General features: G+C 37.1%; 2 protein-coding genes across 3 annotated transcripts; one reads left to right on the forward strand and one right to left on the reverse strand.

Annotated features, from left to right (window-relative positions):
- Positions 1-2,539: 2,539 nt before the first annotated feature.
- Positions 2,540-47,776, reverse strand: Ipmk (inositol polyphosphate multikinase). 2 transcript variants are annotated; one of them, XM_020179202.2, is made up of 6 exons: positions 47,289-47,776; positions 37,341-37,435; positions 26,654-26,750; positions 17,672-17,844; positions 9,647-9,728; positions 2,540-7,650 (listed from the first exon to the last, which is right to left on the reverse strand). In XM_020179202.2, the coding sequence occupies exons 1-6, from the start codon at positions 47,476-47,478 to the stop codon at positions 7,028-7,030; spliced, it is 1,260 nt and encodes a 419-aa protein (XP_020034791.2). In that variant the 5' UTR covers positions 47,479-47,776; the 3' UTR covers positions 2,540-7,027. The 2 variants fall into 2 exon arrangements, with proteins under 2 accessions (XP_020034791.2, XP_020034792.2); XM_020179203.2 differs by having other exon boundaries at positions 37,350-37,435; positions 47,289-47,774.
- Positions 47,777-49,091: 1,315 nt separating this feature from the next.
- On the forward strand, positions 49,092-68,746 carry Cisd1 (CDGSH iron sulfur domain 1). Its single transcript, XM_020179201.2, has 3 exons — positions 49,092-49,255; positions 56,916-57,121; positions 68,049-68,746. Exons 1-3 carry the CDS (start codon positions 49,228-49,230, stop codon positions 68,136-68,138), a joined length of 324 nt encoding a protein of 107 aa, XP_020034790.1. The 5' UTR covers positions 49,092-49,227; the 3' UTR covers positions 68,139-68,746.
- Positions 68,747-111,756: the final 43,010 nt, after the last annotated feature.

Consider the following 111,756-nt stretch of genomic DNA (forward strand, 5'->3'; position numbering starts at 1 on the left):
GATCTGCCTACTGATTGTAGAGATCTGAATAAATCCAGCCAATATCAGCAAAACGACCCAACTTACTTGTTGAGCCATACAATAGGTGTTTAAGCTACTTACACTGTGTGGTGTGTTATGTGGCAACAATTGCAGGCAGAGTGGTCAAGCTGGTCCATTACCTGAATTGTTCTCTCTCCTCTAATATAACCTGGCCAGGGACTTTCAAGGAGTAGAAAATGAAAATTCAGACTGATGAAAACTAAGTTATGATAGTAATTTCTTTATAAACTTACAAATACAAGGATGTTCTTTGAACTGTACCCGTCACATAAGCCTTAAGTCTATGTACCTTAAATTTATAGTCTCCACAACGTATGAGGTGATGTTTACTCTTCCCTAATATCCAGTGCTTCCACATTCATTTTCCTTGTGCCTGTGTGTGTTCTATGCTTTGAACTCAGTGCTTCACACTTGCAAAGCAGGTCTCTTGAGCCACACCTCTAGCCTTGAACTGTAATCCTTTTGATCTCAACCTCCCAAGTAGCCAGGATTACAGGTTTCAGCCACCAGGGCCCTGCTTTCCTTGTGCTCATCTGTTGAAAGCAAATGAAGTAACTAGGGCTAAGGTTTTCTAAAGTGGAGTCAGGAATGCACTCACACCTGCTAAAGGTCAAACCACGGAATGTTCCAGTAGACTTGGATAAACAACTGAAGTCAGTATCCACAGGCCTTCAAAGTCTCTCTGCTAGGAGTACACTAACCAATCAGAACTGGGTTATGATTTAGGATTTCTGCCCAGCCAATCAAATGCCTCCCAAAACAACTTTTTGTGGAAATCCCCTATTTAAGAAACACTCTTCTGTATTTGCCTTACAAGACACTACTCAGAGCTGCCCTGTTTCAGTGTACTCAAATTGCAATTCTTTGTATCCAAAATAAATGCTATTTCCTTTTATCTGTGTCCATTTTTTAAACAATCCCAAGGTACTTTATCAAATTATGTTAACTTGTAATAAATATCAATGTTAAGGGATGCTGGTGTAGCTCCATGGTAAAGTACTTTCCTAGCATGCACAAGGTCCTGGGTTTGACCCCAGCACCATTGAGCAATTCTTAAAATTCCTAACTTCCTTTAAAAACACACAGATTTGGTTTTCAAAATCAAATCAAACATTTAAAGGGGACATCCAAATGACTATGTAATTTATACCCAAAATATTTCTAGGATGTTTAGATGGCAAGTACACTGTAGGTAGCAAGCCTATGTAGAATGTTCTTCAGTTGGCAAAGTAGTCATCATTCACACAGAAATAAGGCCAATGGCACAAATGATAGAAAATGACAAGTCTATTACAGGACTCTCAATAAGTCTTCTCTGAGATCTTGACAAAGCTAATGAACTATTTGTCCAATTGAAAAGAGCTATTATCTTGAGCCACTGCTGTCTGCATTCTTGGCTGTCAAGCAGCTCTGGCCAGGTCGCTGCTCAAAGTAGTCCAATTCTACTGCACTCCTTTACACCTAAGGAACTTTTACAAATCTTGTTTACAGTCCATCACAGATCCCATCTAGGCTCACTTAACCAGAATCTGCACTTGAGCAAAATCTCCAAGTGATGATTTTCACTGTTATTTCATAATTACTTTCACTTTTCATTCATTTCAGCTTTTATTCTTTATACTTAGCTGAAATTTGGGGATGATGGCAGTGAAGTTCCCTGCTATTTTCAGCAGTTAGGCAGCCTGTCTTAAAAAAAAAAAAGAACTATCTCACAAAGTATTAATCTTCCTCATAGTACACAGAAATAGTCATAAAGGAGGAATTCATTGTGACCTTCTGAGCATTCACTTACAATTGCTGTGATGTTAGGAATCACCCTCTTCATGCTGCTAGCAGTGACTCCCTTCTTTTACAATCCTGCTGGATACTGCCAGGTATCAATTATGGCCCAATATTTTATACCCATTTACATGTATTTTTCTGTACCAGACAGCACACATCTTGAGAAACAGGTACTGAATCTTATTTAACTTTTTAAAAACATATTTTATTGTGTATGCTTATAAACTTTTTTTTTTTTTGGTGGTATTGAGGTTTGAACTCAGGGCCCCATGCTTGCTTGAGCCACTATGCTAGTCCTTTATTCAACTTTTTTAAGACCTCCAAATACAAAGACTATGGTAAAGAGTAGGTGTCTGACAGTACCCTCATCTTAATGAATGGGAATTATTCGATCGCTGACTAGGTAACCAATTCACAAAATTTAAAATACATGCAAAAATATCTTACCCACTTAAAGTCTTAAAATTATATTTTCACAGCCAAGTCAATTTCTCACATAGTCCACTTCTCTTACTGTGTCAATTCCAAAGATTTTAGTTAGGATAGAAAAAATATTCGTACAAAATAATTTATTTTCCCATTTCCAATATGTATGATCTTTCTAACGCCATGCCTTACCTTTGAATACCTAATGATTCCTACAGTTTCAAACATTTGTTGAATGAGTTTTACACTACCATAAATTTGTTAGCATGTTACAATTAATGAAAACAACTCCAATGCAAAACATTTTAATAGGTTGTCAAATATACAGTTATTAGAATGTTCTAAATATCACTTATAAAAATTGGTATATCACATTAGATGATTCTATAAAATAAAGACACAAATCACACACTGACAATAACCCCCTGCAGTCCAAGAATACCCCCATCAATAGTACAAATTACAAATACACTAAAAAGAGAAAACTAGTGACATACTTAGACATTTAAACCAAGTAACTGGCTAAATACATTCATTCATCAAGTACAAGAAACTTAGCATTGCTGCATATAGTCAACTAATAACACAATTGTAGGTGCAATTTCACATGCTTTCATAAATCTTCCAGTACAGTTCCCATAGTAAAGTGTCTTTGTGCACGCTTCTCATTTATCTGCAGGTGCATCAAACATCCTACTTAAGACTATTTCACTCCACAATTAAACGGTTTATTTTGTAAGTGAACACCAGGCCAAAATTTAACCTCAAAATGACAAAATTTAAGAATTAAAATTCTTGAACATATATACCAATTTGTTCAGCACATGGGTACTTTTTCCAACTAGAGGTTATCAAAATAAGCAAAATGAATTTAAATATTAACAACAAGAGATGGTGGCTCCAACCCTAAAATATTAAGCATTTTAAATTATAATATAGATACACCATAGTCAAAAAGTAATTTCAGATTCATTGCCAAATTTAAAATACCAGTGATTTGAAGGTAAGATTGAGGCCAAAACATATTTGCACTAAGTTGTAAAATACAATTTTAAAATGTGGAGTTAGTTGCTTATGAATATGTAATGGAATGTTTTTCCCAGTAATATTATGTTTAAACACTACTCTAAAGGGACAATATAAGTAAAAGTACCTTTACTAGCAAGAAAAGTGAAAAATTAAGACTTTTTTATGCTATTTTAACTACTACTCCAACTCAAGATTCAAATGGAGGTTACGATGCTACAAAATTTTATTTCTAACCTCTACCGTATAAGTTACTTGCCTCATCTTAACTCAGTACGTATTACTTTATCTTTACACAAGCCTGAATGCTAGTTATCATTATTTTTAAATGCACATTTCTCTTTATCTCTGTTTCACTTAAGTCCCTAACCCCACTCTACCTAGATTGGTGCTGGAAATGGTTAGAACACTGTCTGCTTAGATGACACTTACATACTAGGAGAGGGGGTTAAAAAAAAAGCTTGGCACATGGTATTCATCCAATAAATGCTTTGAATTAACTAGGAAGCCTGGCCTCTAAAGGGAACACCACTTTACCTAAAGCATTAATGGGTAATTGCTACCTCATCAGATAACCAAACCAACAATTTTTAAAAGAAATTGATGTTTCCTGGGCCATTAAAAGATGATAGGATGTAAAAGACTGGATAACTGAAGCTACAAATACACAAAATCAAGGTCAAAGGCACTGAATAAGGTAGATATTGTAAACAATTTTTAAAGCCAATCAAGTTTTAAATGTCAAACTCTAAGAGTAAATAATACTAAAATAATGGCAATGCTTTTAAAATAATGGGCAAAATTTCTGTAATTTCACAATAAAATTCTTTCATTGTTCGACAGTTTTCTTTCATCCTATTATATTCCAAATCCTAAAATAAAAGTGTTTTCAGTTATATGGAGCAAGAAAACTGCAACTGAAGTAATTATGAAATTAATTCCTTTTTTCAAATGTTATAGGATGATGTGAAGAACATATTTTAGAAATAGTAAACACTAAACTATACTAAATCAACTATCAGAAAAAAGTTCTTACCCATTTAAACATAGTCTAGAAGCCCACAAAAGCAAGTTGTAGTGTAGAGGCAAAGTACAATCTTTACACAAAGAATCCTGAATAATGATTTGAAATACCACAAGGTCCATGTTAAAGCCATTTAATATACACATTTTTATAATTGTTTCTTGAAAAACTATTTAAATAAAATATTTAACATTTATCACTGATTTTAATCTATGCAACTTCCATCCATATTAAAATATTAATTATTGTAAATACTTTATTATAAAACTATTTTACAATTTAAATTTTATTTGAGAAATGTATTCACATCCACAATATCTTAGAAGTCCTTTTTATGAGTATATTCCATAAGAAATACACTAAAATCATGTTTCCTAGGGCAGAAAAACTAATAAGCCTATTATTCTAAACTATATCCTTATTTTCTTATTTCTTCAACATTTACACATTCAAATATCCTTGTAAATAGTGATCATTCATCCCTACAGTGGCAGATTTCAGCATAATCTTAAAAGACAGGACTAAATAATAAAATAGTCATAAGTAGACTATATAAACAGATAATTACTGTTACATATCAGCTTACTTATAAAGTAACATAAAATGGATATCAGATAACAGTGATAAAAAATGTAAACAAAAAGAATTAAATGTTAATCTCTTCCCTGAAAAACAAAAGATAAAAGCACTTGTTTTTTTAAAAAAAAAACATGATCTTTCAAAAAGCTAAGACACTGATTTTACAGAACTGTATTTCCAAATAGATAAAGATGAAAAAAATCTGGTATAGCTGATTCAGACTTCATTCAGCTAAAATGTGCAAAGAATCTGATAATACTTTTAAGTTTATTAAATTCACTGTACATAATCTAATACCATCCCATACGTATATCATCTTAAGATTCAACATAGTGTTTATTATAGAAGCTTCAGATTTATTGGACCACTAGTCAAGTACCAACAACAAAAGTCCATATTATAAGAAAAAAGGTAAAATTTAAACTTTATATTAATTATTACTTGAAATTTATTCCCACAAAGCAAAGAACAAAAACCCTACAGTCAAAACCCTCTTGGGCAGTAGAGATAAACCTGAAGTCTCTATAGAAAATACGTTACACTGCTTCCAAATAAAAAAAAATTTCTAAAGTATACATGAACTTTTTTTAGAGTTATTCCAGTTTAATAGATTTATTAAGCACAGCTTTCACAGAGCATTTATTTGGTGCTTTTGTTTGGACTCATATTTGCAAAGTACCTTCAGAGAAGGGCTGGAAAGGTAAGATAAACTTAAAATTTTCTCCACATCACAAAAAAATGGCACTTGGAATCAAAAGTTTAATTTGAAATTTAAGAGAAAAAGAGGAGAAAAAAAGTCTTAAAATATTTTCCAGAAATATGGAATAACTACTAAGATGTATTATTAGCGAAAGTGAGAGTAATGACAGTAACAGCATCAAATGCATCTGCAAATTTAATTTCAAATTTTTAAATGTGTTCATTGACAACTAGTTGTTTTGAAAATAATTGTTAAATGGCAGGTGTGAAACAAAGATAATTATAAACCTAATTTTTCCAGGAAAAGTAGCATTACCTCTACCCTGCATAAAAACTAAATTATACTTTCTGTGTTGAATATAAAAGTATTTTGAATAAGGGCGAAACAGAAGCATGGATTTAGGTCTGCACCAAACTCTATATTATGCACTAATTTATCTGTAGTGCTTCTTGTAACACATGGCTATATGTCATCTTTCACTGCTTAAGTGAATTCTGAGAAATGCTATTTTTAGCAACATACATTTATACTTCTGCTTAACTGAGGACAGAAAAAAATTTTAAAGGAAAAACTCAAACATTATTTAAAAGAGAAATAAAACAAAGCTTTAGCCATTTGCCATTTTGAAGCCTGTTGGAGAAAAAAGCTATTAGACAATTTATGACACTTTTCCCAATATAGTAAGTATAGATTCCAATTTTACCATAAACGAAAGATTTTAAAAGAAAAATACTTTGATCCTTGCAAATAATTTCTTCTCCTGACACTGATACGAATTAGTGCCCTTAACTTCAAGATTTTTGTTGTTATTGTTCTTGTCCATTTTAATTATGTTTTTCAGGAAGTATAAGATTTTGAAATGTATAGATAAATGGAAATTAAAGGGGAAACCTGCTTTTGGAATGCAACAATTCTAAATCATTTCACTAAGAAGCACCTTTTGATATGCTGGTCTGAACTTTTAATATAAAACCTAAACAGTACTCACTTCTGAAGTAGAATTTTCTCCAGTTTTAGTAAGTTCACACATAGCAACACTAAGGATGTCAACCTGTGCTTTCTAGACATTTGAAGGTGTTCTGATAATGTTATAATTTAGATATGGCTCACTGTCAAGGTTGGATGGACAGATTTCTTGATAAATTGGCTACTGAGAACTAAATGAACTCTTAATGACTAAATGATTCATATTTTGCATTTTCTTGAGCCAAACAGACGTTTAAGCCATGTACCTTACCACCACATTTCCTACTTAACATTCCTGTTTCTAATGAACAAATTAGTATTCCTGAGTAAGATTATAAAAAAGTTAACCTTTCTACCAAAAGTATAAAGACAAATAAGATGTCAACTCACAATACAAATTTTTTACATAGCACTACAGGTGCAGAGTTAATGACTATTCTTCATTCTGATTGGCCCATCCTCAGAAGATTGCAGCAAAAGATTCAATTGTCTAAAATACTTCGAAGTACAGTAACTAAATGCTTTAGACCATAAACATATCCCTCATCTATTGTGTTGCTAGGGAAGACATGAGCAAAATCTATCATTCGTACTTCTACTTCTGTAATCTCTTGGCAGCTACTGGGAAGATGGTAAAAGACTTTTTCCAGTCGGGAAAGTACATTTCTGTTTAAGTGCTCCTGTGACATACTTTTCCACCCATTGTCTTGCTCCATATTTTCAACTTTCAATGAAGTCTGACTGTGATGCTTTTTTGAATACATTTTTCTGTGCCGAGCATACATCTTGGTCAAGCTTTTGCCTACTGAAGACTCTATTTTTCCATTTGCTGGGGCACTTAACAAATGAAAGTTGTTATTGTACTCTAGGACGTTTGTGTCTGACAGTTGTCCTCTGGACAAAAGCTTTTCTGCCAAAGTTCTGTCATTTGATTTTGTAGTAGCTGGCTGAGATGAACCTTCATAAACAAACAGTAATGAACTTGCATAAAAGTTAAGCTGCTTCTGGTTTTCAAACCACTGCAGAATTTTCTCAATCTTCTGAATGCTGGCAGCAACAGCATCTTTTCTTAGGCAGAACCCATTGTGAAAAAACCTGGAGACGCCTATGAAATAAGATATATTAGGATTAGAATCAAATTCTGAAATAGCTATCACTTGGAAAGTGAACACCCAGTTGGCCAAATTCTTAAGTAATTTTTCCACCTTTATAATTAACTGAATAGTTAGTTCTAGAATTCTAGTTAGACAGAGAAACTTAGATTATAATCTTCCGTGAAGAACACAAACTAGAAAACATTTAAATGACACTAAAGTAAAGTGAACTATCCTATTCATACAAAAAAGAAAGTTATTGCAGGTAGACAGGTAGTTCAACTCTCGCTCTGCATTATCTTATTATTGGGAGGCAAAGATCAGAAGGTTTGTGATATGAGGTTGGCATAGGCATATATATATATATAATATGTATTTATATATTTATAAATTTATAAATATAACTATAAATGTTACATGAATATATAATTATATTTATATATTAATTTATATATGGTGTATATATTTTTTTTTGTTGGTGGTGGTGGTTTTTTTTGGTGGGACTGGCGCTTAAACTGAGAGCTTTGCACTTGCAAAGCAGGTGCTCACAAAGCAAGCACTCTACCACTTGAGCCACACCTCCAGTCCATTTTACTCTGGTTATTTTGGAGACAGGGTCTCGAGAACTATTTGCCTTGGCTGGCCTCAAACTGAGATCCTCAGAATTTCAGCCTACCCAGTAGCTAGGATTACAGACATGAGCCATCAGTGCCCGGCAACCCAGGAAAATATTTTTTAAACAGCAATCTGAGTATTTCCTTGCTGTTAGTGAAGTATATGGATGATTGTTTTCTATACAAAACAAAAAAATTCTTCTACAAACTCTATAACACACATAAACTCTTCTCTATTTAGTAGAGCCAAGAATAAACATCTAATATTATTTTCAGAAATGTGTAAATTTAGATAACATATATGTGTATACATGTTAATAGCCTTTGTTTAAACCATTGTAATACTATTTGATTATTCATTAGGTAGCTCTAGAAGTTTTTGATATGACTCAGCCACAAATGGGAAGTTTCAAAAAAGACACATTACACAGAACAATTTTAATAAACTATGATACTAAGCCTCACTTTAAAAAACTGACTTTATAGCTTAAGGTAGGAGGCAGTGTCAAAGTCCAAGATTAGCTCAGGGAAAAAACCTATCTTAGACAAAAAGCCGGATGTGATGGTGGTGCATGCTGTAATCCCAGCTACATGGGAGGAAGGGGTGGGAGGATTGTAGTCATAGGCCAGCCCCAAGCAAAAGCAAGACCCTATCTGAAAAATAAATTAAAAGCTAACAGGGGTGAAGGCATAGCTCAAGTAGCAGAGTATCTGCCCCTGAGTTCAAATGCCAATAGCACCAAAAAAAAAAAAAAAAAAAAAAAAAAAAAGACTCTAAAGACAACCTTTAGTTTCAGTATTGAGCTAGACAGTTGGTACACAGATGTTCAATTTTTTTCTTAAAGCACATTTCTAAAGTTTGGATCTGTGGTGTCCCCCCCGAGGCCCATATGCTGAAGACTTAGTCTTACTTATTGATACGACCTTCCGGAGGTGGATCTGGTAAAAGGAAGTAGGTCACTGGGGCATGCCCTTAAAGGGGATACTGGAACCCCGTCCCCCCTCACTTTTCTCTTTGCTTCCTGGCCACCACAGGTGAGCAGCTCTCCTCTACCACATACTCATGCCATGATGCATCCTTCTGACACAGGCCCAAGTGAACACAGACTGAAACCAAGAGCCAAAATAAACATTTTCTCCCTTTAAGATGGTCATCTTAGGGATTTTGTCACAGCAATGGAAATAAGAAATAAATGAAAGTGTACAAAGAAGGGCCATTCACAGTCTCATGATTTTGTGTGTTAGAAATAAGGGATTATGACTGATTCAGTTCTGAGAAAATAAAGTTTATTATAAATTAATCATTATTTTAAAGAAGAATTAAAACTGAAATAACTGTAGAATTATTTTGTTAACTGTAATAAATAAAACCACTGATTTTTTTCACACTTACCATCCTTGATAGTTTCTTTTGTTAAGCTTCTTCCATAGTGCTGGTTTTGTGTCTCATAGCTATCAGAATGAGCATGATAAACCTGTTCAAAATAGCAGCAGATATTAAGACTAATATTCCTTGACCATGTGTGGTTTAACCTGGCAATGCCAGGGTGATTAAAGATGAGATTAATATAATTCATTATAATCAACTTAAAAAGAAAAAAGTCATAAAGTCATATTAACAGATGCTGCAAATGCATGTAACAAATTTAACATCTACCACTATTGAAAAGTTTTTATAACAAAAGGAGCGATGAACATTTCCAATATGATAAAATTACCTATCTCAATTCACCAAAAGTTAGCTTCAAGCTTAAAGAGGAAATAAGTGTTTCCTTTAAAATACAAAGAGCTTCCATAAAAAGTATTCCACCACATCTATTATCATTTTATTATCTAGTATTATTTTGGAGTTACTAGGAAATACAAATAGATAAAAAGAAATAGGAGGGTTTGGCATGGTAGAACACATCCATAATTCCAACTACTCAAGAGGTAGAGATCTGGAGGACTGAGGTTCGAGGCCAGCACATGCAAAAAATAAAGATTGTGTTATGAGACTGACCTAGGCAAAAATGTTTGACCCTATTTGAAAATAACTGAAGCAAAAAAAGGCTAGAGGTATGGGTCAAATGGTAGAGTACGTGACTAGCAAGAGCAAGGTCTTTGAGGTAAAACCTCAGTAAAACACACACACACAGAGAAACATTTAGATAGATAATCATTTAGAAAGGACAAGATAAAGTTATTCGTGTAGATAATGATTTATACTGGGATATTAATTTAAAAATGAATATATACAATAAAAATTTAAAATGGTGGTTAAGTATGAATAACCTTTCAAATATACAAATAATTGGTTAGAAATGTAGTAGAAGAATGACCCCATTTACAAATGCAACAAAAAAAGAACTAAGAAACAGAGTAAACCAAGCACAAGATCCATATAAAGACATCTTCAATACACTCCTAAGACATACAACCATGTTCTCCAAGAAGATTCAACATCATAAAAGATATCTATTCAATTTAAGTTAATCTACAACCAAAATGAGATTCTAATAAAGCCACAACCAGGTTTTAACCATATAAACTAATTCTAAAGGTCATTTAGTGCTGGGTATATCGGTGTTATCCTGCACTCAGCTACTCAGAAGGCAGAGGCAAGAAGATCGCATCAGCCCAGAGTTTGAAGCCAGCTTGGGCAATAAAGCAAGGGCCCGCCATAAAAAAGACCAAAAAAATAAATTTAAAGCGAGAAGAAAAAGTTCACATAAAAAAAGGAGACAGGATAAATCAAAATAAGATTAAAAAGACAGAACTACCAGATATTAAAACACATTTCAAATCAAATATTTATGAAAATTTGGCATGTGGTAACAGGATTTTAAGTCAGTGGGAAAAAGATGATTAAATGGTGTTATTTGATTATGTAGTGATCAGGAAAAAAAAGGTTGTATTCATATCTTATACCATATGCCAGGATAAATTCCAAATCCATCAAAGATCAAAGTGTATGAAATGAAATGATAAAAGCCCCCCTTCAAAAAAAAAACATGGAAGAATCCTAGAACAACTCATAATTAGGGAAGGCATTTCTACCCCAAATTCAGAAATTTCTACCCCATTCAATCTGTACTCAGTGTTCAGTGTTTTAGCTATTTTAGAAATCAAAATATGAATGGACAAGATATGTGAAAGTTATGTGATAACTATAGGGTATGTTTACATTTAAGGAAAAATGAACAAAGGATGAAGAGTTCACAGAAATCAAATAGCTCTCACACTTAACAGGAACACAGCCCTTTCCCTCAATTGTGACAAACAAAAACATCTCTCCAGACATTGCCAAATGTCTCCTTGGGTAGCAAACTTGCCCCTGGTTGAAAACCACTGCTCCATACCAGGCAAACTGTCAATATCTATCAAAATTATAGAGATATATAAGCCAAACACTTCCCCTTTAAGGATTTATCCCAAGAATAAGTTAGTACACTGGTATGAGGTAGTTCTATATAGTTATTTACTGTAACATGACTTATAATAGCAAAAGAATAGAATCAAAGGATACATCAAAGGAAATTAAATTATGGTATAACAAATACTGTGCCACTATGGAAAGAGCTAAGATATGTTATATGGGAAAATGCACAAAACATAAAATAGGGTTCAAATCAGGTTCTGTGATAAAGAAACACACATATGCCATATCTGCATATTATAAAGTATCTCTGGAAGAATACTCTGGCAAGAAAAATATAATATGGTGTCCTCTGTGGAGGCAGACTACTCACTGTGTATGTTTCTACACTTTTTGGAATTTAAAGCATAAAACAAGGTATCGTTTAAATTTTTAATTTTTAAGAAGAATTAGTAATATATTTATTTAGAAAATTGCCATGTTATAATTTTCAGTGGGACATAATTACTATGTCAAATTCTTCACTACAATGAAAAAGGTCAAGTATAACCATGTTCTTTTACGCATACATAAAGCCTATTATGAAGGACAATTTCTTAGCCAGAAATGATAGCACATGCCTATACAGCACTAGGGAGGCTGAGACAGGACTAAGTTTGAGGCCAGCATGGACTACATAATTAATGTGGTTCTGTCTCTCTCTCTCTATGTTAAAACAATTCCTTTGAACACCATGGTAAACACTATATAAAATCACATTGGTTATAGGACAAAGTATTTTATAGGAATAGTTAAGCACATCTAAAGTGTTTTTTAAATATCTCATTCTCTATTTTACACAAATATGTTTAAAAGAGGATTCGAGGGCTGGGGATGTACCTCAGTGCTATGGCACATGCTTAATATGAGCAAGGCCTAGAGTATGATCCCAAGCACCACCAAAAATAACTAATAAATTGAAAGAAGACTCTAATTTTTTAAAAAGTTGCTATTCCATTATTCAGAAGTATATTATCTGAGCCAAACTGAATCTCATCCACAAGAACCTAAATTTCACATACAGACTAAAAAAGCTAATCCCTTCAGGACAATGCCTTTATTGACATCTCTTTTCCTCTGCTCATTTTGACTTTATTAAAACTAGAATGAAAAAGGTCTGAGAGTTTCTCTGGTCTCTGCTCACTACAAACTCTTGCACAGTAATAACAATATTTATAAATCAAAAATTAATTCCTACCCTCAAAATGTATATATGTAGCAAAAAGAAAAAAAAGCCTGTATATTTTTTAAATTGGCTGGCGCACATGTTAAGAAGACAGAATGAGCAAAAGCCAGCCCAGCAACTTCTTATTGGTATTGCACCCCATCAGTCACTTCTCTATGTGAACTTACGACAGGAGCAAACAAATTCAAACATTTTAATAAGCACGTTTCATTTTAAGTCAATTTATGAGCCAGAGAAATCTAAAGTGTTACTATCCCACACTATCATAAGGAAAAAAGGAGATATAAAAAAAAGAATCTGATTTTTAGACAACATAATCAATAAAGATTAGAAAAAAGTATCTTTTCCCTCCAGTAATACAAAGTCAGAATTAGGAAAGGCAACTTCTCCCCACAGGGTATTTCTTTGTCAAAAATGTAAGCTATTGTCCAAAATATATTGGAGCATCTAAAAGTGAGATCACCCAAAATCGTGAATTAGTTTAAAATTTTTCAGGTGAATTTCTAAAAATGTTTTTTAATTAACCTCTGGTAAATAAACATAATAAACCCCTATAATTACACAGCATATGTTTTCGGAGTCAGAACCAAAATGGAAAAATAAACTATGAACACAACAGTCGATCTTTAAGAACACTATTTCAAAATACTAAATTCCAAAGTCACTGCTGCTGTACTAACTTCTCTTTAGTCTGATACCGTAAGAGAACATGACCCCATCAACCCACTGAGGCACACTCAGTCACCTTACATTAACTCCTCTTTTACAGATGCTCTGGTGCTAATTAGTTTTGGACCAATTACTGTCCCTTACTGCCAGTTCAAAAACCCACCTTTTCCAAAATCACCCTGTAGCCCCCGCCTTTTGACTCCTTTGTTGCTATAGGCCCAATTTTGTTTCTACCTCTTTTATAGCATATATTTCAGTAAGTCTTATTAAGTCAATGGTGAGTCTTTTTAAATTTCATTTATTTTATTATAAATATTATTCCCCTATTTTATTACACTACGAAAATCATTTATATTTTATTCCTTCTTTGATGGGAGAGCAATCTTGGATAAGAATTTGATAAATTATATCATTTGCTTATAAAAAATTATCATTCAATAATGTGCTTGTTTCATTTAAAATAGTGTGAGGGTTTAGTGACAAACAAGATTCTTAAGATATCACATACCCTTTCTCATTTAAGTAGGTTTTAACTACACAATAGCATACGTTAACAACACGACAGAATTTCACTGTGATAATTCCCCACATGCTACAGTATACTTTGAACACACTCACCACCCCCATTCTATTTCCATTTCCCTGCTTCTTCAGTGATTGGTGGGTTTCATTATGTTGTCTTCAGTATATAGATATGCGTCCTCTCAGTATCCTTTCCTTCCCCCTCTCCCTCCTGCTGATGCCCCCACAAACTCCCTCACATACATTCACGTCAATGGTGAGTCTTAATAATCTATATCATCTTCGGATGGAGGAAACAGAGTATAATTGCTTAAAGTCACATAAAAACGTATTCCTAAATCAGCACAGAAAATAGGCAAGTTACTCTACCTTTCAAACCTCTTTTATGACTGGTTAAATATGGCAGAAAACAATTTTAAAACCAATATATTTGGGAAACATCATAGTTTAGTCAGTGATAATAAAAGGGAGTTTTATTTAAAGGCATGACTGTCATGGAAGCAAATTTTTTAAATAGGAAATAATTCTAATCCAAACAAACTTACTAAAGAAATACACTAAAGAAAATACACTATAACTGGGCACCAGTGGCTCACGCCTATAATACTAGCTACTCAGGAGGTAGAAATCAGGAGGATCACAGTTCTTAGCCAACCCCAAGCAAATAGTTCATGAAACCCTATCTTGAAAAAACCTATTGCAAAAAAAGGGCTGGTGGAGTGGCTCAAGGTATAGGCCCTGAGTTCAAGCCCCAGTACTTAAAAAAAAAAAAAAAATCAAATAAACTACTAAAACATAATCCTGGCCTGGCACAGTGGTAGAAGTGACAGAGCACCTGTTTAGGAAGTACAAGACCCTGAGTTCAACTCCCAGCACCATTAAAAAAAAAAAAATCCTATTATTACTCGTATTAAACCCAGGTTTATTGCTAGTTTTAATATTCTAACACTGTATAATTATACTCACATTGTCACTTTATTTTACACTTCAATCAGGTAAGTAGTGAATGTTTAATTATAAACTGTTGTACTATATACAGGAAGCTATGAGAACAAAAATAGGGGAAAGCAAACTGATATACAGACCCAACACAATCCCTATGAAAATCCCAAAAAGAACAAAGCTGAAAGACTTACAATTCACAACTTAGTCCAAAGCTACATGAATCAAGAAGTGTGGTACTGACCATAAAGATGAACTAAATATGCTTCAGTGGAATAAAATTAAGATTCCAGAAATAAACTCACATTTATTTTCAATGATGGTGTCAAGACTAATTCAGTAGGGAAAACAGAACTCTTCAACAACTGGTGCTGAGACAACTGGATACACACATGCAAAACAATGCACTTAAAATTTATCAAATATCTCAACCTAAGAGATAAAACTACAAAATTCTTCAAGGAAAAATAGAAGTAAATCTTGATGACATTTAAAAAATGGCACTTTGTATATGATAAGTACATACACTTTTATTTGTCAAGTAAAAAAGAATCTTAGTAACTTCGGGTTAGACAATGGTTTCTTACATAGGACACCAAAGTATAAGTAACAAAAGAAAATTAATAAATTAGAATTCAGAAATAACAATATTTATATTTTAAGGACACAATAAAGTGAAAAGAACTGGTAAAGTATGAGAACATATTTACAAATAAATGTCTCATGAGGGATTTGCATACAATTCAATAATAAAAAACAAATATTGTAATCCTAGCTACTTGGGAGGCTGAAATCAGGAGGATTGCAGCTTGAGGCCAGCTCAAGCAAAGAGTTTTCAAGACCCCATCTCAACTAATAGCTGGGCACAGTGGCATGCACCTGTCATCCCAAACTACATAAGAGGCTGAGATGGGTTCGAAGTCAGTCCAGGGGAAAAAAGTTGAGAGACACCATCTCAATGCAAAAACGTTGGACATGGGGCTGTCATCCCAGCTATGGCAGAAAGTTTAAAATAGGAGGACTGTGGTTCAGGCCAGCCTGGGCAAAAAGGGAGGCCCTATTTCCAAAATAATCAGAGTGAAGAACTCCTACCTATCAACCACAAAGCCCTGAGTTCAAGTACAAAAAAAAAAAAAAGACCAATACACATTTCTCTGAAAAGAAGATAGACAAATAATCAATAAGCACATGAAGAGATGCTTGTTATTATTAAGGAAATCAAAATACCACATGATACTAATCAGATGGTTGCCAAAAACCAAAAAAGGTAACAAGGATCAAAGATAAGGAGAAAATGGAAACCATGTATATTTCTGGTTGCAGTGACTTTGAAAAAAAACATCTTAGCAGTTTTTAAAAAGTTAAACATGAACTTACCATAAGACCTACAAATTTCACACTTAGAAATCTACTCAGAAGAAATAAGAACATATATTCACGAAGAAACTTATATACAAATATTCATTTCAGTCAAAAAGAGAAAAATTTCAAAGTCCGCCAATGAATTCATGAATAAATACAATATGTTCTATCCCTATAATGGAGTATTACTCAGTAGTAACAAGGAACAAAGTACTGATGTATGCTACAACATGGATGAATGTTGAAAACATTTAGCTAAATGAAAGAAGCTAGTCAAAAACCCAACATACTGTATTGTATGATTCTATTCCTATGAAATGTCCAGATGTAAATCAATGGAGACAGAAGTGGATAGATGGTTGTGTAGAGACTAGAGAAGTTGGAAGGAAAGGGAGAATCAGTCACCTATGGGTCACTAATGGGTCAGTGACCTATTTTATCACTTTGGAAAGTCTAAAAGATTAATGTGGTGATGGCTGCCCAACTACATGAATAGATGAAAACCAGTGAATTGTATTCAGTCATCCCTCAATATCCCAGTCATGAGATGATGGCAGCAGCCACATGAAGGGCCTGGCTGAGACCAGTGAAAAAACTGTACCTGGGCCCAGCACAAGCTGCCAACCCAAAGGTTATCCATGGGTACAATCAGAACTAGGAGAAGGAAGTTCTGATAAGCTACTGTACAGGAGAGGGACTACAGATAATGTACTGTATATTTCAAAAGAGCTACAATAAAGGATTTTAAATGCTTTTACTATAAAAGTATGAAAAATGTTTGATGAGATAAATATGCTTACATTACACAATATATATGTAAATTGAAAATTTTATAGATGCTCCATATATGCAAAATTTTTATGTATCAGTTAAAAATAAAGTTTTTAAAAATGCCAATCCAAAGAACTGTGAATAAATGAACTGTTTTAAACCACAAATTCTGAAACAAGAGAAACTTTAAAATAAATCTAAAGTCAACAATTATTATATCTTAAAAAAAAAGGGTGAACAACATTTAATTTCTCTTTTCCATTTTAAAAATACAGGAAAACAGTTCTTTTCTCATGGGAAAGTCATAAGTAATGTGTCTTCCTTTAGTATTTATTTTGCAATGAAATTACCAGAGTTATAGTCTTGAGGTTCAGGCACTCATTTATTAATCACCTACTATGCGCCACTACCAGAGACACCATCTAACAGGAAACAAAAAAGAGAAAATCCCTGTCCTTACAAAGTTTACATACTGGAGAGTTACCTTCTGATATTAAAATGGCATTCATAATTTTCAAAGGAAGAACACATAAAGAAAACGTGTATATTACACTGATAATCACTCTTACCCTCATGCCAAGCACCAAGAACCCAATCTCTTCCATCAGTGGGTACTTGCTGACCTGCTGCTGAATCTTCTCAGATGAGGCAAAAGGATCATAGCTTTTTCGCCCTATCTTTACATCCATTATACAGGGCTTATTAAATTTATGAGTCACATCTTCCAGTTTTAAGTATAAGTCTGTTATTAAAAAAAACATTAATTAATGAGAGTAATCATGACTACTCAAGTAACTAAAGGGAGATACAAAAAGGAAATCAATCCTAGAAGAGAAAAGCTAAAAATAAATCTAGAGTCAGTAATTATTATCACTGTACCTTAAAAAAAAAAACTGACCAACAAATTTATAACATGTATAAATATCACAAAAAATTCAGGAAGTGAATTAACCAATATTCAAATTTAACCAGACGCAAAGGTGATGGAGTAGACGTAAGGTTTCGACAGGCATTTAAAAGGCAGTGAGAGAACTGGGCTGTGACTCCAGTGGTAGAGTACTGAGCAATCGCACGGGCCTGAGTTCAAACTCAGTACCGTAAGAAAAGCAAAAGGTAACGAGGTATTTCAAAGCTGTAACAGAATATATCAATCCTCGTTTTGAATACAAGAGCTCAGCATGAGATCTTGGCACTTTAATAAATTTTTTAAAGTTTATTCTTTATTTAACATTAGTAATACAAGTAAGTCCTTCCTACAGACTATGTAACAGAAGTAAAGGTAAATCAATACAAATTATGATCACCGCTAAATATACATATGCTAGTCTTGCTAGCTTCCAAGAAAAAATAAATGTCTTGCTTTTCAGAACAGAGATATTCCCCCAAAAGTTAGTCTGTAAATCACTTTAGCATACCACATACATCTTCCCACTAAAACTTAAATGGAAATTCAAGTATAATATTATAAAAACACCAGTTATCACACAGAGATGAACTTACAGTTTAAGCTTGAAAATAAGCATCCAGGTCCAATGAGGGAAGGAGTAAGGAAAGAAATCCTTTCCCCCTTTCCTGGGTAAAATAATCTTCTCAAAGTTCTGAATGAGATCATGATTCATTTTTTAGTTATGAATGTAATAATAAAGATTTCTCCTAAAAACTTCTCCTCAAAGACAGAAAAGATTATAGCTTGCTTTCGACACAATAAGTAAGTTTAGAGAAAGTGTACATTTTCTCTGAATTAAATAAAAGGGTATCAGAAATAAGAGAAGCCTCTGTCCTTTCTCTGTTCCTGTCCCATCAAGACTAGCATAGTTATTAAATTACAAGTTTATGCTGAACCAAGTGAGAACAACTCAATTAGGGGTTGAAAATTTTAAATATCTCAGATTTAAGAGGCATAAATCTTCTCCTTGAAAGGATAAGATATACATTTTACTCCTTACTCAAAGAAAGTTAAGAAGAGGGTTATAACTATGTAGACATTAAGCCTAAATATGATCAAAAAAAAAAAAAAAGGAACCGCAACCCAAGAAAGCAGCACTGACTACAAAAGGACCCTTCACACTTGAAAAAAAAGTTCTTAGAAAGACACCTTTGACAGGATGAGAAAAAACAAACGATCTAGACACAGGCACAAAACTGCAGCGCTTGAAAAGTAACAGACAAGTGGAAATATCCTGATTAAAGAATTAGAACCCTTCAATCTTCTGTGCTCCAAAAGATAACCAAAGGATGAGTAAGAGAAGCTGGGAAAGGAAGCAAAATGGGACAGTCCTCTTCAGATTCTCTCCTACCATCTCTAACACTGTGAGCAAAAGGGAAGGAAACAGATCCTCTCACTATAGCTGTGTAAGAATTTTAGCAACAAGGCTCATAATCCAAATACCAGAAAAGACTAAAGATTCTAGCACAGTACATCTGTGACATTCAAAAACTTACCCTCATTAATCTGGAGACAAGAGATTTCCAAAAAATCTTAGTGAGGTAAGGCTGTGTATGAGAGTTTAAAGACAGTGGGGGGAACAAGGCATCTATATCTCAGTGCAAGGTTGTTTTCAATGTGTCAATTTGGTAGGATTAAAAACAAATAATAACCTGTTTCATTATGAGAGAGAGATAACAAAGCTGACATAGACTTTACCAGTCTGAACATAAAAATTTCCATTTCTACTTTCTCCTCTTGGAAAAGAAAAAAATACATTTTTATAGTAAGAATGTAATAAATGTTTGCTGAGTAATGAATGTTTGCCATCCCACTACTACTGTCTCATGGAACTTTGGACTTGGCTTTCACCATACTATAATAAACTGAGTAGTTTCTTCAGCAAATAGGGATGAGTATAATGGGTTTTATTTGGCGTTTATTTTGACTGGTCAAATGTGTTTTTCTTTATTTGGTTCTTGATATGTCTTGTATGCTTAGAATTACCAACTAACTGCTAGATTATTTGCAATTAGCCCTCACAAATAAAGGCCTGAGTTAAGGCCTACTGAAGCCTGGTTTGCCATTTTCTTTTAGCTCTCAGGCCTCATCTGAAGTGAAAATAAGAATCTGAGATTCTTATTTCTCTTTCCTTCCAAGTTATAAAAACCAAACATCAAAACCTGCTTTAGAAATACAGATTTCTTAAGAAAGAATTGATGTTATATAACTAGCAGCTTACCATAAGTGTTTTTTTAAAAAGGTAAATAAGAAAAATGGGCATGATCTGAGCATTAAGATAATTATTGATTTTCTTTTATAAGTTGTCATCTGTATATAAATCTGAATATTAATTCACTTTGCAAAAATGCTACTAGAAAATTCTCTCCATAGAAGAGATCTAAATTCATAGTAGGTCCATCTTGAGATTCAGTGACTTAAATAATCAAAGGCATTTTACATCAGAACAGCCTCATCAGGCAGTATCACAGACTGGATAACTTGGACACCAGGGGCTCATGCCTGTAATCCTAGCTATTCAGAAGGCAGATATCAGAAGGATCGCAGCCCGAGCAAATAGTTCTCAAGACCCTATCTTAAAAATACCCAACACAGAAAAAGCTGGTGGAGTGGCTCAACTGGTAGAGTGCCTGCCTAGCAAGCATGAGGCCCCGAGTTCAAACCCCAGCACCAAAAAATAAATAAATAAATAAATAAAATAAATAAAATTTTAAAACCCAGACTGGATAACAAAGGACACCTTTTCAGCCAGGACCCCAGGGGGTGCAGCAGTACTTTTCCATTTGTAGGTCACAACCCATGATTAGATTGTGAATTCAACTGAATGGGTAGTAACCAAAAGTTCTTTAAATGAAAGAAAAAGAGAGGAACTATGAGATGGTTTCACATGTACAAAGACTAAGTATTGCTGTGGGGTTGGTCTCAATCTTATAAACATTGAGTAATAGTGCAAAAAATGTATTTATTACATATTATAAACAAAGAAGCTTTTAAAAAACATTTGACTAGACAGAATGTCACTGTGTATTATGGTGTTTACCTAGCTCAAGAGATATCCTCAGAAATGGTCCCTTTGTAGTCCATGGCGTATTTTGGAATTCAGTCCCTCAGTCACAGTCACTGAAGCAAGAATAGACAAGCTTGGCCAGTCTTACTAAATTTGGAACTGCGATGCAGAAATATCTGCTGGTGACTTGGAGAGGGTTGGTGATCACCAATATTGCCATAACATGTAAATCCCTCAATGAAAGGTAAGAGATTCCCTTGGTGAGGACTGCTCAGGAAGCCAGAGGAGAAAGAAGAGTTCAGAAAATATGGAGAGAGAGAGATATCTCTGGGCTCTGACAGAATTTGTTTTCTGGTTGTGGTTCTATCTTGGGCTCAGATATACATCCCTTAACTTTCATGGAACACTCCTGTGTCCTTATAATATATTCTTCATTTTTGTGTAATGAAGTTGACATCTGTTTCTATAACTTGCACCAAAAGAATCTCAACCAAAAAGATAACAGTTTAAAGCAACTGCTTTGGAAGCAGAGAAAGTTCAGATCTCAGCTCTACCATTTATTCACCTGTGACCTCAGGAGCACTTCTCTGTACCTAAATTATGTGTACAATAGAGATAATAATAGAATTTACCGGAGGAATATCATGAAGACTAAGTGAGATATCATGCCACAAAGTGGATAGTATAAAGTCAGTACCAGTTTCATAAGTGGGGGTTACAATGCTCCCCTACTCCATCCAAACAAAACTGCATACATTAAATATATAATTCTTATGCAAGACACTGGGATGTATAAGTAAATAGATAAAAATCTTGCCTTCACAGAGTTGGTTTTTAAGAGTAGAAACACCATTTTATTTTGCATAACATCTAGTGAATATCTGGCACTCATTGAATATTTACTAATTTTACCTGTAAGTTATATAAATATTAAAAGTGCATAGCCACTGATAAATATTAAAATCTGCTAACCATGTTAGGTCACCAATGGATCCAAGCTGAACTTCAGTGTTCAATATAAATAAAAACATTAAGATGATTCTCTGGAGTCTTCCTTCCAGTTAAGACAAGTATAACTTAACAACCACAAAATAAAAATACATCAAATGCCTCAGTTAGGCATTTGATAATGGATACTATAATCCTGAGGCTGATACTATGCCTAACCTGCAGTTAAGTATTAACAATAACATTTAATTATTATCAGGTTAAAATGTGTTGTGACTGAAAATCACATTCAATCTGATTACTCACCTCCAGAGGGCCCTTATGCTTGCTCAACTGTCATACTCTATTTTCCAAATCTATTTACTTTCCCATCCTCTGAGACTACTATATCATACTTCCTCAAATACTGCTAGCCTATTTCTCTATTTTTTTTTAATTCTGAAGAAAAGGTTACAGATTAGTTAAGATTATAGATAGTAGATTACTGTAGAACATGAAAAATAGGGTTGTTTTTGATGCTTTATTTATGCTTTTTTTATTTTGATACATTTCTAAAATGTATCAAAAAATATAATAAATATGTTCTACCTGGAATACTTTAGGGTTACTCTGACCAAGGTCAAGAATAAGGACTATGTTAATATGGTGTCTGAAAAATACCCTATAATGACAATTATTTCATAAAATGCAACTTGCAAGTACAGACAGAATTTTGACTATTAAAAAAAAGAACAGAACTAACTTTACATATATGTATATAAATCATAAAATTAGCATAATTAACCAGATCTATTTTTTTAAACTCTGGAAACTCTAATTAGGACAACAGAATTTTATAAACTCAGTCTTTCAAAGGTCTAAGGCCTGGAATTTGTAAACCATAGATAAAAGAGGTATTCTGTAAAGCTTAGTGCTGGTATTTCTATAATAAACTACAGGATATGTACTCTTCATGTTACATGTAGAATTTATTTCAAGAGGTCACAGTAGCTGGTGGAGTGGCTCAAGTGGTACAGTGCCTGCCTAGCAAGCATGAAGCCTTAAGTTCAAACCCCAGTACTGCCAAAAAAAAAAAAAGAAAAACCTTAAGGCCTCCAAAGAAAACTCATGAAATGACATACAAATCAAAAAGAATTAGACTAATACTGGACTTCTAAAATAGAGACAAAAAAACAAGGCAACAAGAGGTCACAGTAACTAGAAGTAGAGGCTAGGGGCAATAATCTAATATTTATTTAAAAGGTCTATACAGAATTTCTATAGTTTCTTTAAAAATGTTTTTGAGGAAAAGATCATTAAAGTAATAACCAGTTATTACAAAATAACACTTCATAACTAAAGATTTTGCTGATTAGGCATGGTGGGTCAAGTCTGTGATCCTAGCTACTCAGGAAGTAAAGATCAGGAGGATCACTGTTCAAACCAGCCCAGGCAAAAGAGCTGACGAAACCCCATTTCAATGAATGGTTGGGTGTGGGGGTGCATGCCAGTCATCTCAGCTATGTAGAGTAGCACAAATAGGACAAATCATGATCCAGGCTAATACAGGCATAAAGCAGGACCCCATTTCAAAAATCACCATTGCAGAAAGGGCTGGCAGAATGGCTCAAATGGTAGATAGAGTACCTGCCTAGCAAACTCAAGGCCCTAAGTTCAACACCCCAGTACTGCCAAAAAATAATAATAATTAGCCTGAAATTTTCAAAGCTAATTGCTAACAAATGTTAATAATTTTTTAAATCTCACTAGTCATATTCTAAAATCAGATACTGGTGATGACTATACAACTCTGAATATACCAAAAATCATTGAATCATGTGCTTTAAGTGGGTGAGTTTTATGGCATATACATTACAACTCAATAAACCTGTCATAAAAAAATTAAAAGAGAAAGGCAGAGATAGGAAGATCAAGGTTCAAGGCCAGCTCAGACAAATGTAGCAAGACCTTATCTCAGAAACAAGCTGGGTGTGGTGCTGCATGCCTGTAATCCCAGTTTCTGGGGAGGCAGAGATAGGAGTGCAGTTGTAGGCAGCCCAGGCAGAGTTAGCACAAGACCCTACCTGAAAAACAAATGAACTGTTAGACAATAATTCTGTTAAACAAGATAGATAGATAGCTTTCTATACTTTGCTACTTTCAGAATTTTACTACTTTGGATTGTCCAAAAAGTGTATCATATTTATAAAACTCTATCCTGAACACATAAGGAAAGATACCCAAACAAAAAACAAAACTAGAAATACATGTCATTAATTTACCACTACATAAAACACAGAAATACAAACCACAGTATTCTACAAAGGCAGGAGGATCATAAAGTTTAAGACTGGCCTGGGTAACATAGCCAAGACCCTCTCTCTCCCCACCCCCCAAAAAAAGAAAAGAAAAGAAAATCATGTGCTAGTAATCCTAAATGATAATTAAGATACTGCTTTTATGAAATTTTATTCTACTTTTCCAAGTAATGACACTGTATTTGCTCAGTTATCCACCCTTTCCCAACACAGGTCTCACCATGTAGCCCAGGCCGGTCTCAAATTAGCAATCCTCCAACCTCAGTCTCCTGAGTGCTGGGATTATAGGCCTTTGCCATTACCTAGATTTCTAATCAAGCACTATCCTCAGCAACCTTTGTTAATTTCTCAGTGTACTTCATTGAGGAATAATGACTTGCTCTAAATTAAACAGCAATCAATCACAAAGCTCACTGAACTCTAGATACCTTAGTTTCACCTTTATCTCAAATGTAACATTCCTGAAATGTGCCACTTAGAGCAAAGGGGGAAAAAGGGAAGATGTTACAACCAAAAAGGGAAGCTCTACAAAGCAAAGGTGTCTCCACAACCATACGGACTCACACTATAAAGAGAAGAATGACTCATGACAATCATAACAACTTGTGAAGTAATTTAAACGACATACTAACCTGAATCATAGCTACATACATACAGATGGGACTAACTGACCTTTAAACCAAAGAAACAGAGAAAGAGCGAGGGAGTGACAGAGACTGGGAATGGCCGAATATAGGTTGAGCATCCCTAATCCAAATATCTGAAATTCAAATTGCCCCCAGATCTGAAACTCCGTGTGCAGCAACATGTCACAGTGGAAAATTCCATACCTGACCTCATGAGTTGGATCACAATCAAAATTCAGGCACAGTAAAAATTACCTTCAGTCTACAAGATGCATACAAAACATGAATTCATGATTAGACTGGGTCCCAGTAGGAAGGTATCTGTGTATATGCAAATATTCCAAAATTTGAAACATCTCATGCCAAGCATTTCAGATAAGGGCTACTCAACCTGAAGTTAACAGGTTCATTTATACACACACACACAATTAAAGCATATGTGAATCCCAAACACTCAAATAAGCCATCAATTCACTACTACATAGCTGAGCATCTCACAGGGAGATACCAAGATCCCCTATTAATGAAATTGGCACATTAATTTAGACTACTAATCAAAGGAAAACAAGAAGTGAGGAAAAGAAGAAGCTCAAATTAGGGTTCCCTTCTCTTTCCATTCTCAAGCTGTGGTTCAACGATCTACATCAGAAAAAAACCTATACCGTTTATTTAACAAAACATCACTAATTTCTTAGTCCTGCATAATTTATTAGGGGTGCTTGTAAATTAGCATTTTAACAAGACTATAGGTTATCTTAAATCCATTCAAGATTGAAACCCTTTTTTCACCTTCATCAATGGTTAGGTAGTCAAGTTTCTCACTTAGTTAAATTTGGCCTATTCTGGTAAGAGGCTTTCCAAGACAGCAAATATTGCTTCAATGCTAACTAATGTTAAGAAAAAGAAATCTGCCAGTGCAATGGCTCATGCCTATAATTCCCAGCTACTTGGGAGGCTAAGATTGAGAAGGCTGCAGTTCAAGGCCAGCCATGCAAGTCATCAGTAGGTCCCCATCTCAAAGAACAAACTGAGCATGGTGATGTGCATGTATAATTCTAGCTAGGCAGGAGATGAGGTCTGAAGATCAGGGTCCCCTGGCTGATCCCAGGCAAAAGTGCAAAGTCTGTATCTACAAAAAGGGATAGGGGTGCGATTCACAGTTCTTAGTTCAAAACTCAAGTACTAGATGGGGGAAAAAAAAGAAATCCTGTACCCTTAATAGACATCATTTCATCCTTCATGAAACTTCCCAGTGTTTAGCAAGACTACAAATTTAAAGCCTGGAGGTGGGGCTGGGGACTTGATTCAATGATATAGCATGTGCCTAATAAGGAAAAATAAAGCCTAGGGGTGGACAATGAAGTAGGAGATAGGGAGAAGCCATACAGAGAAAATAATTTCTTTGATATATTTTTATTATACAAAGTGAGAAAAGAAATTATACAATAAATTAGAAAAGAAGAGCATCTCTAAATTAATACAATATTAAGTTCTAGTATACTAGTATACACACTTTCATTCAACTATAATGGATTTATCACTTAACTTATATATGCTATTGAAAAAATGGTTGCAAAAAGTATTAGTAAATTTTGTTTAGTGAAGACCAGAAAGAGAAGCACATATAGACTATTATCACAAAACATCCTGTTTACTTTTACATAAAGCCTTTAGAAAGTCAATTGCATGAATTAAAACTGAAAGATGTACTTTTAAGGAAATATTACCATTTGGTGCAGTAGGAGGTGACCAGACGCCATGATATTTTGGCAAATATTTTCGTAGCTCTAGAAGAACACCATCACTACAATCAGCAGCATAAACCTGAAACAAAAAGAAATATAACATTTGTTAGTTTCTTACAATGTTTTACAACTGCCCTGAATATCTCTCAGATAAAACACATTACTGAATCAGAATTTATCTGGTATGGGTTTTGATTGGAAGTAAATGTGGAATAAGCAAAACAGATTATTGTGTCTCAAATGAAAAACTGCATTAGAGCACATTCTTCTTGATTATCTAATTCTACTCTTTCACTGTCCTTGAGCTATTTTATAACTATATAAGTTGCAGATAACTGATACCAAATGCAAAATAATTCTTGTCCATAGATATGCAAGTAAATTCTGGCCCCACCAGGTTCAATTAAAGTCTCTCCATGCTCCAGAGGAGAATGGAATTTAGTGTCCATGTATAAATTCACCTTGGCCTCTCTTTATTCCTTATCAATTTGTGTTTTTGATTTCCCACTTAAACCAGGCTTAACTTCTGTCTGTTTCCCTTAGTAAATAATTGGTTAAATAAAATCTTTTACAAAATATCTATTTTATATTTATAAAGAAATTTTCATTTACTTTAAAAAGTTATTTATCTAATTACTGCTCACTTAATTCCTTGATTTATAACACCATTAATAATTGTACAAGATATAAGAAATTTCTAGATATCTTGAAGCCATGCTTAACAATCTGTAAGATATTTACCCCAATGAACTCTCTCCAAATATACTCTTACCTAATTATCTTAGGCTATTAGAGTTTATTGGTATAAAATGCTTTAAAGACTTAGTATTACAAACTCTAATTATATATGTCAAACTGTATTTATAAAAAGTAGCTATACATACCATAATTCTACAGAATAAGCCAAGTATGGCAAACTCACAAAATACCCAAAAGGTACACTTTATTTCCCAGCCTCCCCTGTTAAAATGTGAGTAGAAGTGAAATTGGTGACTTCCAGGCCAAGGTAATTAAGGCACCTTAACATCCCTCCATGCCTAGCACAATGACCATGAGGGCAGATGTTCATGATGACCTATTTATAAGATGGAATGAAATAGACCCATGATCTATATATAAATGAAAAAGACAAAAGGTATATTTTACAGAAATATGGTATAGCAGGTTCACAAAATTAAATAAGAAATGTATGTAATAATGGATATTATCTTTGTAAAAGCAAAAGAAAAAACTATGAAATTCATTTATAACTATTCTAGTTTAGTTCTGAGATGGACATAAAACAGTAGAAAGGTAAACTTTTTCTTAATTTTTTTTTGGTGGTACTGGGGCTTGAACTTAGAGCCTTGTGCTTCCTAGCAGGTGCTCTACCACTTGAGTCACTTCACTAGCTAAATTTTTTTTAAGTAGTAAGATTTGTGTTTACTACAAAGTGCCACAAATGATAACCTAAAAAACCTTTCCACCTAGAAATGTAGAATATAATACATATTTTTAAATGCATATGTGAGCTCCCAAAGAAGATGGGGAAGAAATTCACAGGCATTCAAAACTTAGAAGAAACAAAAAGTGTTAAGCTAAGCAGTGAATGTTCAGGCTCCAGAGAGGGTCACTCTTAAGATCTGAACCACAGGGTCTCTAAATTCCAGGACCTGGCAGCGACACTACACTAAAACATGGAAATTAAATAGAATTCTAAATTCCAAGCAGTAAGAAGTCTTGCCTTCTTCTCACTTCTCCAAATACTATACTTTCAAGAATGCTGGCAAGCCAAGCTAGTCAACAGAGAAAAGTACAACCCCCCTCCAAAAGAAACAATATTATAAATGAAAAGGGAGTCATACTAGGTACAAATGTGAAAATTTGCTTCAGAGGTTTTCCTGGGAGCTCTGCACATCCAGGACTGCCTCAGTTATCATTTCCTTGACATTTATTTCGGTCAGTAAGGAACACAGAGGCCACTGCAGTCATGGTTCCAGTGGCCCAAGCAATGCTCATACTGGTGGAGACCCTAGCACTGTCCGCGTGATGTTGGTTTTTCAGGCATGCAGAATGCAAGTATCATGGGTCATGAAATCTTTGATTAAGATTTCAAAGGGAAGCTTAGGAGGCCAGGCAGTATGTGGCAGGGTCAGAGTCCCTGCAAGAAACCCCTGTCAGGATGATGATGTATCTATAAGAGTAAGGGAAGCTCCAATAGAGATTTCTGGAAGTTAGAGATGCCAAGAATACGGAATGTCTGCTGAAAGAAGATACAGGAAGTGAGCATAGTCTGCCCAAGAGATTGGCCATGTGGGCTATAGCCAGCAAGGCCATGGGGTACAGCTATCCAAGCCCTTAGGAGCTCTCCTCCTGCATCAGTGTGCCCTGGATGCCAGACATAGAGCTGTAGGATTTAACATTTGCCCTGCTCGGTTTTCAGTGTTACTTTGGTCTGATCCCTCCTTTGTATTTTCCCGTTCCTCCATTTTGGAAAGGGAATGTTTACCTTGTGCCTCTATATCATGGAAATGACTCGTTTTTGCTTCTCTGAGACAGTCTCATAGCTCAGGCTGGTCTGGAACTCGCAATCCTTCCTCTACCTCCCCAGTGCTGGAATTACAGGCACGTACCACCACCACACCCAGCACATAAGTATGTGACTTGCTTCTTATTTTTACAAGCACTTACAGCTAATAGTTTCCCTTGAGTCTCAGAGAAGACTCTGGACTTACAATGTTTTTTTTTTCTTTTTCAAGTTAAGACTTTCTAAGCTCTTGGAGGTGGACTGAATGGATGCTGCACTGTGAGATAGAGACGTATATGAGCCCTCGGGAGCCATGAGCAGAAGATCTAAGTAGGCCGATGGGTCCCTATGCTGAAGGTGTGGTCTCTAGCTTAGTGCTATTGGCAAGTCTGAGGTCATTGAGGATGTGCCCTGGGTGGGGACTGTAAGTAAGACAATGGTCTCTGTCTCTCATTCTTTTGTGCACCAAGACATGAACTACACAGTATTGTCTGCAACATGCTCCTGCCATGCTCCTCACCACAGACCCAAAAGCAATGGGGCCAAATGATCATGGACTGAAACCTTTGTAACTGTGAGCCAAAATAAACCTTTTCTCTTTATTAGCTGATTGTCTCAGACATTTGTTATAGTAACAGAAAGTTAACTAACACAGGTGATTTATTACGGGTTGCCTTAAACCCTTACCACACCTTTGTAAATAATCCCTTTTTAAAACTGCCTGTACACTAATTATTTCTTGACTCAAACAGAGGTTAATTTTGTTAACCTGACAAAAAACACCTACCACAAACTCAGAAATTTAGAAAGTCATATTTTAACAGGGAGATGTTAGAAGTACTCACATTAAATGAGTTAAATGCTGCCATCGCAGCATTCTATTCAACACTGAATTGGAAGTCTTTGACAGATGGATTCAAAAGAAGCAAGCAAAACTTAGAATTTTAACTGTCAGTATAGAAAACCCCCAAGAGTCTTAGTTAAATACAAATTAATAAGAGTTCAGAAAGACTGTAGAAATAAAAACACTATACAAGTATCTATCTCATTCTTACGTATTAGCAATTGTTGGAAAACTTAATTTTTAAAAAATACTGTATATGGGTCAGAAGTGGTGGCTCATACTTACAATCATGGCTACTTGTGAGGCAGAGATTGGGAAGATTGTGGTTCAAGGCTAACCCAGGCAAAAAGTGTCTGAGACCCCCAACTCAACCAATAAAAGCTGGGTATGGTGGTATGCACCTGTCATGCCAGCTATGCAGGAAGCATAAATGAAAAGATAGTGGTCTAGGCTAGCCCAGGCATAAGTGTGAGACCTTATTCAAAAAATAACTAAAGCAAAAAGGGCTGGAGGCATGACTCATCTGGTAGAGCACCTGCCCAGCAAGTTCAAGGGCCTGAATTCAAACCCCAGTACCATCAAAAAAATAAATAAATAAGACTGCATACAGTGGAAACAAAAAATAAGATACTAAGAATAAATCCAACAAAATATATACAAGACTTTTACAGAATAAATATGTAATGTTTTCTTCAAAAAGAGGCAGCATGTAGCAGTTAAATATTCTAGAGTCAGATTGCCCACTTTCAAATCCTGGGGTTACCATTTACTATTTTGATGGTTCAGGTCAAATTATTTGAACTAAGTACCTTGTGAGCACATTTATAAAACAGGGATAACAGTACTGAACCCACAGGTTGTTGTAAGTATTAAGTAAGTTAGTATTAGTCAAGTACTTTACACCAGTACCTGGGACACAGTGTTATACAACTGTTAAATAAAATTAAACAGTGAAAAAATAGAGATAAATGCTATAGGAAGGAAGACTCAATATAGTAAAAATATCAATTCTCTTTAAGTTAATCAACAGTATATATATTTCAAGAAAAACAATCCAAAAGAAAAATGAGTGAAGGATATAACCAGGAAATTCATAGAAAAACTATAAAAGAGTAAAAACAAAAAAAACCATTCTGGACACCAACTGCAATTAGGCAAACAAATGAGAGCATTTTTGGTTCACTAGACTTGATAAAAACTGAAAAAGATGACACTGAATATTAACTTTACAGTCTGCTGAGACATAAACCAAAGGGACAATCAGCTGTGCCTACCAGCATTTAAAATGTGAATGCCCTTTGACTCATCGATTCCACATCCTGAAATCCACCTCTAAAAATCTATATACACAAAAAAACTGTGTACCGAGTATCACTGTTACATTGTTTGTAATAGCAGAAATTCTGGAAAAATTTAATATCCATTTATACATCTACTTATACATTAATTGGAATATTATCGCCTATTAAAATAAATAATGTACAACTATAAGCACAGACAGTATATTAGTAAAGCAGAAAATAAAAAGGACCTTATAAAATCTGATATATAATTTAGAATGGTAAAAAGTAACTTACTATATATATTTGATAAACACATGCTCCCGAAACCTCTGAAAGCATGCTTGTCTAAACTGTTAAGAGTACTTTCAAATGGCAAAGATAATCATATTGAGAAAGGGAATTAATGAACAAATTCATGATTTTATTCTAAATACTAATGTACAAATTTGTTTTTTTAAGGTGATGAAGAAAAAAGATCAAAAAAGTTTGGAAATACTGACCATAATGACTTTGTGACATAAGGCATATTCAGTAAATGATACTGGGGTCACTGTACAGAAACTGAGACTTGGACAATAGGTAATGTACTAAACATCACACAATGTGATGACACTGACTCTAATCTACTATACCATATATACTGCCTTTCTAACGTGTGAGGAAACTGGGAACACCTGGCCCTATATAGCTTGGACACTGAATGTCCTCCAAAGGCTCTGTGTGTTAAAAGTTTTATTCCCAGTTTGACACTGATAGAAGGGAGAACCCTCAGGAGGTGGGGCCTAGCAGGAGGCCCTTAGGTTACCGGGGGCAGACTCTTAAAGGATATTATGGGACCCTGGTACCCTCCTTTTTTGCTTCTTTGCCATGAGTAAGCAGTTTTTCTTCACAGGCTCCCACCATGATATGGTATCTCACCACAGGCCCAAAGAAACAACAATTATGGTCTGGAACTTCTAAAACTGTGAGCCAAAATAAAACTTTTCTCTTTATAAATTGATTATCTTGGGTATTTGTTATAGTAATTGAAAGCAAACTAGCACACCTGACAACATACTAGCTTATGCAAATACCTGAATGTAGAATATATATAGAATGTAACCACATTTTGCAAATAGAAACCTACAATTTGGTACAATATGAACAAGTATAGTTAAGAAAAAAATAGCACAGAATACTTTTGGTTTGTTTGTGGTTTGGGGGTTTGAACTCAGGGCTTTACGGTTGCTAGGCAGGCACCTGAGCCACTGCTCCAGCACAGAATGCTTTAAATGTATGGCTAAGTAAATACACCCAACTGTATTCATTCCACAAAGGCCTGACACTGAACCAAAAGACAAGAAATCCAATACTCAGCTTATGGTTTAATATTGTAGACACAATACAATGGCCTGCATTCCATGTATTCTCAAAATTAAAATTCCACACAAATTTAATGGTTATTAAGGCTATTCATATTCTGGGCTAACAAGTAAATAAATTATTCTTAAACTGTTTGATGGAGGGAAGAGAAGTTCTTTGTTTTAAGGCAAGTTTAAAATGCAAATACATTTATAGGTGAGCACACTTACAGGAAAACCTCATTACAACAAACTTCATACACAATCTATATTATAATAGAATCTCATTTCACCAGAAATTAAATTTCAAATATAAAAAAATAAGTTACTGCTTCTCTACAAAAAAAGTCCTGAAAAATGCCAGATACTAAATAAGAAATGCTGTGTACTAAGCAGAACATGAATATGGCATATCATTGAAGCATCGCATCTGGAGCACGGGATGCCATCTACCAACATTAGAACTTAAAAGATCAAATATTAACATCTCCATGGGCTATAAAGCTTGGAGAAAATCAGCCATGGCCCACAGTCACACTGCCAAATGGTAAAACTGAAAATTAGGACACAATCTGTGTAATTTCAAAGTCAACATGCCAATATCACATCACTGACATAAGAGGGAAAAAAACAAACCTTCACTTTAGCGCACTGTTATGGGCTGAATGTGATACACCAAAACTCATGTGTCCTAATACCCAGGACCTACGACTGAATACATTTGGAGACAGTATACAAAGTGATCAATATGGCTAAATAAGGCTGTTAGGGTGGGCCCTAATCTGATAAAATGGTATGCTCAGATGAACAGGAAATTAGGACATAAAATGCACAGAGGGAACAGCATGGGAAGGCATAGAGAAAATAGCCATCTATAAGCAGAGAGGTCTTCCTAGCTATGCAGGAGGCATATGTAGGAGGATCTAGGTCTGAGGCCAGCCTAGGACAACGCAAGACTCTTCCTGAAAAGTAACAAAAACAAAGAGACTAGGAGAGTGGCTCAAATGGTAGAGTGCCTGCCTAGCAATGCCAAGGCCCTGAGTATAAAACCTCACTGCAAAAAAAAAAAAAAAAAAAAAGCCTATAATCCAAAGGGCTACAATGAATCAATAAATGAGCACAGTATACAAGCAATTTTCAAACCCATGTACAGATAATTTCACAAGGTCTGGGCCTCACAAACACACAGATAATAAATCTCACTGATTATGTATGTGGCTAGGAGCCATAGATATCAACAAGGAAAACCACACATTAGACTAATGCAATAACTAAACATCCATCACAGGTAAGCATCACAATATTTATGCTATACAATTAATATAGTTTAAGCACAAAGCTTTGGAAAGCATTTAGGGTTTCTACTCAAGTATGTTTACATAGTATGTGAATGAAAATGATAAAGTTCTGAAACTAACAAAAGGCATAAACTGCACAACTTCATATGACATCTTCAGAGATGATTCCCCATAGAAACATGCATCAGTCTTATAGGAATCATAGACAGAAACCACATAATAATTTAAGAAATGGACATTTAATATAAAAAATTAAGCAATAATAAAAAAAGACAACTAGAAAATACAAAAAGAATCCTCGAAGGTACCCTATGGTTGAGGACAAACTTGCAAAGAGAGCCTGTTTCCTAAACAGACCCTACTGAAGAAGGCATAATGGCAGCCCACTGGACAGCAGAGAGGTCTGCTAGGTTAACCAACTCAAAATTGGCTAAAACTGGGTATGCATGAAACAACCTTACGGAAGCAAGTAAGACACAGTCAGTGGCTAGGCACATGGGTACACAGGGGATGTTGGGTTGCCACATTAGACAAGAGATCGAGAATGCCTGATGTCAATCTCAGGAGCAGGACAGGAGACAAATATGAAGTCTGGATGCCAGTGCACACAGGAGCCCTCCATATTAGGAAGGCTACAGGAAGGTGATCACTAGGCTGGGCCAGGGCCTTGAGGTTACTGAAGACCCATATTTCCAGACATGTGGCTGTAGCAGAAAAGCACTCACTTGCATGGCTAACCAATGAGGCAGCAGATGGAATCAGAAGAAAAGCCCCTCTCCCTGCAATGTCTCCCAGTGCTTTCTGAGAATGCTTAACAATGAACATTCTCACTAAAAAGGAAAAATGCTTAAAGCAACTCAGCTCATTATCACAGAAGTAACAAGGGGAGAATTTCTAAAAGCGGGACAATAAATTGGTAACTGGCACAGGTGGTTCATAGTGTTGCAGCATTTAAAGTTTTCATGTTACTCTAGTATTATTTGTTGTTTTAAACTGAATTCTTTTAGAAGTGAGATGAATTCTTGAAAAAAATCATATAAAACACCATATGAAAAGTACAAATCAATATCCCTTACAAATAAAAGATCCAAAATACTAGCAAAGCACATCCATGGCATATAAAAAGGACTACACCTTGACCAAGTACAATTTATTGCAGGACTGAAAAGTTGGTGCAACATAAAGAAATCAATCAATGTAATATATAGTACTAAAGGAATAAAAGGCAAAAATCACAAAATTCCTACTAGCTTTTTGTCAAAAACTGACAAGCTGATCCTAAAATGCAAACTGAAATACAAGGTCCCAGAACGGCCAAAACAATTTTCAAAAAGAACAAAAATAGAGGACTAATGTTTCCCGATTTCAAAACTTACTACACAGCTGTAATAATCAAGTGTGGATAGACATTTAAATTAAGAGAACAGATTTAAGAATCTATAAACTATGCTAGCAGTGATCAATGTACTGCCTCTAAATTCCAAATTCACCTTACTGCAAGTACCAAGCAAAATTCCTTTAAGCATTTCCCCTTTACTTTTTTTTTTTTTTTTTTGGTGATATTGGGGTCTGAACTCAGGTTCAGCAGCACTCTACCACTTGAGCCACACCCCCAGCCCTGTCAACTGATTTCTGACAAGGCTACTGAAACAATTCAGTTGGGAAAGTAAAGTCAGCTCCACAAATAGTCCTGTGATGACTAGATACTCATATGCAAAAGGATGATGTTGGATGCCTTCCCATTCATTCACAAAGACAGATCAAAGACCTAAGTTAAAGAGCTGAAGCTATAAAACTCTTAGAAGAAAAAACAAGCATAAATCTTCATGACCGTGAATGAGGCAACAGTTTCACCACAAGCACAAACAGCAAAAGAAAAAAACAGATATAAACTGGACTTCATCAAAATTTAAAAGTTTGTAGTTCAAAAGACACTACCAAGAAAACGAAAAGACAGCTGCAGAATTCTAGAAAATATCTACAAATCACACATTTGGTAGGGACCTTGCATGCATTATATGCAAATAATAATGTGAATATGTAACTGAAAATTTAAAATATGGCTCAATTTAAAAAATGGGCAAAAGATCTGAAAAGGCATTATTCTGGAGAAGATACATAAATGACCAGTAATTACATGAACAGATGCTCAACATCTTCAGTCACTAAGCAAATGCACAGCAAAACAAGTTACCATGAGATAACATTTCATAATGTCAAGGATGCCATTTAAAAAACAGAAAAAGAGAAGCACTGGCTCATACACTGCTAAAGGAATGTAAACGTGTGCAGGCTCTTTAGCAAACAGTTTGACAGTTCTGCAACAGAATGAAATGCAGCATTACCATAAACCATATACCATATACCATTCCTAAGTATGTGCCCAAATAAATAGGAAAAATACTGCAACAACAAATACTTATATATGAATGTTCATAACTGTGCTTTTAACAAAAGCCAAAAGGCAAAATAACTCCAATACCCACAAACAGGTGAATGGGTAAGAAAAATGTGGCGTATAAGCACAATGGAGTATTACTCAGTCATAAAAATGACAATCATCAAGAAAACACACAACAAACGTTGAGGAGAGTGGGGGAGGAAGTCTCAAACACTGTTGGTGGGACTGTAAATTAGTACAGCCACTATGGAAATCAGTATGGAGGGTCCTCACCATATGATCCAGCTGTACTACTCCTGGGCATGTACCCAAAGGAATATAATAGAGATCCTGCACACCCATTTTTATGGCAGTACTAGTCACACAGTATCCAAGCTATGGATTCAGTGTTGGTGTCCATCAACTGATGAACGGATAACGAAAATGTGGTACATATACAGAATGGAATATTAAAGGTACAAAAATGAAACCTGGAGTAACAGAGGGTGAATTTGATCAAAGTACACTGCACTCATGTATACAGTATCACAGTTGATATACACTAATAAAAAGACTGGGCATGAGGGCATGTGCTTGTAAACATCACATTCGGAAAGCTGAGACAGGAGAATGGTGAGTTTGAGGCAACCTGGGATATACGGCAAGATCCTGTCTCAAAAAGCAAAGCAGAAAAAAAAAAAAAACAAGACTCTAAGAAATCCTATGGCAAAAACACTAACCTAACTTAGCATTTCTGAGAACTACAAATACTCGGCTAAATGTTTTCAAACTTCTGGGTCACAGTCCTTGATTGTAATCAATTTACTGACTCAGAATAAGAATCTCAACGACATGAAATAGAAAATAACAAACGACACCACATACAGTAAAAGTAAGCACTGTTTTTCACAAAGCTTTTGTTTCCGTTATACACAGTGACCTGGGATATGCTGCTATCAAGTTTTTTCTTACTATGAGTTACCACCACAGTAAGAAAATACCACACATCAAATCTTACCTCACTTACCATATTATAAAATTCCAGCTCTCTTGGGCCCCTTGGAGGTGGCTGTAGCTGTTTCAAAACTGTGCCATCTGGATGTTGCAGTATACCTGTGGGACAGAAATTGGGAATGTTTTAATACTTTAATTATGGTGCTCCTGCCATCACAGGACAGGTTTGTTCCTGAAGTAAGAGGTAAGCCACTTTCATAAACTAAGGATTTATTTTCACTTATTTCAGAAATTTTAACTTTCAAGCAGCATGCTTCAGTACTTGTTAACGTGCAAAGCACGAGAACACAATTCCTAAATCACTTCCTTTTATTTTCTCCACTACGACTCCTTCATAGCCCCCTCAGATTTTCCAAAGCAACATCTGCGTCAATTTTTATGGAAATTCCTCAGTAATAGACTTTCCATGAGATGTTAAGTTATGGTTGGACAATAAACAATGGTAAAAGTGGTAGCACAAACTTACTCACTTTATTAACTGAAAAAAAAATGTGTTCACAGTGGCCATATATAAATTTCCTACTTGGTAATGCTTCATAAGCCTCTCATCTGTTGTAAAAGTTGCTAAACAAATTGTCCTGAGTCAAATGCACTGTATACAGTGCACAGATAGTACCATTTGGAAAAGTGAAAGCTGAGCTCAGGCACCACGCCGCAAGCAGGAAGGGGCACCTTTTTATAATCTTTCCACTCAAGTCACCTCATGTACAGTAAAACTAGCCTATTTCTGTAACTATTAACACTCATTTCCAAATATAAACCTTACATTTTCATGTATTAGTATTTGATAAAATTATGCTCAGACTATGGCACAAATCTATTTAGAATTTTGAAAACTTATTCCATCTGAGTTCCTATTTCTTTTTAGCAAGTGCCAGAAACTTTTAATAAACAAAAACAGAAGGCCTTAAAGAAATATAGTGGCTGATCACTGTGGTCTGTGCCTGTAATCCCAGCTACTCGTGAGGCAGAGATTCGGAAGATTATGGTTTGAGGCCAGTCTGGGCAAAAAATTAGCAAGACTCCATCTCACCAAATAAGCTAAGTACAGTGTCTCACATTTGTAATCTCAGATATGCAGGAGGCCACAGGTACAACTGTGGTCCAAGACTGGCCCCAGGAAAAATGTTCAGACTTTCTTCCAAAAAATAACTAAAGTGGTGTGGCACAAGTATTAGAGTACTTGCCTATCAAGCATGAGGCCATGAGTCTGAGCCCCAGTACTACCAGAAATAAAAATTTAAGAAGAAATATAACAATGAAGTTTATTTTAAGACCTAGATGAAGAATAAAAGGAAGGTTAAGTATTAATCCATACAGATAAGATCAGTTGGTAAATGGTCAAAAGATTTTGGGACTTCAAGAATAATAGTCTAATATAACTAAAAATGAATTTTAAAAAATTCTGTTCCAGAAAACTGGAATTTAGAACAAGAGCTTTACTCCTATGGTTATAACATTCTCTACAGTGGCCTTGATGGACAGAATTCCAGAGGACAAAACTGAGGCATCCATAACCAAGCAGAGAACCACAGCTGCTTCTGCAGTTTGATATCTGCATCTGGCATAGACACAGGTGAGCGTCCCACTAGACAAAAATATTTTATCAGGCAAGTAGAAATGAGTCAGGCTGCAGACCACAATGTGGGGAAGCAGGTGAGAGACTGCAATATCCCAAAACAGACAGAGTGCTTGGTCCCCGCTATTCACCCTCAGCACAACCCCTAACTTTTATAAGAAAGCAGAAGGTAGTAATCCCAGGCATACCAGATGGGTGACTTCCAAGATCCAAAGTAAGCTAATAGTGTCTGAAACTGAAGCTAAATCCCTTCCCCGGCCCACCCCCCCAACCCCATGAAAGCGATATTCGAGGTAATTTTTATTTCCTTCTTTTTTGTACTTTTCTTCCAGAAATTGTTATAGTAAGCATATATTGCCTTTATCATTAGAAACAGAATTGTGATGTAAGGTAATTATATACTGAGAGAATTGTATATTCTGTTTAAAATCAATTATGTAAACATGGGATTGAAGAATACTGGAGAGAAATTTTTTTTTAAATGAGACAAGGAGACTGAGGAAATATCTGACAATGGTGGAAATGTTCTAAGACAAAAACAAAAAACCACAGCCAACACCATCAAAATACTAAAGAGATGGAAAACACCCCTGTACACTTCAAATAAAAAGACACTGAAGGGTTACAAGTAAAAAGAGGGGCTGTGGATATAGCTGGTGGCAGAGCACTTAGCTAATGTGTAAGACCCTGGACTTGAAGAAAGAAAAAAGAAATGCAAGTTCTAATTATTAGAAAGTTGGAATATAACTATAAACCAAACTACATAATATTAGACACAGTAGACTTGAAGAAAACGAATTTTATCATATATAAAGAGAAAGGTTTTATACTGATTAGGTCAGTTAATTAAGACATAATATTAGACACAGTAGACTTGAAGAAAACGAATTTTACCATATATAAAGAGAAAGGTTTTATACTGATTAGGTCAGTTAATTAAGAAGATAAAAAATCCTAAATGTGTACCAGAGCTTACAATAACAGATTCAAATTACATGAAGCAAAAACTGAGAGGATGAGCAAATTCAAAGGACAAAACCACAAAATACTACACTTTACTTACCATTGTTCCTTAAATACAATGCCCTAAATTCCAAAGAAATGTATGATGCATGCTAAAAAAATCAAGAAAATGTGATGCATAATCAAGAGAAAGCACAATAGATAAAACTGACACGAGTGACCAAGTGATTGCAATTAGCAAACCAGGATGTTAAAGCAAAAATCACTAAATATGCTAAGGAAATTACAAAAGAGATGTTAGTGCTGAAGTAATGAGGCATTTTGGGAGACAAATAGATACTAAGAAAGAACCAAAGAAATTGCAGAAGTGAAAAGGTACAATATCTTAAATAAAAAATTAACTTTGAGATTAAGTCAACAAACCATCACAGAAGGAAAGAGCAATAAATTTTAAGAAAGTCCCATAACAAGTATCTGAAGGATTACAGGTTTGAGTCCAGCCTGGTCTACACAATGAGACCCAGTCTCAAAACTATGAAAACAAAAGATCAGGGCAAGACAAATAACCAGAAAAGGCAACCCTAGAAGGTCCAGATCTTGAGGAAGAGAAACAACACTACTCCAAGAAAAAAGACCATTTTTCTTAAACAAAAGTCTTAAGCTACCTGGGTAAGGAAAGCCAATCATGCCATCCCTGACCTTGGGGGACTGGGGAAGGGGTATGAAGTAAAACAGTGAATGGTACCAGGTTCTGACTTTAGAGGTCTCTAAAGGAAAGGAAACTCTTATGCAAATGTACACGTAAAAAATGGTTAAGATGGTAAGTTTTATATTGTGTCTTCATCATAATAATAAACGTTGTAGGACTTCAATAAATGTTCTAGCCAGGAACAGGGGAAGTACAAAATGGACATGGAGCATCTTCTTATGCCAGAAAGTGAGAAAATGCTTTAAAGGACAACATGGAAAAGGTAAAAAGACCCAGGAGCCAGCCTGATGAAGCTGCCACTGTCCAAAGCTAGGACAGCATACATTTAAGGCTGAGTCAAAACAGAAGCAATAATAGTGTGTAATATCCATTCACTGAAGTTTGAAAAGTCTGCTAGTCCATCATAATAACAAGTGAATGATCAGGGAAAATCTCTTCCTTAACACAGAATGTGAACCAACTGAAATGGAATGACAAAGTTAGAACATTTCTATTGGCAAAGAACTTGGTGAGGAGCAGGGTACATAATAATCTCAAAATACTCCTCTCAAATTTCTTAATTACAATAGCAAAAATGGTAACTTTATGGTAAAAACATACTGGCAAACATCACTTACCATGTGATCATTTTTAACATCAATAATGTAAATGATAACTTTTGCCTTGTGATATGTTTTGATTACACAATATAACTCATGGAGCAAAAATGCATAACCTAACTCTGAATTCTAATCATGATGATACAATCAGATAAACATAATTTAAAGGGCATTCTAAAATTCCGTTGTGTCTGCAACTCCTCAAAAATTTATAGTTAAAAAAGATAAAGGAGCTAGGGGTGTAGCTCAGTGGTAATCTACGTGCTTAGCGTGTGCAAGTACCAAGGTTCAATTCCAGCAACATTAAAAAAAAAAACTAATGCACTGTCTGATGCTGGAAAGGAGAAAGCGCTGTTATAAAGATATTAATGGGTCACTTCTTAGCCTTTTAAGCTAAGATCTTAGTGCAGGGATATTTTTGGGACAACTGCAAAAGCCAAATGCCATTTTCTGAAATTTGATCATTTTATCATGGTTAGGTTAAAAAATGGTCTTATTCTTAGGAGATAGACAATTATGTAGAGGAAAGGGTAATACTGGCTATAACTTATTCTTAAATGGTTCTACAAAGAGTAATACAACAAAAGTGGCAAAATATTAATAATTAGTAAATCCAGATAAATGACATACATTAGTTCACTGTCCTATTTACTATTCTGGCAACATTTTGTAAGTCTGAAATTTTTTCAAAATAAAAAAGTTCTTTAAAAAGCCAGAACAATTTACACTTAGGGAAAATCTAGCAAATTGTGTTAAGACCTCTGCACTAAAAACAACTCACTAGGAGAAGCTAGAGGGATAAATAAATGGAGAGATAAAACATATTCAAGTACTGGAAGGCTCAAGATTGTAAAGACATCAATTCTAACCAGAGCAATCGAAAGATTGAAAGCAATGCCAAACAAAATTTCATCAGGTTTCTTAGGAAGAATGGCAAGTTGATTTAAAATCTATATGGAAATGCAAAGGGCCAGAAAAAAAACAAGAAAAGCCTGAAATAGAAAACAGGATACTTACTCTACTACTCATTGATGTTTAATACAGCGTCGAGACAATGAGGTATTATTGCTAGGATAAATAAATAAATAAGCCAATGAAAATAAATAAAAAACCTAAAGCAAATCAGGAAAACTGGCTGAGTAAACTGTGGTATATATGCACAATGGAGCACAACAGAGCTGTGAAAAAAGAATGAAGAGCTCTATAAGCTGATGTATATTGATTTCTAGGTTATATTAACTTTTAAAGGCAAAGTGCAAAACAGTATATAGAGCATACCACCTTTTCTGTGAGAAAGAAGGGGAAATCAAACTTCCATATGGATTGGCTTATTTGTGCAACATACAACTCAGAAAGGATGAATCAGAAAATAAAGAAACTGGTTATCTATAAGAAATGTGGAATGACTTGGTGAAAAGGGAGTAACACTTCTGATTACATTTTTCTATAAAGTTTTAACTTTTCAGAAGCCTATTTACTTGTAAGCATTCAAATGAATAATAATTAAACAAAAATGGAAGGGAGGAAACTGAATTTAAACAGAAATAACTGAGCCAAACTGTATTTCAAATAAATAATATCCCTATGAATGGGAGAAGGGTAGCGCAAAAGGTGCAGATCAAGTGGTTGAGCAGCTGCCTAGCAAGCAGGAGGCCCAGAGTTCAACCCCACTCCCACCAAAAAAAAAAAAAAAAGTAAAAGAGAGGAATAACAATTTTAAAAACCTAATCCAAATAGCTTTTGAAGACCTTCCAACCACATACTCTGTGTATAAGGAAATTTCACTTTGAGTTCTTCATTCTAGGTTTGTTTTTTGTAAATGTGCAAAAATTCTGAAGAATTACAGGATTGAGCCAAAGAAAAAACATACTGACTGATAACACTAGAAGTCATAGTTTTCACTGTGGAGGAAGGGAAATAAATTTAGAATCAAGGAAAGGAAAGTCTGGGAAGTTGAGCCCTGAGTTCAAACCCCAGTGTCTCAAAAAAAAAAAAAAAAGATACTGGAACAGTTGACAAAATGAGAATATGGATTATAAAATACTGTGCCACTATTAAATATGCATAAATTTCCCATATTTAATAAATATTCTTGGGCTACAGAAGAGAATATTATCATTCTCAGGAAATACACACGTATTACTATGTAAAGTGGCATGATCTACACAACCTACTCACAAATAGAAAAAACAGTAAGTAAAGAGACAATAAAACAAACTTGGCAAAAAAATTCTCTCTATACCCTTATTGTAATTTTTCTGTAAGCTTCACATTATTTTATGTCAATTAATTTCAGTAAGGATAGACCAGTGAGCCACAATAGCTGGGGTCTTTCCTACTCTACAACTTCAGCAGTTTAAATCCTCATTTTCCCCACAGATAACCTCATTTCTACATCCTAACTTGAATCAAGGTACACATTCCAGATGTGAACCACTTGTTTAAAACTTTAAGAACTTTTAAAAGAAACTAATGGTGTAATTTAAATATTGAAACAGGAAAAAGATTTTGTGCTAACTTTAGCAAACTTGGGGAATTTAAACTGAAATATTACACTTTTAAGAAACTGTCTTACAGAAATAGTTAAACAATGTTCAAGGTAGCTACAATGTACAAAATGTTTAATACATTATTTACAACAGCAAAAAAAGGAGAAATATAAAAATCTACCACTAAAGGAATAGTTAAGCAAAGTTTGCTACATCCACTCTATAGAATACAACACTATTTTTTGTACGAGTGAAGTACAGACAATGCCCAATTTACAATGGTTCTACTTAACAAGGATTCAACTTCATAACAGTGCAAAAGCAATAGGCATTCAGAAAGCGTACTTCAAATTTCCAATTTTGATCTTCCCAGGACTAGTAATACCCAATATGATCCTGTTTCCAAACTAGGCAATGGCAGCAAGTTGCAGTTCCCAGTCAGCCACCAAATTACAACGGCAATAGTGTACTTACTATTTGGCTAAGGTTAGGTGTATTAAATACATTTTCTAATTTTTTTCAATTTAAAATGGGCTTATTAGGAGGTAACCCCATGGTGAGTTAAGGAACATCTACATATAGTAATTACAAAAATATGACTCTACCAAATAATACAATACAGATTGAAAAAGAAAACAGCTATTTTCTTTTTCAATAGCTATCTGTATGAAAAATAAGAATTGTGTTAATATTTTCATATATGTGTCCAGAAACAAAGTCCCTAAGGATGCACAGAAAATTGTTACCACTGCAGGGTGCCAGTGGCTCATGACTATGAATTCTAGCTACTTAGAAGGCTAAGATCTGGAGGATCATGATTCAAGGCCAGCCTGGGTAAATAGTTCTCAAGAACCCATCTCCAAAATAACCAGAGCATAAATGGACTGGTGGTGTGGCTCAAGTAGTAGAGTGCCAGCTCTGCAAGCACAAACCCCAGTCCTGCCATATAAGAAAAGAAAAACTGTTGCCAGTGATTGATCCTGGGAGAAAGAGAGTAAGGGGAAGGGCCTTAAACTGATTTTTTTCCTAAAAAATCATTAACCATTTTTATAGTTTTAAAAAGCCAAACACTTTGTATACTCAGACCTAAGATTTAAATGTACTATGATGTTAGCTCAAGTGGTAGGTAGTGTGGGTGCCTTGCAAGTGGAAGGCCCTGAATTCAAACCCCAGTACTGCCAAATAAATAAATGAGTAAGTAAATGTACTTTGATGAAATATGACTTCCGTGAAAAACACAAACATAACTCTGGTATCAGAGATACTAATATGTTGTTGTTAGTTAGCTATAATATGCGTTTTTCTGTTCAAGCACCTTGTTCTATTTTCATTTTTAAACTAACAAAGCCAACAACTCCTTTTGGAGATAGGTAAGAGCAATCCTAATATGAAAACTCTGGTTACTTAAAGACAGTAACAAAAATTAAACAGCAAAAACATTCACAGTGCCTTAACAAGGCTTTCTGAAAATCATTTCAATTGACAGACCACAGTATGATCTAAACAATGTATTTCCCAAGTGATTTGTGATACTGGAGAGAGATAATAAATTGTTGAGCTTTGGCTATTCATTTTATGAATACAGAAGATTATTATCATTCAGGCGTCCTTTACAGTATTAACAATATACGTACAATTGTGTAAATATCTGAGAATTAAAATCAACAAATATTTATTAGGCTGCTAGCACAGTATGTTTAAAGTACTGTGGTGTGACTGTCTTTAGTCAAAAGAACCCTATAAAATTGAAAAAGAAAGTATTTTAAATTGAATGTAATAATAAAATTAAGAACTATTTTCTCTGAAATCTAAAATACTCCTTTAGGCAATCTGGGTGACAAATTACTTTTCATTCAGTTTGTGATGTAGTTTAAAGTCACATTCAGGGTACATTTATAAATAACTGCAGAAAATTCTATATAGAATCACTTACATACACCATCTTCATCATCATTATTATTATTGCCTTGAGACAGGGTCTCCCCATGTAGCCCAGGCTGGCCTGGAACTTGTGATCCTCCTGCCTCAGCCTTCTGAGTGCAGGGATTACAGTCGTGTACAACCACGGCTGGCTCACTTGCATAATTTTTTATAATCAGTGATTATACTCTATTTTTTTCAGTTACACTCTTAAATGGCAATCATCACATAGATCTTTTTATTCGGATTTTTGTTTATTCTCCTTTGTACGTAAGTCAATCTTTAGGAACCCTTAAGGCAAACAATCACTCTTTTAGGCTTCTAGACTATTGTCAAGTAAATTATTACAATATAAATCAAAAAGCATGCCTCTATTAACAGTTAATTCCAAGAGCACTCACAAACTCTTACTCCCAGATATGACACAGAGAAGGAAATGTCTGTGCTGAACCTTGAGTGTGTTGTTTCCTAACTTGGAGTACTAAAAGAACTGTTCGTTTTCACTCTTTCAACATTTCCTGAGTGTAATTGAATACCAGCTTGTGTACTTTCTGGAGGCACAATACACAGTGGAAAAAAACGGTACTTCAAGAAAAATCCCTTGATTTCAGATTCTAACATATACAGCAGCCATGTGACTTTAGGCTTGTCACTTAACCAGGCGTGATCGTAGTTACCTGTCTTAAAAATGTCAGTTTTACCTTACCAGCCTACACCCGAATCATTTTACGAACAAAAACCAAGTTGGCTCTAATGGTTGTTCTGGGTTGAAGATCTGCCATAAGTTACAACTTATTCATCAGATAGAGTCTCCTCCAGGTACTCAGGCCCAGGGGACCACTATGAGTAAACTGAGTCAGGCCTGCGCTGAGCTTTAAAACCGTGAACTCACAAAATGTATTACAGAGACCATGAAACAGTCTTACAAAGATGAACAAACAAGAAACCCGAGCATGGCGTGTGCCTAGAACCTCAGTACTCAAGAGGCTGAGGCAGGAAGATCACGAGTTCGAGGTCAGCCTGAGTTACATAGAGAGGCTCTGTCTCAAAAAAAAAAAAAAAAGCCAACAACAGTAACAATAAAGATGAACAAGAGGGAAAAAAAATGCTTTATATGTGTACTATCCTAATATGACAGCAGGGACTATCTCCTACCAAGGAGCCCAGGTTGGGCACTACTGGAAACACACCTCCCCGGAAATCAAGAAGACAACACTAAAACACCTCAAGGGGCAGGGAGAGAGATTCCCTAAGCTAAGACAAGCTCCCCACCCCAAAACAAGCTTTTTTTTTCCCTCCCCCTTCAGCTATGCAGCTGTACCTAGCAGAGAACTGGATTAGCATCATCTGCATTTCATTCCTTTGCTTTTGCAATAGCGATTCGCCTATAATAAACAGACCTTGTGCTCAAGGGAGAATTTACTTCCCCGTCCAGTGAAAACGAAGTTCCTTATTTTTACTAACGCCTTCTCCAATCAACACTCACCCTCCCCGGGGAGACCAGGCAAGCGAGCCTGACGCCCCACACCCTGTAAGTCGCCCCACTTTCGGAGCCCCCCCTTTTACCCGGGTGGCCTGGCTCCGGGAGAGAGCGGAAGAGGCTGGGGTGCGGTGTGCCGACCGCGGGGTCGGGGCGAGGGGGAATCCGGCCGGGGGCTCGCGGAGGCGGGGAGCCCCGCGCCCCCTCACTTACCCACTTTGTCCTTCCCGTACATGTGCCCGGCCACCTGATGCGACAGGGGCACGCAGCCGTTGAGGAAACGCAGCCTGCCACCCGCCGGCTGCGGGGCGCCCTCGGGGGCAGCATCGCTCGCCGGCGGGGTCCGCGTTTCTTGCGGGCCGGGCGCCTCCAGCCGGAGGGGGGATGGGGGCTCCGTTGCCATAACGGAGAGCACCAGGGGTGGCGGCCGCCGGCGAAAGCAAGAAAAAATAGGGCGGAGGGAGGGGGCGCTGGAGAACCCGGGGGTCCCTCAGGCTCGGCCGCGAGGAGGCCTGGGGGTTCCCGCGGCTGGTGCCCGCTGAGGGCCGGGAGAGGAGCCCATGCCGCCGCGGAGGCGCGGGCGCGCCCCTGCACAACTCTCAGTTCCCGCTCCCCGGCCGCCGCGGCCGCTCGCCCCGGCGCTGCCCAGGAGACTGAGCCGAGAGGAGCAGCGGCGGCAGCCTGGCCCCACGCTCCCCGGAGCCCTGACGGCGACGGCAGCCCCACCTCCCGCGCCCCCGCCCCCTCCCGCCGTCCTCCAGTCCCCTCAGCTGCCGCGCGCGCGTCAACGCCGCCCGCACGGCCGCCGCCAGCTTCCGACTGCGCGACCCGCGGCCGCCGCGGTACTGAGCATGCCCAGAGGCCGCCCGACGGGACCCCCGCGGCGGGGCGCGCGCGGCGCGGCGGGGCCTCCTAGCCCCTCTCCCCGCCCCTACCCCTGGCCGGTGTCAGGGCGCCGCCGCCGTAGCCGTGCCCTCATTCATTCAAAGCGCGGTTTGGGGTTTCCCGTCCCGGGAGAGAGCCCAGAAACGCCCGGGGCTTCCAGGTGCTTGGAACAGCCAGGTACTGGAAGAGTCGGAGGTGAAAGCGGTGCCAAGGGTGGCTGATCTGCAGCCAGCTCCTTCCGACTCCCACCCTTACAAAGCAGTAGAGGTTAAAAAAAAAAAAGCTTGATAGAAGACGTGCCTGGAAAACACCCTTTTAGTTAGCCACATCCCCCTTTGCTTCCTCTAAACTGTTCTTATTAAAAAATTTGAACACCAACATTAATCTTAGGCTCTTAGAGAATAGTCCTAATTCGTCTTGTAAAGGCACACGTTGTTTGAAGAGATCAGCAAATTTTTGTTCCTGTGTGCCTCTAGTTCTCTTTTGCTCTCGTTTGTGTCTCCCGTCTGTCTCATCTCTCTCTCTCTCTCTCTCTCTCTCTCTCTCTCTCTCTCTCTCTCTCTCTCTCTCTCTCTCTCTCTCTCTCTCTCTCTCTCTCTCTCTCTCTCTCTCTCTCACTCTCTCTCTCCTCCCCCCATCGGGCAAGACCCAAGGCCCTAACTACGTCTAAGGATCGAATGCACACCTGGAGCTAAGACAGATCTAGAATCGGTCTAGAATGGGAGTCTTATCACCTTGTGAGTCCGCCACGGGCATCTTACATGAAAACTGAACTTGACCTTGCATGTAAAATTAAACCAGAACTGAGCAGGAAATTTTTAGGTAAAAATCTCAGCTGTCTGGCTAGGTCAGTTGTGTCCCACTGGCACCTGTCCTGGACCATCAGAAACCCACACACCTGGAAGACATGGAAAACCCGGCCCGGATTGCCGAGTCGGCCCCGCCCCGCAGCGCTGAGCTGCGCAGACTCCGTGGCTGCTTCGGGTTTCCTCCCTCCCGCCCCCCCTCACTCCCCACCTCGTCCCCCGCCCCCTGCTCCAGCGGCTGTCAAAGTCCGGAGTTGAGACTTCCTCACGGCGGGGACCCGCTCCACGCATGCTCGGCCTCTGCTAGAGGCAATCGCGCCCACGTGCCAGCCCGCCCGCGCCTGCGCGGTGGCCCCAGGAGCCGGTGCCCTTAGGACGCCTTTTGCAGCTAGCTTGATTTCGGCCGTGCTCACCGGGGTGGTAACGGCGTCCCGCGCGTACGCCTTGCTAGCTACGGCGCCATGAGTCTGACTTCTCACTCCGTGCGAGGTGAGGCGGGGCCCGAGGCTGGCGGCCTGCGCACCCGCGGCAGCACCGCCGCTTCTCCGCGGGGTTCGCGCTGCGCTCCGCGCCTGCGGGTCCTGTAACCTTGAGGTGCCCAAGGGCACGCGCTCCGGCCGTCTGCGGGTTCTGGGCGGGACCGGGGAAGGGGCAAGGTAGGGGACGGCGGGACGGACGGATGATGGACAGATGGTTATATGGATAGTGTCAGCAGGCATCCGTGGCCTGAAGCCGGCGATGCAAACATTCTCCCAGCTCTGCTCCACGTTTCCCCTAACCAGCAAACCCCAAACCTAAGGATGCGGCTCTTGGCCTTTCCGGTGCTCCCCCAAAATGCTTCTGTGGCCTTAAGTTCCAAGGCCTGGGAAAAAGGGGAACAAACTTGCTCCTTCTTATCACGCTGAAATCAACGTGGACCAGAAAGCCCATTTCCTGCGATCCAGAAGTGGTGCGTGACTAATCACATCTTAGTTTTGCAGATTTTCTTTTTTAAGGTGTAGAAACCCAATCCTAAATCTTTAGATTTCCCTGTTTTTTATTATACCCCTTCCTTGCATCTGGCATTTGGTGGCAGCAGCCCAAAGAGAGGATTGAAAACAAGTTCCTTGATCCTTCAGCTTTCTGTCGTCCTTCCCTTGTGCTAGTACCTAATGTTTGGGAAAAATGCTTTGCAAAACGTCCAATGAAAAATGGACGAATTTATAAAATTTGTTTAATGTGAAGTTTCACGTTATAACCATTGCTGTTGGTATTATAATTGTTAATCCACTATTGTTTATGGGCCACGTGATATATGTGTTTCTCTTCCCCGGTATAAAATGCCACTCCCCATGGTTTGGTTACCTGTAATTGTAATTGAGTTAATGTAAAGAGATTGTCCACAAGTTAATTAAAACTAGTCTCATTGGTTTATTCAGTACATGTTATCACCTATAGTGCCCGGTTCTATAAAAAGTTCCTTCTAACTTAAGCCCTAATTTTGTAATGCAATGGTAGATTCCATAAACTGGAGAGTTCTTCTGTTAACAAAATTTACTTGGCAAATGGAGAAAAAATAATGGCATTTCTGAATTACTAATTTTTAAAAAGGTGATGATTTGCAAAGGTTATCTATCTCAAAGCATACTCATCTTTAGGCTCCTTATTTAATTACAGGCACCTTGGTGTGTTTAAAATTAGAGATGTTTGTGTTTTATTCTGTTTTTTTCAAAAACTATTTCCTTTCTGTTTTTTTGAGACAGTGTCTCAATGTGTAGCACAGGCTGTCCTCAAAATTGAGATCCTCCTGCCTCAGCCTCCCCAGCGCTTGTTCCACCACACCTGGCAAAACTATTTTCTTGGGAATAAGACTATTTAGTAAAATAAAATGTTCCTGTGACTTGTGGTGCAGATAAGCCCCAAAAATACAAAATGTGTTTTTGTTTAAAATATGGGGTCATTTTGTGTAAATGGGCACTGAACTCTTATTTTGGAAGCATACTCTTGAAATAGGAGGTAGGTGAATCCCTAGGATTTCTTATCACTATCTGCAAGCTAATCTTTCCTGAAGTCAAGACAAGTTTTTTGAATTCAGTGGCAAGTTTCCCATTAGTTGTCTAAGGAATACAAGTCGCTTAGTGAAATGGTATTAGCTTAAACATGAAGCAGTCAGCTTTGATATAAGGCATAACTGCTTTTTATTTCAACCCTTATTTCATAAAGGTTGTTGTAAGGGCCATGGGGAGAGGCCCAGTGGCTTTATAAACTCTTAACAGCATCTTCCTCCTCCAGTATAGTGGCAGGCAGAGAAGGTTGGAACAGAGAATGTCTTGGGAATTTACCTTTTAAGGTTTAGATCTCATAAAAGTTTGGTTCTTACTGTAATTTAGTTGGAAGAATACCAGATTTTCCTCACCCCCACTTCCCCCAAAAAAGTTTGATTCTACACTCATTTCTAAACCAAATCTATTAACTCCTATGAATTGAAAATCAGTTTCGGTCTTTTAACTTAGGAGAGGATCATGTCTCTTCTTAATTAAGTGAATTTATAATTATAAAGGGCTTAGGATAGTTTGTGGCATTAGTTAAGTGCTACATATCTTAAAAGTGTGTATACACATGCAGAATTCTTTATATTCAGGAAAAAATAGGCAGGTTATAAATAAAAGTAATCCGGGATCAGGCCAGGACTGAGTTAGGGAGAGGCAATAAGAATAAGTGAGCGAAATTAAAATCTTGGGTCACTGTGATGGCCCTTGCTACCAATTTGATCCAAAAGCCCATTGGTTCCCAGTTTCTAGCAGTAAGTAGCCTTCACTGCCCTTTCCGTCTCTTGTGATTCTTCCTCATACCAATAAATGACCTTTCTGAATGCATCCTGCCACTTATTACCTACAAAACTCACAGAATCTGCTCCCATCACTAACCTTTTCCCAGGTAAGAGATTAACTAGGCTCATTCTGTCTCCATGTCCTTCAAGACACCATTTCCTTCTCTTTTGACTCTCAACTTTAGCCCCTTAGATAGCTTTATTCTCTTCAGACCAAAATCATTCCTAATTCACCATCTTAAAAAAGAAGCCAACTAAACCAAAAATTGTTTTGAAGATTTCCTTAACCTGCCTTTCCCTCAGATCATTTTTTTCATACTTGGCTTTACCTCCAACTTACAAAAAAAGATTTATCTCTCCATCTGTGGAATGGATTACTATCCATTCCAAACCCTGGTCATTACAACACATGTAACCCAAACTTCATGTCATAAATTCTTCCTTTGTGTTTTTTTTTTTAATATCCTGCTGTATTTTATTAAAACTAATCATTTACAATTCACTTAACTAACATGGTGGTTCAGTAAATTCATCGAGTAATTGAAAATAACCATTTAGTTTTTTCACCAGGCACCGGTGGTTTATCCTAGCTACTCAGGAGTCAGAGATCAGGAGGATCTCAGTTGAAAGCCAGCTCCGGGAGAATAGGTGAGGAGACCCTATCTCGAAAAAACCCTTCACAAAAAAAGGACTGGCAGAGAGGCTCAAGCGGTAGACCCCCTGCCTGCCTAGCAAGTGTGAGGCCCTGAGTTCAAACCCCAATACTGCTCAAAAAAATTTTTTTTTTCTTGAAAGCAATATGCAGATCATACTGAGAGAAAAAGAGATACCTCCTGTGGGATATAAACAGTAAATAAATAACGAGGGGAGTAGAATTTGAGCTATAGGTGAAACAAGGTTGGCCATGCGTTTTAGAACCAAATCAGGGTAAATGAACCCACTTCCATATTCCCTGTATGTTGGAAATGTTCCATACTGATGTTTTTTGAGGGTTTTTGTTGTTATTTTTTAATCTCAGGGTGTAAATTGTAAACTTCAATACAGTTGGTTAAGAAGAGGGCAAAGAGCAATGCAATGGTAGGATGGACAGATGGAATTACAAATTAAACTAATCACCCATTATTCTTTTTGCTCAGCTAGCATTGAATGCCATGGTTGTGCCGACCTTGAGAATAATCCATTACTAGCTCAGCTACAAAAATCTCAGGGAGGGATGAGTTTCAACGCAGCTCCCCTCCCCCTTCTGACCTAAGGAACATTCTGATTCTGTGGCAGTTGACAGTGGTAGGTAAGGGCAGTTTGGGGCAGAAAAGGAGCTAAAGGAAAAGAAGAAGGGTGGGGTTTCTAATTGAAAGCAAAGTAATCCTCATGGTAAAGAAAGACTGAGGAATCAGTTGTAAATAAGGGTGTGAGGTTTGGGGCCATGTCCATGTTTTCTCTATGAATTTCTTTTGGGAGTGAGAGAATGGTACTGAGGTTTAACTCGAGTCTCCCGCTTGCTAGGCAGGCACTTCTACCACTTGACTAATGCCCCCAGCGCCTCTGAATAATTTTAACAGAGAAGCCAAAGATATACAAAAGTAGGCCAAGGGAAGAATGGAGAATGAGGGGGTAGGATATTTAGGAATGTTACCTTTCTCTAATTTTTCTCCTTCTTTAATGGGTTATGTGTAGGTAGCATTATTAAGCAAGGTTGGGCCGGATAAAGTATACCTGGAGAAATGTCCACAGAAAGGGAAGTGGGGATAAACAAGAAGATGTAGAAATAATACTCTAGATTTTGGGGAACCACAGTCCTGACCCAGTGTCTGAAAGATGCCAACTGAAAAACCTTTAAAAGTTAGGTCTTGGTAAAGTCCCTTTTTTTTTACCTCTGGGATTATGGTTATTCTTAATAGGCATATACCTATCAAGGACTGAATGTTACTTGGGTTGTGTTATTTGTTCACATTCTCAGGTCTTGTGTTCTTTTTCTGTCCTAATTGTTGATTTTTGTGTCTGTTATCATTTTTGTCTAGTGTATTTTCCTTTTCCTTCTTTTTCCGGGATTGCCAGTGGCATTTGCAGCTTTTTGCCAGAAACAGCTGATTCAGGCCACAGTCGTGAAATGATAAAATAGCAACATTTTTTTTAACTTGTGGGAACTCTTAACATTTGTCTTTAATAATATTAGAGAATTAGAATTTGGTAAGGATGAAAAAAATGGACATGTTTTTTTCTTAAGACCTTTTCTAGCTGTGATTCTAAAATACTCATTTGGAGCAAATACAAAGCTATTTTTCTGGGACACATACGGTCCTCCGACATTTATTTAGGATCATAAGTGACCCTTCCTGGGTATGGATCAACAGAGTCCATGTTTTGATTATATGTGGAACAGCCACTCTTGGGTAATACTTACAGTTGCACCATTTCTTTAAGCTATACCTGTAGTGTTGCTTCTTTTTCACATTATCACTCTTGTTTCTGCCACCATCAAAAAATCCAGGAGAAGCCAGGTACCCATGGCTCACACCTATAATCCTAGCTATGGGGAGTCTGAGATTAGAAGGGTGACAGTGGTAGGCCACCCCGGGCAAATAGTTCTAGAGACCCTCATCTCCAAAATAACCAAAGCAAAATGGACTGGAGGTGTGGCTCAAGAGGTAGAGCACCTGCTTTGTAAGTGTGGAAGACTGAGCTCAAACCCCAGTCCTCAAAAAAAATCCGGAGATGTAACAGCTTTTTTGTTTTTCTAATATCACCCTAGGCATTTACCTGGTAATGTGAGAAAAGAGAATAGAAGAGATTCTCTTAACCTATTATAACTTTCACATAGAAATTTGTATAGATTCCTTTTATGTCATGAAACATTGATACTACCCAATTGTAGTTGTTCTTTGGATCTCAGGACCTTTTGCAATATGTAGGCAGCATTGAAATAAACAGATCAAAGGATATGTTGCGGGGTGTGGCTTAGTCGTAGAGTACTTGCCTAGCATTCCCAAGGCCCTGGGTTCCATCCAGCACTACAAAAAAAAAAAAAAAATTCATAATTACCTAAAAAGTCCGCTGTAATGAAGATCAACAACATTTAGGGAGTTGTGTTACTTTACTCTTTTGGGATATTAATCCCTTTTAAATTTATACTAAAGACAGCATTCAGCAAACATTGTTGAGCATGTACTGTGCAAAGTAATATTATAGTCCATTTTGGAGTCTTGCTTGCTGTTTTTATCTTTTTGAATCAGAGTCTCATTAGGTAGCCCAAGCTAAGCTTGAACTCCCATCCTCTTGCCTCTGTCCCCCAAAAAGTAGAATTGCAGATGTGTGCTACCATACCTGACTTATCATTTTATAATATGTACATTAGCTACTCAAAGTCCTTTTCCATTAACTAAGTGATTGCTGTAGCTCCTGACATTGGAACTGTTTTCTCGAGAAAGTCCCACGGTAAATGATGCATCACAAAGGAAGATAACAGCACAGCGCCAGTGACTTATGCCTGTAATCCTAGCTATTCAGGAGGCAGAGATCAGGAGGATCTTGGTTTGAAGCCAGCCCGGGCAAATAGTTTGTGAGACTATTTTGAAAAAAATCCATCACAAAAAAGGGCTAGAGGAATGGCTCAAGATGTACCCAAGTTCAAACCACAGTCCTCAAAAAAAAAAAAAAAAGGAGGAAAATGATGAACAAAGTTGCAAGCTTGCCATCAAGTAGCACTAAAATTCAAGAGAAATCTGCATGAAATGTGTATTTAGTAAACAGCCTGTGCTGAGGCCAAAGGTTTGAAGCTGTCAAATGACCTAACTTGTTTTCTCAGTCACGCAGCACCTAGGAAGCACAAAAACATTAGTTAATGTTTACTTTAGGGGACTTTAGCAAGGAGGAATGGAAATGTGGTAAGGTAAACAATCAATTTTATAAAAAACAAAAACAAAAAACTACAACTGTAGTTGAAAATAGAATTTACAGAACATACCAATTAGAAACACTTGATAAAAACTAAATTATTAGATAAACTAGAAGACCAAGAAAAAAGGGATGAAGTGTGAGAATTATGGTTCCTTTTACATTTTGGAGTTTGAGTTTGAGCTCCAAGTTAAGGCCACAGTTAGGTATGGCTGTTGGTCACATTAGGAAGATAAGAAATTTGACTCAATAGTATGAATAAGCCATAGGGTTAATTGCTCTTACGTGTTTTTGTTTGGCCTTGGAATGTGTTTTTTGTACTTATCTCTCTAGGGCTTTATTTGATAGTCTGGGAACTTATTTCAGACACTGAAGATCTGACTCAGGAAGTGCTGGGAAGCCGTCCAGCGTGCTTATCCTGACCCCTGTTCACCATCTTCCTGCAGCCCCCTCCATGCTGGAAACAGACAAATCTTCTTTGAGGCTGAGGCTGAGGCTAACCAGACTATGCAGAACTTTCTTCTCTCCATCATTACCTTCAGCTGGGGGCATTGTTAAGCACTTGGGTTTCTAAGGATTTCTTGGACGCAAAAAAAGAATAAATAAATGGCCTGTTAGTTAAGCAAATTTTTATTATTATTAGAAAGTAAAATGATAATCTTTGAACTTGGCATGAAGTTTGTAGGGAATTCAGTTAATCATCTATTTGTAGATAATAGAAATTTAGAATTTATTAAATGAAGATAGAATTATATTAGTCACGTGTTGTATGAAATTAGTATATTCCGACCTTTATTTTAATAAACACATTGAAAATTTAAAAAAAAAGACTTTTGAATGACTTTGCAGCCTAGAAACCTATATCTGTTTAGCATTGAGTGGTTTTTTTTTATAGGTTCCTTTTTTCTTTTTCTTCAGATACTAATTCTGTTTATAGTCATGTCATGCTTTATAAAGTACTTGCAGTTGAGTTTTGATAAGTGGAATAATTTTGAAATCACTAAGGTACCTTGTTATTTAAATGAGCTTTCATGAATCATTTTGTTAACATAATGACCTGATTTTTTTTATCATGTTTGTAATCTAAATTTTTAATTTTTAGCTTTTATTTTTTTCCTTTTAAGTGATACCTGCAGGCTCATAAGTTATTTAAAACCTATTTATGAATATTTCAAGAAAGATTACTAAACCTTGTTTTTCCTTCTCTAGAGAAGGAAAAATAATCTTTGTTTTCCCTTTCTGTCATCATGACTGCCTTAGTTATACGGGCTGTGGAAAGTCTAAACAAAGGACTAGTGTGCCAGTATGTTCTGGTTATTTTGTTAACATCAGAAATCTTTGATTATTGGGCTGCTTAGTACTCAAAGTTGATTTCCTGAACATTCATGTCAGATAATTAGTGTATATTTTGGTTTTGATGATTATTCCTCTTTTCCTTCCCTGCACCAGTTGAATGGATTGCAGCAGTTACCATTGCTGCTGGGACAGCTGCACTTGGTTATCTAGCTTACAAAAGATTTTATGTTAAAGATAATCGAAATAAAGCCATGGTGAACCTTCACATCCAGAAAGACAACCCCAAGATAGTACATGCTTTTGACATGGAAGATCTGGGAGATAAAGCTGTGTACTGCCGTTGCTGGAGGTCCAAAAAGGTAAGGAAAATAAGTCCTTCATACAGTAATATTTTTAATATAACATTTCTTTTTAAAGTACTCTATCAAACTTAAATTACTAGATACTGTAAAGATATCACTTTTTCTTTTTTCCTTTTTTTTTTTAAATTCTCTGTTTTCTATACACTTTTTTGAGGGGCTCTGGGGTTTGAACTCAAGCCTTTGGGCTTCCTAGGCAGGCATTTTAACACCTCAGCCACGCCTCTAGCCCTGTTGTCCATATACTCTTAAGAAATACGGTTATCAAAGTATATAACCACCATACAGTAAAATTACATCTCATCCTCATTGGGTTTAGCTGAATTTAGCCATATTCTTATCCAGAAAATAGAGAAAAATCTCTTAGGATGTTTTCCTAAAGTGGAGCTTAGCTTCCACCATCCATCCCAGAAAATGGGAGTGTATAGTCTGAACACAAAGAGAAACAAAAGAAGTAAAGTCAGGTTTTCTTTTACATTTTTTCATTGTCATATTATTGTTGTACTAGGGGTTTGTTGTGCCATTTACAAACGTTCTTAGTGTATATCATGGTTGAATTCATCCCCTTTAAAATCAGGGTTTTTGGGGTTTTTTTTTAGTTTTTGTCTTGTTTTTTAGTTTTATTTGCTTTTAAGCTCTGGATATTATAACCCATTTTAGAAATTTCAAAAGAAAAATTTTTTTTAAATTCCCTTTAAATTTCTTGTTGGTAAATATCCTATGCCTTCTTTCAGCTGCAGCTCCTCTAGTTAAATATCTTAACAACACACAAGTCTTAAGAATCTTTCTTTTATGAGTATTTTTTGTCATACTTCCATGTGAAAGTATCACCTCTGATACCTGCAGGTATTAGACATAATGACAGCTAATGATCCAAAGATGGTAGAATCTTTTCCCCAAGTTCATCTTGAAAGGATCTGTGCACTGAATGACTTCAAATGTCTGATGTGTGGTAAGAAAAATGGTGTAAACACTGTATGTACTGCCATTATTACCATTCAAATAAAATAGGTGTCATAAAAAATGATATTAAAAGGTCCAAAAAATAAACAGTACAAATAATGTCTGACCAGAGAGTACAGCTTAGAGTGCTTGCCTGATGTGTATGAGGTCATGGCTTCGATCTCTAATTCTGCCAAAAAAGAAAAATACCTGTTTCTGAAAGGACGTTATATTGGAGGTTGCTTTGCATGATGTAGAACCATTTTCATGAATCACATATCACAAATGTAGAAAAAGCTGCATACTACATTACTACAAAGTGTATTTCACTAACCCATGTTTCCCAATATGATTAATGTTGTAGAGTCCAGTGATACAGAGCTTATATCATTGTGTCTCCAAACTTGCTTGATTAGCATATGCAGTATGAAAGAAAAATGAATAGACCTATTACACACATTGTTCCATAAGAAGAGCACTATTTATTTGGAACGTGGGATTGTTAGTAAGTCCTCAGAGGGTTCCTAGAAAGTAATCTCGCAATAATATTCCATAGACTAGACTGGTTGATTTTTTTTTAAAGTTGTGCTTATAGTAGGCTCCATTCTTGTTGCTCACTATAATATAGAAAGTAATATGTCTAGAAATTGTAGAATTTCTATCAGAGTTATAATAGCCTGTTAGTCAATGATCATTTACTTCATGAGAAAAAAATAGTGAAACAGGTGTTTTAGATATGTATAGTAAATGTGCAGGTGGTTTAAATAAAAGGAAAAGTTTACGCCATGGACTAGAATTTTCTGGGAAAGCTTAACATACACTAAAGAATGCCCCTGAAAACACCGGAGGTATATGAGTAAGTTGTAAGTACTGGGGACCCTTCCTCAAAATCTGCAAGGAAGGACTCATATGAGGGAAGGTGGGATGGATGAAGACTCAAGTGTGGCCTGGCACCAGCCTGTCTTTCCTTCTCTGAGGAATCAGTCTAAATGGAGGAGGATCTTGAGTGCCTGGTGTGAAGAATTTGCCCCAGACATGGGAAAGAGGGTTCCCTGGAAGGAATTTCAGACATACAATTATGGTACTTAAATCAGGGTGCTAGCTGTGGAAATGGAGAAAAACAAATACATGAAATATTTTGAGGGGAGGGGCAGCCAAATGCAGTGACTTGTGCATGGAAGACTGGGGGACAAACACTGAAGCACACTAAAGCATCCAAACATGCAGTTCCTAGAAGAGGATTATGCCATTATCAGAAATAGGGAATTCGGGGTGAAAAGCCAAATTCCAGGACACTTTCAAAGAGTGGATGTGAGGTGACAGTTGAAAGGAAATGTACAGCAGATGATCCTAAATGTGGGAGTAAAGCTGAGACATGGGGTTGTAGATAGAGATCAGCAAAACTGATGAGTCAAGTATAGGAATGCAGCCGATCCTTGGTCTAATACAGATCGAGAGCTAAGAATGAGATCTGAAGAGAATTCTCTATTTTGGAAAGAGCAACGAGAGTCAATTAAGGATTGAGATGGAACAGGCCAGAGGGGTTAGAATGAAATTCAAAATATGACTTCAAAGTGGAAAAAGGAAAAGTTTCAAAGTTTTGGTACAAAACATCAGCTTATGCAGAGGCAACCAGGTGAAAAGACCTACTGTAAAACTGTTGGATTAAGTAAGTAAGCAATCATTGCCCTTTTGGTGTCATTACAACAGAATAATTAGACAAGAGACTGTTCCAAGTGGGATAACATGTGAATTGCTAACTTAAAAAAATGCTTTAAATGTGAGCATATGTCAGTAGATTTCAATAAATACAAATAATGAACAAAAAGAAAAATAAGGTGACTGCTTGCGTGAACTCTAATGTGTGACTTTGAGATCAAGCAAAGAGTGTTTCTTTTAATAAGGTTTTCCCAGAGGGTAAAGGATCCAATAAAGTAAATGCAAACTTTCTTCGACTAAGATCGCAAGTATTTCAGGAAGAATCACAGATGGACATAAAGTAGTGGTTTAAATGTTTATGAGACTACAACTCAGCAAAACATTCCAGGATTATTATTTCATTTTATCATTTAGAATTCCAGATAGTTAGACTAGGGACTGTCATTTCCTGTACATAGTCTTCAAGAGAAGAAATGTCAGACAGTTGTTTTATTTTCGATTTTCTCAATGTCTGTTTGGGGGGACGGGGGTCCTTTTATGTCATTTAGTAATCCTCTTTGCATCTAGAATTTGCTGATTATAAATGTTCACTGAATCTTGGGCACTTATTTATTCCTGCCTGAAGCAATTAAGGATTCATTTTGAATATTATTCAAGTTAATGTTTATTCCTATTCTTCAGACACCTTTGGAAAATCCTCCCATTCCTGAGGTCCCTAAGGTTGTCACACAGTTGCCAAGTCACAGACACCTGCCAATTCACCAAAGACTTATAATTAATACCCTTGTTTATATTGAGTTTACATTTCATTATTTTTCCCTCATTCAAACCAGTTGTATTAATGTAATAAAATCTAAATACCAGTCAAAAACTGTTACATGGGATACAAACTTTATTCACTTCTAGTCATTCCTAAGGTACAATCACCCATACCTAAGGAATCAGATCTCTTAGTAATATACAGAAATTATACTTAAGACACTCCATGCCTCCTCTCCTTCCAGGCTTCATATGCTCTTTGCTGTTTCAGAAGCTGGCCTATTTCACACAATAAGGCTGTCCATGTTTTAGGGAAGAATGAAAGGAGCCCATAGAGAGGAAATAATGCAAGTGACTTCAGGGAAAGGTACTATTTGAGACAGTGCTGTCTTTGTTGTTGTTGTTGTTGTTGTTTTATTCCATTTTGTTGGTTTTTTGAGACAGGGTCTCACTCCATAGCCCAGGCTGGCCCGGAACTCTCTGTGTAGCCCAGACTGGCCTCAAATTCTCTGGGTTCTCCTGCCTTAACCTCCAGAGTACTGGGATTACGGGTGTACAGTGATGTATTAAAAGAGTGTGGATGGAAATAAGTAATAGCATAGATGTGAAAATTTGCTTTAAAAGGAAGAGATGACCTTCCTGTCAAAACTAGAAAATAAAAACTTTTGGTGTATTAGGGAAGAGTATTCTGGATTTCCATCTCCCACCACTTCAGGCGGTATATAGAATTACTTTTTTTTTTTAATTTCTTTTATTCATATGTGCATACAATGTTTGGGTCACTTGTCCCTGCTTCCCCCTGCCCCCTCCCTCCCCCGCCCCCTTCGCTTCTCCCCAACCCCCTCGCTTCCAGGCAGAAACTGTTTTGCCCTTATCTCTAATTTTGTTGAAGAGAGAATATAAGCAATAATAGGAAGGACCAAGGGTTTTTGCTAGTTGGGATAAGAATAGCTATACAGGGAGATTCCTTGCATTGCTTTCCTGTACATATGTGTTGCATTCTAAGTTGATTCTTCTTGAACTAACCTTTTCTCTAGTTCCTGGTCCCCTTCTCCTATTGGCCTCTGATGCTTTAAAGTTTCTGCATTAGTTCCTTTGCACTGAGGACATCAAATGCTATCTTGTTTTTTGGGGGTTTCTTACCTATCCTCATACCACCCTTGTGTGTTCTCGCCTTATCATGTGACCAAAGTCCAATCCCCTTGCTGTATAAGAATCAACTTAGAAAGTAACACATATGTACATGGATGCAATGCTAGGAATCTCCCTGTATAGCTATCCTCACCTCAACTAGCAAAAACCCCTGGTCCTCCTTATTAATGTTTATACTCTCTCTTCAACAAAATTAGAGATAAGGGCAAAACAGTTCCTGCTTGGAAGCGAGGGGGTGGGGGCGTGAGGGAGGGGGTGAGGGGAAAAGGAGGGGGACGGGGGAGTAATGACCCAATCATTGTATGCACGTATGAATAAAGGAAATAAATAAATAAATAAATAAATAAAGTCCACATATGAGGGAGCACATAGGATTTTTGGTTCTGGGCCTGGCTAACCTTGCTCAGAATTTTGTTCTCCAGTTCCATCCATTTACTTGCAAGTGATAAGATTTCATTCTTCTTCATGGCTGCATAAAATTCCATTGTGTATAGATACCACATTTTCTTAATCCATTCATCAGTAGTAGGGCATCTTGGCTGTTTCTATAACTTGGTTATTGTGAATAGCACTGCAATAAACATGGGTGTGCAGGTGCCTCTGGAGTAACCTGTGTTGTATTCCTTTGGGTATATCCCTAGGAGTGGGAATGCTGGGTCATATAGCAGATCTATGTTTAGATTTTTAAGAAGCCTCCAAATTTTTTTCCAGAGTGGTTGTACTAATTACATTCCCACCAGCAAAGTACACATCCTCACCAATACCTGTTGGTGGTGGTGTTGCTAATGATAGCTATTCTGACAGGGGTGAGGAGGGCTCCTAACCTGCTTGGGAGAAATAGAATTACTTTCATTTGTAGTTTTGAGAGTTTTGAATTATGATTTTTGTTTTGTTGGTGGTGGTGGTGATGATAGTAGTCTTGTTTCCCTTTTTTAGGACGTATGTGAGAGCTAGAAAACCTGCATCCTATTAATGGTTTAGAAATGAGTTGTACTGAATCCGTTTTGTCTTAGAACCAACATTCCAAATGTTGGCTAGGTTCCTTGGCAGTCCACAGAAGGACAGTCTTATAAAATCTTAATTTCTCTTTGAAAGGTGGTTATATTGTATCCATTATCTTTATGTTTTATTAAATTAAGAACCTAAGATCAGTATAAAATGTCAAATACAGTTTTCTAAGGTAGTCTCAAAGCTCTCATTACTTTAGCTTTCTTTAGAATGTCAACCAAAGCAGTCATATTTCTCAGTTTGGTTTGTGGCTATTAGCCAAAATAACTCCAGGCAACTTCTTTGGAATATAGAATCAAAATTCTCATTAAAAGTACAAAGTTTCAGCCATGTGTGGTTGTGTATGTCTGTAATCCGAGCACTCAGGATGCTAAGTGAGGAAGATCTTGAGTTCAAGGCCAGATTGAGCTATATGGAGAAACCCTGTCTTAGCAAAAAAACAAAACAAACAAACAAAAACCTGACAAAGTACAAAGTTTAGGTCTAGCATAGATAGCTGGAGTATCTATTTCTATTTTAAATCACCTTAAAGACAGATATATAATGGGCTGTGGAGTTCATTAAAAAAAAAAATCTTGTATTTTTTTATGGAGACCCTGAGATTGCTGCAGACTCTGAAGGCAAGGATCTCTGGTGTTTTCCTGTTGAGCCTTATTCTTTTATCTTCTCACCCTCTTTCTGCAACTTAGACACTGGCATCCCACAGTGAATTTGATGGTACACCAAGTAAATTAAATACACCTTCAAGTCTTTTTTGTTTCAGTTCTTTGCTTGTCAGTTTAACAGATGTAAGAATTTGAGATGTAAATTTTTAACAAATTTCAGAATAGAAAAGGGCTAATAAAATTCTCGTGTTTTCATTACATTATTATTTGACACAATAACTACTGTGCTTCCTAGGTATGTTTAAATGCACATATCCACACAATACTTGTTTCCTCTTGCATGAAATGGTCAAAGTAAATAAAGCAAGGCAGTTCCCGAAAAAAATTAAATTGTTACGTAATTTGCCATTTGAATTTTAATGGCAAGTAATTACCATTCATTCATTTATACTATATTGAGAATCCTGAATTTCAAATTTGTTTCATTAACATGTACAAGATATTAAACTCATAGTCCTATCTTGAAATTGCTCGTTTTGGCTTTTGATTGGGAAAAAAAAAGCTTTAATCTTTAACTTAAAATGAGAAATCACTACATATATGATCACAAGTTCGGACATGGTTATGACTTAAGGCAATAATTCCTGGGGTTAAAAATAATATTTAAAAAGTTCTACTAAAAGACATCTGTGTCAGGAGGACCTGGTTTTGATCCCCAGCACCAATAAGAAAAAAAAATTGTTAACAAATGGCTAGGATCTGCTACTCACTGCTCTTTGAAGAAATATTTATTTTTGTTTGCAAGAAGAAAGGCCAATTTCAGTTTCTAGGCAGAAGTAAATTTAGAAAAAAATATATTCTATCTTTAGATGTGTGACTTTCTTACATTTTATAAGATTTTTCTGTGTTTCAGTAAAGATTTCTCTCCTGTTATTGATTCTATCTGTGGAAGGAAGTAATATGAGAAGGCATTAGTTTTTCTAGAGATTAAAAAAAATTATGCCATTTTAGTAAGTTATTTAGAAATTTCATTTTTCTTAAATGCATTTTATAACCTGTGCGGGTAAATACAGTGAAATTATTTGAATGTGCTGTTATAAAAAGGAAGCATTTTACAGTGTAAACTTTATTCTTACTATAAACTGGCTTGTGTTTGTTTTTCAAACATAATGTCACTTTGAAATGCTTTACTGTAGGTTCATTTTAGCTTAATTTTTATAGCCTCCTTCCTCATCTGTGCCAAGAAAAAATTGAAACGTTGGGTTCGTGTTTTTGCTACAAGGATTTATTTTTAATACGAATATATTGCATACCACATTTTACTGACCAAAAAAAGAAATAGTGTAAGCTTTTCATACATTTTGTTTACACTGCCATCTACCTCAGGATAAAATTTACATCTGAGAATATAAGATATGCTGATACCTTGAGTTCTTCTATAATTTTTAATTATTATTATGTCTTACAATTACATACAGCTAATAAAGTTAAAGTTGGATTTCCGTAGCATCAACTAAATACTATTCTATAATCTTTTTTGTTTTGTTTTGTTTTGTTTTGTTTTGGTGGGGGCTAAGGGACTGACTTAGGACTTCACGCTTGTAAAGCAGGCACTCTGCCGCTTGAGCCACACCTCCAGTTCGTTTTGCTCTGGTTATTTTAGTGATGGGGTCACTTGAACTATTTGCCTGGGCTGGCCTCACACCGCAGTCCTCCTGGTTTCAGCCTCCCAAGTAGCTGGGATTACAGGTATGAGCCTCTGGCAATCAGCTTTATTTTAATCTTTGGAGAGAGGCTTTTGGATAGCATAGTTAAGCGTGATCAAGTTTCAGGTGTCTAAAATTATACTCCCTTCACCTAGCAATGAAGTGATTAGTTCCCTAAATGGCAGGACTCTTACTTGCTCTTCTAAACAGATTTCCTCAATGCTGCAGTGTTCCATGTACTGAACAGTGAAGCTCTAGCTTCTAGAGTGTAGGTGCATTGAAAATATCAAGAGTAATTCAAAATGCTAGTTCTCAAGACTTGATGTTAAATGTAAAAGATAAAAAGCATAAATATTGAAAGAAATTCTGAGGAGTCATCTGAACCATTGAATTTATTGTTTGACAATAAGAAGGATATATATGCAAAAAAACAAATGATGTCCATAGAGCAAGAGTATTCAGATATGAAAATAGTTTTAACCATAACAAATACATAAAATAGCAGAAATAATCATAGACTATGTATGAGACCTGAAGATTAAACTGTAAGAGAAATAAAATATGGGAAAAAATTATCAAGCTTATCTGTAATAATAAGTAAAGTTAGCAAAGAATGATGGAGGAAAATGAGTTCTAGCAATACTTTTATTCCCAGTGCAGTAAACTAATCAATATGATAACAGCCTATAAATAGATGCTTTTTTATGAAGAATTTATTTTGATAAAATTATGAATAAAGCAGCAGCCTCTACTAATACTGAAGTAAGTGGATTTTAGAATGGTATTTTGCAATGTATACTCAACAGAATACTATAGGATAATGGACATCAGAGTGAAAAGTGTCCAGAGAAATTCTGGATTAAAAATATTTTCTTAGAGCACAGCTTCTTTAAAATAAAAATATGTGTTATGACTTGAAGAGGCTGTATAAATACCTGTTTTTTAAAAGAATGAAAGTAAATCAATGTCTTCCAAGATTCAGCTTTTTAATAACACTTTAGTGTACATTTAGAACTTTAGTTTTGTCCCTTTGCCTCCCACTGGACACAAAAATGTTAGTTAGACCTAAAATGTGAAATCGTGAAAAGGGATAGAAATTGGAAACATATTCATCATGTCTCTTGAAGAAAAATTCTCCACAAATGGTATTAAAAATGGAAATATTGGCATATTTGTATGAAAGTGTAGAGAAACTAAGGATATGAAAACTAAGAAAATGGAAAGGTTTTGGGAAAAGATTGCTGCAAAAGAGATCAACAAAGTGGCCACATAGAAATTGATTTTAAATGAATGAATGAGAAAATCTTACAAATAGGACTGGGATACAGCTTGAACAGATCACTTGCCTGGCATGTATTACGCCCTGAGTTCAATTTTTAACAAATAAATACGCAATAGACACAGTACACTAGGAACATAACTAGTAAGTAGACATGAAAAAGGTTTTCAGTATTTATAATCAGATATTTCAGTGAGATTCAAGTAATGACATGTGTACTATACACAGTTGATTTCTTCCTCCTGATTTGTGTATTTATTTTACATAGGCTCTTTTTTTTATTCATATGTGCATACAATGCTTGGGTCATTTCTCCTCCCTGCCCCCACCCCCTCCATTACCACCCAGTCCACCCCCTCCCTCTCCCCCTCACCCCCTCAATACCCAGCAGAAACTATTTTGCACTTATCTCTAATTTTGTTGAAGAGAGAGTATAAGCAATAGTAGGAAGGAACAAGGGTTTTTGCTAGTTGAGATAAGGATAGCTATACAGGGAGTTGACTCACATTAATTTCCTGTGCATGTGTGTTACCTTCTAGGTTTATTCTTTTTGATCTAAACTTTTCTCTAGTTCCTGGTCCCCTTTTCCTATTGGCCTCAGTTGCTTTTAAGGTATCTGCTTTAGTTTCTCTGCGTTGAGGGCAACAAATGCTAGCTAATTTTTTAGGTGTCTTACCTATCCTCATATCTCCCTTGTATGCTCTCGCTTTTATCTTGTGATCAAAGTTCAATCCCCTTGTTGTGTTTCCCCTTGATCTAATGTCCGCATATGAGGGAGAACATGCGATTTTTGGTCTTTTGGGCCAGGCTAACCTCACTCAGAATGATGTTCTCCAATTCCATCCATTTACCAGCGAATGATAACATTTCGTTCTTCTTCATGGCTGCATAGAATTCTATTGTGTATAGATACCACATTTTCTTGATCCATTTGTCAGTAGTGGGGCATCTTGGCTGTTTCCATAACTTGGCTATTGTGAATAGTGCTGCAATAAACATGGGTGTGCAGGTGCCTCTGGAGTAACCTGTGTCACAGTCTTTTGGGTATATCCCCAAGAGTGGTATTGCTGGATCAAATGGTGGATCAATGTTTAGCTTTTTAAGTAGCCTCCAAATGTTTTTCCAGAGTGGTTGTACTAGTTTACATTCCCACCAACAGTGTAAGAGGGTTCCTTTTTCCCCGCATCCTCGCCAACACCTGTTGTTGGTGGTGTTGCTAATGATGGCTATTCTAACAGGGGTGAGGTGGAATCTTAGTATGGTTTTGATTTGCATTTCCTTTATTGCTAGAGATGGTGAGCATTTTTTCATGTGTTTTCTGGCCATTTGAATTTCTTCTTTTGAGAAAGTTCTGTTTGGTTCACTTGCCCATTTCTTTATTGGTTCATTGATTTTGGGAGAATTTAGTTTTTTAAGTTCCCTATATATTCTGGTTATCAGTCCTTTGTCTGATGTGTAGCTGGCAAATATTTTCTCCCACTCTGTGGGTGTTCTCTTCAGTTTAGAGACCATTTCTTTTGATGAGCAGAAGCTTTTTAGTTTTATGAAGTCCCATTTATCTATGCTATCTCTTAGTTGCTGTGCTGCTGGAGTTCCATTGAGAAAGTTCTTACCTATACCTACTAACTCCAGAGTATTTCCTACTCTTTCTTGTATCAACTTAAGAGTTTTACATAGGCTCTTTAAGGAAGCCTACATAAGGTAGCCAAGGAAAATCTAAGTTAAGATGTGTGTAAATTAAGCATCACACCCCACCCTGCCAAGCATAATTCTGATTTGGGGATTAGCTGTCTCACATTCTCTCTTTCCCTTCCTAGTTCCCATTCTGTGATGGGGCTCACACAAAACACAACGAAGAGACTGGTGACAACGTGGGACCTCTGATCATCAAGAAAAAAGAAACTTAATGGACAGTCTTGATTCGGCAAACCTGTGTGTCATGATGTTACCTGATTGTTTAATTAGAATGATTGCTGCTTCTGTCAAATTCACCTCCCCTGGGTTCTAGATGTGGTACATTGCAATCCTCAGCTTTCACATTCATGGTATTTGCCTTACTTGTTGAAACATTGTGGTGCACATTTGTTTAAACCAAAAAAAAAAAAAAGAGAGAGAAAAGAAAAAGGATAAACCAACCTCATGGCCTGTGGGTTATTTTGGTCTTGTAAGGATCCATTTCTTTAAAATAATGATCTTAGTATATAGTTGTATCTTGCAGTTAATGAATTAAATTGTTCTCAAAATCATGTATATGCAGATTGTACTTGTAAGTTTGAAAGAAAAAGTACCATCTTTTCATACTACGTAGTTAACCTAGAAAATAAATAGGGTGTGATCAAGCTACACTAATTTCTTAATACATTCTAGGAAAAACCTGTTATAATCTTGATTTTATTCTTGACAGTGGTAATGACACTAAGAAAAGTATGGTTTCTGTGTTTTCAATCCAAATGAACTAAGAACGCCATTCTATTTGGTAAGTCAGTAAAATCAATAATAAAGGGACAGCAGCTTCTTTCGGTTCATCTTCATGGGTATTTACTTTGTCCGTTAAAGAAATCAGTAGTAGAGTTTTAGATCACCGTGATAGTAGAGCTAAAGTAGTCATGAAGAAAGTCTTGAAATGTAGTGTTCCAGAATTCTAGCCCAAAGAGTGGCAAGCACTTAAACTCTGAAGGCCTAGAAGGAAGAGGAGCATACACATTCAAGTCTCTTGATCACACACCCATGACGGAATGGCAGTCACAAGGATACATCAAAGGCATGAGAAGTCCTCTGGATAATTAAGTGCATGACTTATACCAGCAAAGAAACTATTTTAGGTAGAAAAAAATAATTATATCATCACAGCTAGGACATGGCTCAAGTGATGGAGCACTTGCCTAACAAGCACACGGTCCTGAACTCAAACCACAGTACAGCTAAAAAAAAAAAACCACTAAAGAATTATATCCTCTTTCAGAGCATATGCTCTTTTTCTTAAAAACAAAGATTTAAAGATGAGCATTTTATGTAGTATTCTTTGAAGACTAAACATTGCATTCGTTACTAGTCCAAAGAATTAAGAACATTGAAAATAATTAGAAGCAATAAAAGGATTAAGACAGGAAAGATTAATATATTAGGTTTAGGGATTTTATGGGTTAGAAGGGAAAGTCAAAATTCGTAATTTGGGCAAAGTGCTAACATGAAATTGATAAAACAGGTAAACATTTAGTACACTTAAATTCTCAGTAGTAATCTATGACAAGTTGCATGTGTTAAAATCCAGTTGTCTTGGAAGAATCTAATACCAGACAGCAACATTCCTAAATTATATATGATCACTGATTGTGTGTGTGTTATGGTGCTGGGGTTGGAACCCAGGCCTCGCACATGCTAGGCAAGCACTCAACCATGTTCAGTATTATCTATTAAACAGTGGTTGATACCAAAAGTTTTATACACTAGTTGACTTACTAAGTTTTTTGTTTTTTCTTTTTTTTTTGAGACAAGGTGTCCCTATGTAGACTAGGATGGCCTCAAACTCATGATCCTCCTGCTTCAGTTTTCAGAGTTCTGTTATTACAGGTATGTACTTCATATACTACTATATCCATCCGTATACCATTTTGTTTGTTTTGGGGCTTCTGCCACCCCCCACACCCCCTACTCCCCACCCCTCTCCCAGTGTTACTGGGGTTTGATCTCCATGCCTCTAGCCCTTTACTAGGCAGGTGCTTTACCACTTGAACCATGCCTCCAGCCCTTTTTGCCCTGATTATTTTGGAGATAAGGTCACTTTTTGCCCGGGCTGGCTTGGACTGCAGTCCTCTTATTTTAGGTTTCTAATAGCTAGAGTGACAGTCACCACCATGCCCAGCTTTTTTCCTTTGTAATGGGAGTCTTGCAGACGTTTTTTCCTGGGGCTTGCCTGGAACTGCAATCCTCCCATTTCAACATCCCACGTAGTTTGGGATGAGAGGTGCGTGCTATCAGCTATCGGCTGAGGTGGGATCTCACTGACTTTTCCCCAGCTGACCTCAAACCACAGCCACCACATCTCAGCCTGCATACTAGTCTTAAGTAGCCTGGGTTGACTGGCCTGGACCTGTCTATAAGGGATATCTTCCTACAAAATCTAAAATCCTGCCGACCTTATCAGCTTCTTAGGGTAAATTTTTTTCATGCCTACTCCCACTGTTTTAAGTTAGTATGAGTGAGTCAGTAAAAGAGATCGTGCTTTTTAATGTTAATTTTTTTAAAGAAAAATCCATAAACTCCCAAAGTTTCTGATAAAGGGATATACTTTTAACAGAACTGTATTTTAAATTTGAAATGATTAATTTTGTTTTTCTTATACTAGTACCCATTCTCAGAACTGTATTTCAAAGTAATCACCTTACTGTGAAATACAGCTCTTGGGCAGTGTAATAGTCCAAAGTAATTAGGCAAATTAAGTTTCAGCATCATGTTAAAATTTTGCTTTTGAACTAATTTCCTTTATGACATTAAAACATTTTCGTATTACTTAACCAAAAAACTAAAGTGGACATGGCTAGGTTAATGTGAGAATTTTTTTCACAAAAATTACTATTGTATTTAAGTCCCTTAAGTTTCAAATTACCTTTTCATTAGATTGGGCTGCCAGAGAAATGGCGCCCCCATCTTTTTCTCTCTACAGTATTTTTGTTCTAGTGATTTGTGCACTAAGATACGATGTTAGGTCGAAGAGTCTTGTTTGCAGTGTTTAGGGTGACGTTTGCCTATTTGTGCAACAAATATTTATTAGGCATCCATAGACACCATATAGTTGAGAATATTTATGACATAGGTTATATAATGGTAATAACTTGGGATTGTTTTCCTTTATAGATTATAATGACTACCACTATGTAAACCAAGTATTTTTACTACAAAATAGGTGGAATTATTTGATTTTACATTTGTTGTGGAGGTGTTTGTGATAAACATTGACTAAGTTTCCTAATTAGTAACCCAAGTAGTGTTCGGGTGTCTGGAGGGTGTATTACTCTACTGTGCTTTCTCTGCCCTTTTTTTTGAGACAAAGTCTCACTGTAATTCAGGCTGGCCTCAAACTCAAGGTCCTCCTGCCTCAGCCTCCCAAGTGCAGGGACCACCACACCCAGTCGTGCCCCCCCCACCCCCAATTTTAACATTAAGTGGCCTCAGAGAGCCACTTGTTTCTCAGCTTTTTAAAATGAAGTGATTGATCTAAATGTCATTTTAGTCACTTGTCTCAGCCAAGATTAGATTTTCAGCTATCCAGGAAAAAAAACCATCCAAAAAGAAGGTTGTATTTTTATTGTAAGGTAATCCCAAATTTGGTATTGAAGTTTCCTTTTTTTTTTTTTTATTTAGTACAGGGCTTTGAACTCAGGGCTTTGTGCTTGCTAGTCCCTTGTCAAGTAAAACTATTTAAAGGAACTAATAGTACTTTCAACATTTCATTAAAGAAAGGAAGTTGTCAGCCCCATATTGGTCGCTACAATTTTTTTTAATTGCTCCATGAAATCTAAAAGTCTAAGAACCACTAACTCAAGTTCCTTTCTAAAGTTTTGAGATGTGTTTGTTGCCGAGGTATTAGCACAGTTTCATTGATTTTGATACATAGTTTGTATATGTGAAACTTTTCATATCTGATTATTGGCAAATTTCCTTTAGGCTTCCTGGAATATTATTAATTATAAAGAACATAGTTTTTACTTCCTTTCACTTTACCATCATGGTCCCAAATTAAGGGCAATGTCCTGTCAATCCTAATCCCTCTCAACCTGTAACTAAGCCATAACTACATACTGTGGAGATTTGCAAAGGAGGGTGGTAACTGAGCATCTCTCTTTCCTTAGAAAGGGAGAAGAAGTTTTATGGGCTAAGAAATCTGGGCTTTGTGCAGGCCCTAGGTTCAATCTCCAGTACCAGGAAATGTTTCATAAACAAAGGAATTGCATACATAACGTACTGACTGAAGTTGCCAGGAATTGTGCTGAAGAGGAAAGTCTGGGAAGGTTTTTTTGAGGGCTGGGGGTGGGGTGTGTGGCTCAAGTGGTAGAATGCTTGCCTTCCAACAAAGAGCATTTTGGTCATCACTTACAGCAACTTCATTCCTTTCTCTCAACACTATTCCTCTTAGAATCCACAGGGAAGCTGCTTCTAGCACTGAAGCTAAAATAACATTGACATTTCCTTTCTGCTTCAGCCCTGACCCAGGGTGCCACCTAGTGTAGAGTCTCAGAAAATATTAAACTATAAGTCACATTTTGTAATTTAGCATCACCATGTATGTGCATTTAAGTCCCTCATCCCGAAGTACTTCTGTACCTCCCAAAATTTGGACACCTACAGCAGTGTACTTTGTGACTTCCCTGTGCTCTGGCCATCTGTTTTGGGAAATCATTGATGATGTTCCAGAACTCACTATTTTTAAACCTCTGACAAGGAACAACATTTCAAATTTGATAATTATAGTATTCTCAGTAACTAAAGTAGGTATAAGTTTATCTCAGATGTTCAATAAATACTTGTTTTAATTAATAGATTTTACTGCAGCTTAAAGAATACAAACCTAATTGCCAAGAAGTATTTGTCAAACCCCAGTAATTTTTTTCAAATTTGACTCTCTACATCTAATACTCTAAACATTTTTTTCTATTAGGTAAATTTCCTGAATATATATTTTTTCCTTACAAGATTGGCTATATTCTAAGCTACCTAATTCGACCTATGGCTAAACTAGCAATATTTAAAGCAAGCCATGCGCCAGTGGCTCACTCCTATAATCCTAACTATTCAGGAGGCAGAGATCAAGAGGAATGCAATTTGAGACCAAACTGTGCAAAATGAGTGCACAGTCCTATATCAGAAACTCCAACACAAAAAAAGGGCTGGCAGATGGCTCAAGTGATAGAGTGCCTGCTTGGCAAGCAGTTCAAAGCCCAGTACCATACCAAAAAAAAAAAAAAACTATCCAGGCACTGGGCACAGGTGATTCATATCTGTAATCCTAACTCCTTGGGCAGCTGAAATCTGGGGGCCAGGCAAATAGTTTGAGAGATCCCCATCTCCAAAATAGCCAGAACAAAATGGACTGAGGTATGGCTCAAGCAGTAGAGTGCCTACTTTGCAAGTGCAGTTCCACCAAGAAAAAAAAATAATGCCATTTAGGGTTGGGGTATAGCTCAGCAGTAGAGTGCTTGCTTATCCAGCATGTATGAGGCCCTGGGTTTGACCTCCAGCACTTCAAAGCTATCCAGGTCAGCTTATTTTAAGGCAGTATGTACATGATGTGTCATAATTAGAAGTATGATTGGGGTTTTTTCAAATCTATGAAAAAAAAAAAAAAAACCATGGGTCTTCTCTGCAGTGAGAGTAGCTGTCTTGCCAGAGCCCCTCACCCCCTGAGAAGGTACTCCAAGTTTGTCTTCACCTTCTTCTTCATCTTCTCAGCTTCTGGGCTGACCACTGTCTATGGCGGTTTTGAAATAACTAGACTTGGCCAGGTGACCACCTCAGGAGCTTGGCAGCCTCCCATTCCCCTGGCCTCACTTGTCCCTAGCCACAGTTTCTTTTTTTTTTGAAAGAGTAATAGAGGGAGTGAATTTAATCAATGTACATTAAATGCACGTATGGAAATATCCCCATGAAACCCCTTTGTACATTTAATATACACTAATTTAATTTTTTTTTTCATTTTTCTTTTATTATTCATATGTGCATACAAGGTTTGGTTCATTTCTCCCCACTGCCCCCACCCCCTCCCTTACCACCCACTCCTCCCCCTCCCTCTCCCCCCCCCAATACCCAGCAGAAACTATTTTGCCCTTATCTCTAATTTTGTTGTAGAGAGAGTATAAGCAATAATAGGAAGGAACAAGGGGTTTTGCTGGTTGAGATAAGGATAGCTATACAGGGAATTGACTCACATTGATTTCCTGTGCGTGGGTGTTACCTTCTAGGTTAATTCTTTTTGATCTAACCTTTTCTCTAGTACCTGTTCCCCTTTTCTTATTGGCCTCAGTTGCTTTAAGGTATCTGCTTTAGTTTCTCTGCGTTAAGGGCAACAAATGCTAGCTAGTTTTTTAGTTGTCTTACCTATCCTCACCCCTCCCTTGTGTGCTCTCGCTTTTATCATGTGCTCATAGTCCAATCCCCTTGTTGTGTTTGCCCTTGATCTAATGTCCACATATGAGGGAGAACCTAGCCACAGTTTCTAAACCAGCTCCATTTCAAGGGACATCAGAACAACAGCAGCTGCCACATTTGGGATGCCTGCCTCTGGGGCAGGGACTGCATTTGAGAGCCTCTTCAGTTATGCCAGGAACTCTTTAAAGCAACAGCCCTTTTCCTACACCTTTCTGGGCTTTGCCTTCTCACAGGCCATGGGGTTCGTCATCATGTGAAAGAGCCATCTCCCACCTCCCATAGTTCTTTTTCTCTTTGGTTTATATTTTCCTTTTCCTATACTTCCCCAGGCGGTTGGGAGAAAGTTGTTGGGTCTGGGTGTGACGGGGGAAGGCAATAAATATTGTATTAATTAGAAGAAAAACAAGAAAAAAGTTGCTGTGGAAAAGACAAGTTTCTGACATTACACTGGCACGCCTGCTAATTGAATTTATTACCTTCTGGGGCAATGTGGATGGGTACCCTTAATTAGTTGAAATCTTGAAGAAATTATTCTCTGTGATGGTTAATTTTATGTGTCGATTGGACATGGCCACAGAGTACCCAAATATTTGGTCAAACATTCTTTGGGGCATTTCTGGAAATGTTATTGGGTAAAATTAACAATTAAATTGGTAGGTTGAGTAAAAGCATATTCCTATCCCTAAAGTGAGCCTCATCCAATCCTTTGAAGGCCCCAATAGAACAAAAAGGCTGTCCTGGATTCGGAGTGTAGCTCAGTGGTAAAGTCCTTGACTGGCATGTGCAAGGCCCTGGATTCAATCCCCAGCACTGAGAGAGAAAGAGAGAGAGTAGAATAGACACATACAGGAAATACTGACCCTCCTCCAGGAAGAAGGAATTCTTTACACCTGACTGCCTTTGAACTGAAACTGTCTGTTCCTGAGACTTAAGCCTGTAGGCCTTCAGATGGAAAAGACACAGCTGTTCTCCTGGGGCTCCAGCTTGCTGACTCGTCCTGCAAATCCTGTCAGCCTCCACAATCATGCGAACCAATTCTTTATAATAAATCTATTTCTACCTCTAGCTCTCTGTGTCTTCAGCCTATTGGTTCAGTTTCTCTTGAGAATCTTGACTAATACAGCCTGTTTTTTTTTCTCTTTTTAGCATATAAAAGGGAGATTGTACCTACCTTGCCAGGGTTACAGATAATAAATTTAAACGTCTCTCATGGCATCTCTCACATAATACAGACTTAGCTTGCCTTCCCCACCCTAAAACATGTCACTTAGTAAAAGCAGCACAAATATTCAAAGTTGTTTGCTACATATTACAGAGAAATGGTTGGCCACTGGTAAGTTTACCACTCCCAAGGCAATTTTCTAAAAAGACCCCTATTTTTTTTTCTTTGCATGAGAGGAAAAAAAAAATCAGTTTTTAAAATTAGAAGGTCTACTCTACAAGGAAAACTATACACTTCTGAAGAAAGAGATTGAGGAAGACTATAGAAAGTGGAGAGATCTCCCATGCTCATGGATTGGTAGAATCAACATAGTAAAAATGTCGATACTCCCCAAAGTAATCTACATTTTTAATGCAATTCCCATCAAAATTCCAATGACATTCATTAAAGAGATTGAAAAATCTACTGTTAAATTTATATGGAAACACAAGAGGCCACGAATAGCCAAGGCAATACTCAGTCAAAAGAACAATGCAGGAGGTATCACAATACCTGACTTCAAACTATATTACAAAGCAATAACAATAAAAACAGCATGGTACTGGCACAAAAACAGACATGAAGACCAGTGGAACAGAATAGAGGATCCAAATATGAAGCCACACAACTATGAGCAACTTATCTTTGACAAAGGAGCTAAAAATATACGATGGAGAAATAGCAGCCTCTTCAACAAAAACTGCTGGGAAAACTGGTTAGCAGTCTGCAAAAAACTGAAACTAGATCCATGTATATCACCCTATACCAAGATTAACTCAAAATGGATCAAGGATCTTAATATCAGACCCCAAACTCTTAAGTTGATACAAGAAAGAGTAGGAAATACTCTGGAGTTAGTAGGTATAGGTAAGAACTTTCTCAATGAAACCCCAGCAGCACAGCAACTAAGAGATAGCATAGATAAATGGGACTTCATAAAACTAAAAAGCTTCTGTTCATCAAAAGAAATGGTCTCTAAACTAAAGAGAACACCCACAGAGTGGGAGAAAATATTTGCCAATTATACATCAGACAAAGGACTGATAACCAGAATATACAGGGAACTTAAAAAACTAAATTCTCCCAAAACTAATGAACCAATAAAGAAATGGGCATGTGAACTAAACAGAACTTTCTCAAAAGAAGAAATTCAAATGGCCAGAAAACACATGAAAAAATGCTCACCATCTCTAGCAATAAAGGAAATGCAAATTAAAACCACACTAAGATTCCACCTCACCCCTGTTAGAATAGCCATCATCAGCAACACCACCAACAACAGGTGTTGGCGAGGATGCGGGGAAAAAGGAACCCTCTTACACTGTTGATGGGAATGTAGACTAGTACGACCACTCTGGAAAAAAATTTGGAGGCTACTTAAAAAGCTAGACATTGATCTACCATTTGATCCAGCAATACCACTCTTGGGGATATACCCAAAAGACTGTTACTCCAGAGGCACCTGCACATCCATGTTTATTGCAGCACTATTCACAATAGCCAAGTTATGGAAACAGCCAAGATGCCCCAGCACTGACAAATGGATCAAGAAAATGTGGTATCTATACACAATGGAATTTTATGCAGCCATGAAGAAGAACGAAATGTTATCATTCGCTGGTAAATGGATGGAATTGGAGAACATCATTCTGAGTGAGGTTAGCCTGGCTCAAAAAACCAAAAATCGTATGTTCTCCCTCATATGTGGACATTAGATCAAGGGCAAACACAACAAGGCGATTGGACTATAAGCACATGATAAAAGCGAGAGCACACAAGGGAGGGGTGAGGATAGATAAGACACCTAAAAAACTAGCTAGTATTTGTTGCCCTTAATGCAGAGAAACTAAAGCAGATACCTTAAAGCAACTGAGGCCAATAGGAAAAGGGGAATAGGTACTAGAGAAAAGGTTAGATCAAAAAGAATTAACCTAGAAGGTAACACCCACGCACAGGAAATCAATGTGAGTCAACTCCCTGTATAGCTATCCTTATCTCAACCAGCAAAACCCCTTGTTCCTTCCTATTATTGCTTATACTCTCTCTACAACAAAATTAGAGATAAGGGCAAAATAGTTTCTGCTGGGTATTGAGGGGGGGAAGCGGGAGGGGGCGGAGTGGGTGGTAAGGGGAAGGGGTGGGGGCAGGGGGGAGAAATGAACCAAGCCTTGTATGCACATATGAATAATAAAAGAAAAATGAAAAAAAAAATAATAAAATTAGAAGGTCTTTTTATAGCAATTTCTACAGAGGATTATTGAAGAGCTACTGTTTGCCAGGCTGTAAATAACAAGACTGGAGCAATTCCTCCTCACTAAGTTTTCCAATTTACCAACACACACCACCAACCCCATCAACTCTTAGTAGAAGAGAAAGTTAGTGTTAGAGACAAGTAATCAGGCCATTATTGATTATATGATTAGATATATGAGGTGTAAAAAATAAATACAAATGCCGAAGAACACAGGGATCCAAATCCAGAGTCTGAGGTCAGGGAAATAAGAATGAAACAATAGTAACTTTGTGGGGGGTTTATTTGTCTTTTGGTGGGACACTGGGATTTGAATATATGAGGTGGAAAAAATAAATACAAATGCCGAAGAACACGGATCCAAATCCAGAGTCCGAGGTCAGGGAAATAAGAATGAAACAATAGTAACTTTGTGGGGGGTTTATTTGTCTTTTGGTGGGACACTGGGATTTGAACCCAGGGCCTTAGGCATGCTAAGCACTCTACTATGGAGATACATCCCCAGCACCAACAGTGAGGTTTCATTGTTGTTGGTTTGGTTTTGTTTTGTTTTTTGTGGCACTGGAGCTTGAGCTCAGGGCCTACACCTTGAACCATTCCACCAGCCCTTTTTTGTGAAGGGTTTTTTTGAGATGGGATCTCGCGAACTATTTCCCCTGGCTGGCTTCAAACTATGGTCCTCCTGATCTCTACCTACTGAGTCACTAGGATTACAGGTATGAGGCATCAGTGCCAGTAAAGTTTTAAGGAAGAGTAGTGAGCAAGTTTCAAGGCTGAGATCGGTTCAGAGTAGTCATCTTGCCCTAACCAACATTTTTTTAATTATAGTTTTTATTTTAATTTTACTAATTAAATGAAATTTTTACTGGCACATTATAACATAAAAGTTGTACACATTAATGGAGCATCATGATACTTCAACACACATTGTATAATTTTTAAATTAGTTTAAACATCTCATTTACCATTTATGGTGAAAACATTTAAAAATCCTTCTAGCTTTTTCTTTTCCTGGCTGAACCTGGGTTTGCAGTTAGGGCTTTGTACTTGCTAAGCAGGCACACTAATGCTTAAGTCACATTTCTAGCCCTTTTGCTCTAATTGTTTTTGAGATAGGGTCTTGCTTTTTGCCTGAGCTGACCAGACCACCATTCTCTTATTTTACACTTCCAGCCTTACCTGAAATGACAGGCATTGTGCTACAATTGCCTGAGCTGGCCTCGAACTGAGATTCTCCCAATCTCAGCCTCTCAAATAACTAGGATTACAGGCATGAGCCACCAGTGCCTGAATTTTTCTGGGTCTTTCAGATATATAGTATGTAAGATGTTATCTGTATCAATTTTACTGTGAAATAGCACAACAGAACTTCTTGCTCCTATCTAACTGTAACTTAGTATTCACTGATCAACATTTCCCCATCTTTTCCCCCTACCCCTTCGGCCTCTGAAACCACCACTGTACCTTCAACTTCTATGAGCTCAACATCTTTACATTCCATATGTAAGTCAGAAAATGTAGCACTTGTCTTTCTGACCCTGGCTTATTTCATTTAACATAATATCCAGGTCCATCCATGTGGCTGCAAATGATAGGATTTCATTGTTCTTTGTGGCTGAAGGGTATTCCCCTGTATTTACAGTATATTACCTTCATCTATTCATTTGTTGATGGTCATGCCAGTTGATTCCTTATCTTGGTGGTTATGACGAGTACTGCAAAAGACATGGCAGTGCAGATATAGTGTAGTTTTGAGGGGGATTATTTTTATCAATTTATGCCATAACCATGCTTGGTATTCAGCTGTCCATTAATGAGCACTCAGGTGGTATCTCTAACAAAGAGATAAGGGCTCTTGGTCAGGTCATTTAACCCCTCTGAGTCCTTATAAAACAGGGATAATAGGATTATCATACAGAGCTGTCATGAAGATAAAATGCATATGAAATGTTTGTCAAAAGACAAAATTGCAACAAATTTACTTATAGATCAAACTGGCTTTTATCAACAACTTGTGAAATTTGAAGCAGCCTCCATTCTACAAAGTAGAATGAGAGCTCCCACAGAGCAATAGCAGAACAGTGAGTTTCATAAGGTGAGAGCAGGACACAGAATAATAAAAGTTACAATCAAGTAAAACTAATTGGTTAATGTCAGATTACTTTCTTTTCTTTTTTTGTGATCTGGGTCTTGAACTCAGGACCGTACACATTACTGAGCTACACCACCCAGCCCCAGGTTATTTTTTGGTAAGGATTAAAGCAGAAGGAAAGTCTTTATTATATTATAGACTAGAATCTTCTGCTTTCAGGAAGAACTGCTCTATTTAGGGATCTCTCCACTTTTCCTTAAAATTTCAGTTTGATTAGGTGATGTTTAGCATGACTGACTCATTTTGGCTTGGTCTGGTCTCTTAGACCTAGTGCAAGGGTTGCTCAGTGCAAAACAGTGGCTTCCCATGATTTTTGTTTAGCACACATTACACTGTGCCCAACACATGTTAAGTGTGCTCAATTATTCATTGTCCATCAGTGTTCGCTTTTTAACAGCATATCAGAATGCTATAGGAACCATTACTATTGCATAGTCAAGAATTCAGAGGTGATATTTTCTTTTTTTAAAAAATCACTCATTGACAAACATTTATTGAGTGCTATTCAATATACCTGATATTTTCTAGGCAATGGGGACACATAAACAAGGTAAAAGCGGATACATTTCTCTCTTCAATACCTTTTCTATCTATCTGAAATTTATTTGTAAGTTCTGTGAAAGTTAATACTCTAAGAAGTTGTTCTTTCTTTTATTATTATTATTATTATCATTATTATTATTATTCATTTATTCACATGTGCATACATTGGGTCATTTCTCCCCCCTGCCCCCCTCCCTCACCCTCTCCCCCTGAAGGTGATATTTTCTTGATTGGAAACTATAGGTTCACCATAACTATAGTCAATGAACTACAATTGGTTTGGTATGTTAGGTTTGTTTGTTATATCCTTTGCTTGATCAACACTGCCTAAAAACCAACAAGAAGAAACCAGAGATTGATAAAAGCAATAGACACACCATACAAAAGAAAACAATTGGAAATTTGAATGAAAGAAGTAGCCCAAATATTCCTGCATGTTCTAGTTCCCTGTTCTATCTGCCTCACAGGAGAAAAGCAAAGTTCTGGAGTTCCTCATGCCCACCAGGGGGAGTCCTGACTGCACCTTTCTATAGCAAGGTAGTAAGTACAGTGGGTCAGTGTCTTTTTGCAAGTTTCTCATTAACATCTCATTAAGATGAGAAAGACTGCTATCCCATTGACTAATAGGAGAATCAACCAGACAGTAGGCTGATCTTTAAAAGAAAAAAACCAAAACCACAAATAAATCTAAGACTTAATTTACCAGTAAGCACAAGAAAATGCATACTCATATGGTAAGAGCTTTAAGAAACTACACATGCAATATGAAACAAAATTTCTAATTTTGCATTGCTTTCAAATACATCTTAAACTATAAGAAATGTTTGCCAAGCTTGGTGGCTCAAGCTTGTAAATCCTGACTACTTGGGAACTGGAGATTGGGAGGATCATGATTCAAGGTCAGCCCAGGCAAAAAGTTCAAGAGAACCCCATCTCAACTGATGGCTGCATATAGTAGTGTGTACCTGTCATCCCAGCTATGCTGGGAAGCACAGATGGGAAGATAGCAGTCCAGGCTGGCTCAGTCATAAAGTAAGACCCTTTCTCAAAAATAACCAACACAAAAAGGTCTAGCAGAGTTTTTCAAGCGATAAAGGGCCCATCTAGCAACCGTGAGGTCCTGAGTTCAACCACCAGTATTGCCAAAAAAAAAAAGCAAATAAAAACTTTAAGAAAGACTCAAAATAACAGACTTTCTGGGTGGAACAGGATCCTTTCACCTTAATCTTCTAAATTTCCAAAGAATAATGAGCCTAATTTTTCTTTCTTGGTAAAAAAAAAAAAGTTTCCATATGTATATAACTATTTACTGTGATAAACTGTCAACTATCTAGTTGTACATTTCTTTCTTTCACTGCATGTGTTTATTTATATGGTAAGTATACACAATGTCATAAACCAAAAAGTCACTTTTCAGGGACAAATCAAATGAACAGGACTTGAGGAGAAAAAGGAGGGGAGAAGGGGAAGGAGGAGAAGACAATATGCCCTTAGAGATTATAATTTGCATTGGAAAGTATTGTACAAATAGAAAGTCCAGAAAAATCCAGAGGAAAGAGCTCTTTGCATTCCAATAGCGGTTAGGAAAGACTACATGGAGAAAATCAAACATGAGCTAGCTCTTAAAATACTGAGTTGCATGTAAGGAAAAAAGACCTGTTATAGTTGCCTGTTAAATATTGCTATTTAATATAGCACAAATAAATGGCCTTACCCTCAGCAATGGGTGGATACAAGCCAAAGCTATGGCAGAAACGCTCAGTGTGAAATGGAAGCTCATGACAGCTTTCCTCATCTGGAAATACTGTTAAATATTCTTTTTCTCCACTTAATCACTTGGGCTAACAGTTTAGACCACATGATTTCTTAAGAGCCTGCCTACTAATAAATAGCAGCATAGTCAGCAAAGGGTTTTATGGAGATTACAAAATGTTCTTCATATCATAATCTTAGTTGATCATCACAAAACCCTGTGAGGTAGGAGGGTTTCTAACTCTTCATTTTATAGGTCCCCTGTAAAGCTCACACCATTAATAGGAGAGAAATAGGAGTCAAAATCTGCAACAGTTCATCTCCTATATCATGCAAACATACAAATGTAGTTCACCCTCCATATCCACAGGTTCTCCATCAGTGGATGAAACCACAGACTGAAAACATTCTAGGAATACACAATCCCCTAAATTCAATCTCCAGCAACCCCCCAAAAAAATTAGTGAAAAAATATATCTGTACTGAATATGTAGACTTTTTTCCTTGTCATTACTCCTTCAACAGTACACCATAACAACTATTTACCTAGCATTTACATTGAATTAGGTATTACAATTAATCTAGATTTGAAATATGTAGGGGACCAGAGTTGGTGGCACATGCCTATAATCTCAGCACTTGGGAGACTGAGGCAGGAGAATCATGAGTTTGAGGCCAACCTGGACTAACATAACAAGATCCTGACTTAAAATTTTTTTTTAAATCAAGCACATGGTAGGATGTTTGTGGGTTATATGCAAATACTATGGCATTTTGTAAAAGAGACTTGAGCTTCCTTGGATTTTGATACCTAATTTTAATTTATTTTGTTCCTCTTCTATGTCATTTTCTATCTTCACTCCTTTTTTCAAAGCTCTTCCTTCTACTTTTTTCTCCTTCAGCCTACATATCTCTCCTGTTTACCTCAGTTTTCTGTATGTCCCTGAGGCCTGAGTCCTTGCATCTGGATAATGTCTATTTTGTTTCTGTAACTGTGTCCTTCCTCATCATTGTTCTGTTGTGACTCTAGAGACAACAGGCCTTTTGGTGTAGATTTCATGTGTCATTTGGTCCCTCTCCTTCTTGTCTGAAGCATCTAAGCATGGAACAGCCTGTTAAATAAAAATTGTAAGAGACCATTGTTTTAGACAAGGCTCTTGCACTGGATCCAACAACCCAGGGTAAAAATCAGATGGAGTCACTCATGCTAAAGTTCCATATTGCTAAGGAAACTAAGTTGTTATCTGACCTTCCAAGAAATCAGAAGAGATGACAGTCACATTTCCCAAACAGGCTAGATCCAGTTGATATAATAATGAGGCTCCTTCTGCATTGATCCTTATATTTAAAAAAAAAGTAACCCGAAATAACCTCATGTTAACCAATCTTTTTTTCTGCCCTCCCATTCCACCTTTAAAGGAAAGGAACTTTGAAATGACCAATCCATTTTTTTCATCTTTGTTTCTGCTTTCTCAGCATTTCCATCTATAAAACCAACCACTTCTGCTCAACTCATAGAAACACTTATTCTACTTTATGGAATGAAATGTTACTCTATTCTAGAACTGAAAATAAAGCCAGCTGAGTTCCTCAGACTAAATTGTTGTAATTGTGTCTTTTGATACATCTAAGCTGACATGCTCCCTGGACTTCCATTTATGATTCAGATCTCAGTGTCCACAACATCTAAAAGAAACTCTAACTGGATATAAGATTTCAGAGTGTTTATTTTAGGACTCACTTGTCACAGTACCACCAAACCTTCATACTCCCAGGTTGCATATCAAAAACCTACCCAGGATTATATTATGTTGACTTACTACAGTATGTCTTCCACCTAATTATATTATCTCCAACAACAATTTCATTCTTGAATAATATGTGAGCAGTTTTTGGCTCACTACTTCATGCTGTTTGCTGTAAAAACTGTTCTTCAGGACTCATTATCCCTTCAGTTATTTCTTCACACATAAGCCATAAGCCTCATGTCACACTCTTTCATCACAATCAGTCTAAAACGAGGCAAAGTGGGATTTCACATCAAAGTTTCTCCTACCTAATCCCTGAAGATCAGCTGACTTGGAAACTAATCCTAGCAACAGATAATCTTTACAGAGATTTCTGATCAAGTGGGGTTTTTTGTTTTTTTTTTTCCCCCTCTGAGACATTTCTGACCTTTTTTATCCTAGTGACCTTAAATGAATATGCAGATGTCTCAACAGAATCTGAAGTCCCTGTGGCCTTTCAATCCCTAAAGTTACAGTGAAATTTCTCTTCCTGCTTTTTTCTGTTCTAACGTTTGTTTTTATAGAAAGAAGGTGCCATGGCTTTTCTTTTGCTTCTTTTTCTATTATTTTTCTTCTTCCCATTTGAGCTGACTGTTGACAGAGAAATCTGGTCATGGATCTTGGACCCATCTTTCTTACATTACTTGTGGGATCCTTAGCAGATTAGTTAACCCCTATGAACCTCACTCTGTGTATAAAATAGGGAAGGTAATAGCTACTTCAAAGTGTTGTCATGAGGAACAAACTAGATCATAAACCTGAAGCACTTAGTGCAGATGTCTGCTACATAATAATTCTAAGAAGCTACACTATTACTTGCATTGTTGTCCTGCCTCCTCTCGATTTCAATTCTTCCTAGTGTTCATTCCCAGTTTCTTCACTATGCAGTCTTTTTACTCTCCATCAATTACTTTCCAAGGACTCCATTCCTCAAAATGGACCACTATCTAGCCTTCTACCAAGCATCAATCAATAATCAGAATGCCAATAATAATGATTAAATATTCACTGTAATGTCTAGTCCTATATTAGTCATGGTGACCTCAGAGAAGCAAATTGAACTCAGAGAGAAAGGCTCTTAGGCTCCTGGAACTCCAGAACAATCCACAAAGAAATAGTCAAAGTAAGACACATTTGCATTTGCCATCCCATTATCTTTTGATTACCCTACTTTAAAAAAAAATCTGAAAGACTACCACACTTACGAATCATGTCCACATTGGCTAATACATCTTAATTCCTTACCTGGACATTCAAGGCCCTTTAAATATAATTGTAACTAAACTTTCTTGTCATATTATATACTCTTCCCTAATGCCTACCTTAGATTTAATTCTTAGTTTTTATTCAGCATTCCCTAGCATTTGTCTCCATATTTTGGCCCCTATATCTTTATTTACGCTGTTCCATTTGCATAATATGCCTCTCTTTTGTTTGGTTTTTGCAGTGCTAGGGATTGAACCCAGGGGCTTGTGTGCTAAGCAAGCTAAGCTATAGCCCCAGCCCCAATTGACTTTTTTTTAGAATGTCTTTGTTTATCCTTTTATTTTCAAGTTTTCTGAATAATTTTAATTTAGTGCTCTATATACAAAGTATACAGTATAAATATTATTTGATTCTAATTCAACCAGAACTTTTAAAACTGGGTTTTAGCATATTTAAGTTCATGGATATAACAGCTGAGTCTTAGTTCTATCATTTTATGATGTTTTGTATTTTTAGCATCTTTTTAAAAATAATATTTCGCTGTATGTTCTATGCTTGTTTTGTGTCAGTATGTGTGTTTCTTCTGACTACTCAAGATGTTTCAATTTGGTTCTAATTATTACCCTTATTTTGATGTATACTTAATCCTCTATGTGTTTAGGTAGTACCTAGCTACTAGGTATTAAAAAAAAATAAGAAAGCTAAATATAGTGGCACATGTCTGTGATCCCAGCTACTAGGGAGGCGGAGGTAGGAGAATTGTGGTTCAAGGCCAGCCCAGGCAAAAAGTTAGCTTGAAAAACAAGCTAAAAATACAAGGACTAGGAGCATGGCTCAAGTAGTAGAGTGCTTGCCTAGCAATCATGAGGCCCTGAGTTCAAAACCCAGTACTGTGGAAGGAAGGGAGTGAGGGAGGAGAAAAGAAAAAACGCTTTGTCTTCCTTATTATGCTTGTGTCTTTTCTTCAACAAAACTAGTGATAAGGGCAGAACAGGACCTGCCTGGAACTGAAGGGGGGAGAGGAGGAGAAGGTGGGAGAAGGGGGCAGGGTGGAGAAATGACCCAAACAATGTATGTACATGTGAATAAATGAATAAAGAAAAAGAAAGGAAAGAAATTATGACAGAAGCTAATTTCACTTCCTTCTCTCTATGTTCCATCTCTGCCACGAACTGAAATGCACATCTGGCAAGTAAGTTCCAGGTAGCAGGAGTAACAAGCGTAAAAGCCTAGAGAAGCTTATGCTTAGCTTGCTTACATGTTTGAGGAATAGCAAGGAGGCCCCTACGGTGGAGCTACGCAATGAAGAGAGTAGGAAAGGATGAGGTCACAGAGGTCATTAGGGTTGTGTTGGCTGCAGCCAGTACTTGGCTTTTACTTTAAACAAGATGGAACTCCGGGAGGGTTTTTGAGCAGGTGGCTGGTATCTGATTTATATATAGCCTAGGCCACTGAAGGAAACTAAACTGGTAGGGACACCAAACACAGAAGCAAAGAAACCATCTGGGAGGCTACTGGCTTCTGCAATAATTCCCAAGAGGGAAATAATGGGAGTTTGCCTAGGATGGAGTTGTAGACAATTGATCAGATTCAGGATATATTTTGAAGGCAGAATGAAGCAAATTTGCTGATGGATTAGCTGTAGTGTGCAAGAGAAACAAAAAGGATTATTGCAAGGCTTTTGACCTAAGCATTTACCGGATGTTCTCCTGATGACTGTAGAAAGATAGCAACCCTATTATTAAACCCAAAATTAGCAAACCAGAGAGTTAAACCTATTATTAAGCTACAATAATAATTGAAACAGTGTGATAAATGGAGCATGAATTTTTTTAAAAAATCTATGAAAAAGAAACTTAGAAAGGACCTTAATACAAATAAGAATCTAATATGAAAATGTCTTTTCAAATCATCAAAAAAAGAGTAAATAATTCAAAGTATTGTGCTAAAACAACTAGATAACCAGCTAGGGGACAATAACATCAACTATCTACCACTGTTAGATATCTTACAATAATAAAGATTTAATAATAATAAATATGACAATTATTTAATGAATAGTTTTAGACAAATTCCAGATTCATCTCCATCCCCCAAAAAAGGCAAAGAAAGACTAAAAAGATCAAGAAGATAGGACAATGGGGAAAACCTTCATTTTTCACCGTTTCAGGAAAGACTTTATAACAACAAAACACAGAAAACAGTTTTCAGAAACTTCACTTAAAAAAAACAACTTCTACATGACAAACACCAAAAAGATACACCAAAAGACAAACAAGAAACTGGGGTAGACATGTATTTTCAAGTATCACAGACATAAAATATTATTTTTCAATGTTTCTGTATTAATAGTTTTTATTAAAAAAAAAAAGGACAAAAATAAACAAACGAACAACTCATGGGCTGCTAGTGTGGCTCAAGTGGTAGATTAGCTACCTGGCAAGTGTGTAGGCCCTGAGTTCAAACTCTGGTATTGCCCAAAAAAACTAAAAACACTCATAAGAAGATTTAGAAAAATAGCACTCTACAGAAATTCAGGAATTAGTGTAATTTTAAACATGGTAGGGAGGGATAGTGTGACACAGAAAGCAAAAAGATAGTTTAACATCTGATAAGGAAGCTGTGGATGCCTCTCACCAAATTTCTTATCAGGTTCACCTAGCCAGGCTGCCATCCATGCCTACCTTCTGGAATACCAGTGGAGTTTTACTGTGGTAACAGCTTGTAGAGGACAAGACTCTACTGCAGAGGAGCCTGTTCACTTCATGGCAACCAGAAGCAAAGAGAAAGGAAGAAGTGGCCAGGATCTCAATATCCCCTGCTGGACATGGCAAAGGCTAAATGAAAGTGTGTGTATTAAGTGGTGAGACCTGCAGCGCCTTTTTCTACTGGGTTACTTGTAACTCCTTTCCACATCTCTCTCCCTCACTCAGAGCCCAATAGAATAGTCATGTGTGCCTCTGCTGTGAAACTATCTCATTATAATCATTAAACCATTAATCTTTTTTTCCTTTTTTTTTTTGTGGTACTGGGGCTTGAACTCAGATCCCTTATCTTGAGCCACTCCACCAGCCCTTTTTGTGATGGGTATTTTCAAGATAGGGTCTCGGGAACTATTTGCCCAGGCTGGCTTTGAAACATGCTCCTCCTGATCTCTGCCTCCTGAGTAGCTAGGATTTAAGGCATGAGCCACAGGCACCAGGCTAAACTGTTAGTCTTGATAGACATGAAATAATAGCTATTTTTTTCTTCAGAACCTTGTACTGTTCCTTGACTATTAAAACTGTGAACAGACAAGTCACCGGAAGTCCTAATCAATGTTTAGTCCTAGTCAATGTGGTGGTGTGTGAGGAGACGGGGTGGACAAGAGACCAAGAAATGTAAATGAGAGACCAAAGGGTTGAAAAAGAAGAACACATTTCTAGGTGGTCTATTTTTCTGTTACTTCATGATTGCCAGTTTTCACCATGATTTTATAATTATTTTTAGTTTTGGAGAACACATAGTGCCCTGAAGATTGTTGATATGAAAATGTTTTAACCATTAGAACACATACAATCATTCAGAGTTGCTGAATGTCATGATACTGTTCCATCACTGTGACAAAATATCTGAGGGGATCAGTGCTGAAGCAAGAAAGTTTTATTTTGGAGCAGGAATTCAGAGGTTTTGGTCTACAGTCACTTGGCCTGGTTGCTTTGAATTTATCATGGTAGGTCGTGGTGGAAGTGCATGGTGGAGGAGGCCTGTTCACACCATGGTAACAGGAAGAAAGAGACCAGAAGAAGAAGGGGCTGGGATCCCAATAACCCCTTCCTCAGCAGCACCAAACAATCTCACTTCCTCCAACTAGACCCCACCTCTTAAGTGTTCCACCTCCTCCCAGTTGCACCTCAGGCTGGGAACCAAGCCATAACACCTAGACATTGAGGAGGACATTCAAGACCAAAACTGTGACAGATACTAAAATCAATTAAGTTCTTAAAATGTAGCAACAAATCATTACCAAAATGACCAGAAAGAAATTTCACAAAAGATAAAAAGATCTTTGTGGAGAAAAGTATACAATTCCAGTAAAAACACATAAAAAGACCTGAGCATATATAAGAATGGTAATAATTTCCATTAGAACTATGTCAATTTCTCCCAAATTAATCTTTACCTTTGACGCAATCACAATTGAAATCCCTACATGGTTTTTCATATGAAAGTGTAAAGCATGAGCAGCATAATTTTCAAGGCAAATAAGGAAGGGTAATTTTTCATGAAGAAAGTAAAACTCATTATAAATCCCTAATAATTAAACAGTATGGTTCAACATGACACAAAAAATAGTGAAAAAGAAAAAGAATAGTAATCCCGTAATAGATCCACAGAGATACAAATAGTGACAGACAACTGTCTAATCACACAAAAAACAATAAGCTCGATTCCTACATCATTCCATACAAAACCATTTTTGGGGAGTGGTAGTGGGATTTGAACTCAGGGCCTTGCACATGGTAGGCAAGCACTCTACCACTTGAGTCATGTCCTAAGCCCTTAAAGATCTAAATATAAAATGCAAACTTTAAAATGATTAGAAAAGCAAGTGTGGTGGCACACACCCATAATCTCTCAGGATTACACTCGGGAGGCTGAGGAAGGAGGATGGCAAGTTGAGGATTGCATATTATGTAGTCTGGACTACATACTGTGATCCTGTCTCATAACACAAAAGCAAACAATAATAATATAATAATAAAAATTTAAAATAATAGAGAGCTGGGCACTGGAGGCTCACACTGCATTCCTTTCCACTTGGGTGGCTGAGAGCTGAAGAATCATGGTTCAAAGCCAACCTAGGCAAGTAGTTCAAAAGGCCCCCCAATCTCAGCCAAAACTGGGCACAATGTTGTCGCCTGTCATCCAAGGTAAAGTGGAAAGCATAAAATAGGAGGACTGTGGTCCAGGGCACCCTGGGCAAAAAGCGAGACCTTATTTCCAAAAGAACCAGAGAAGAAAGGCTGGGGATGTGGCTGAAGTGGTAAAGTACTTGGCTTCTAAAAAGTGAGAAGCCCTGAGTTCAAACCCAGTACCACCAAAAAAATAATGAAGAGAGAGAGATGAACTTAGCCTAGTACCAAGGACTTAGTAAGCACTGATAAAGAATGATTTCTAAGTCACCCACGCTTCCGTTTTAAATTAAATTTAACTGATACGTTATAACATGAAATTCTACACATTAATGGGGTACCACATGCTGTTTGACACATGTATACCTGTGTTATGTTGTGTAATGTTTAAATAGGGTTAAACATATCGATCCCCTCAAACACTTATCAACTTCTTGTGGTAAAAACATTCAAAGTCCTTTCTTTTAGCTTTTTGAGATACACAGTACATGGTTATTATCTATTTCACCTTTATGTGCAATAGCACAACAAACTTCTTGCTCCTATCCAACTACAACGTTACTTTAGGGTTTTGTTTGTTTGTTTTATTTTATTAATTCTGTTTGAGACAGGATCTTTCTCTTTGTAGCCCAGTCTGGCCTTGAACTTGTGATTCTCCTGTCTCAGCCTTCCGATTGCAGATTACAAGTACATACCATCTTACATGGCTTCTAACAACAACTTAGAACCTATTAACAAACCTTTCCCATCTCTTCTCACTACTCTCCCCATTCTCTGGTAACCACCATTCTGTTCTCAACTTCTGTGAGATCAACATTTTTATGTTACACATATGAGTGAGATCTGGTGATACCTACTTTTCTATGCCTATCTTATTTCACTTAATATTGTCCAGTTCCATCCATCTTGTTGCCAGTGACAGAATTTCATTCTTTTTTATTGCTGAATAGTATTCCATTATGTGTATATACCACGTTTTTAACTCATTAATCAGTTGATGTACATTTAGGTTGATTCCATTTCTTAGATATTGTGACCAGTGTTGCAATAAACATGGGAGGGCAGATGTCTCAGACATACTGATATCATTCCCTTTGGATATATACCCAGTAGTGGAACTGCTGGATCATATAGTAGCAGTTAATTTTTTGAGACCCTACATACAATTTTCCATAATGCCTAAACTAATTTACATTCTCTACAATGGTGTGCCAGATTTCCCCTTTCTTTCCAGCCTCATCTGCACTTATCTTTTGTCCATTTGATATTAGCCATTGTTACTGAAATGAGGCAATATCTCAGTGGATTTTTGATTTGCATTTCTCTGGTGATTAGTAAAAATTGTCTTGAGCACTTTTTTCATGTATCTGTTGGCTATTTTTATGCCTCCTTTTGATAAGTGTCTATTTAGGTCCATAACCCATTTTTCACTTGGGTTATTTATTTACTTGCTGTTGAGTTTCTGGAGGTCCTTATAAAATCCTTGTCTGGTGGATAGCTCCCATTCTGTAGCTTGTCTCTTCATTCTAATGATTGTTTCCTTTGCTGTGCAGAAATTTTGATGGAATCCCATTTGTTTATTTTTATTTTGTTTCCTGTGCTTTGGGATCTTATACAAAAATTCCTTGTCCATTTCCACATCCTGACATGTTTTCCCATTTTATTTAGTAGTTTCATAGTTTCAGGTCTTACAAACCTAAATCTCTAATTCATTTTGAGTTGGTTTTGTAACTGGTAAGAGATGGGAATTTAGTTTCCTTTTTCTACATATGAATACCCAATTTCCCCAACATCATATATTGAAAAGTTTGTTCTTTTTCCAATGCATGTTCTTAGCACCTTTGTCAGAAATATCAGTTGTCTGTAGGTGCATGAGTCTTCTTCTAGGCTCTCTATTCAGTTGCATTGGTCTGTATGTCTATTTTTATACCAGTACCATGCTGTTTTGATTATTATAGCTGAATAGAATAGTTTTTAAGTTAACTGTGTAATGCCTTCTGGTATGGCCTTTTTGCTCAAGATTACTTTGGCTATTTGGGTGTTTTTGTTGTTGTTTTTGGTATTGTTGTTCCACACAAGTTTTAGGAGTTTTTTGTAGTTATGTGAAGAATGTTCTGGCGTTGAATCTGTAGATCATGTAGATCTACAGATGTAGATGTTATGTACATTTTAACAATATTGATTCTTCCACCCCATGAACAGGAGATGCCTCTCCATTTGTGTGTGTGCTCTTTTCTGTTTCCTTCACCAGCATTTTACAGATTTCATTGTAGAGATCCTTCACTTCTTTGGTTAAATTTATTCCTATATTTTTAATTTATTGTAGATATTAACTGAGATTGCTTTCTTGACTTCTATTTCAGATAATTCACTATTGGTGTGTAGTAATGCTACCGATTTTTGTGTGTTGATTTCATATCCTGCAACTTTGCCATAATTGTTTGTTAGTTTAGTAGGTTTTTTTTGGTGGAGTCTTTAGGAGTGGGGCTTCTATATATAAGATCATGACACACAATACTTCTACTCATATTCTTCACTGAGCCAAGTCTCTACCCTCACCATCAACTAACACCCAAAGTTTTCTGGGGAAAGTTGGAAGTAGGAGAAGGAAAAAGAGGGAAATGCTAAAACTACAATCTGTTTCCTTAGAATTCTAGAAGACATTGTAGTGCAAGGCATAACGGGGCAATTTTTTTTCTTGTACTTCCTTTTTGATTCCTGGTACATACGGAGGCTGTGAAAACACAGAGGAGCCTTGGTAAGCAATTCAAAGTCAAGAGGGAGACAGACATCCTTTCAGTACACTAGAGCTATGTTGGTAGGAGGCTAATTTTAACAGTGTGAATGGTTAGCTTTCTTTTAGGCACTCCACTGGGAGTTAACACTAGCTGGCATTGCTAGAGAGAGTCATTAGCCACTGACCCTGGCACTTCTCAGTTGAGAGCACAGTCTTTTTTACCCATTTCAGAGAGGTTAAATGACTTCCCTCAAATTCACATAGCTGTTAGAGGATTTAGGATTCAAACCCAATTCTCTCTGACTCCAAAAATCCAAGCACTTGTACACAATTCCTTTTATCACTCAATCCTAGACAAAGATGAATGCCAAAGCTATTACCTGCTATATCTCATGAGGAAAGAAAACATTTTGGATGATGGCTGGTAGAAAAGTCGGTGTAGTTCTTTCTTTAAAGGAGGGCAAAGAAAGATATACTGCAAAGGAAGAACAAATAAAGAAAAGTGAAAAAAGGAGTAGAAAAAGTTTGCAGAGGAATTTTTTTTTTGTCTTTGCAGTACTGGGAATTGAACCCAAGGTCACACACATATGAGGCAAGCTCTCTACCACTGAGCTACATCCCCACCCATTTTTTTTTTCTTTGAGACAGAGTCTCACTATGTAGCTCAGGCTGTCCTTAAACTTATTAAGTAGCCCAGGATGGCACCAAATTCACAATCTTTCTGCCTCTGCCTTCCAAGTGATGGGATTACAGGTGTCTACCACCATGCATATCTAGTTACTTATTGCTGCATAGTAATATTGCAAGAAATTTAGCAGCTTCAAATAACACACATTTATTATCTCAAATTTAGTGGGCCAGGAATCCAGGTGTAGCTTAGTTTCAGGATCACACAAAACTGAAGCCAAAATGTTGGTCAGGTTGTGGTTTCATCTTAAGGTTTGATTGGTGGAGAATTTATTCCAAACTCAGATGGCTGGTAGCAGATTTCAGCCTCTTGGAGCCTGTTGGACTGAGAGCTGCATTTCTTGCTGTCATTTTCATTTTCTGGCTGGCTTTGGCCAAAGACTACCCTCAGTTCCTTGCAATAGCTTTGCCAGCATGATCCTTTACTTCACGAATACCAGAAAGATGGGCATTGTACTTCATGTGATACAATTGCACAAGTGACACATGTGTCATCTTTGCAAATGCCCACCAAATTATGGGTTGTTCACAGGAATTGACTGATGAACCACTATAGTTAATCCCTCAAGATAAGGCACAGTAAGACTTAGAGAAATGACGTAGTACATACTACATGCCTTCAGAGAGGTGAAAACTACATCTATTTTACATAACTCCAGATGTAACAATCAGACTAATGGGTAAGAGCTACAAGGAAAACAAACTTAGGCTCATTGTACAGAAGAGTATTAATAATCTACCTCTTGAGCTGATCTGCTCCTTGCAATTCCTGGAGTCATTACAGAACAGTGGTCTGGCAATGGCTGAATTGGTTGAAGTATGAGACCATGTGACCACTAACATATTTTCCTAACTTCCAATCCATTACTTTGTGAAGTTACTGGTCTTTTGTGTCCATGAGGCATCTTATCTGTATTTTCTGCTTGAGTTTGATATGTAAGAGGATTTTTTTTCTTGAAGGACATGATAAAGGAATTAGACATAAAAGAGCTCAGAGCTTTGTAACAAAGTAAACCTTAGTCTGCATTCAAGTGATTGACTTACCCACATTACATATCCTGTGAGAATGGAGAAGGGGTACAGGGATACAAATTCTGGTTCATGTCTGGACATGGTGGCTCACACCTGTAATCCCAGCTCCTCAGGGGCAGAGATCAGGAGGATAGTGGTTCAAGGCCAGTCAGGGCAAAAAGTTATAAGACTCAGTCTCAACCAACAAGCTGGATGTGATGGTGCTCATCTGAAATCCTACCTATGTGGGAGGCACAGGTAGGAGGATTGTGATCTGAGGCCTGTCCTAGGCATAAACAAGACCTTATTCCAAAAATAACTAAAGCAAAAACAAGCAAACAAAAAAGAATAAAGAATTCTGGCTCAGAAACGATGTAACTGTTTGCAAAAACCATTTGGTGCAGAGACGGAAATTGGGGGAAGAGGAAGGCAAGACACCACACACTGTGGTCTGTGTCGCACGGGAGAAGGACACAAAGAATTTTTCAATGGGAAGAAAATGTAGACAACTTGAATTCAGGTGGTAGGAATCCACTGAAGGGGCTTTCAGTGGGCCAACCTGACGGGGTGAGGGGGTGGGGAGAGACAGGAGTCAGTAATAAACCTATTTCAACAAAACCCACCCTCTCTTTTGTGTGTATTTCCTCTAAGCTGCCCTTCTCCTCACAAGCTTCTCTCGTCCCATCAAGAAGTCCAAACCCTTCTTCCTTTTTCCAGAGCTTTCCCTCCCTAAAGTCCCAGTTTTTCCTTGGCCAATCATCTAGGTCATTTTCATCTCCTCAGGGCGTTTACTGGAAGTTTGCCCTATCTTGTTGAATTCTCCTGCCTATCTTAAGACTGGTAAAGCCAAGACCCTGAGCCTGTCATTCCCTGTTTCTCAAGGCTTTGCGAGCAGCCTGAAGAAGCACAGAAAAGACCTTTTCTTTCTAGATTTTTCTGCATGGTTTTGAGCCCTTTAAGCTTTGAGTGAAAGTGGACATTTGGTACAGTATATAGTTTTTTCTTCTCCTATGTTTGCAGTGTGTCTCTAGCTCTGCCCCTCACAGTGCATTTCCTGGCTCACTCTTTTAAGTTATGCTTTGCACATGGCACAGTTAATAATGTGGGATGAAAGGAAGGGAAAGCCATGTGCTTTTTCATGTAGGCTGTTTTGGTGGACCCAGAAGACAGAACAAAGCATTAATGAGGCAATCTTTTGTTTCTACAAGAAAATAATGAATTTAGTTCAAGATAAGATTTTTTTAATAACTGTCATTCAGATTTTGGCACCATTTTAATTAATTAATTTATTTTTATACTTTATTATTGCTGTACTGAGGGTACATTGTGACATTTACAAAAGTTCTTATAACATATCATAGTTGAATTCACCCCCTCCATCATTCTCCTTTATCCCTCCTCCCCTCATTCCTAGAACAGTTTCAACAGGTCCATTTTCCATTTTCATACATGACTACGTAACATTTCCACCACATTCACCTCCAACTTCTTACCTTCTTTTCCTTTTATCTTTCCCTCTCCTTCTAGTACCTACCTCCCAAACAGAACCTGTTTTGCCTTCCTGTTCTCTGGTTTTTTGTTTGTTTGTTTGGCTCAGGCCTCCAGAAGTAGCAAGGATCATAGGCATGTTGTAACCATTTTTAAAAGTTAAAAATTTAGATACCATTTGACCTCTAGGAATTTGTCCTACAGATTAATTCACACATTAATAAATGCTATCACCTTAGGAAAATAATATAGCATGCTCTTTGTAATAGTAAACCAAAAGGAGCAACCTACAGATCAAAGGATAGGGATCAGGTTAAATAAATCATAGCATATAGCTACAATGCATTAAAAGAAATGAGGCAGATATTTCTATACTGGTAGAAAACTCTACTATATATTAAGTAAAATATTCAGAAGAATATGTATTGAGCTATTCATAGTTACCATTTGAGGAGAAATATATATTTGTGCATGTGTATTTGTGTGTGTGTATGTGTGTGTATATGTATATATGGCAATTTAAGTATCATAAGGTTTCAAGAAAAATCAGTGCCAAGTTTTACTCATAGCTACCAAGCTATAAATATTTGATACACTGAATACAGTAGCAATAGCTTCTGAAATCTAAGCTTAAACTTGGAAATGACTGCATCTCTATTAGCCAACTATTTAATGAAAATAGCTAGCCAGCACTTGTGAGGACAAAAAATGTAGGATTTACCTATCTTATATAGATAAACCAAAAGGACACGAACTTTCTCTTTAAGCAGATCTCTCTAAATTAATTAAATTCAATGCTTTGTATCCAGACAAGCCAGGAACAGACCCAACTTTTGCTCACATTATTCCTCCCTGTGTCTTTTAAATTCTCAGTCTGAACAGTCCTTTTCAGGTCCCGCACAACCCTTTCCTCACAAAACTTTCTCAACTGTGAGATACCCTAGTGACGGCTCCCTTTCCTGACCCATGATAGGCTTTAGACTAGGTCTTTATTGGAGTGTTGGCATATATTGTTCATATTATTTTACCTTTTTATCTTTAGTGTGTGTACTGAGTCCCCAGTTAGACTGTGAACACTTGCAGGGCAAATTATCACTCATCAATAGACAACTCTGGTTTGAGATACTTCTAGTTAGAAACTATCTGTTTCTTTGTAACTTTGCTTACTTTGCCAAATCTCTCTAAACCTATGCTGTAGAATGAAGATAATAAAACCTACTTCGGGGGTTCATGTGACTATTGAATCAAGCAACACATGAGAAACTGCCTGTCCCAGCATCTGACACCTGTGAGCATCAGATGTAACTCATGTTGGTCCCAGCTTCTCATAGAATAATGTTCAGAAAGGAAGTCACTAACATACATTTACAATAGCATAGATTAAAAAAAAGATGTTTCAAAGATGAACAATGCAGTAATGCAATGATCAAATAGATTGCAGAACAGAATTTTTAACACTCCCTGATCTACATGATAGAATTATTTTTAGTAATATTACAAAAAGAAATGAATGATAATGGCCAGAAAGGAAAGGAGGATGCTTCTTTTATTTAATTTTGTGTATGTATGTGTGTCTACAAAATCATGTTAGTAAAAATAAAAATAAAAATTTAACTTTTCAGTAAAATAAAAGGAAAAATTAAACCATTCGGGTTTTTTGTTTGTTTGTTTTTGTTTTTGGTAGCACTAGGCTTATGAACTCAGGGACTCACACTTGCTAGGCAGGAGATCTTACCACTTGAGCCAATCCTCCAGTCCACATTGATACTTTTTAATGACATTAATGGTTTCTGCTTTTTGTTTTGGAGACAGCTTCTTGCTATGTAGTCTACTGCTCATTAAGCAGCCCAGGGTGGCTTCCAACTCACAATCCTCCTGGCCCAGCCTCTTGCGTGCTAGGATCACAAGCATGGGCCACCACCACCAGCTCCTTAATGTATTTTTTGAAAGAAAGGAAATACCTACATATTGGTCTATGGCAGCAATAAATAACATTAAATGTTTAGTTGTTAAGTGTCAGAAAAACTCATCAATGCCTTTGTTGTGACCTTCTTTACATCTTCACATTCAATTTCATAACTAGATTTATCCATCTATCTTCAGAGCAAATAACATGCCTTAATAATTTTAACTTGGAAAAATGTCTTTCATATGAAGCAACAGCCATACAAAGAGTTAGAGAAAGCCTTCACTTAAATGTGAAGGTAAGTTTTAACAGGAAATTCTAGAAATTGCAATACTCTTGTCTTTGTCATTAGGATGAATTCTAGAGGCTTTCAAATATCTCAAAGAAGGGCTGTAGATGCGGTACAGTGTTTGCTTAGCTTGCATGAGGCCCTAGGTTTGATCCTTAGCCTTGCAAAAATTAAAAAAGAAAAACTCAAAATAATTCCATTAAAATGTTTTCTCCACCAAAAAATTCTTCAGAAATTATTTTTCTGTACTTTAGTAAAACTTTCCAAAAGTTTTGCATCTGCTCTGTAATGACCAAATAATAGTCAATGTTGGCTTTTTTGTTTGTTTGTTTCGGTCAGACTGGGGTTTGAACTCAGAACTTCACGTTTGAAAAGCAGGTGCTTTACAGCTTAAGCCATACCTCCAGTCCATTTTGCTCTTATTATTTTGGAGATGGGGTCTTGCAAACGATTTGCCTGTGCTGGCCTGGAACTACAATCCTCCCAATCCTGGCCTCCCAAGCAGATAGGATTACAGAAGTGAGCTGCTGGCATCCAGCAACATTGGCATTTTTTAATCCATTAATTTAAAATGTGTGACCTGTGCTTGGTATTCAGACATTGAATTTTGATTTCTTCTAGCAATGAAAACCAATTATCTCTTGACATTCTTCTTTGAACTGTTATTCTTTTTTAATATAAATGTAAACTTCCTTACATCTTATTTTTGTATAGCCTTCTTTGTAATATCTATGTACAGATCTAAGAGGTAAAAAAATTAAATGTCATGTTTCACTGTTTATTAGTTAAGTAGACCCAAATTCTGCATTTGCAAATATTTTTGTATCTGATTAACATCATCTTAAAATTTTATAACAACAACAACAAAAAAAACACTCACAAAAGTTGATGGGCTGGGGATATAGTACAGTGGTAGAGTGCCTACCTAGCATTTGGGTGGCTCTTAGGTTCCATCCCCAACATCATCCAAACAAACAAAAAAAAGCTCACATCTCTTATCATTTATTTGAATCTATTAGTTAAGTGCAGGAATATGCAAATGGTAGGAATGGGAGGCAAAAACTGCCCTCAAACAATTTCACACCAGCATGAACTCACTTTCAAAACAAATGTGTATAGCTAAATTCAATTAGATCAGGAGGAAATAATATAAGTGGAAATTATCCAAGTTAATTTCCATGTAGCATTTAAAGCCATTAAAGGATTAGCAATAAAAATGTGCTAATCAGAAGCTTACATATGTATTCCTAAAATTCATAGGTGAGGAAAATGTTCTAAACTTAGATTGTGATAATGGCTGCACAACTCTATGAATATACAAAAAGCTATTGAATGTATACTTTAATAGGTGAATTTTATGTCATAAGAATTATTTCCACATAAAGATGTTTTAAAAGCACAAGAGGAACTGTGGTGATTATTTAGAACTTAAATCAGTAATGTATTTTAGGAGATAGGGATTTCTCATCACTGAATTCCAGCAATTGTTTGGAATTGCTGGAAGTTTTATATTATTCTTAAATTCCCTACAATGAGCCCTCTAGTCTGCCGCCAGGGTGAACAGCACCCCTACCTCTACCTTGCCCACAATTGTATCTCTAACTTAAAGTACTTGTTTCTAAATTCAACTCCTTTAGGCTCTAAACTCAGGGCATGGATCCAAACATCCACTGTGCCTATTATGGCTGCCTGAATGCAAAACCACAATAATCCTGGGGATTGTGGAATCCACCACGAAATGACATATTCAGGGATGACCTTGCAGTTCTCTGCCTCTGATACTGAGTTTTCTGTTTTATAGTTCCTTTTCTGAACTGTCTCCCTCACTCTTTCTCCCTCTCTGCCTTTGCCCTCTCCAGAGTTTATTGTTAGAAATATCTGAAAATTAATTCCAAGAAGCTTAATGTTCTTAAACCTATCAGTTGCCCGAGACTTTTTAACACCAGCAGAATAAGGCGATCTTTCCTTTTTAAGGTGTGACAGCTATGGCAGCTGTGGAGCTACAACACCTACATTTACCCTGATTCCACCTCCTTTTCCTGCAAAAGCAAGAGAAACTGCAATCCAGACATGACGTGGGCTTTGTTTGAGGTAGGTGGGATGGTAATGTCAAGCAGTGATTCAGTGGTTTCCCACCCCCCGCTAGGGTGATGGGTTGGGGAGAGTTCAAAAATTAACAAACCAGCAGTCACTTATGTAAGTGCACCCTTTAGGGGATGTAATTGTCAAAACCCAGAAACTGTGGCTTTTCTTCCCATTCCTGTTCAGTTGCCTTCTCTCCCCATTCTCTGTGCAAAACAGCATAGTGACTCCCTTGCAAACAAAGGCCTCTGCTCAAAGTCCCAAGCATTTATTTTCCTGGTTAAATGTTTTCCGTGCAGCTGTACCCTTTTGCTTTCAATTTCCGTACAGCCGGGTGACTCTCTGATTTTCAGTTTCTTCTCATTTCTTCCATTTCCTTGATCACTTGATGATAGAGTGTGGCCCTTTTCTCCAGTGCAGCAAATGGATGGAAACCTCTGAAAAATAAAAGCCAGAAAAAGCAAGCATACAATAGGGACTGGAGGCCCTTTGCAGGGAGAGAACATATATTTTGAAACAGCACATTACAGCATAGAGGATGGCAGTACAAGTGCCATTAGTTTGGTTACTTACACACTATATGATACCATGGAATTACATTTTCCTCTTCAAAATCTCAGTTCATGTAAAATGGGGCTAATAAAATATTTCCTTTGTTGAAAGGCAGACATTTTTGTATTTCTGTGTGTATGGCATTGGGCTGTCTTACCATCTATTCTAGTTGTTACCATTTTGTCACTGTTACAAAATATCTGAGAAAACAAATTTAAGGGAGGAAAGATTTATTTTGGCTTACAGTTTCAGAGGTTTCAGATCAGGGCCGTTTGGCTCCATTGCTTCTAGTTCCATAAACAGTGAGACTGAACAACATGCAGGGAACCTGTGGTGCATGCAGCACAGTGGCTCCCCTCTTGGTGGACAGCAGACAGAAAGAGAGCAGTGGTCCAAGGACTAGATACGCTTCAGAGTTACACGACAGTGACCTTCCAACCAGACCTCGTAATAGTCCATTTTGCTATGAAATCATCAACGGATTAATCCACTGATAAAAGCAAGAGCCCTCACGATCCAATCACCTCTCAATAGCCCACCAGCTGGCAACCAAATCTGTAACACATGAGCATTGGGGGACATTTTTAAATTCGAACCATAACACTATTTGTGCTGTTTGATGTATGCTGTATACTAGTGACCAACTACCTTGTAGGGTTGTTGTGAGCTTACAGATGAAATTCACTTAATTGACAGGCATTCTCCAGTGATGGAAGGAAGGTAGGATAGGCATATTGGAATCTGTGGCAACATGAGAGCTTTTATATGTGTATATATTAGTGAGACATGGGTTTGTGTGGGTGTATGTATACTTATTTTGCTCACAGATCTTCTACTTGGAGAGAGCTCAGCGGAGGGAGTTCACCTCTGCTCCAGGAGGGGAACCAGCCTGGGAAGCTGAAATAGGACTGGAGGACCTGCCTCCAAGATGGTTCACCAGCATGTGGGGTGTGATATTTAAAATTTTTAATAGTGTATTAAGGTGTGATTCATACGTCATAAAATTTGCCAATTTAAATTGTACATTTTAATGACATTTTACTAAATTTATTCGTTTAATCATCACCACCATCCAGTTTTAGAGCATTTCCACCACCATAAAAAGTTCCTTTGTGTGTTTGCAGTTAATCCCAGTTGCATTCCCAAACCTAGATCACCATTGAGCTGCTTTATTTTGATCTTTATAAATTTGCCTTCATTAGACACTACATATAAATAAAATCACAAATTAAATAGATCTTTTGAATCTGGCTTTGTTTCACTTAGCATAATATTTTTGATATTCACACATGTTGTAGCACATATCAGTGCTTTGTTCCTTGTTATTGTTTATGAATATTCCATTGTAAGAATGTAACACATTCAGTTTATTCACAGTTTATTGATGGACATTTGAACTGTGTCTAAGTTTTGTGTCTTATGAATAATGCTGCTGTGAACATTCATATACATGTATCCGTGGGGAAATATATTACCTTTTTCCTGGGTGGATTCCTAAGTGTGAAATTTCTGGGTCATATGGTTGCACCAACATGTTGATGCTAGTTTGCATTTCCACAATGATTGATAAGAATACAATTTTTCTACATCCTCTCCAACAGTTGTCTTTTTATTATTCTATTTATTTAATTGTTTTATTTTGTTTTTCAACACAGGTTTGGCTATGTAGCCTAAGCTAGTCTCAAACTCTCTATCCTCCTGCTTAGCCTCCTGAGTTCTAGGATCACAGGCATGCTGCACCATACCCAGCAACTTATTTATCTTCTTAGTAAGACATGTTTTTAAAATTGTAGTAAAATTTACCATCTTGACTGTGTCTAAGTATAAAATTCAGTCATGTTAAATATATTCACATTGTTGTGCAACCAGTCTCCTAAACCTTTTCATCTTGCAAAACTGAAACTCTATATACAGCTCCCCATCCCCTACACCAACCTCAGAACCTAAAAACCACCCTTTGGTTTTCTCTTTCTATGAATCCAAATACCTCATACAAGTAGAATTGTACACTATTAGTTATTTTGTAACTGGCCTATTTCATTTAGTTTAATTCCTCAGGATTCATCTTGTGTTATAGTACTTCAGAATTTCCTTTCTTTTGAAGGCTGTAGATGCAGGTTTCCAACCCTAAAGAATGTCATATCTGTGATTTTTAGGGTTGAGCAAAGTGCGTCTGGTGCCTCGTTGCAGGAGACAGAAAGGTAGAGAGAAAGGAATAGGAAGGGAAAGAGAAGGATATTGGGGAGGGGGAGCGTTCTGAAAGCAGAAAGAAGTATAGAAAGGAATTAGGAGTATACATTTTTTCCTAGATAAAAAGCCTAACCATCAAATCCCTTTGGCAGGAAGTAGCACCCTTCTGCCTTTTCTTGAAGGTCCTCCTAGGTGGCCTGGCTTTTGGAGTCCTCATCACTCTTAATTGATTTTAAGTTGACTCTACATTTACTGCCCTGTAATTAGATCCTGTTAGGCTTTGCAGAAAACACAACCAACTATGACTCAGAGAACTTGGAAATAAGTTTGTTTATTAAAGGGTGGTATCATGTAGACTTGTTGAACAACTTTTATAGCATTAACATGTTCAGTACTGTTTAAACTGGGGAATAAAATTATAAACATTCTTTTTTCTCGGTAAGTTGCAATATATTGTTCTGGATGAGTTATAAAATTATCAGTGTGGGGTACTCATTCATTGCTTCAAAGATTATTAAATGGCAAAATGCAATTGTAAAACAGAAAAAATTCTCAGAGCAAGGGAGTATAGGGGAGTAGTTGAAAGGCTCTACCCAGAATATTTATGCTATAACCCCAAATGAAAAGTTCAGACTAAAGAAGAAAGGGACTACATTTCTTTAAATGCTTGTAGTTTGTCAGGTTTCCAGGCATTGTGGAGAAGTATTAATAGGGAGGGGGTGAATTCTTTTAACAAGGACTGTGGGTCAAGTCAGTGATTTCCAAACTTGCTTTTCAAGTATTAGAAGCCATTTTTCTAATAAACTCTGATATGGAATCCAAGCACAATAAACACCACGTTCTCCACATGGTTAGGTATACTGTGCATTACCACCTCTCACTAATCATGCAAGATGGATTTTATTAAACCAATTTTTATATGAGTCCACCCAGATGGCTTAAAAAATAATTTCATACTGAACTGTTCCAATTGCAGTTAGAGTGAGAGAAACCTCATTCATTTATCCACCTTCACCTTCACCTTGACCCAGCTCTCACAACCTCACTCCTAACTTCCTGGGACTGTGGTGAAATCCTTTCCACATCAAAATGCCCTGTAAGGAACCTGTTCACCAGGCACTGTGCTAAAGACTGAGGTACTGCAATTGTTCTTTTGAAAAAAAGAGTCCAAACTTCCCAGTGCTGCTCAGAGCTTTCTTAAAATGGATATCTAGAACCACACAAGGATTTCCTTCTCATACCTCATCAATCAAAACACCAACCAAACTGAAAACAAAAAAAATTTGTTAGCGGGGCACCCATGGCTCACGCCTATAATCCTAGCTACTCAAGAGGCAAGGATCAGGAAGATTGAGGTTTGAAGCCAGCCCTGGCAAATAGTCTTGAGACCCTGTCTCAAAATAACACATCACAGAAAGGGCTGGTGGAGTGGATTAAGGTGTAGTCCCTGATTTCAAGCCCTAGTACTACCAAAAAAAAAAATGTGTAAACACCCTTCTACTTGCTATACAGTGCTCAAAACATATTATCAATTAAAACAATGGACTACAAACAGGACTGCACAAGTCTTGAAAGAAATGTAAAGAATATATAACAGAAATACCCTTGAAAGAAACACTTGTCACCCCTGGAAAGTTTTCAGTTGGCTCCACCTCTGTTGAAGCTCTCTGTTCTGTTCCCTTCCCAAACTATGGTCCTGACCCACTTTCAAATACAGACTCATTCAACATTATGTCTTTATCCTATGGAATTGTGTGGGGGACAAGGAAGTTCACACGTCAGTCATGGACCACACCTGAAAATGTTCTTCCTGGATCTTCTGGCCTATAGCTGTACAGAGTGTATGGGATTTGTGAGTCAACAACCCAACAGCTGTTCAGAAGCTATGGAATAATGAAGAATGCTTAAACTGTACGTGTGCCAAACACCTGCTCCAAGCCATTCCCAGCTCTTATGTCTGGGCTCCTCCCTCTGGTGACTCTGGTTTAACAGTTTTGGGAACTTCAGAATCACAAGAGGGAAAGGCTCTACTATATCTGAATACTTGAGAGACCTATAAGCTTAGAATTCTTCCTGGACAGATTAGAGTTCTCACCAGTCAAAAGAAAACACTCACCAGTGGAAAGAGCTGGACCACTTTGGTGACCCCCTCAAGACAAGGAGAGCAACTGCTGGACAGCACACTTTCAAAGAGAAAACAGAAAACTATGTAGCCCAAGCTGGATCTGAACTTGTGATTCTTCTGCCTCCACTTCCCAGGTGCTGCGATTACAGGTGTGGGCCACTATGCCCAGTGCCTTGTCTGTCTTTTTGATGACCATCGTCCTAGTGGGTGTAAAGTGTTATCACATTGATTTGCATTTCTTTAATGACTAATGATGCTGAGCAACTTTCCATGTGCTTAACATCCATTTGCTTTGTAGAAATGTCTAATCAAATCCTTTGCCCATTTTAAAATTGAATGATGTGTCTCGATGTTATAAGCTATAACGAATATATATTCTGAACACAAGGCTTTACAGATGAGTGATATGCAAAGGTTTTCTCCAAGTCAGTGGGTGGTTATTTCATTTTCTTCTCGAGAACAGACCTGTAATGGTTTGTTGAATGCTGGTGTTCCTTAACTTATGATGCAGTTATGTCTGAAATACCCATCATAAGTTGAAAATATCAAGGCCTAGTGTGGTGGTACGCACCTGTGATCCTAGCTACTCAGGAGGCAGAGACAGGAGGATTGACCTTATCTCAAAAACAAGCAGGCATGGTGGAACAGATCTGTAATCCCAGCTATTTGGGAGGTGGAGGTAAAAGGATCATGGACCAAGGCCAGCCATGGGGTGGGGAAAAAGCACAGATCCTACCTGAAAAACAAACTAAAAATAAAAGGACAAGGGTGGGCAGCATAGCTTAAGTAGTAGAGCACTTGCCTAACAAGCATGAGGCCTTGAGTTTGATTCTCAGTACCACACACACACACACACACACACACACAAATACACTTAACACACCTAACCTACAGAGCATTATAGCTTAGCAACATGGTACACTGCAGAGCATTGCATGTTTATCCTGGTGATCACATGGCAATCGGCATATGTGGTTTAACTGCCTCTGCTTAGTACCACAAGAGGATCGTACCATATCTTGTTAGCCTGGGAAAAGATCAAAATTCAAAATTGAACTGGTGGAATGACTTATGTGGTACAGCATCTGCCTAGCAAGCATGAGGCCCTGAGTTCAAACTCCAACACCATGGGAAAAAAATTCAAAATCCAAAAGTATGGTTTCACACTACTATTAGTGGAACTATTTTATATATATATAATAGGCTACGGCTATTGATTATGTGTGTTAACTGCATCAGTTTCCTTGTTACTAGTATTATAATGGGTTTTGAAAAGGGCCTTTGAACTTAGAGAAAGGAAGCAAGAAGAAGAAATAGAACCATGCTGTAAATTTCCAAGAAGATCCAGGAGAAAAACAGGGGGGAGTTTAGGCAGACATGGAAAAGACTGGCTAATATGCGTCATTTTGAGTGTAATAGCTAATACACTCATAGGTTGGGGACAAGGGATATTTCAGAAAGTAATATGAGATCTTATGTGTGGTTAACACTGCTCACAATCCCCACTTCTTTTGGGCAATTAGACTGTTTTCTAGGCAGTGCTATATACTCAATACGATGCTTATTATTATATCAACTCTAGTGAAATGAGAGGATTCAGAGATCTTCCACAATACATATGTTTTCTCAGATATGTGCTTACAATGTACTCCTGTAATAAAACCTGAATATTGAGATTGGAGAGTTCAAGAGAAATTTCTCCACAAATAAAAACCATGATTAAAAGACCAAAAGACAGGACCTAAATGGAAGAAAGGGGACTAAGGAATAAAAGTAAAATCATTAAATGTTTACTCAGAACTAGTTGCTTTATATAATTTATTTTATTTCATCTTTTCAATCATTCCATGGAATTTGTATGAATCCCATCATAATAGGTATGAAAAAAAATTGTAAAAGTAGAAAGATTAAGAAACTTGTCCAAAAACACACAACTAATTAGTAGTGAAGTCAAGATACAAATCGAGATTTTTTTTCTTATTCCAAGCTTATGTTGTGGTTACCTCTTGAAGAACACAAGCTTGTTTTTGCATTAAGTTTTCTAACTTCATTGTTCAGTCTCTTAAATGCTAACTCAATCTGGCAAGCATTCAGTTGCTTCATTAGCACCCTAATTTATTCCCCTCCACCTCTGTCACAAGACTCCCTTCTACTCTTCTCTCCTTCTACAGTCTCCGGCTCCATAGACAACCCTTCTTCCTGCACATTGGGTCAATGTTTCTCAAAATTTAATATTCATATGAGTAAACTGGGGATCTTGAAAAATGCAAATTCTGATTTTGTAGGTCCAAGGTAGGGTCCAAGATTCTACATTTCTAACAGTCTTGCAAATGATGTCACCCCATGGACTGTGCTTTAAGTAGTAAGGGCTTACACATTTTCCTTAATACCCTATTTATTTTTCCATTCTCCCAGTGGTGACCAGCCTCCAAGATGCCCTTCCCCCACCCCCAGCATTTCCTATTTCCTGTTGTCCACACTGAGTAGTTCTTTTCCACACTCATTAAGGTTGACAATGGGTGACCTGGTTATAAAAAAAACATTGTGACTTTCATCTTACTCCTTCCTTAGAAGAAGGCATAAGGGGGAAACTAGCTTCCTCCAGCAGTCCTACAAGAGAAAAATACACAGGGTGCTGGTGGCTCTTGCCTATAATCCTAGTTATTTGGGAGGTTGAGATCAGGAAGATCACAGTTCAAGTCCAGCCAGCACAAATAGTTCATGAGACCCTGTCTCCAAAATAATCACAGGGAAATAGACTGGGGGTGTGGCTCAAGCAGTAGAGTGCCTGCTTTGCAAATGTGAAGCTCTGAGTTCAAAACCCAGTCCCATCAAAAAAAAAAAATTCCAGATGACCAGAAATAAAGGCCATGCTGCAACCCTCAAGTGATCCTCTTGGAAATGGATCTTTCATCTCCAGTCTGGCTTCAGAGATTTCCAACCCTGGTCAACTATCTTGACTGCAACCTTAGGAGAGACCCCAAGCCAGAATCACCATGATGCTTCCAAAGCCCTGACCCACCTCTGAACAGCATAGTTGTCTTAAGTTTCCACCCTCTTAATCCTTCACAAGAGTGATTAAATTGCTACACATGAATTGTTGGGGTACACACTCAAACTGTATCCTAATGATACATGCCTTCATCATAGCCACTCCCCAAAGCTCAGTTTGTAGTGTCTCTCTCTTTTCTTTCTTTTCTTCCTACCTCTTTGGGGAACAATTTATGTCCTATGGCTACAAATCCATTCTTTCACATGGTTATTCTCAAATCTTTAATCGTCAGCCCCATATCTCCTTGCTCATCAGGTGAGTTCAACTTAGATACCATGTATTTGATGACCTTAACTCTTTTTTTTTCTTTAAGTCATATTCCTTAAACTCAGACTACCATCCCCTGTTCTAAATACCATCAATATTAGTACCTTCCCCACTCACCCACTCTCACAAAGTTACAGTTTATATTTACTTTTCTATCCTTCAGCCTCTACATCTAATTGTAGTCAGGTTCATGGCTTCTCTTCACAGAGCTCTTCCTTGTGCTCTTTCTTATACCACCATCTTTACATATCCACTTATTTTGGCCCCAAATAATGAATATCAGCTGAATTTGTTTCTCCTTCTCCATTCTCTCCTTATGTAGTCCACACTGTTTCCCTCCTAGACTGATCTTCCATTTAAAAACATCATTGTCACAAAATATCACTCTCCTGATTAAAAAACCTTCTCTTGTTGCATTTAGGCTCAAGTTCATATTTCCAGGCAATCCATGCCCTTCAACATCAGATCACAAACTTTAGATTTATCTAGCTGTATTTCCTGCAGTGTCCAACAGGAACCTTGGCCTCCATCTGAAACATTTTATGCTCATTTCCACATCCACTTTGTTACGTTGGAAAATTTTTGTATATTCCTCTGTTTGTCCAAATATTGCCTTATTCTATTATCCTTATTCTATTATCTCCACACACAAAAAAAGATAAGTCTCCTTTATCTCCAGTCCCAAAACACTTTCAGCCCTTACTCCCAGTACCGTTTATTTTGGTTCTGAGGAAATTTTGTTGAATATATGCATTGCTGCTTATTTGTTTCATTGTCTTTTTTTTTATATCTTCCTTCCATGCAATTTTTAAGTCTAATCTTTCTTTCTTAAAATTTTCATCACCTAGCACAATGTAGTGCCCTAAATAGAGGTAATCCTGGGGGAAGGATTGTTTATTAAGAGTGTGGGCTGATGCCCAGAAATCTGCAATTTTAAGAAGTCTCACATTTACCTTCCCCATCCCATGGAATGCTGATGTACTATTTGAAAATATTTTTGAAGTAATTATGCAGTTGACTACAAACTATGTTTTGAAACCATGCTTTGGGAGAAAGAGTGAGAGACTAAAAACTTTGAACTTCTATATGTTGCATATGTATTTGCATGTTGCAAAAATGTGTGAAATGTTTTCAAAAGTTTAAAGTAATTCCCAAGCCCAAATTATTATAGTAAAATGCCAAAGTAGAGTTTTTAAAAGCATAACTTCTCTTTTCAGTGAGGCAAAGAACAAAAAGTCACTTCTTTGGTACAAATCATAGATCTTTACATTGGAAGGGCACCAAAAATTTTAGCTCCATTCACTTTAAACAAACACAGCATTTATTTCATTCATTATAAGTAAGGAAATTGATGTTTAAACAGATTTAAAGATATGCCTAAGGTGGAGATTCTCAAAAATGCTGTCCTCAGACATCTGCTTCAGAACTTAAAGGGAAGCTTGTTCAAAAACATAGACTCCAGATTTGCACCCAAGTTTTGCTAAATTAGATTTTTTAAAGGAAATCTGCATTTTTATCAGCTCCTTGTATATCAGTGGCTTCCCACGTGGAGCTTCTCAAATTTTAATGATCACCTGAATCACCTGGTGACTTATTAAACTGCAAGGTCAGATGTAGCAAGTCTGCAGTGGGGCCCAAGATGCTTCATTTCTAACAAGTTCTCAGTTGATACTGGCCCATGGACCATATTTGGAGGTACAAAGATCCAGAGCAGTGGTTCTCAACGTGTGGTCCCAGAACCAGCAGCATCAAACTCACCTTGGAATTTGTTAGATATGCAACTTCCTGGGATCCACCCACCCACCCCTGGCCTATTTCATCAGAAACTCTGATACACATTACTACTACAGAACATGTTAAAACCTGAGAACCACTGACTTAAAGAATCTCTATTGAAAAACCCTTGCCAGAGTCTGCCATATACTTTAGGCCTGGACATTGGTCTTTTTTTAAAAAGCTATTCACTTAATTCTAACATGTATTGTGGTCAGCACACCTCAAGGTAGGCGGATGTTGAGTTCCAGGTCAGTCTGGACTACATAGCAAGACCGTGTCTCAAAAAACCCATGTATATGTATATATGTGCATATTATATGTGTATATATATGCATAAGTATACATATATATAATGCTAAGCTAAAAATTCAAACATAAAAATAGTGTACATTGTGTTTTTCCATTTTTATGACATTCAAGATGAGGCAAAATTAATGTATGGTGATAGGAATTAGAGCCGCAGTTTCCTTTTAAGGTGGAGAGTAACTTAGCATATATTAGTTGTATGGGAGGAAGTTTACTGTGACGTTTACATACCTGCTTATAATGTATCTTAATTAGAGTCATCCCGCCATCATTTTCCTTCATTCTCCCTCCCCCCTTTTTAGAACAATTTCAACAGGTTTTGTTGTTCTCTTTTCATACACATATACAAATTGCACGGACCATATCTGTCCACGTTCACTCTTTCCATAATTGGCAGTCCCTGGTCACAAGGGAATTTTCTGTGGTGATAGAAATATTTTGTATCTTGATTATTACACAGGTATATTTGTCAAAACTCATCAAATTGCACACTTATTTGTGGGCATTTCATGATATGGAAATTTTACCTTACTAAAAAAATGTAAGGCATTTTAATAAGTCCTTAGGATTCACGTTCTAATGAGACAACCAACATGAATAAGGTAATGGAGATCTCTAAAGTATGACTATCTTGCTTTTGTAATTAAGAGAATAATGTAAATATTAACAAATCATCTTGGTAAATAAGTAGAGGAAAATGTTGAGTAGTATCACTTGAGTTGGGTCTAGAACGATGTGTATGAGTTTGTCAGGTAAATGGTAGGAGGTCATTTTGTGCTGAGTGAATGAGTACACAGAGGCACATGACATTATCAATTGTAGAGTATGAGCTAAAGATAGAAGGATTTAGTGCTAAATTGTGGTGGTGTTTTGCACTAAGCTGAGACATAGGGCTTCCATGATACAATAGTGATATTATTAGTGAGTCTTTAGTAGTGTGCAGGATACCCTGGAATAGGGAGCATTTCATGCCAGTCCCCTGACTTTCAATGCTTTTTGAAGAAAACTGCCCTGTCCAGAGCCCTTGCTTTAGTGTGTATTTTTGTCATCTATGGAGTAATGATTAGGATTGTCCTTGAAATTACTCTGGAGATTTTTTTTTTTTAGTTGCCTGGCAATAAGTCATGC

This window comes from Castor canadensis, chromosome 7, assembly GCF_047511655.1.
Source record: "Castor canadensis chromosome 7, mCasCan1.hap1v2, whole genome shotgun sequence".
NCBI classification, from domain to species: Eukaryota; Metazoa; Chordata; class Mammalia; order Rodentia; family Castoridae; genus Castor; species Castor canadensis.

Excerpts from the sequence above, each read along its gene's own strand:
- Ipmk (XM_020179202.2), bottom strand. The coding sequence starts at position 47,478 with ATGGCAACGGAGCCCCCATCCCCCCTCCGGCTGGAGGCGCCCGGCCCG. Across the intron at positions 9,729-17,671 it reads TCTTGGTGCTTGGCATGAGG|GTTTATCATGCTCATTCTGA; the intron begins GTAAGAGTGATT and ends TATTTTGAACAG. Across the intron at positions 7,651-9,646 it reads AAAAGAAACTATCAAGGATG|GCGTCTCCAGGTTTTTTCAC; the intron begins GTAAGTGTGAAA and ends CTTATTTCATAG.
- Cisd1 (XM_020179201.2), top strand. The coding sequence starts at position 49,228 with ATGAGTCTGACTTCTCACTCCGTGCGAG. Across the intron at positions 49,256-56,915 it reads GACTTCTCACTCCGTGCGAG|TTGAATGGATTGCAGCAGTT; the intron begins GTGAGGCGGGGC and ends TCCCTGCACCAG. Across the intron at positions 57,122-68,048 it reads GTTGCTGGAGGTCCAAAAAG|TTCCCATTCTGTGATGGGGC; the intron begins GTAAGGAAAATA and ends TTCCCTTCCTAG.